The sequence below is a fragment of the Xenopus laevis genome, chromosome 5S (genome assembly GCF_017654675.1).
Source record: "Xenopus laevis strain J_2021 chromosome 5S, Xenopus_laevis_v10.1, whole genome shotgun sequence".
NCBI lineage: Eukaryota > Metazoa > Chordata > Amphibia > Anura > Pipidae > Xenopus > Xenopus laevis.
The window spans coordinates 76,392,651-76,536,829 of record NC_054380.1 but is presented as its reverse complement, the minus strand read 5'-3'; the positions used below and the strand labels follow the sequence as shown (position 1 = coordinate 76,536,829).

The 144,179-nt window shown below is 37.7% G+C and overlaps 2 protein-coding genes across 3 annotated transcripts; both read left to right on the top strand.

The window, feature by feature from the left end:
* Positions 1–18,183: 18,183 nt before the first annotated feature.
* nr0b2.S (nuclear receptor subfamily 0 group B member 2 S homeolog) lies at positions 18,184–22,723 on the top strand. Its single transcript, XM_018265473.2, has 2 exons — positions 18,184–18,895; positions 22,057–22,723. The coding sequence occupies exons 1-2, from the start codon at positions 18,331–18,333 to the stop codon at positions 22,296–22,298; spliced, it is 807 nt and encodes a 268-aa protein (XP_018120962.1). The 5' UTR covers positions 18,184–18,330; the 3' UTR covers positions 22,299–22,723.
* A 5,521-nt stretch (positions 22,724–28,244) lies between these two features.
* bckdhb.S (branched chain keto acid dehydrogenase E1, beta polypeptide S homeolog) lies at positions 28,245–121,990 on the top strand. Of its 2 annotated transcripts, NM_001114838.1 has the most exon segments (11): positions 28,709–28,860; positions 32,897–32,974; positions 35,871–35,939; positions 47,127–47,260; positions 47,511–47,666; positions 49,637–49,745; positions 68,576–68,673; positions 69,174–69,284; positions 88,207–88,293; positions 120,676–120,838; positions 121,756–121,990. In NM_001114838.1, coding segments are annotated over 10 exon segments (1,128 nt in total). In that variant the 5' UTR covers positions 28,709–28,715; the 3' UTR covers positions 120,817–120,838; positions 121,756–121,990.
* The last annotated feature ends 22,189 nt before the right edge of the window (positions 121,991–144,179 follow it).

The window sequence follows — 144,179 nt, the reverse complement described above, 5'->3', positions numbered from 1 at the left end:
GGTCTTACTACCCAAGCCAATCACTCTAGAGGAAAGATACATTTTCATGCAAGAAGCCCATTTTACATGCAGTGATTCATACAGAGATCATTTTAAGCATTGGCACTACTTACAGCTTCTTGTAGTAACAGTATTGCTGGCAAGCAGATCTTTTCAATGGACTGCAGCAGGACTGGGTCACAAGTTATGGTGCATGCACCTTTATGCTGCAGACAAAACAACTAATCCCAGAAATGGCAGTATATTCTAATTTACATTTTTGATGGCAAATATACATGGTCAGAACCTCTCAGGCACATGACAAGTTTAATTTTCGAAATGTACCTTATTCCGGGACATGCCATGTCAACAATACAGTCATAAAACAGCCAGATTGATCACGCAATCTCTTGAAGGATATTTTCTAGAGATAAGATGTCATTTTGTAGGAACACTATGTACAAATTTGAGCTATCCATACTAAGACACAAGTATTATATGTTGAACTGTTCTTTCTTCACATTACCTTTTTTTCTTATTCTGGATTAATGCCCAAATTCCCTCAGTGCCCAGGAAGCAATTAATTTGAATTCTGCTTTTATATATTTGCAGAAATTCCACGTTAATAAAAGCTTTTATATTCACTGAATGTAAAATAATTTTGTTTTTGTCAGGAGATAAAACCATTATTACCATGTCAGTTTAACAAGTGTACCCATCTTCCAGGTTTTTAAGGGAAGATATATCCCCTTGTTGACATGATCTCATGTCAAAAAACTAATTTAGGGTTATGAAAAAAAACGAAACATATATATATATTTTTTTTTTACAGAAACATACCTGATTCCACAAGCAAAGTACGATAGTCTATCTCTGATCTTTGGGACCAGTTCCCCAGGCTCACAGAGTGATCTAACCCTCCCTCACCTTCTTCCATTGTAAAGTGATGGTTTCTGGGATTCTGAAGTCCCTCTGCTTTCAATAGGGGCTCGTCCACAGAAGTCAGAAGTCGATTTTTTGGTAATTGTTTGTTAAATTATTGTAAGTTCCCTGTTGTTATATATTATTGTAAAGTACTGCATTTATTTACATAACTCTCTCTATATAAATAAGCAATGTTGATAAATGATGATGATTATGATGATGATGAAAACCACACTAAAGAGACCGAAAACACCTATTTATTGGAAGAAAATGAGGGCCAATGAATTATACTTATATAATACACAAAAGCCATGAATATCTTGTAAATGATATCCTTATAAACGGTGGATAGTGATGTCATTTTTGTCACATGACTCACTAAAACTTGTGTATTATAATAAATAAAGTACCCCTTTGGAAAATATAAGTATATTAGAAGTAACTTTGGAGTTCCATGACCTGTATAAAAGCACTCAGACTTCAGCCTCTGCTTTTATATGATCATGGAACTCCTCGTTAACTTATAATATACATATATTTTACAATAGGGGGTACTTTATTCACTATATATATTCATTTTAAATGCTAGTGATTCTTGAATTACCATTGATACAGCTATCCCTAGACTGTTTAGAAGAAGAACAATATGCATTTGTAAAGTTGTTTGGGAGTAATGTGGACAAAATTATATATCCTACAGGTAGTTACAGGTTGCAATGCACAGCCTGCTAACTACATTGGGTGTCTGGTGCCAGCTCTGGATTTCGTGCGCTGGCACCCCAAGGCTGTGCAGTCCTGGCGCCCGTCCATGCAGTCTTAACATCCGCCAACATACTCCCAGAATGCGTGCCTGGAGCAGTGCTCCCTGGAAATGGCTGGGCGGCATGCCGCCCCTAATTTTTTGCCACCCTAGGAGCGGGCCTTTGTGGCCTCGCCACAAATCCGGGCCTGTGTGGTGCACTCCTTTAATGCCCTTTACTGCCCTGGACACACAGCAAGCTAGAAAATAATGATAACTCTAGTTCTAGTATCACTAGAAAATAGTGATAGCTCAAAATTACTAAAGCTTTTATTCATATCACAGCTGCATTAAAATACTTATATTATAACATAAAATAGAATAACAACAGATCAGTTACAGGATATACAGTACAGCAGTATCTCTTGGTAGGAGATAGATACTTAAAAACCCACATTAAAAGAAAATGTAAAATGAAAGTGAATTTATGCATTCTAGTTAGAGAAGACTGTATGGTCAATATCATAACTACCTATCAGCAGATCCTGTGACTGCAGTGGGTCCTGAGGGGACAGGGGGGCCAAGAAAGAGCCCATATCCCACTAGTACCCCTAGATTCATTTGCTTATAGGTGTGAAAAGGAGTGATTGCATTAACATGTGTTGTGGTGGACCCCACATTTTTTTGCTAGGGGGCCCTAAGGACAGTGAAATTTTACCACTGAGTATCCTTCTTCCTATATAACAGTGCACCAGATTGAACTGTTAAAGATAATTGCAGCCAATCACAGATCGTGTCTTCATCAGCAAGTGGCCACAGAATTCAAACAAATTGTAGGTTAGTCTTTCCTCTCTGATACACTGCAAGACAGAGAGAATTTTAAGTTCAATTTGAAAATGTTATCTACTGATGCACCAAGTAGGCATGTACAATAAAATGGGGCCACAGCTTTTTTCACATCCTACAGTTGTAATTGTTGAGGCCAGAACAAAACAATAGAATGAGGTCATTTGGTTGATTATTATGAAGGGCTTTCAAACAACATTTTGAAAAGGGACCCCCTATAATATTTGTACACTAGTTTTGTCTACACAAAATGTCATGGATGAGGAGGACCAGTCATAGATAACGGCCCACAAAAGCCTTCACTGACATCAAACTATCTCAAAATGGAGAAAGGAAGCCAGAGGAGTGGAGAGAATCCATTGAGGCTGAAATGTAGTACCAGGGATTAGGCAAGTGGGTGGTCAGACAGGCCGAGGTCAGGGCAGGCAGAACTCGGAATCAAGCAGAAATCAGCTCAGGCAGCAAACAGGTGGATTCACAACAGGCAGGATTCAAAACCTTCCCAAGATGTGAACAAACTTGATAACCATGGAAACAATGGAATGCCTATAAACCATAAATAGGCCAACCTCCTACAGTGTCTGGACTCACACCACGTCACCACACGTCATATTTCATCACGCCTTCTTCTAACATGAAGTAGCGCAACTTTAACTCAGATACATTTTAAGTAGTAAGGAAAGGATCATAGGACAGTGGGCCAAAATACATTTATATGTAGGATACCTACCCCAATAAAGGTAAGCATGCTCTTCATAACTAACTCCAGGATATCTTCTTTGTGTCTTCTGTGAAACAGTCCAGGAGAGTTGTCTGATTTCCTGATGGTCTACCATTTTAAATATTGAAATCTACAAATACCTTTGGTCCACAGTCCACTCAAACTAAAGTTCAAAGTTTATAATACAGTATTTGTAATTAAACGGAGAAATTAGACATTTCAACTCTTTCCATATAACCCCAGACAATTAAAAATGCCTTTTTATATGCTTACTGTCAGTGGCTGATCTATGTGCCAAGATATGCTAATAGCAGCAAATAAGCTATGAATCACTATGATTATCTTGCATTTGCTTTGCAATTTTTGATAATATATCTTTGTACTGTTTACTGTGACAGCTGTTACATATCCCAGTTGTGATAAGGGAACCGCATAGACATTATTATCTTTTTGTTATTCTCTCTGACTATGTGTCAGGCTGGCACTATATGGTAAATAGTGATAAACGGTGTGCTTCTTTGATAAGTACAAGGCCAACTTCCAACTCATAAAATGTTAATGAGGAAGCGCTGAGGTAGTTTCTAAAGCAAATGTGCTCAGTGCTTAATTACTTTAAAACATAGTGTATTTATTGTAAGATTTGATGTATTTTTTAACTTAAAACTCAGCCAGTACACTTTATTATCTGCAGAAGTGTTTTCATATGTTAGATATTTGCATTTACATGAGAAAGAGCTGCAGTGTCTACTGAGGTTGCTATAAAATATTAATAGCCAAAGCCCCTTCTGTTTATGACTACTAGGGTAATCAGCCTTTGAGTGTCCTGTGAATCCACAGTTAATAACAATTAGTTCATTATCCATCAAACTCTTCTTTGTTTAAAAATATTGGTTTCAGACTGATGATGTATTAACTGATTCCAGACCACAATCTATACATGCATCAGATCATATTTCTTAGACAGCAGTCTTTATGTAAATGGTTATTATTGTATATACAGAATGATCAGCATAACTACCATTAGCAGGACATATGATAACACCTCTTCCACCTATAAATGAATGACATCCATATAGAATGTATATCTATATAAAAATATGTTACAATAGAGAAAGGTACACAAGGGAGACAACATTATAATAGACAATAGTAAATAATTAAATACGTATAAATATAAAAAGTGATATGTGGTTAAAGACACACTAGGATGAAATTCCTGCCCCTCAGCACTTACAAAATGAAATAAAATATAATATTATTACAACATGCTTAATTAGGTCATTACAGGCTTACTTCTTTTGTTCATGGTACTACTTAAGTACCATTTACCCTTATATGAACAAAGAATGCTGCAGTACAGAAGTTGTCAGATTGTGGGATTGTAAGTAAAAAGCATGGAGGTTCAGGAAGCAGAACAAGAAGTGGGGGGTAGTGGGAGTGATCATGAAGGTGCAGAGAAAATAAAAATAAAAGGCAATGTGCTAGCTAGAGGGGGAGTGGGCAAAAACAATAGTTGGAGCTTTATGTGTTACAGCCATCTAGCAGTATTTCATATAAGACCACACCATCCCCAGCTGTATGTAGAAAAGCAAAGCCTTTCCAGAACCAGAATTTGTGGATAAAGAGGAAGCAGAGGAATAATCAGTCAGGTCAAGGTCAGGATAGGTGAATGGACAGCACAGTTGGGACAAGGTCAAAGGTCAAGAGTAGACAACAAGATGGATTATCTGATAACAGACAAGTCAGTAAGCACAGAATTGTCAATAAAAATAAGTGGTAAGCGCAGGCAGTACACAAAACAAAATTTCCGTTTTTATTATGGGCTTACACACTAGAACAATTATCAGAACAAGGTGATATTACAAAAAAGAATCCTTTTATATAAAGATAATATTAATTGTAAATTGTGCACATACACAAATCAATCAGAAGTCAATTGCATAGTGAGAATACATACCACCCCGTCTCATTTTTGGCGAGTGTTTCTCTTTCTTGCTAGTCTTTTTTGCTTTGATTGCAATCTGGGTGGTATATATTCTCACTATGCTATTGACTTGTGATTTGTGTATGTGCACAATTTACAACCAATATTGTTTTGTATGACACATATTATCTTCATATAAAGAGATTATTTTTGCAATGCCACCTTGTTCTGGTAATTATTTTAGTGTGCAAGCCCATTATAGAAAAAATGGTGTCTTTTAAACTTCTCTATATGGGGTGCTTTTGAACCTTATGTAATTGTATATATATTCAAGCTGTTTCTGTTGGTGTGCCCTCCATTGCTTTGTAGCACACAAAAACTCAACGTTAGAACAGGACAATTTCAGCATCCAGGAATTCAGTGAAATGTACCAGTAATTCAGATGAATCAGAAACTCACAATTAGGTCTCAATACAGGCTGTGACAGATGCTAATGTATAATGAAATTACACACTTCTGTATCCATTTCTGGACCCTGACTGCAGGAAGCAGCTGTTGTCTTGAAAGGAGGTTACAAAACAATCGTTGTGTTAAAGCCAAGATGCACTCGTATGTATGTACCATCGACACATGACACGAGTACTGTGACTCCAGAGTGCTTGACTCATTTCTTGTGACTAAACCCCCTCCACTGGATTAGATATAAAGGGGTGCTTCTGGGTAAGCAAAAGCTAAAGATTTTTTCTGTTTCATATTGATGCACTCGTGGAGGAAACTTGATTGTGTGCGAGGGGCCAATGAAGCAGGACGTCGGGGAAACCAAACTTGACTAGAAGTAAAACGTTGAATCTTTATTAACTCAGGTTAAAATACAATAGGAAACTGCGGGCAGAGGAACCAGCTTTACGCGTTTCGTGAAGCTTCTGATGAAGTGACTTTGGTCACGAAACGCGTTAAGCTGGTTCCTCTGCCCGCAGTTTCCTATTGTATTTTAACCTGAGTTAATAAAGATTCAACGTTTTACTTCTAGTCAAGTTTGGTTTCCCCGACGTCCTGCTTCATTGGCCCCTCGCACACAATCAAGTTTCCTCCACGTGTGAATCACCGCAGCCAGAGCGGATCTGTGGGAGGTGTGCTCATAGCAGGTTTTTTCCTCCCTATCGAGTGCGGCAATGGCGTTGACTCCTATTCGTTTGTGATTTCTTCATATTGATGCACTCCATGCTAGAGAGGAGGATTACTGTTTGAAGAGAAGTGGTTAGAGATTACAGAGATATTACAGGGTTAACATGGAATTCATGGCAGACATTAGGGGGCAGATTTATTAAGAGTCGAATTGAGAATTAGAATTTGAATTTTATTTATGGTCAAAACTGGAATTATCCAAACTTAATTAGAGTTTTTTTAAATTTGATTTTCGAGATTTATCATACCCTTGAATTTGACTATTCGCCACCTAAAACCTGCCTTATTGCTGTATAAGTCAATGAGAACAATTTGGAGATGTTTGCAGCCTTCCAGACATTCAAGTTTTTTCTGAGAAAAAACTCGAATCGTGTTTGATCGAATTCGATTCGAGTTTTCAGGTCATTTAAATTTGTCCGAGTTTATACAGTTCAGTTATATTAATTAATTTCGAATTCAATTGAATTTAAGGGAGTTTTAAAAAAAACTTTGACCCTTGATAAATGTGCCTCCCCGAATATGCATTTCTGGAGACAATTGGAGATGTAGAGATGAATGGGCAATCATTTGTAAGAGATTAAAGGGTCCAAAAAATCTTGGGACCAAGTTTAGGAATACAAAGGAGGATATTTTTAGAACAGGGTATTAAGCAAAACTCTTTTGTCTATTTTCAGTAAAAGTGATTTTAATGTTAGTAAAATATAGAAAATGCTACCCATAAACACACAAGAATGGTGACTTGCCAGTAGAAACATTAGCTATGTTGTCCATGGTAGATCATACCAATCATCATGTCTAGAAGAAACATGATATTAGAAAGTTATTGTAGGGATAGTAAAGGATTTCTATGGAGGACGAGTCCTTCAGATGAGGATTGGTATCATGCCAATCGGTAGAAAATGGGTGACTGAAAGTAGGAACAAGAACAGTGTGACGAGGTGAAGAACTGGTTATTGGAACACATCAGGATTAGAGCAAGAATAGGAACAATAACTGAACAAGAGCAGGACTAGAGCAGAGACAAGAGCAGGAACAAGAGCCAAAGCAAGGAACAAGAGACCGAAAGCTAGGGAAATGCCACTGTGCTCATGCACAGGAAGTTAGGAGGACTTGATTTATATAGGGCAGAGTCAGCTGTGATTGGCTGACCCTGTCCAACCAATAAGGGACCATAAGGAAAGTCCAGGTGACAGATAACAAACTTGCAAGATGCTCAACTGGCCTAATGGATGGGCAGCAAGCCAGAAACCTAGACTTCCTGGCTCAAATCCCAGCAGAGCCTTAAAGTTCTTTGAGGAGTTTATTGACACTTTTCAAATCTTCATTAATTTAAGGATGATAATTTGAAGAAAACTGTTTTTTGATGATCAGGGGATTGCTAAAAGATATCCAGGAAACCTGAAAATAAACATCTTAACATGTCATTAGCTTTCTTATTTTTTGGGTCTAAGATGATGACAGATGATGATGGTGATAATAAAGTCAATAAAACCATTAATAGTGTCTGTGATCTGTGTATATTGTGATGGGCTTTGCCTCATCCTTCTGCAGGTGAAATTTTTTCAAATCTGTATAACAAAGAATTAAGATTAGACAGTAGGGTTCATAGCCTTGTAGCTGAAAAGAATAGGTCAATAATGAGACAAATGCATACCTCCCAACTGTCCCATTTTGAGCGGGACAGTCCAGCTTTTGACAGCTCAACCTACAGTCCCGGATTTGTGCTGAAATGTCCTGAGTTTCTCTTTGATTTGCTGCACTGAACAGCCAGAAAAAGATACAAAGTTTCTAGCTTAATTGGCTAGAATACACACTTAAGATACTTTTATAACAGTTTTAGATAAATAAGAACTAAGACTCACAGCTTAAAGGAATTGTTCAGTGTAAAAATAAAAACTGGGTAAATAGATAGGCTGTGCAAAATAAAAAATGTTTCTAATATAGTTAGTTAGCCAAAAATGTAATGTATAAAGGCTGGAGTGATTCGATGTATAACATGTCAGTCTGAACACTACTTCCTGCTTTTCAGCTCTCTTGGTTTACACTGACTGGTTACCCTGGTTACCAGGCAGTAACCAATCAGAGACTTGAGGGGGGGGCCACATGGGTCATACCTGTTGCTTTTGAATCTGAGCTGAATGCTGAGGATCAATTACAAACTCACTGAACAGAAATGTACCATGTGGCCCCCCTTCAAGTCGCTGACTAACTCAGAGTTATAGAGCTGAAAAGCAGGAAGTTGGGTTCTGGATGTTTTATTAGACATCTGTTCACTCCAGCCTTAATATATTACATATTTGGCTAACTAACTATATTAGAAACATTTTTTATTTTGCAAAGCCTATCTATTTACCCAGTTTTTATTTTCACACTGAACTGTTCCTTTAAAGGGCAATACACCTTCATTAGCAAAACAGTAATGACATATAAAAACCATAGAAATGTGTTCAAACTTTCATAACCTGACACATTTTGTAAAATGGACATGGTTAATCTTTTTTTGTCCCTTTTTCTGTTTCCAAAATGTTGGGAGGTACATGCAAATGATTAAACCAGGAATTCAAATATGTATTACAGCACCAATGAACTCAGTAGGAGGTCTACAATTGTGTGCCCAAGCAAAACAAATACAAGAATATAGATCAAATATGTGTCCACTGAAGCAGTGTTAGCATTATGAAAATACTATTAAGCCCAGTATAGAGAGATGGTTAAGAGCAGGAGAAAACAGCAGACATGTCACAGTCATGCAGAGCAGCAGGGACATGATGAATGAGAATATTAATAATATTATGGAGAGGAGAGAAAAAGAGCATTATCTGTTTGCATTTTTCAAAGGTTTAAACAAACCAAATATAATACAAATGGATTGGTTACGGAGTGGATGGGTACAATGAGTGCATGTAAAAACCCATTTGTTAGAATTATAAAAACAAACAGCAAGACAATATAGGTTAACTTTAATTAAAGGGGTGTTTCACCTTTAGGTTAACTAGTCTTCATGATTTAAATATTATAGTTTTTTAATTATTTGCCGTTTTCTTCTGATTATTTTCAGCTTTCAAATGGGGGTCACTGACCCCATCTAAATAAAAAGTTCTATAAAGCTACAAATGTATAGTAATTGCTACTTTTTATTATTCATCTTTCCATTCAGGCCCTCTCCTATTCATATTCCAGACACTGCAAACTGGAGAGCAGCTGAATAAAAAGCTAAATAACTCAAAAACCACAAATAATAAAAAATGAAAATCAATTGCAAATTGTGTCAGAATACCACTCTCTACATCATACTACAAGTTAACTCAAAGGTGAACAACCACTTTAACAGACATTTAGGGGCACATTTACTTAGGGGCGAATATCGAAGGATTTACCGCAGGGTTGAATATCGAAGGATTTACTGCAATTCGTTTGATCGAAAGATTGAAGGAAAAATCGTTCGATCAAACGATTAAATCCTTCGAATCCATCGATCGAATGACTTTCCTTCAATCAGAAATTGCAAGGAAAGCCTATGGGGACATTCCCCATAGGCTAACATTGATGTTCGGTAGGTTTTACTTGGCGAAGTAGGGGGTCAAAGTTTTTTTTAAAGAAACAGTACTTCGAATATGGAATGGTCGAATAGTTGAACGATTTTTAGTTCGAATCGAAGTTGAAGTCGTAGTCGAAGGTTGAAGTAGCCAATTCGATGGTCAAAGTAGCCAAAAAAAGTTCGATATTCGAAGTATTTTTTCTTCTATTCATTCACTCAAGCTAAGTAAATGTGCCCCTCAATGTTTCCATATTTAAAATCATTCCCGCAGCCTATCAGTAAAATGTCATACTGGGCAATTTTCCCAGAACTAGGTATAGGAATGAATCACAGTCCTTAACTGACTTGTTGAAATCAATAGAATTACAGTACTTAAATGAAAAATGCCTGAAAATACATGCAAAATGACACCAAATGATTGTAAGGGTCACAAAAGCAATTTTTAGTTACATTAGAATTCTGTTTGGCACAAGGGATACACAGTTTTGCTATTTTGTTATTGACAAACACCTTAGAGTTCATTTACAGGTGGTGAAGCAAGCTGCCATATTTTTTTTAATTTGCACCCTGCCCTACTGCCAGTGCCAGTGGGCACAAGTAATTGTGCTGCAAAATGGAAGGACCTGCACTTTCTGTACGAATACTTGCAATTCACAGCTCCTTATTCATGGGAGAAAGGCTTGGAGAGGATCGCCTTGCTTTCCTTTGTCTTCCCCCAGTGCAGATTCCTCTTGCATTTGCGTCAATGGCATCTGTTACTGACCCCCTTTATTTTAATTACATGGATTATTTTTCACATCATCTTCATCATTATCATTTATTTCTATAGCTATATTTCTATATGCAGCACTTTGCATTAATTCATAACAATTTCTACAACGATTTAACAGATTTTAAATTAAATTTTACAGAATTTAGGTGGGACCAAAGCCTTGCTGCTTACAATTTAAGGGTTATAGAACATTTGATAGTACAGTACATTTCCTGAAGCCCAGCCTTACTGACACAAGCAGCCTGTGAATGGTGACAATTAGTCTAAACAGAAAACTTTACTTTGCAACATGTTAAAAAGTGTTTTTAACTAAGTAAATTTTAATTAGTGAGGGGTTTTCCTACTTGCATTGCTTCTGTTTAATATTCATAACTGATAAGCAGAGGTGTAATTACATATTTACTAGAAGTTGTGTAGGGTTGCAGCTTTAGTGAGGCGTCCCTATGCTGCTGGATAGTTTCCTATCAAATCTGGCAGCAGACAGGGGTATGGGGTTACTTCTGTGGAAGGGGGGTGGAAGTGTCATCATGCACAGAAGTGTTGTGTTATGATGTCACGTCCACTGATGTAATTGTGAATGCGCTGATGGGCGGTCACAGGTCCAGTGCATAGGGCAGCACCGGACCAAAATACTCTACTGCAGATAAGTCTACTGTTCTTAGGTTTTGTGTTTTATTTTCTGTCAATAAACCCAAAGTCTGAACCTGCAGGGCAATAAACTGGTAGTACTTGAGCTGAAAGGAAATCATTTTATAACTTCAGTCATTTCAAATGCCAGTCTGTTCTTTATGTCTTTGGGATAACTAAGTGTTGTGTCAATGGGAAACAATGATAAGAGTCAAGGTAACCATGAAATCTTGGAGCACTTTTATAGCTAGCTTGTAAAGGGCACTACAGGTTGTTACTCCTACAGGAGACACTGAAGAAAACTAGTAGCTTATTGAATAAGCATGAATGCAGGAAGAATCTGAGAAATTCATAAAGCCACAGGACATTAACCTACACCTGCACTTTAGTAGGAGTGTAGCATCTTCAATAAGAACCATAAGCTCAAGTACATGTATGTATGTATGGCCTAGCACTTATTGGCAGGAGTTATACAGACTATATATCTTGGATGAAATATTAACAGGTAATAAGCAGAGGTAGAGTAAGAACTTGCTTTGTCTCAAATAACCTGGAGCTGCCAGCTTTTTGTTTACTTCAGTAACTAGCAGCATGCTCATTTTCTCTATAAATTATTACTGGAGCACTATGAGCAGTTCCATGCACCCTGTATTCCTGTAGGTTACATATGTTAGCTGTGGTCCATAGTTTAAGTAGTGACTGGAATTCTATAAAACACTAGGACAATTCCAAGTTGTTTTGTAATATGCATCGTGCTTCACGAGAAAGAACAAAATTGCAAAAGCAGAAATATTGCACATTATATATATAATGCACTGACTCCCAAAATCTGTCAACCACTTTCACCACAATTGCTTGTTGTGGGTCATTTTTTTAAGGGACAGGCAAACAGGGAAGTTGACAAGGGTTCAAAGGACAGAGGGAACCAGTTTACCTACATGCAACTTCAAAACAACATTGTTACATTACTTGCAAGGCTGATTTATCAGTGTTTGAATGTGGGTTTTTACCACGATTTGAGGGGTTTTTTTTTAGCTAAAGCTCACAAACTTAAATTACAACTTCAAATCAAGTTTAAAAAATTTGAATGTAAAACTTTGGCATTTAAAAGATTGCAAGGCCATGCAGAAGTCAGTGGGAGCTGTCCTAAGAAAAATGTAAACTATTAATTCAATTTGAATATTTCATATTTTTTTTGAACTTGTAAACTGACAAAATTGAGATTTTCAAGTATTTTTCCACAATTTTTTTTAAATCGAGCTTTTTGTATACTAATATTTTAATAAATAAGCAAAAATTCATGTTTATTTTTTTAAATGTGAGTTTAGTAGAAACTAGTAAAGTAGTGGAAAAATCCTCTAGAATTACTCAAACTTGAATATTGATAAATAGGCCTCCCAGGGGCTGATTTATTAACGTTTGATCTAAAATATCTGTGATTCAAGTTTTTTTTTTTTTGAGCTACAACCATCTAAAGACTGCAGAATAGAAGGCAATGGGAATTGTCCTAGACAAATTTTAAATTTGTTTTTCAATTCAAGTTTTTTTTCGAGAATTTGTAGACTTATTGAAAATGATGAATAGAATATGAATTTGATGTCTTTAAGGTTTTTTTCATGGGTTTATTCCATCAAGTTTTTCAGATTCTATTTCTTAATAAATAAGCAAACATCTGAGTTTGGTAAAATTCCAGTTTTAGTCAAATTCACAAATTCTAATTTTCCCAATTTCAGAAGAGCAATCCATAGCACCCTAAAATCATTACATCAACAGGTAGATTGGGACATGAAATTTCTAGCTAATAATACAGAAAATATATGATTTAAAATTGTGTTAAACCATCAAAGTTCTAAAAGAAAGCATCAAAATAGACAAAAATAGAAAAACTAATGTCATTTCGGTATTTAAAAAGGGATTATGATCTCAACCTGCCAATTAAAGGTCTGTGTAGTTTGACGTCTGTTGTGGACACGTTGTTTGAAGGTTTGTGAAGGGATTACATTCAATGGTATGTTCTGCAGAATGGAATTATATGTAATATTCAGCATGGCTTAATGAGCAGATTGAACAATTCTTAATAGAGAACTAAATGGAAACTTGTGTTTTATAACTTAAAAGCCAGTTTAATAGTATGTACTTGGCGACAGCAGTCCTTTTACAGCTTGGAAACCTAGTCTAAAAATAGATTTTACAAAACACTAAAGATACCCATGCTGCTTTGTTATGTAATTAATCCATGTATGGAACAATACCCTCCCCCCCCAAAAAAAAATGTGATCTATGCTTTTTCACATATCACTCTGCAAGAATGTAAAATCTTGGTTTAGTATGACACCTTGCCATCAGTGCAGTCGGTCTGCATGGGATCCTTAAAGTAATCCGAGTTTGTTCTTTCTAAAAGTGACTGCACAGCATCTGTAAAGTCCACTTCTTTACCGTGCCGTGCAAAACCAGCATATAAAATTAAAAATGACAGAACCCCTCTAGGAAAACATTTTCATATGCGTAGACTAAAGTACATTCATAGGTGAACACTCTGATTTATAAGGAAATTATTATTTTATGAAAACAGGAGCTGCACAATTTCCCAAACAGCCTGCACAGATTTTTTTTATGAGAGTTTGCTGCAGGTTTCTTCACAGAGACCCAACCTTCGTTCTCAGTGAATTGGACCTAAGTTTGGTTTTATGATCCCTAATGATTGTGCTGTCGTTGCTAAACACCAGGTATAGCTGAATAATGTATGTGGTAGTTAATGTTCCATTTTGCTATTGTTCTACTCTCACCTGCTTAGGGGCAGGTGGTATACTTTAGCAGGCCCTGCTAACTGTATTTGCCTATACTCCTGTTGGAATACTTGAGGTAATGTGGCATTAAGGAAAAACGTATTCACTGGTCTGAAAAATACCTTGAATCCCCAAGGTCCTATTGAGGATAATGCAAAGATACAAAGATTAATAAAAAGGTATATTTTCAGTTTATAACTGCTTGATAAAGCCTTATAGAGGTGAAATGCGTCGCAGCACCCAGGTGGGGTCACTCCTAAGGTTGGATCATCATTTTTGGTGTTTTACCCCTACATGTATGTCGTAAAAATTGTCAGGCTGCCGGTACTTCGTGAACTGTAAAATTCAATACCGTGAAAATCGGTAAACTAGTGGAAATCTGTGTGAGAATTGCGCTCTGCAGTGGAACGCACGCGCTGAAGCGCCATCTTGGATCTTCGTGAAAAGGTACCTGCTAAGTGGAGAGATCGCAAACAGGCTGTCCATCACTGAAAGGATCTGGTGAGATCAATCCAATTACTTTAGGAGGCACTTACAGCTGGAAAAAAAAGAGGGAATGGGGGACGCCACAGTAAACCACTTTTGGAAACTTGCTTCATCCACAGCCTTGTACAATTAGCCTGGTAATACACTGAGAGAACTATTTTGTACCTATCACGGAATTGGAGAACTACAACCCACACCCCACTTAATTTTTCCAAGTTGGAGAACTTTAACCTACAACCTTTCTAATTCACGTAACTGCTACTACATAGTTGGGGAAACCACCTACCATAACCTAGGAGTAAATATTGTATTACAAAATTTTAAATGAGTGACTACACACCTAAAGCATTTTTGACAATTGGATTTATGTAATTTTACTGACTACTTATTTATTGTAAGTGCAATTAGCTTTAAACCCTTTTAAAAATAAAGGTAAATTACACTATGTGCTCTGTCCCAGGTTTTTAATGTCTTTACACAAAAAGAAATACCCTGGAGTTGATACTGATAAGCTGTTTTGAAATCAGAATCTTGTAAATTGTTTGAAGAAAGCACCATAACACCTTGCTTTAATTCATTGTACCTTTTGAAGAAAGCACCATAAGCACCTTGTTTTATTTCATTTTATTTTTTAAAGCACTATAGCACTTTAGGACACACAGAAAAAATTGTGCACAAACTGTCTATGGTTTTAGACACACATAGAATTGGGTTGCAACACCCTGGTGTTTGTACTGATTATTAACATTATTGCGCTAGGTTCTGTTATTCGTTTTGTTTTTTTCCATAGCCTGTGGTGCTAATCTATATTTTTTATCTTGATTGGGTGATTCAGTGGAGGAACTGTGAAAAAAGATCTGAGGGTTTACCTTCCCTTTAATCTTGAAAATTGTATTTGTTTTGCAATTTTAAGGGTTGGGGCAAACAAGCAGATTCGGTGAGATTTAGTCGCCTGGTGACTAATCGCCTCTTCTGCGTGGCGACAGTCTCCCCGAACTGCCTTCCGTCTGCTTGAATGAAGAATCGCTAATACTCTCGCGGCGCTTCAATCTCTGAAGTCGCCCAAAGTTTCGTTGTAAATTCAACTTCAGGTGACTTCGGAAATCGAAGCGCCGCGAGTGCATTAGCGCAGGCGATCCTTTATTCAAGCATACTGAAGGCAGACAAAAGGCAGTTCGGGGAGATCGGGGGACTAAGTCTCCCCGAATCTGCTCGTCTACCCCAACCCTAACTTTGTTACACGTTTGTAACTGGTCAGAATCTGCAACGACATCACCATAGATGAGATGTCAGATACAAGAACATTAAATCTTAAACTTAATTTTATAAACACAGTACAGTAAAAAAAAAAAATCATTGAAAAACTCCTAATCTGTGGTTTGCTGTCTGGAAACACCTGAACTGAAAAAGTGTTTGGAAGGTGTACAGGCCTTTGAACAACACATTCAGCACATGATCAACGACCTTTAGCAAGTATTAAACAAAGTGATACGAATGGACTGAAGAGGTTATTTTTAGTTTCAGAGGCTACAGTGTCTTTTCATGTAGGAGTGTGTAATCATGCTGATATAGCAAACTGCAGGAAAAGCATTTTTAAAATCTTTATTGCAACACAGATTGATATGTCATCTTGTTTGTTTAACTGAGCTATCCCAAAATTTTAGTCACTGTTGCAATAAAGATTTTTAAAAATTTCTGGTTTCCCCGGTGTTTACTATATCAGGTCATTTGGAAATCGAAATGGAATATTCCTGTCCAGTGAGCACTGGTACTTCCAGACAGCTGAGTGATGTGTACATGACCAAGTCTTCTCAGAAAAAGTTTTGGTTTTAAACAGATGGTGATCAACTAAGGGTTAATTCACTGATAGAAAGACTGATAGAATGACTTGAGGGGAAAATACACAGTGGCCTAAAATAGAATGTGGATGGGAAGCACTTTGCCACATTGCAGAGGAAAATGCTTCGTTAAATGATATGAGACACGGGAGATTAAAGAAATAGAAATCCACAATGGGATCTAGTTTCCATTGGTACAGTATTGTGGGCATGGCCACCATTAGAAATCAAAATTTTCTGGGCAACCTGGGCCACCCCCAACACAGCCCCCAAGCCCCAACCCAGATCCCACCCACGCCACAGTTAAAAGACAACACAGACATCAGAGTAATTGATGGTCAGGGCCCCCTTATAAGTTAAAAAAAACAAAACGGTGGAGTCAGGGCCGCCATAAAAGTTTTTTTTAAAAACATTGGTGGTCAGGGTCCCCCTACAAGTTAAAAAAATAATTGGTGACCAAGGCCCACCTATAAGTTAAAAAAAACCCATTGCACCAGGGCCCCCCATAAAAGTTTTTTTTTTAAAAAACAGTGGCACCAGGTCCCCCATAAAAGTTTTTTTTTTTTTTTTAAAAACATTGGCACCAGGGCCCCCTATAAAAATTGTAAAAAATCATTGGTGGTCAAGCCCCCCCCCATAAGTTAAAAAAAATAATGTTGGCACCAGGGCCCCCCATATAAGTTAAAAAAAAAAAAAAAAAACATTGGCGACAAGGAATGTTGTTTTGAAAAACATTGGCGGCAGGGGCCTATAGAGTATTAAAATAATATATTTGTGGCCACGGGTTTAATAAAGTAAAAAAAAACAAAAAAAAACATTGGTGTTCAGTGGAACTGAACTCTTGGCTTCAGGACTTTAACTTAGGCTACTTTCGCGGCTTAGGGACTTCAACTTTGGCCCCTTTCATGGCTTCAGGTTTTTTCGGGGCTTTTGGGACTTCAACATAGGCTCCTTTCGTTGCTTTGGGTCTTTTCGGGACTTCAACTTCAGCTCCTTTCGTGGCTTTGGTGTTTTTGTGGCTTCCGGACTTCAACTCTTCGGCTCTTCGGGACTTCTGCACATTTGGCAGGATTTTGGCGCTATCAAGGGGGGCCTGGCTATTTTGAAAAGTGCAGCACAGCTGGGCCCCCTTTAGGACTGGGCCCAGTACAACAGTACCCCCTGTGCCACCCTGATGGTGGCATTGGTTATGGGTAGCATATTGCTTTTAGCACATGGCGACCTTCCATGTAAATGTAATGATTGCTGGCAAACCGGATAGTTTTTAGATTGGATTGTTAGAGAGTCTGCCAAAAACCCCTCTAAGAAGCTCATACAAGAAATTGTAGTAAGGCAAAGTTGGCCAGAATGAGTTAGGGTACTATCAGCATACCATTCTGTGTATGGACTTTATTTTTCATACTTAAGCTCTTGTGGGCATGGTCCTTTTTACCTAGACTTGAATACAATTAAGATTCAGCTTTAAGGTTCCTTTATCTGTTTACATTATAAGTAAATTTACATATTATGTGATATAAAGACTTTTTTTTGTTCTTTGGAAATAGCTGCTAAATTCCACCCTTATGTACATTACATTTTTTCACTGTTTTTTTATGCTAAAACCATAGAATTGTCTCTGTAAATCTATCACAGTTGGCAGCTTGGTAAGTGTCCTTGATATCATGGCACTGCTTTCCACCATATCATAGTGACAGGGAACGGTAAACAACACTTTACTCATTGTTCAGTTCCTATCTGTAACCAGCTCCCTCATTCAGATAATTTTAGCTCATTTAGATACCGTGGGTTAAACCACGCCTTGCTTAGTTGTGAATGAAAACAGTCTAGTAGGAATAAAGTTCAAGGGAATTTTAGCACACGCAGTCACATTACTGTTCTGCTTGCTCAGTGTATAAAAGATCACATCACCTACTAGTTTGGCAGAACTGCTGATTTTCTTTATGTGGGAGACACTGTATATAGGAAATGGCTTGCATATCTGAACAGTTGGGAAAATGTCACTGTAACAGAGATCCAGTCAACAGTATTCTTTTTCAAATGCTCAACAAAGGGATTCATGCAGACACTACCAGCCCAAATGAGTATCGCAACCACATCTGTTCCTTGGTCAGAGAATGCCCTTGTGAAGACAACAGAAGAGTTTCTCTGAAGAACCCTGAAGTGACTTGCAAGAAAGCATCAGAAGTACTACTTAAAACTGTCGCATTCATTAGAAACGTACCATCCTTCTATCAGCTGCCTCAAGAGGATCAGATTCTTCTTGTACAGAACTGCTGGGCTCCACTTTTTGCTTTGGGTCTCGCTCAGGAAAGAGTGGATTTTGAACTACAAGAACATTCTGTTCCCAGTCTATTGAAAAAAATTCTCCTAAATCAGTATGTAAATGTCAGTGACATCTCACTAAGATCTGATAGAGGAGTTCCATCAATAGAAGTTCAAAGAATTCAGCGTTTTTTATACAAACTGTGGAACTTAGACATCAGCACAAAGGAATATGCCTATCTCAAAGGGATGCTTCTGTTCAACCCAGGTAAGATGTTTGATAGCTTTTATTGCAAACTTAAAATAATACTTGAAGGGATGTTTAGAAAACCACTGTCACCACAGTTTATCCTTTTTTTTAAAGTTGCCCCCATCCTCTATAACCCTACTTGCTCTATTAATTTGTCCATGAACTCAGCGTTATATAAATATATATTATATAAGCATTATACATATTATATAAATAGCAGTATATATAAAAATTCCAAAATGAGTAGGTGCACACCAAGGGGCAGATTTACATATGGTCGAATATCGAGGGTTAATTAACCCTCGATATTTGACTGCCGAAAAATCGAACGATTCGAATGATTTTAATCAATCGATCGAACGATTTTTCTACGACCAAAAAAACCTTAGAAAGCCTATGGGGACCTTCCCCATGCCAATTTATATATGCACCAATATGAACAGCGATATATCATGCCAAATTTCTTGATATACTCATCTTCTTTCGCTGTTTTATTAAAGATATGATCATGTTATAGTGTGGCACTGAGGCTCAGTTTATTGATATGGTGAATGAGTGGTAGTGATTGATAGCCCAGTGATGTTTACTTTTGATATTAATCCACACAAAATTAACTTTTTGGATTGGCATAGGAACGCAGCACCCTTTGCCGGATAAATATATACAGTATGAGGTCATGGAGTTATTTTATAATTGACTACATACAACTTACATCATTTTTAGGAGCTGTAATGTCACTAAAACTGTGTCAGTTTACTAAAATACAAAGTGCTTATTGGTAATAAAAGCTTTTGTAAGAAGGACCTCCTGATCCTATTTTTATTCTGTACCCATGTTTGTTAAATCATTGTTTCTGCATAACCTGCTGATGTTTATCTCATTCATTTATATAATGAGCTGTCCAACTGGCTTTAGGTTTAGGTCTAGTCTTTCAGTAGTTTGGTCAAGCCACTGTATTTAACTATAATTGACTAGGTTTTAGAGGAAAATGTAACATTGTAAAGGGGAAGTATCACGAAAATTTTATATAAACTTCATCTCATAGAGATGATAAACTTTTCCATGAGATAAACTATAATCAATTGAAAATTCTGTACCTATTTCTGAAGTAATCAAATTACTTCTCATGATCCTCCACTCAGAATTTTGTCTACATAATCTTATATTGATTATATTTATAAGGATTCTTAGTGCATATTACATTTTCATTTTACATTTTAATTTTCGTGAGCCATCATTTTTTTTAAGGCTTCTGTGTGCTTTTGTTTTTTTCTCTCACTGTACACATTTTTGTATTACTGGAAGCACAAATTTCTTTATACATTATTTTATTTGGCTCCCCAAAAATATTATGAATAATGGAAATAGCACGCATGGTTTATGAGGCTTGGGAAAGTTGTCTGAATGGCTACTTAAATATGATTTTATTGATATTGTTACTTTTTATTGCTTATCTTCCTATTAAGTCCCTCACCTATTTATCTTCCAGTCTCTCATTCAAACCACTGCCTGTGGTTGCTAGGGTAAATTATAAAATAAACTGAAGAGCTAATTAGCAATAAGCTAAATAACTGGAAACCCACAAATAAATTAGACCAATTGCAAACTGTCTCAGAACATCAAAGTATAAATCATACTAAAAGTTAATTTAAAGATGAAATACCCCTTTAATGGAACTTGACTTCAGCTGTATGATTGAGTCTACAATGCATTCACTAACTGAAGACTCTCCAAGTCTTTGCCTCACTCTCTGGAAGCACACCCTGGCTGTACAGGGATAAACAGATCCCTTTAAAATTAGCTTACGTCACACTGGGTGACTAGTGCATAATCAGTTTATTTGTATAATCACCTTGAGAAACTGCAAGTGAAGGAGACTGGTAGAGCCAGGAGTTTCTTTTTTTATCTGGGTTCAGCAGGAGCATAGTCATAAAATAAATTTAGTTTATTGTATGGAGCTTCCTATCATGCTTACTGATAATGCAGCCTGATTTCTCTTTGTATGTATCCTCTTTTAGAAAGTGAGCTGTCTGATGTTACTTTCATGTCTACGTGCAGTTTAAAGCATCAAGCAGGATACTAATATTAATATTAATTACTCCTACCTTTTATATTCATCACAATGAATTAGGGTAAGGTCACACTGGGAGATTCAGTTGTCCGGCAACTATTTGCCACTTCTTTGGGGCGACTAATCTTCCCGAATTGCTTCCCCCTGTCTTCCACCTGCTAGAATGAAAAATCACCTGCGGCATGGCACTCGCAGCGCTTCGTTTTCCGAAGTTACCTGAAGTTGCCTCACGAGGAAACTCGTGAAGCAACTAAATCTCCCCGAATCTCCTTACCCTTAACCTAGCCCTGTGTTTTATTATCAGTAACTTTTATATAATTATATAAATTAAGGAAACGTTTTATTGTTCAGTGGAGAGTAAAGCAAACGAGATGCCATTTAGTATCCAACAACCATTTAAAAGCCTAATTACAGCCTAAGTTATTAGAAAGTATGGAATATTTTCCCTTTACTTTTCCATTCCCAATACAAAGCTATTTACAATTTCACTACAAGAAAAGAATAGTTCATGCAATATTTTAATTTAGATACAATAATAAAAAGAAACAATTATGCCGTGTATTAAAGTCCAAAAATATTCTGGTTTGTGTGTTAACGTAACTAGATTTGCTAAAAAGTCCAGTATACAATTAAGAATAGGTATGGTTATTCAGAATTCTTGGGCCTGTTTTTTGCAGATTAAGGGGTTTTAACATAATTTGGACCTCCATGCCTTAAATATAGCAAAAAATGTTTTAAACATTAATTAAACCCAGTAGGATTGTTTTGCCTCCAATAAGAGTTAATTATAATAGAGTTAGGATCAAGTACAAGGTACTGTTTTATTATAGAGAAAAGGAGAACATGTGAATTTTTTGATTAAATTGTCTATGGTAACAAGTCTATGAGAGATGGCCATCCCCTAATTTGGCGCTTTCTTGATAATGGGTTTCTGGATAATGGATCCCATACCAGTACTGCATTTCCGCCATTACATTGGCTGCAAATCATCGTTGTCTACTTAATTATGACATACTATTAAAACTTTGCTTACCCAATTATTTATTTTTTATTTTATTGTAATGGTTAAATAACACAACTCACTAACGATTGTCTTATTGTTTTTCAGATATTAGTGGTATGACTTTCCCTCACTATGTTCACACTCTGCAGCTGGAAGCCCAGCACACACTACTGGAATTCACTTCAATGATTCACAGCCAGAGCCTTTCTCGCTTCAACAATATGCTCCAAGCAGTCGACACTGTAAAAGAAGTTAACCCCTCAGTTATCACAAAACTTTTTTTCAGTCCTATTTCTGGAGAGATAAATGTGGAAGAACTGTTGCTGGAAACGTTATTTATGAAATAGAACATCCTACAGTTGATATTATGTATAAATGTCTCCAGAATTGCAAAAACGACTTATATTTTGAGAAATGGAAGCCCTAATTACTTCAATAACTTTCAATATCTCTTGAAAGGGAACACTGTAATGAAAGCTGTCCTTAATGCTCCTTGAGAGTTTACATACAGTGAAACAGCACTCCAAGAATGATACTGTGACATCACTCAATGTGTTAACAAAATTGCATTCACATAGGAAGTAATGCTTTCTGCACAGTGGGCACAGCTATCATAATTACATCTTAATGTTTGTCATTATATACAGACTACATGAATGGAAACTATAAATAAACTAAAGTGCAAGTGCTCCTTTATGAAATGCAGTATTTCATGCATTGGATTTATACCATTTAAAATCCATGTTGTTATTTTCACTAGTTCCTAGTGAGATTCCTAGTTTATTTTACATAAAACATGCAATAGCAGACCCTAGATTCCTCTCCTGTCAAACATTTGATAAAAGTACTCAATAAAAGGCAAAATCTAGAAAGTGAAATAAGCACAAAACTGGAACAAAGGCTGAGAAGTAACACACATGTGGACCTACCTAATTAGCAAAAATCGTAAAACAGTTTGCAAACAATCAAGTGACAGGTATTTTATCATGTGACTTATGCCACAAAAATGCAGTTATCACTCAAAGATGAAGACATCCATATTGATAGTAATGCATACCTCCCAACTGTCCTGTTTTTTGTGGCACAGTCCCGATTTTGAAAGCTCAACCTGCAGTCCCGGGTTTGTTACTAAAAATGTCCCGACTTTCTCTTTGATCTCCTGCACTGAACAGCTAGAAAAATATACAAAATTTCTAACTTAATTGGCTTTTGGCAGAGAGCCCAGAATAGATACTTGGATACTTTTGTAACAATTTAAGATAAGCAAAGAAAGAATTATAACAATTTAAAATAAGCAGGTCTCTTGGGATAACTGAAACTTGCCTAAGGCATAGAGGATAGTGATTTGCGGGTCAAGTAAAACCCGACCCTAACCTGCCCTCCTTCCACCTGCCCATGCCCGATTTCAGGCTTCCATTTTTAGACCCGCCGCTGATGTCATAAAAGGGGTGGGGCAAGCAGGCAAATGTCTTTAAGAAATGAAGCCGGAAGCTGACAGTGCAAGGTGGCGAGGAGAGCAGGAAGAAGAAATGGCGGGTCCCGCGGGTATCGGGCCGGCCCACACATCACTAATAGAAGAAGGGCAGACAATATTTGGTTGACAGCTGAGATTTTTTAAATGAGCTTACAGCTATGAATGCTTTTATAAAAAATAGAAATTGGATTTCATGTTAAATTTGAAGAGAACTTTTCAAATTGTGTGTCTGGGTGACAGGTCCATTTTAAGGGCCTGGAAACACATGCGGTTTACGGTGCAGAAACGTGGGGCGGTTTTTAAAAAAGCCGACTGCCATGTAAATACAATAACCTAGTGTACCATTGCCTAAGCTTGAAACAGCTTAATGTTTACAGCTTTTTTTAAAAACCATGCCGTGTTTCTGCGCGATAAAACCGCATGTGTGTCCATGCTCTAAAGGGCAATTCACCTTCATTGGCAAAACTGTAATAACACATAAAAACCACAGAAATGTGTTCAAACTTTAATAACCTGCCACATTTTTTAAAATGGACATGGTTATTTGGGGGGTGGGCACAAACATGGCATGGTCAAAAATGCCTGTCCAAAATTCCAGACATTTTAATTTGTGCCACTTTTTGTGAGAAGCCTGCAGCATTCACAATATTCCATGTATTTTTGCCATAATAGTGCATTACTGAAAATGCACAACCTACTATAAGGAGATAAAGTGATATTCCTTAGTGAGGAGCTTTATTAGATACCAGCAAAAACAAGAAAACAGTGCCATTTGTTATCATTCATAAAATGCATAAATTGTTCACACAAAAATTACCTAGCATTTATGATTTCTTTAAACTTTATAAGTTGTTTAGGTTTGCTTATTCACAGTGAAAACACAGATGTTTATTATTAAAAATGTTATCATTTGAACATTTAGGAATTTGTGTGTAAGAGGGAAGATACTTGCCAGGAGCGAATACAAAAAAAGACACTTCAGTTTCACTTCAGACAATTTTGATATAAAGTGAGATGTCAATCTCTCTCTTGGTTAAATGAATGTGTAGCACTTAAAATAAACATGGGTTGACTGTTTAAATTTGATATTTATTTATTTTTGCAAATAGTTATTTTCTGTGATGGAAAAAAATAAATGTATTCATTCAAGTTACTTGATATATTTGTCATTTTTCTGCTTATTCTGCTATTTCATAAAGTATATTAAATATGTGATATTTTATACCGTCTATAGATTAAAAACTAAACGATTTTCACAATTTATCAATGTGTATCTTTTTCTCCAGAGATGGAAATGAAAAGGGGGAAATGATCTCAATCATCAAAAAAAGCTAAACTTTCTGGGACATGGGAATATACTTACTGTATTTGCTTATGGAACTATGCAACGATGAGTGTCCAGAAGTGCAACACTCAAAGAGAGCCCTGTATTTGCTGCCTGATCAAGAGATGTGTTAGATAGTAGGCTCACTATTGCCAGTGTGCACTGTACCTTGCCCTTTTATACCAGGAAACTGATGCATAGAATTTGTAACGATTAATGTAATTGGCACAATAGCTTTTCCCCTAATATACCCTTTCCCCAGCCGACTTCTAATACAAATGCGTATGCTCTTTGAGAGCCATTCACTCTCAAACAGAATATATAAATTGATAGAATAAAAGAAAATGACAGGTTGGAAATGGTGATCATAAAGCATTAGGGGAATAATTACAGCTTATTCTGCTCTTGTTCAAGATCATAATTTAACTCTATTCTGACTTTTCAAGGGTCAACATCATGTTCTGGCAGTGCTCTTCACAGTGGGATCTACTGCTATTTTACTTACTTCTGAGATATTTTTAGCAGTGGAGAAATGGAGCTAAAATGGGCTTTGAATTTAGCCATCAGTAGTGGTATGGAGACCCCAGCAACAAGTAAGGACATTTTTAGGCTAGATTTTCCACACAAAATTCTACACGGTATCCCTGAGCCAGTTCCTTGTACAATACCCCAGAACACATGGCAATATCAATGGAGGGTCAGTTTCAAGAACAATACCAGACCACATGCAGCAGTACCTGTATAGCAGGAGGACTGGACAGCAAGAGGCCTGGATAGTAGGAGAGGGAAAGATAAGGGTCAGGCTTGGTAGACGAGATTCAGACTGGGAAAAAAAAAGAAAGGGCAAGGTGCAAAGTAAGGTCAAGACAAGGTCAGGGTTGGAGGGATGAGCAGAGCAAGATTTAGAATAGCGAGGAAGGCAGGGCAAGGTCAAGGAAGGTTAAAGCAAGGCAAGATAATGGTCAAAACCGGACTGGAACCGGAGTAGGAACAGGCAAGGCAAGGTTTAAATCAAGACAGGATATGAGAAAGGCAAGGTAACAAGGCAAGTTTCAGAGTAAAGGCAGGACAAGGCAGAAAAGTAAGCTAGCTAGAACAGGAACCTTAGCTAGGGACAATATTACATTGCTATTTTAGGTAATGCTCAGGCAAGGAGTGTGAGGTGGGCTGGCCTTAAATAGGGCAGAGTCCGCCCTGATTGGCTGACTCCAAACCACCAATCAGGCTGCTGCTGGGCTAGGGCTGCAAAGGACCTGCAGGCCTGTTCACCTGGCCCAATGGTTAACGCACAGAGCCAGAAACCCAAAGGTCCTTGGCTTGAATCCTAGCAGAGCCTGACACCCTCCCCCCTCTGCCAACATATTTATTCAGAAAGTTTTTTTTTTTAGGAAAATTTTTATTCTCCATATAGGAACTTGAGAACCACCCCTAAAGCTGCCGCCCTTTGGCACAGGCCCATGACTGCCTACATGGTAAACACATCCCTAGTCACAAGATAGGAAAAATGCAGTGCCAGACAAGGTTGGAAAGGGTGCAGGACTTGCACAAAGGTTCCATCCCCCTACAGGCCATGAAAATGTATCACCCTAAGTAGTTACTTTTTTAGTTTGCAGCCAGTAACGTAACTATGTGGTATCTGGCCCGGGTGCAGACCGTGCAGCCCCTAGCCCCCTCTGGAAGCAATTTTATTAGCGCCTACGTGGTTGCGCGAATTGCCAGCATAAAATAGACACCATCAAGGTCTTAATTTAGGTAAAATTAAAGTAAACATTTTCAGTTCAATAACTGTCTGTTGACAGTTTCAGTATTACAAAGCAAATGTTCCTCTTAGTTCTGGAAATTTTTATTCCACTTTTGACTTTTATTATTTCCTCATTACACTTTAAAAGCTCAAAGGACTGCTTGCTGCAATCTTTTGAGTGAATTTTGCAAAAAAATGCCATCTAGTGGCTTGTTTACTTTACTACAATACTTTGCTTTTTAATGAAGCTATATCACCAAACTTATGCATGCTAAGTTAAGTTTCAACAATAGAAAAGCATAAAGCTCAACCTGGTGACTACAGTATATACGTAGAAAAGTTATAACAAAACAACTGCTACAGATCTGCAGAGATTTTATTGTTTTAGCAAGGCTGACGACAGAGAGCAACCCCGAGCAACTAGACACTATGGCTCCCACTCTTCCTCAGTCTCACTCTCCCCAGTCCCACCCACCGGCATATGCCTCCTCCCATGCCACTCAAGCAGTCTGGCCACCCCCACCCTGTATCCCTCCCCCTGCGCCACACAGAGGGTGTGATGCAACACTGCGTTAGGCTGATCCTACTGCACACGGGAAATGGGGAAGGGATAACTTTGACTGTAGGTGGCAATTCTGCATTCACTCTTCCAGTGTTTTGTTGGGCACTCAGTGTCATCTGACTGAACTCTAGAAACTGTCGTGCTCAGGCTCAGCGCTGCTCCATAGACTGTCAGAAACAGGGCTTGCTTTGGAGGCTCCCACAGGGATTTGTGGGGAGTCAGAGAAGGCAGTGGTCAGAGAGGGGACACAGTGAGCTTTATGGGGAGTATGTGAAGAAAGGGCTTTGTGGGCCACTTGGCCATATTTAGAGGGTAGGGTTGGTTTTCATGGCCGAGCACAGAGACACAAGCCAGGAAAGGTGCCACCCTTTGTCATTTCTGGGGTATTTATACTAGGGATGCACCAAGTCCACTTTTTTGGATTCGGCCGAACCCCCGAATCCTTTGTGAAAGATTCGGCCGAATACCGAACCAAATCCGAACCCTAATTTGCATATGCAAATTTGGGGTGGGAAGGAGAAAATGTTTTTACTTCCTTGTTTTGTGACTAAAAGTCATGCGATTTCCCTCCCCACCCATAATTTGCATATGCAAATTAGGTTTCGGATTCATTTCGGCCGAATCCGAATCCTGCTGAAAAAGGCCGAATCCTGGATTCGGTGCATCCCTAATTTATACATGAAATTGCCTCTGTGCCACTATAATATGGGTTCTGGGGGTATTTATACATAAAATCCTGATCAATCCTGATTTAATTCCTGATTTAGTCGGCGCGTGACCACAAAAGGGGGCATGGCCTCTTCAAATACTTTTGGTAGGCACAGCTTTGTTCAGTTGTTCTGTGGGAGGGCTTCACATTCCATACACACCATCCCTTCATCTTTTTGTTCCCAATTCAAGCACTGTGTATATATATATATATATTTTTTTTTTTTTTTTTCACTCCATTTCTGGTACATTTATAGAATGACAGCACTTGCAGGATTTTCACAATAGATAATGAAAACCATTTTACTTCAGAAATGTCTTTGTGTGGAACCGAAACGTTGGATCAATAAACCTTTTATTATATGGAACTTTCATTATCTATTTTGAAAATCCTGCAAATGGTGTCATTTAGTGATGTCCTGTTTTGTAACGAATTTTGTGAATTTCCCGTGAAATTTGCGAAACTGTCGAAAAATTCACAAACCGTCGATTTTGATGTTGGATTCAATTCGCCTGTGTCAAAATGGGGGCTGGCAGCAAAGTTGACAAAATTTAAAGCAATAAGAGGAAATCCATTGACTGTGCAATGTTAACTCCTAACAAGGAACGTAGAAAACATTTGTATTTCAGGTAGTGACGTGCACGAGCACACAGACAGATAAGGAAGAGTTTTCTAGAGTAGACAATAGTCGATATCCCCTGACCGCGTGCATCTAATATACGTACGGCGGACACGGTTCCATAACTGGTTGAAAGGAAACAGGTTCACCTATCAAACGCTATAAAAAGGAACGTCTCGTTACGTCACTCTTAACGCAGCGACCAGGCCTACCAGCGGGATTCCGCGATTGGCGGGGGAAAGCCACGCCCACAATCCTTTTCCTTGGTTGTAACCAATTGAAACAATCCCGGTGTTTTAACGCCCCTTAAAACCGTAAGGGCTGTTCGATTAGACATGGCGGCGCTTCGTGTTATTGTTTCTCGGTTAGGGGAACGGGTGGCTAAACACGTGCAGCAATGGAACAGAAAAGGTGTGAGGACTCCGAGCAGAACGGTCGCTCATTTTACCTTCCAGCCAGACCCGGAACCCACACATTATGGTGAGAAACCTGGCGAGGACTGGGTTAAGACAACGACTTATATGTATCGGTCTGGTGCCCAGTGAAAGGGGAGACAGGGCTGTACCAAGTCAGTTGTTCGTGTTTCCATAGGGGAGATCCCATGTGACCTGTGTAGAGGGCACCGTGACTTTGCACGGCAATAACTATAGTGTCTATTTTCATTAAAATACTCCTATAGCTGCAGTAAGTCAATAACTCTTGCTATTCCTTATGCACGGGAAACATTGTCATTTCATGAGTGACATTGTGTAGGTATACAGTGCAAGGGGGATTCAAGTTTTAGCTTCTATATAATACACAAAAGTCATGAATATCTTGTAAATTATATATTATAAATATATTATATTTATATATTATAAATATATTATATTTATATATTATATTATAAATTATAAATGGTGAGTTCTGATGTCATCAGTTATAAACGGTGAGTTCTGATGTCATTCCAGTCACATGACTCACTGAAAATTGTATATTGTAATAAATAAAGTACCCCCAGTTGCAAAATATGAGGATATTATGTTCGGCCATGTGTTTTTATATTCCATGAAACTCCTCGGTAACTTATAATATCCTTATATTTTACAAGAGGGGGTACTTTACTATTAATCAAGCATGTTTTAATTCAGATACCATTACCAATGCTGCTCCACTCGTGTCTCTCACATATGTTACCTGTATAGAATGTGACATTGAGACAGGAATATAAAAGTCGCCAACAGTTTTCTGCTTAGCCCAGTCGCATATCAGTGACTTGCTCTTGGTGATATCCCAATGTCACACTTGCAGAGCTTCATAATGTAACAGAATGCAATGATTCGGGTTACCAATATCATTAAAGGGGGTTTTCCCTTTAAAAGGTAAAGGGGTTTTTCACCTTTGAGTTAATTGTTAGTATGATGTTAAGAGTGATAATTTGCAGTGGTTTTCATTTCTTTTATTATTTGTGGCTTTTGAGTTATTTAGCTTTTAATTCAGCAGCTCTACAGTTTGCAATTTCAGCAATGCATGGTTGCTAGGGTCCAAATTCCCATAGCAACCATGCATTGATTTGAATAAGAGATTGGAATAGGAGAGGCCTGAATATAAAGTTGAGTAATACAAAGTAGCAATAACAATACATTTGTACTCTTACAGATCATTTGATTTTAGATGGGGGTGAAAGCTGAAAAGAGTCAGAAGAAAAAGGCAAATCATTTAAGAAATATAAAAAAATAAAGAAAACCAATCGAAAGGTTGCTTGGCCATTCTATAATATACTAAAAGTTTATATAAAGGTGAACCACCCCTTTAACTTTTAGTGTGATGCAGAGAGTGATATTTTGAGACAATTTGCAATTGGTTTTGATTTTTTTATTATTTGTGGATTACATTTAGCTTTTTATTCAGCTGCTCTCCAGTTTGCAGTTTCAGCAATGTGTTATCTAGGGTCCAAATTACCCTAGCAACCATGCATTGATTTGAATAAGAGACTGGAATAGGAATAGGAGAGGGCCTTAATAGAAAGACGAGTAATCAAAAGTATCAAAAACAAAAAAAAAGTGTAGTCTTGCAGTGCATTTGTGACCCCCCCCCATTCAAAAGATGCAGAGTCGGACTGGGGGGCCCCCGTCCCCCCTACTATGACGCGCCGAACGCGCATGCACGAAGGCGCTGCTCCTAAGTGATATGTGCCACGCAGATGGCGCTGCGCCTAAAAAAACCCTTTTTTTTGTCATACGATCGGGACAGGCGACATTCCCCGGCGGGGGCCCATTAAGGGTCAGGGCCAGTCTATAAAAAAAACTAAAGGGTAAATTAAAGGTAAACCACCAAGTAAAAACAAAAGCATGTCAAATGAAAATTAAAGCATGTAACAATTCTATAATAGTCAAGTCAAAGACATTGGGAATACTTCCAATAAAGATGTCCTGATTGGATTATCAGGCACTTTGCTGTTCCACAATTTGTAATTATTAGCAATAACCTGATTTTTTGTTCCGAATGGTAAATCATGTGTGGTTATGTGTGTATGCTGAAATGTACCTTATTGTATAACTTATTAGCCTAAAGACACCTCCGAGAAATTTGGGCCATTCCCATGTAAATTTATGAATACAGTTTTGGTTAAATCTGAATTTTTTTTATTTCCTCTGGGGTTTTGTTCACAGATTTATTTTTGCTTCACTTTGACTCTACGAAATAGGTTTTAGATTTGTTTTAGTACTTGACTGAAATGTTTATGGATAATTTCATAATATGCTAAATACAAATTCATTGGTTCTATAGTAGTGATGTTTGGGTTGAAGTACAGGCTATTTTGGGTTGTTTGTGGGTCAGACTGCGCAAGTACATTCCTCTTCTGCTCCCATAGACTCCCTGTCATGGAACCAGAGGCACATGCAAAAAATGGCTTACAAAGAAGGAGGATAGTGGTATGAGTCTAGGAAGATCCTAGGATAGGGCTAGGGTGCAGTGCACATTAAGGTTTTGCTAGTTAAGCTTTCCTGACTCTCACATTACAGTGCTATAGCTGTAGTAATAATGAAAGCTTTCTGTGCAAAGTTTGGAATGAACGAATTAACAAAAACAAAATTTCATTCTCTACCTCAGGCTTTTTTTTGCCTAAAGTAAGACAGGTCAGTGCAGTGTTTCTTGTTTTAGTCAGGGCCTGGCTGTTATGATTTGTTGAAGCGAAAGTCAAAGGATCGTGTAGCATGGGGTGGGTTATTTCCCTGTGACAAAACAAGTCTGTACAACCTTCTGATGTTTCAACCATGTCAATTGAGTTCTCCCTGCTCTTACCACACAGTAACCACAATGTGCCTGGATCAGAGGATGACATTGAGGATTCCTTCATCAACTGACAAGTGCCAGTGAATAGCATCCCCTCTGTATGATGCACATCATGTTAGAGGGGTGCCAAGCTGTAATTTCCATGGCAGAGGCAGGAGTATTTAGATCTTTGTTCATTTATTAACGGTTGTTTACCTATCGCATTCATTCTTTCTGATTCCATTTTGGTCACCTGTACTGCTGATCCTGGGCACTGCTTATCTATATGTTTTATAGAAATACTAGATAAAATTGGAGAAACTACTGAGGCAGTACTTGGTGAGAAGGACCAGTCTAAAGAAATACAGGTGCAAAAAATACTGAAATGTGCATAATATAGTTAAAGTGCAGAATATACTTGATCCAAGAAAATATGACCAGTGTTGTATCTATGTTGTGTGCATAATGATCCACTTCCCCATTGCTGATACAATTAAAAAGTATGTATATAACTTTGTTGTTGACGACGATTTGCCCAGGAAGTTCAGTATATTGCATTCAAAAGACACAAAATTTGGAGAATGGAAGCTGAATGTAGAGTGGAGGTGGGCATCATGAATTGTGGTCATGTTGTTTGAGACAAAAAGAAATTCATTATATAGAAGAGACCCTGGCACATCCTAGGAATTGGTGATATGTCATATATTAGTGGTTCGCTAACAAATGTGCAAAATGCATTGTTGTAAATGACCATTTTTTCCTTGTTTTTTTTTTTTTTTTTTTGTGGCAGAAATGCATTGGAGAAAATCTACTCTGCTTCTTGAAAATGGCCTACTAAGCAACCTTTCATCAGTGCAAACAAAAAAGTATTGCCAGTGTCTGGTGTAAATGGAATTCGGATAGTTGTACAAAGGTTCATTCATGTAACCTGCAGCCTCTAAACAGGGATAGCGTGATGGGGGACGTATGGGGCAGAATTATATTGGTTATTGCTGCCATTATGGTAAATACTGTATACATTTGTTCAGTTCATCCTCTTTTCAGATTTTGACCTCAAACCAGACAAACTGTAGCATAAAAGGTTGCACAATTCTGTTTGTATATTCTTCCATTTTGCTCTTAAGTAAGCAGCTTCATGCTTCCACAGCAGGTTGGATGAGGCTTGTACATAAAAAGAAATATAGTTCCATGCAATCTTGACCGTGACACCTATTGAAAATGTCACATTTAAATAAAAGACTAAAACATTCTTTCTTTACAGGAACTACCCAAAAGATGAATCTGTTCCAATCTATACACAGTGCTTTGGATAATACTTTGGCCAGGGATCCAACAGCAGGTAAGACACTTCTTTTGTGCAGTACTAATATCTAAGCAATAATTCATCTGACAGTCAACCAATGGGCTAGAGATCACAGCATAATAAATCTGACATATGATTGGCATTACAGTAGGATTTTATTCAGATCCTGGACCCCGTTCTCTCATTTTATTAGTTCCAATTTTTCTGTAATATGTTTTTATATATAATTTAATGTGGATAATGTGACTATTTTATGTTAAAAGACCATAAGAAGTTGTAGAAGTGGTTAATATCCTATGAAGTAACTTGTATATAGCAGACAAACTGGTTCTCTGCAGTACTTTCCTGTATTTTGTCTATTCTCTTGTCAAGTTGCATAGTCCCTATGAATGAAGAGATTAATGCTACCACCATACTATACTATATGCATTTACAGAGACCTGTGTGGTCTGTTTTTGCAGACCTGCCCCCAACCCCTTACCAATTTCCCAACCCAAACCCACTTTTTACCTGCATTCTTTCCCCCACCAAGTTTAAACCACCAATGTAAGCACTGCAGTACCTGGAATTGACGTTTCTGACCCTGTAAGCTATGTCCTGCATCATAATGCTTTTGCCAAGAGGAGTAAAGAACATCTAGCTTTTTGTCTCCAAATGGCTGTGCTCAATTTAACCATCTACATCTATTGGGTGTCCGCGGGCTGCCCGCACAGTCAGGACATGATAGATAGTCCAACAGAGTCCCAACCTATTCACGGGTATTCTGCCGGCACTTGAACCACCGCAGGACCCTCGAATGGTGGTCTTTTTGATGTGTGGGCAGTGTTAGGTTAGCACTTAGCACACTGATTTGATATCTAGCCAAAAAAAGCTTGCTCTTGTTTTTGACATTTTAATAATGAATTTTTCATTTACAGCACTTTCTTTTCCTGTGGGTAGGAAGCCCCCCCCATAAAGCCAGTCTAAGCTTACTGACTTCAGTGATGTATAACACCGTATTTATGCTTTAGATTATCATTCAAACAGAATTGTGCCTCCTAAATCTGTCACAGACAGGCACATTTATCAAGGGTTTGAATTTCTAATTCACGTGAGGTTTTTTTTGTTTTTTTTTTTTAATTTTTTTTTAAACTCCCATAAATTCGAAATTTATGAATAACATCACATTTTTTAAACTCAAACAAATTTAAACAACCCGGAAACTCTAATCGAATTTGATAAAAACTGGATTCAAATGTAAAAAGCTAGATACAGTTTTTTTTTTTTCTTCTCCGAAAAAAACTCGAATGTCAGGAAGGCTACAGACATCACCAAATTGATCCCCAGACCTCTCCCATTGACATATACAGTAATTGGGCAGGTTTTAGGTGGCAAATAGTTGAATTAGAGTTCTTAAAGGGCCAGAGTATGATAAATCTCGAAATTCTAATTAAAACTCGAATCAAGTTTGGCTAATTCACAATTCGAGAGAGTTTTGACCAAAATATTAAAAATAATTAAATAAATAAAAAAGCATAGTCGGGGAGTTTGGTACTCTGTCTTCCGCACGCTCTGGGGTATAATGGTAGTTGCACTCCTTCCTATCGTTGTACAATGACATCAGCCAGTGTAAATGATTCTGAGAATTGTTGGTATGATGTGCTATCCCGTATCTCCTGGGGGCTCATCTCAATACTTTGCGTCCCTCTGTTGCCAGTGTGTGGCACCCCTATGGTGTTTCATATTTTTGGCTCTGCCCTTTATTGATTTTAATTTTTTGATAAAGTTTAATAAGTTAAAGGGGTTGTTCACCTTCCAAATAACTTTTTCAATTAAGTTGTTTTCCGATTGTTCACCAGAAGTAGACTTTTTCCAATTGGTCTTCATTTTTTACTGTTCTTCCAAAATCTAATTTTACATTTTAAGGTTCCTGACTCTGGCGTTTCAGTCTGGCAGCTCAATAATTCAGGTGCAAATTCTGAACTGTTACAATTATGCAACACTTAGTTGATACATCAGCAGGGACAGAGAAAAGAAATGTATAAACTACATTTTTCAATTTAGAATAGTATAGAGGGTCAGCGACTGCCCTGAGAAAGATAAAAAAAAAAAAAAAAAAGATTTACACTTCAATATTGGCAAAATGGTCACACATATAAAATAGACTGTACAGTAATTGGAAATGGTCTTTATTTCTGGTGAACAATCTGAAACCAACTGAACTGAAAAAAGTGTTGGAAGTTGAACAACCATTTAAAAGGAATCAGTGAATTGTGACTTATTTCTCTATTCTCCCAATTTTAACAGAATAACAACCTGTCTATATTACTTTTACTTTTATTACTATATTATTTTTTACGTTATTTATCAATGTTTGAATCTGAATCTTTGCCAAGATTCAAAACATTTTTTCTCAAACTCACAAATCCAAATTATATTTTCAAAAGCCCGAATGTTTGGGATTTATAACAAACAAACGAATGTAAGATATCAGCATGTAAAAGCTTGCAAAACCATGTAGAAGTTAGCGGGATTTGACCTAGGCAGAATTGAAATTTTTTAAATTTTTTCCAAGCTTGTAAACACACAAATTTGAGTTTGTTTTTTTAGAAAAGTAGGAAAAACGAAAACCTCACATAATTTTTTTTTTTTTTTTTTTAATTGTTTATAAATAAGCCTATATGTTATACTCCTAGCGTTTGGCATATGAAGCTATTCGTGTCTCATATAGTGTTAATAAGTGGGTAGTGGTAAAGCAACCACCTCTCCAGACTATAGGTTATTTGCTTTCCCTATGTAAAGGTTGCAATTGATTATAGCTGCCCCCTCCCTATTTATTCTTTCATCCTTCTTAGAGTTTGAGAATAACCGTAAATTACCATTTTTTTGGGTTGCAGGAGTTCATCTTTTAATTTTTAACAAACATTTGAAATATATTTGCTTTTTTTTCTAGTGATATTTGGTGAGGATGTTGCTTTTGGAGGTGTATTTCGGTGTACAGTTGGACTTAGAGATAAATACGGTAAGAATTTAAAACACCATTTGTTTCATGTGCTTGCATTCTTGTTTGTTTGTGTAGATGTAACACGTTTTGGCCACCCCCCCTGTGCCAAAGGTTATACATCACATTTTTCTTACCAATGCAGGTCCTGAGTTCCCTTTGCTAAGTGAAAGGGTACCAGGCAATACCTCTCATGGCAGTGCCTCCACCTAATGGGATCCGGGAATACACCTGCAGGTGGCCCCATTAGGAAAACATTCAAACACATAATGTACTGTGTAACAAATAACTTTATGTAAGAGAAAGTAAAATACATTTACATATTAATTTACCCACTACCCTGGGAATGCATGCAGTTCAAATCCTGGCCTTCCGTACCAGGCAAAGTCCTGCAACTCCTTTGGCAGACAAAGAGTCTTAGTCCCTTTTCCCCAAAAGAATATCATAGTCCTCAGGTAGCGCTACCTGTCCCAAATACCTTTCTCAATGGACAAGATATTGGCTCCCATGTGGCAGGCACACAAAATACCTGTGTCACAAACGGAAGACATGCTGAGACCTCTGTTTTTCTACCCTTCCTTGGGCCCAACTCACCCTGGGGATTCACTCAGATTGGTAGGCTCATCCAGAGCTGGAGCAGGCATCCACAGCGATATAAAAAACCATTTAGTGAAGCACATGCAGCTTGCTGTATCCTTCAGACATAGCTCCCAGCACTCTCCATAGCGCAAGCCCACAAAAAGGCATCCAAGCTCTAAACCCGCATGGTTGAGCTACCAGGCATTGGAGTACCCTGCCTCAGGTTCGGCAGGCCTATCGAACTGCACTTTAGCCTACATCTTGCCAGCACAAAATCACTCTCTCCTCAGTAAGTTGGAATCAGCAATAATGGCTGTGTGAGCACATGGCTCTCCTATTTATAGAAAAATGGTGCAGCAGCGACACCTAGTGACACCCTCTGGTGTCTGCCATGCTGCACCAGCACAAGGGCTCCTGCCAAAACTCTGAGACCCTGTAGCTACACAAGAAGGGGAATTCCATCATGTGCTTAAGAATTTCAGAGGGGAATTAACCCTCTGTATCCCTACATAAACATGAGAAAAAAATTGCATAAAATAATCAGAGCTGGATTTACATAGCAAGCACCCCGTCCCCTCTTTTTTTTTTTTTTTTTTTCTATCAAATTTTCATCATCCTTACCAGAAAAATGGGGATTGGTGTACAGGAGATTTTAAAAACTATCGTATCTCCTGCACCTTCTCAGTGTTTCTGAACCAATGTGGGTGTGGTTGGACAGCATGCCGTCCCCTAAAAATCCTGCTGCCCTAGGCCCGGGCCTTGGTGGCCTCTCCACAAATCCGGATAATGATCCCTTAACCTCCCCTTTTTTTTTTTTTTTTTTTCATGTCAGCTGTATGTTTTTATGTATATACTATTATGAAGTACAATGCTGCAGTTGGAGCTTTATAGATGCTTAATTATAGTAAGGTATTTCTACATAGTACAATGCTGCAGTTGGAGCTTTATAGATGCTTAATTATAGTAAGGTCTACATAGTACTGACTAATAACCAGCTGCAGGCTGCTTGCAAGACAGAATGGTGTTAGCTGTATAATATTTTCATATGTCCTTTTTAGTTTATAGACTACTAAATTCAGGTTAAGGTGATCTGGTATTAGCAGTCTTAAATTAATACTGTCCAAAAATAGAACATTAATGTTGCAAATGTGCTCAGAGGACCACCCTGAATAAGTTAAATCCATGATTTCTTGGATACAGACCCCCCCCCCCGTTTTAAACCATATGTTTACAAATAAGATATCAAATCCTGATCATCTTTTTAAATTAGCTGTGTCTTCCAAAGATCTGTTTTTTTTATGTTTGTTTACAGTTACGGCAGTGCACAGATATGCATGAGCTCATTTAACAAGTAACTGCGTTATAGTCCTAAAACTGTTTGCCAGTCCCAATAGCTTATTTTGTTTTTATAACTCTTTATTTATGGTATTTATAAGTATATAACAACAAATTAATAGAATCATAAAAGGTAAATAAAGAAGTAAATGAAAAGTACATAAAATATATACAAAATAAAATCAAATTTAAATCAATGCGTAGTTCGATCAGTTACATTATGAATGTTATCATTCCTATGGCAGATTAGTAAGACATTTTTACCACAATGACCAGATAGATGTATGGAGATCGAGTTTGTCCTCCAAGAGGGCTGATAAATAGTGTATGGGCTGGATAAATTTGTCTATTGATAACAAGTATGATAGGAAGGGAGGGAGCCAACCAATGTAGGGCTATGACCCAGTGTGTGGCTGCTAGTATTTGGGATACTAGTTTGTGTTGATGTAGGGCAGGGACAGCAGTGCTGACTCCATGGTTTGTTCAATAGTTAACCCTATTATCTGAGAATAGATATTTCTTGAATGTTTTCTTGATCCAATCTGCTGTTCACATAAATTCATAGTTACACTGGAAACATGACCCACAATTTAATATTTGCCTGTACCATTTGATTTCTTCAGTTTAGCTTTAAAGTTAATTATTGTGAAAATTGTAATTTAATTTAAACTTCATATAACTCCTACAAGAAACTTTCTAAATAAATAAAATTCTTTACTGTGCTGGCATGAATGGTAAAAGGTGAATAAAAACTAGTCTGTCTCTCTTTATGCAATGATATGTAATTGGTGGGTGTTCCTTTTGCCACTCTAAACAATTTATTAAGTCAGAGGCATATTGGTAAATGTTTTCTCCACATATGTGGAAATACAAGCGTAGAAAAGGCCAGTTGGTGTGTCTGTCTTACAATGGGTCGTGTACCCGCGGAATACCTGCAAAGTGGTCGTGTTTCAGTCAAAAAGTCCCCTCTTCCCTGGCTGTGCGAGCACTCCGCGGGTAACCCAACTGGGTGCCCAGCAAAAGTGCTGCCTTGATCCCTCACCTGTGGTTCCAGCAGCTTTATTCCACTTTTGTGAAGTTTTGGCACCGGAGTGCCACTACTTCTGGTACAATGCAGTATGGGTCTGATATAGGGCTAAGAAAATTAACTCGCACAAGCATCTCGTCTGTGCACTGCTATTTCTTTACAAGCATAAAAAAAATTCCTGGTGTGCCACTGGTGATAGTGCTGTTTATCAATAAATATGCATTTAGGGCTCTTACTGATTGGTTGGCTCCCCTGCGCTCCCTCTTTATCTGTTAAACCGAAGGGGAGCACAGATAGAGACGCAGGCAATTCCTCTTTATCGGCCTGTCCTTATAATGACGCATGTAAGCACTAAACACAGGTGGAATGCTAATCTGTAAGAGCCCTAAGAGAGACCGATAGTTAGGAGGGGAATAGTGAAGTGTAACTTGATGATTTTATAAACTGTACAGAATGTTTAAATCCGTCTGGCAAGTTTTATTTTCAAAGCTTCAGTTTAATTTTTTATTTTCAATTTCCATTTTTGCAATATGTAGCTAAAGAAATAACCAAAGCCACATTTTCTGTGATTACAACATTAGGCAAGGGTCACAGATGGAGTAGCTTCAATTTCCAAGTTAAACTATTGAGTAAAATTAGATCATTAATTTGGGTACTTCCCAATATTAATGTTTTGAATAAATAAGATTTACCACAATCCATCAGTTTCCATTACAGTGGAACATCTGAGGTGGTAGTACTCTTCGTTTGGATCTAGGTGCGGCTGCTTCGATATTGCTCTCACACTTGGGCTCCCATGGTTTATGCAGTATTCGCAGAATCTATGATAGCAGACTATGATAATTAATAAAACAGACTTTCAAGGATGTTTATTCCATGTAGGCTTTGTACTCAAATGGGTAAAAATATCATTAAGCAGTAGTCGATCTTTAATAATTTTGTTTCATAGTCTGTTTTGTGCTGAGAGCCCGAAACTAAAATGTGCTCTAGACTTAACTCTGGAAAGTCTTAATTTGGAATGTATGCATTGTTTGTCTGCCTTTTAAGAATATTAAAATTGGCATACAAATGTTTTTATGCTGGTTAAAGGATTTTACATTTATACATGTACATGAGAAATAAACTTACAAGAACATTTTGTCCCTAATGCAACAATGTATTAAATCTGTGTTCAGATGAAATTCTTCTGAAACTTAATTGTATTTCACTGTTATAATTTTTATTATCGCCAGGTGGCAGTCATACCCAAAATATTGCCTCAGACAAGGAAAAACCGAAAGTTGAAAGATGTGTAAACGATCAAGCATATTCCCCATTCTAAAGTTACTTACTAACAATGCATAGAACTATTGTATTAATTGCCTTGTGCTTCTCTAGAGGCATTTAAAGACAGATTTCTCAGTGTGGGTTTACCTACCTATTTAGATGTATCTATATTTCATTTTTTTTTCCATTATCACTTTATTCATCTTCCTGTGCATAATATTTAGAAGGAAATACTACAGCTATGGGACAAGGTTTTCTGGATAATGGATCTTTCTGTAATTTGGATCTTTAGTAGAAAATCATGTAAACATTAAATTAACCAAATGGGCTTATTTTTTTTTTTTAATTCCAATAAGGATGATACTTTTGATCAAGAACAAGGTACTGTTTTGTTTTTTTGTTTTTTTCCCTGAATTTTAATTATTTGATAAAATGGAGTCTGGAAGAGGAGGTTTAAAGGTAAAATAGCCCACATCTGTACTATTTTTCTATTTGCATTGCAACTTGGACAACAGACAAGATTTATTCACATATTTTAGATACATATCAGGTTTTTATTGTGCACCTACAATCTGTTATCACAGGGAAAGAAATGGTGTAGTATTCTCTGTATTAGTAACTATTGGTTTTAAGTCGATGTTTGTTTTATGCCAGAACTCTACTACCAAAATTTATACCAAGTTAGATTAAAACTCTGTATTACATAGTAATGCCTGGCAATTAGACCGCAATGTGCAAATGTAATGTATTACTTTATTATTATTAGTGTGTGTGTGTGTGTGTAGATAGAGAGATATAGTGTACAGTATGTGAGACCTTGCTATACCATATATTTTCCGATCTGACATCTAAAACAGGTATTTACATCTTTCTACTTCTATCTTACCAAACTGCGAATCTATGCTAAACATAACGGTTTTTATGAAATTTCTGAAAATCGTCAAAGCTTGCATTTTACGCCATTATATACCTCACATTTCGTAACGACCAGCAAAGGGCATCCTAAATATGAACGACGGGGGTCTACTAAACAGGTTGATGCCCAATATGCATATATTTACCAAACTATGTCGCACACAGAGACCCCCAAATAGATACATAACAGACAAAATTTCCATGGGCAAAATGAAGTAACAAAGAACAGAGCGAAATGGTATGAAATCACTAAAATAAAACCACAAAAATTATTGCTTTTCTTTTTTTCGCCTAGTGTAATCAGCAGTCACAATCAAAGTTTGAATATTTTAGAAATAAGCAAACACCTGTGCAATGCTGAAAATGCAATAAAATTGCTAAACATGCAATGCATTGGCTAAAAAATGCACCAAAATCATGCAAAACAACACCTGATGCAGTAAGAAAAATAAAACAAAGCTATAAAATTGTGTAAGTATGTATACACTAGGCAAATTGTATGTTGTGTGAAACCATCCTGATCCCCCCCCCCCCAAAAAAAAAAAAATGTCTCTGTGTTACACTAACTCGGCGTGTGCAGGCTGCAGATTTTGTCCATGAAGATTGGAGGAGCTGGAGGGAGTCGCCAGATCGCTGATCCGGGTCGGGGGGCATCGATGGAAGAAGTAGGTGAGGAGTCGTGCAGGCAGCAGCACACGTGGCTGCTCGTCTTTCTGGGGTCCTTGGTTGATCGCGCCCACTTTCCAACCTGCTCTGCTCGCTGCCTAGGGGCTTCTGAGCAGGGGGGGGGGAGACCGAGTACAAATCTCTACAAATCTTTTCTAAGCTATAAACTTTTATTCAGCAAGCTATTTTCTCTGCAGGTTAGGAGGCCCCAGCAATTGCAGTTGCTAGAGCTGAAACAATTTATCAACATAAGCAGGTTAATTGAAATTGACAGCACTACACAGCCTTCCTCTATTGATGACGCAGATGGTTTCATGTATCCTGGCCTCGTGTATTCACCTGTAGTCAAGAGATAGCTTGAAGACTGTGTACATGCCGGATTTCAGCTGTTCTTTTGCCGCAGGCATGAAGGCTCTCTACTGCAGAAGCTTAAATTGTGTTTAGCATGTAATTGAAACAGTATTAAAATTCTGGGAGCTTTAGACCTCTCTTGTTGTGTTTTTTATGTATAAAGGGGGAAGAATATTCCACTAAATTTAGAATTTTTTTTAAATTTGTTTTTATCATTATTGTGTTCTGCTGAGTATTGATTGATCCCCTCCCGTGTGCCCCTGCCCTAAAGCATACATTCTAGTTACAAACTTTTAAAGATGTATATAGGAAGTGAGGTCACACGAATAAGGTGTCAATTACCATAGAAAGGTGTAGAAATATGAAGTCATCACGAAAATGACAGTCCCATACACGTATCCGTGCAATTCAAAAGAATATTTCCATAGTTTCAAAACATTTTCTTTTGCAAAAGTCCAAAAATTCACATAATAGAACTGCCCACTCCTTGGGCCTACCATGAAAAGGCTTGATAATCATGTATTAGCTAAAGAGGTATTCTTGCATTAGCCCTACAAATTAGTATATTGCATCTACCTTGGGCACAGAGATCTTTATATGAAAAGGAAACCATTTGAGCATAAGTTTCAAATCAATAGGCAACTTTGTCATTTAAGATGGGGTGCTGTCTTAACCAACGGAATTTATATTCTAAGTCACAACAGTATTTTGAAACCTCTAAACTATACCATTGGTGATACACTATGGTACTTTTACCTTGTGCGCTCTCTTTTTCTTTTTAAGATATCATGACTACTTATTTGAAGGAAAATTTTACATTATTTTTATATTAGATGATTTTTAAAGTATGGTAATCCAATACCGTTATGACCTCTTATCTGGAAAACCCCAGTTCCCGAACATTCTGGATTACAGGTCTGACACCTGTACTTGGTTAATATTGAAAATTGGAAGCATCTTCAAGCATGAAAAATGTTCCTGGTGCACAAGAAGTGACACTGTGAGCAACGTGTTGCTCACAATGCACTGGTCAGGGGTGTGAGCAGGATCAGACGAACAATCGGGTCTTGAACAGGGCAAAGTCCATTTATTGTTCACATATAAAGACTCTGTGAGCAAAGCAGCATAAAAAAATAAATAAAACAAAACAAAATCCTTGCCACACTTGGGCTCTAACTAATACACAGGATAGTTTCCCTCTCTACTACCGGTCCCCTACTGGGATTCCCGGTCAAACACAAAAAAAGTACAACTCCCTTTTGGGAAAAATAAACAGCTGCTTCCAATGGCTACACTCAGCTCCCAGCTCTCCTCAGTGTGTGTCTCAATCTTTCACTCTGAGCCCCAACCCTCTCTAGCAGCTAGCTGATCTAGCCTGCTAATTATTCCCCAGGTGCGATTTTTCTAGTGGAATTAACCCACTCAGAACTGCTGTACATATGGGAGTAAAGGTGGCCATACACGGATAGATCCGCTCGTTTGGCGATGTCGCCAAACGAGCGGATCTCCCTCCGATATGCCCACCTTGAGGTGGGCAATATCGGGCTGATCCGATCGTGGGCCCTAGGGCCCAACGATCGGATCCTAGCGTTCGCCAAACGGGCGGTCGGATCGCGGGACCGCATCAACGAACAGATGCGGCCGCGATCCGACGGGATTTTTAATCCCATCCGATCGAGATCTGGCCGACTTTCGGCCAGATCTCGATCGGGGAAGCCCGTCGGGGGCCCCCATACACGGGCCAATAAGCTGCCGACACGGTCTGTCGGCAGCTTTTATCGGCCCGTGTATGGCCACCTTAAGACATGAACCTAGGGGAAATATATCTCCCTTCACACTGTGCTCCAGTTACCGGTTCACATATCCCCCCCCCCCTCTGCTTCAGCCTGTAGGGCTGAGCATACTGTGCCACCTGGCAATGAACCCTTGCGAGGGCATCTGCATTCCTTTGCAGTGCTCCAGATCTATGTTCCACTGTAAACTTAAAAGAATGATTGAGTCACCAGATGTTTCCTGGCCCTGCAAAACTTTATTTTCAGACATCCACCTAAGGGGAGCATGATCTGTAACCAATCTAAACTTTCGCCCAGCAGATAGTATTTGAGGGCCTCTAATGCCCACTTAATGGCAAGGCACTCCCTTTCTACAATACAATACCTATACTCTCAGCCGGTGTAAGCTTTCTGCTTAAGTACACTACTGGGTGTTCCTCACCATTTACCATTTGGGAGAGGACAGCCCCCAAACCCACATCTGAGGCATCAGTTTTCACAATGAATTCTTTCTGAAAAACTGGTGTTAATAACACTGGTTGCCTACAGCGGGAATTTTCAAGTTTTATGAAAGCTTTTTCAACCTCAGCTGACCACTTAACCATTACTGAGCTCTTCCCTTTAGTAAGATCTGTAAGGGGAGCTGCAATAGAAGCAAAGTTAGGTACAAACCTTTGATAATAGCCTTCTATCCCAAGGAAGGCTGTGACTTGTTTCTTAGTGACAGTTTGAGGCCACTTTTGTGTTTCCTCCACTTTATTTATTTGAGGCTGTACTGCACCTCTTCCAATTACATAACCTAAGTATTTGGCTTCTTCCATTCCAACCGCACACTTTTTAGGGTTTGCAGTAAGCCCCGCCTCACGTATAGAGACTAACACTGCCTGTACCTTTGGAAAGCGAGACTTCCAATCAGAGCTGAAGATAACCACATCATCCAAATAAGCGGAGGCATAAGCATTATGTGGTTTAAGAATACGGTCCATTAGTCTTTGAAAAGTAGCTGGGGTAAACCAAAAGGTAGTATATTGTATTGAAAAAGACCCTCGGGAGTAGAAAAGGCTGTCTTTTCCTTGGCCCCTTCCATTAGTGGTACCTGCCAATATCCTTTTGTGAGATCTAGAGTTGTGAGGTACCTCGCATGGCCTCATCTACCCTAGGCATGGGATAGGCATCAAATTTTGAGACTTCATTCAGTTTTCGGAAGTCATTACAAAACCTAAGAATCCCATCAGGTTTAGGGATGAAAACAATTGGGCTGGACCAATCACTGTGGGACGCCTCAATTACTCCTAGATTCAACATTTTCCTTAACCCCCAGAGACCGCCTGTCTCCGTGCCTCAGTTATTCTATATGGCTTAACCTTAACTTTTACCTGAGGGCCGTAACCACATCATGTTCAATTAGCTTAGTCATTCCAGGAAGATCAGAGAAAACATCCATATTTCTCATCAAGAATTCTTTCACTTTCTGTGATACTTGCAGAGTTTTGGCTATTTTGACTTCTGGAATGAGACTAGCAGAATTTGCCAGTGACCCCGGTTCTGATACCAGGACCTCCTGAGGTCTCCAGGGCTTCAGTAAATTCACATGATGTTTTTCCTTATCAGGTTGCCGTACCTTATAGTTCACCTCACCAACTTTTTCAATAATTTGTAAGGCCCCTGCCACTTGGCCAGGAACTTACTTTGAACTGTGGGGATAAGTACCAAGACTCTATCCCCAGGATTAAAGGTCCTTCCTTTTGCAGACCTACAGTATTATGAATCCTGCTTTGGGCCTCCTGTGCTTGGGCCTTTACAATAGGTAACACTGCTGTAATCTGCTCCTGCTGCAAATGCAAGGTAACACTATGTTGCTGTGCATAGGTAACTTTGCTGGCTTCCGCTTGGGTGTTAATTTGTGTAATCAGCATCTGATTGGTTTCCTGTTGGGCCCTTAAGGCCTCGTGATGGGTTTGCTGCTGGGCTCTTAAAGGGGTTGTTCACCTTCAAACAACTAGTTGGTTTCAGATAGATCACCAGAAATAAAGACTTTTTCCAATGACTTTCTATTTTCTATGTGTGACGGTTTTTCTAATATTGAAGTGTAAATTGTCATTTCTCTCCTTCTGAAGCAGCTCTGGGAGGGGGGGTCGCCGATCCTGTAAACTGTTCTAAATGGATACATTTAGTTGATACATTTCTTATCTTTGTCCCTGCTGAGCAGAATCTCTGGGTTTCATTACAGGCAGCTGTTAGACTTGTTGCTAATACTCCAGAGATGCTGCTGAGAAATGGATCAACTAAATGTTGCAAAATTGTAACAGTTCAGAGTCTGCACCTGAGTTACTGAGCTGCCAGACTCAAACACTACAGACACAAACATTCAACTTTACACTTAGATTTTGGAAAAAACGTAAAAAATAAATAATGGAAAGTATTTGAAAAAAGTCTTTATTTCTGGGGAACAATCTAAAAACAACTGAATTGAAAAAACTGTTTGGAAGGTGAACAACCCCTTTAAGCACTCCTGATGATTTGCCTTAGTTTGCTGCTGGGCTTGCAGCATCACCTTCAACATCGCTTCCATTTTAATATTTGATTCCCCCTTTAAACTGTCTGTCCCTTTAAATTTTGGTCTCTGCTATTTTCAAATGAAACTTCTGCCCATTGCATACCTCCGCCAATTGTGAGCAGGATCAGACGAACAGACAGGTCTTGAACAGGGCAAAGTCCATTTATTGTTCACATATAAAGACTCTGTGAGCAAAGCAGCATAAAACAAAACAAAATCCTTGCCACACTTTGTGCTCTAACTAACACACATGGTAGTTTCCCTCTCTACTACCGGTCCCCTATTGGGATTCCCGGTCAAACACAAAAAAAGTACAACTCCCCAGAGTCACAGTACCTTTAAAAATCCTTTTACTTTGGGGAAAAATAAACAGCCACTTCCAATGGCTACACTGAGCTCCCAGCTCTCCTCAGTGTGTGTCTCAATCTTCCTCTCAGAGACTCCCCTCTCTAGCAGCTAGCTGATCTAGCCTGCTAATTATTCCAGAGAGGAGACTTTCTAGGGGAATTAACCCACTCAGAACTGCTGTACATATAGGAGTAAGACATGAACCTAGGGGAAATATATCTCCCTTCACACTGTGTTCCAGTTACCGGTTCACAGGGGTCACTGCGCTAGACATTGTACAATGACATTTTCCCCCATTTTTTTTTTTTTGTTGGTTTCCTAATGCCAGTATGTGTTCAGAAGTATTTTTTTTAACTTGCATATATTGGTTGTAATAATTTTTTATTTTTCAGGTAACGACAGAGTCTTCAATACACCCTTGTGTGAACAGGGAGTTGTTGGATTTGGCATTGGTGTTGCTGTTGCTGGTTCTACCTCTATTGCAGAAATCCAGTTTGCAGACTACATTTTTCCAGCATTTGATCAGGTTTGTGAAATTACACTTCATTATTTCTGCTTTTTAGTGGTATATATTCAGCATTTTCTTTTTGGTAAATGTTTAATTGCATTGGTTTTAAGCCGATTTCCCGCCTAGGAAATGAGAATTGTGCTGTTTGCTCTTCTAAAAGGCTCAAGGGTCCAGGAAGAAGGGTCCAGACCACATAGACCAGTGGAAAATAGATTCTTTATTATATTGTATGGTTTTCTTTGTTATCTCGAATGTGTTTTTCTTACAGATTGTAAATGAAGCTGCTAAATATAGATATCGTTCTGGAGACCTGTTTGATTGTGGCAGTCTGACTATTCGAGCACCATGGGGCTGTGTTGGTCATGGTGCCCTTTACCATTCCCAGAGTCCTGAGGCCTTCTTTGCTCATGTTCCTGGAATTAAGGTATGCAAATAAACAATAGTGTTCAATAAACTGTTTATAGTTAATATTTTCCTTATCGGTATTTTTTGCCACACAGCTACAGTTTTTAACGCTGGACAGAAGAGGGGCACCTGTACTGAAACTGTGTGTAGACTTCTAGCTGTCCATAACCTCATGTTTATTGAGACCTATCTAAATAGCAGTTTGTGGAAAATGGAGTGTGGACTATACATTTATAATCAGAAAACCCAATTCATTAAAAGTACTTGTGTCAAAATGAGCTCTTTGCACTTCTGCGTAATTGGGCTTGGTTCTGCTCAGTACTTCATGTCTTTTATTTCAAATTGAGCGCGGCTGTTCCTATTGATGCAGAGGAGCCCTGGAGCTACCGCCATCTCCTAATTAGGAGTTGGCTCCAGGGTTCCCTTTGAGCCCTTCGTCAATAAGCTTGTGCCTAAAGAATCTGCTGCAGACATCACTTGAATTCCAAACACAAAAAATTATGCCAGGTGAATTTGTGTCCTACTTCTGATAAAATGTGTGACAACTTAAGATAGTATTTTGTCACATGCAGCATAGTTGTTTCAGGTGCATCACCCTCCACCAAAATAGTGCTCTAATTCTGGGAAAATAATACTGTTTTGTATGGGGGGAAAAAGGGGGCGATTGAGCTAGAAGTTGCTCACTGCATTTGTGGACTTATGAACCCAATTATGTCTTAAAAACAGCTCACTATTTCTTTAGCATAGTATATATTTTTCTTCCCCAGGATTGCTGGGAGATGTTTTTAAGCAATTCTGGGAGAGTTATATGTTGCCTACCCACATTGTTCAACATTTCTGGAAACATTAATAAAAACATACAGTAGTACACTCATTAACTTTTGAGCCCTCTTATAAATGTAGGTGTCAAATAGCTCAAGTTGTCCATAGATATGAGACAAATGCTTTTATATTGTAGCTGGTAGATGACCAAAACTACCTTGTGCTGTTTTGCAGATTTATTTATCAATAAAGCTTTTTATTTTGCATTGACATGAATTTATATCTGCACAGGGCTGTACATTTTTAATTAATGGGGTAGATCACCGTTAAGTTAACTTTTAGTATGTTATAGAATGGCTAATTCTAAGCAACTTTTTAATTGGTATTCATTTTTTAGTTTTTTAAATTATTTGCCTTATTCTTCTAACTCTCCTCTTTCAAATAGGGGTTACTGACCCCATCTAAAAACAAATGCTCTGTAAGGCTATATATTTATTGTGATTGCTACTTTCTATTACTCTTCATTCTATTCAGACCCTCTCCTATTCATATTCCAGTTTCTTATTCAAATCAATGCATGATTGCTAGTATAATTTGTACCCTAGCAACCAGATGGCTGATACTGCAAACTGGAAAGCTGCTGAATAAAAAGCATAATAACTCAAAAACCACAAATAATATAAAATTGAAACCAGTTCCATGCTCTGTATCATACTAACAGTTAATTTAAAGATGAGCAACCCCTTTAATATGATGCACTGTTAGGTTAAGTTTGCTTTTATCATTATTTCACAATAATCTTAACTGTAAATTTAATGTTATTGTACTACCCTTTACCCTTTGAATGAAGTATAATCCGAATATACTTCTTCCATGAAGTATTAAACTTTTTATTTTTAAAGTATATTCTTTCCTTTTTTCAGATTGTAACCCTGCCCTTTAAAACCTAAGCTTCTTTTGCTACATTGTGCACGTTATATGAATGCAGTTGTGCTAAGTGTAAATTCTGGCAATACTGGGAGGAAGTGGCCCATCATACTTTTTTCCTGATTACTTTATAAACACGTCCCAAATAACAATAATGAATAATTCTTCTTTAAGTGGGTTCTGGAATTTAATGAATTCTTTAAAAAAATGTTTGATGAGCTAGTTTAACTTCCTTCAAGGGTTTAGAGTAACTTGATCATATCTGTACAGATGAAAGAGAGATTGTTCTCTGTTTTGCAGGTGGTCATTCCAAGGAGTCCAATCCAGGCAAAAGGCTTGTTGCTGTCATGTATAGAGGATAAAAACCCATGTATTTTCTTTGAACCAAAGATACTATATAGAGCAGCAGGTAATGTAATGCAATGCTTTTGTGTGCATTCATGTCTGTATTCGCCTTTTGGCATGACATGACAAATGGTTTGGCTAAACCCATTTGCAGTGCATGACTACCCTTCTGAGAACAAATGTTTTCACTTAAAGCAAGAATTGTATGCTTTGGCCACAAGTCTGTGCTTTGGCTTTTGCTTATTTCTTACATTTTTTTGGCTGTCTGCACAGATTGTCATATCCATGCTTTTGGAAATTTAAATTCCATTTAACTTTTTAAAAAATTGCCATATGCTGGCCATTCAGGCTGTTTGCAGAGCTGCTTTTTGTTTGGTAATTCAATGGCTTTCTTCCCTGGAAGCAGATAGCAATCTTCTGAACAATATAAGATAGTACTGGCAATGCATGTTCTTGCTTCTCTGTGTCAATGTGCTGACAATTCATTTGACAAAGCTCTGATGTATACAATGGCAGAAGCCCAGATGGGTGGTCTAGAAGATTTTAGGCAGAAATGCAAGCTATTGGTCTTTAAATATTGTGGTACATCTGAAAATTCTCTGGAAACTGTTTTTGTTGTAGGGCAAGATGACTTTATAATTACCTGGTGTAGATAGTTCTAAGACATTCTAATTTTTTTTTGTAATTTCTTTTATAATTTTATTTCTGTAGCCCATGGAATTTTAACTATTCTCCAATTCCTATGGCTTCATTTCTCTAGAAACTAGGCAGTAGTTTGGAAGGTACACGGAAGATAAACAGGGAAGGGCTGGGGCAGAGAGGTAAGCAATAATAAAACTAAAATGGAAGCCTCTGTCATCCTGCCCTTTGGTTACTGGTATCCTTTTGGTTACCAGTGGAAGGTAAATGGAAAATAAATAGGGAACAGTCAGAGCAGAAAGACAAGCAATAATAAAAAATAAATTGGAAATCTGTCTTTTGGTCACTGGTGTCAGTAACCCCAACTACTATATTGTGTTTTCAGTTGCAGATTGAAAAGAGGCAGTGTAGGAAACCAAGGATGTTAGTAATACTGATTACTTATACTAATATATATCACTCATCATGACGACTGAGGGGTAATATGTTTTACATGAGGTGTTTAATATAAAGATTTCATGTAGTTGTGCAGTTGAATTGATGTCCTGAATAAGCTTCTACTGCTCATGCTCCCACAATATCTGTATTGGCAAAACTGAACAATGTAGGTCTCTATAAAAAATATATTGCGTAAAACCCTGCTTCACGTAAATAAACTATTTTCATAATCTACTTTTTAGTAGTATGTGCCATTGTGTAATCATAAATAGAAAATTGCCGTTTTAAAAAAACAAGGGCTGCCCCCTGAGAACTAAACAAACCATACATGTTCTGTCTTGCGCTTCCACACGTCTTCTTGTTATAGTATTTCTGATCAGGTGATCTCTGAGGCAGCACAGAGACCATGACGACATGGTGGTTCAAGGCAAGAGACGTAAAAGTGCAATATTTACGTACATTTTTTCTAATTTTGGTTCTGTAAATAACCAACAATGATTTTAAATGAAGCAACTCGGATGCAGTTGAGCTGCAGACTTTCAGATTTAATTCAGTGGGTTGAACAAAAAGATTGCACAAAAATGTGAGGAACTAAAGCTTTTTTTAACTCAATCACTTCATTTCAGGGGCTCAAAAGCAATTGGACAATTGACTGAAAGGCTATTTCATGGGCAGGTGTGGGCAATTCCTTTATGTCATTAACAATGAAGCAAATAAAAGCCCTACCGTTGGTTTGAGGGGGGGGGTGCTTGTATGTGAAAGATTTTGCTGTGAACAGACAACATGCGGTCAAAGGAGCTCTCCATGCAGGTGAAGCAAGGCATCCTTAAGCTGCAAAAACAGAAAAATCCCATCTGAGAAATTGCTACAATATTAGGAGTGGCAAAATTTACAGCAACGCAAAAAGACCTGGACATCCACCAAAGACAACAATGGTGGATAATCGCAGAATCATTTCCGTTGTGAAGAGAAACCCCTTCACAACAGCCAAACAACACTCTCCAGGAGGTAGGCATATCCATATCATATCCTACCATAAAGTGAAGACTGCTTGAAAGTAAATACAGAGGGTGCACTGCAAGAATAGAAAGGATAGATTGGACTTTGCTAAAAAGAAAATCTATAAAAGCACAGTTCTGGAAAAACAATCTTTGGACCGATGAAACCAAGATCAACCTCTACCAGAATGATGGCAAAAAAAAGTATCGAGAAGGCATGGAACAGCTCATGATCCAAAGTATACCACATCATCTATAAAACATGGCGGAGGCAGTGTGATGGCTTGGGTGTGCATGGCTGCCAGAAGCACTCGGACCCTAGTGTTTATCCATGATGTGACACAGGACATAAGCAGCCAAATGAATTCTGAGGTGGTCAGAGACACTGTCTGCTCAAATCCAGCTAAATGCCGTCAAATTGATTGGGAAGCGTTTCATAATACAGATGGACAATGAACCAAAACATACAGCCAAAGCAACCCGGGAGTTTATTAAAGCAAAGAAGTGGAATATTCTTGAATGGCATTGTCAGTCACACCTTATCTGAACCCAATTAAGCATGTATTTTACTTGTTGAAGACTAAACTTTGGACAGAAAGGCTCTCAAACAAACAAACAGCAACTGAAAGCCGCTGCAATAAAGGCCTGGCAGAGTATTACAAAGGAGGAAACCCAGAATCTGGTGATGTCCATGAGTTCAAGACTTCAGGCTGTCATTGCCAGCAAAGGATTTCCAACCAAGTATTGGAAATGAACATTTGATTTTCAGTTTTTTAATTTGTCCAATTTGTTCAACCCACTGAATTAAAGCTGAAAGTCTGCAGTTCAACTGCATCTGAGTTGTTTCATTTAAAATTCATTGTGTTAATGTACAGAACCAAAATTAGAAAAAAGTTGTCTCTGTCCAAATATTTATGGACCTAACTGTATATATTAACTGTTTGGTTAAATTCTTTAATTTTCCACTTTGTTTGATATAAAGTTTGTTGCTTAAGTATTAATTTTGGGGGTACAATTTTCCTTTAACACTCACCTACAGTATTTGCTTAATTCATTTAGTGAAGTTTTGGATTTTCTTTATGGCAGCCCTAATATAGTCATTGTTCTGTACAAAATAAGCACTCTATCTTTGTATTTCTCTGAGTTTTTAATAAATAAAAACACACCCATGTTGTATTCATTCCTATGGGATTTTTAGAAACTTTTATTTATCAAATGAGATGGAACCAATTCATAAATACAATTCTAAAAATCCCATAGGAATGAATAGAATGTTTTTTATTTACTAAGCTCTAAACTCATATTTTGATAAATCTACCCCTTAGGGTTGCCCCAATGGCTCTGATCAGCCAGCTGCCAAAAACTTGCTGCTGAAAGTTTCCCTCCCCCCACCATGTACATCCTTTAGGTTTGAGAGGTAAAGGGGGGGAAATAAGAAAATAATGCCCTGTGTATTAAGAAATATTGTCTTGTTGTGAGAGTACAGAAACCCCTAATATATCCATCACAGTTAACTGTTTCTTCAAAAAGTATGAATAAATGCCATTTTCTATGCTTCAATCCAGCTGGTTAACAGTTCTTCTCTTTCTGCATCATTTGAAATCCTGGCAGGGAAGGAGGGACTAAACACTGATGTTACAAATTGTAACAACTTCTCCACAGCTTACAGACAGCATGCAGGAACTACATAACCCACAATGCATTGCACTGTGATGTCCCATTCCTTCTTGAAATCATGTGTGCAGGGAATTGTGGGGTTTGGAGGATGCAGGCTAAGGACAGCTGGCTGTTGATACAAGGTAACAGTAGTCAGTCAGCTCAGCAAAGTAGTCCAAGAAATCAGCAGAAGTGCGGGGAGCTAGGCTTAGGGAACTGTCAGAAACCATTAAAAATCATGAAAAGTCTGCATATTTTTTAAATGATGTATATTGCTAAGTTGCTTGAAATTAAGTTTACTTTTCAAAAAGCTTAAGTTTTTGTGGAGTTCCCTTTTAAATACCTTGTGCTCTCTCTTTAAACATTTTCTAATTGGGGATGTTTCGTATTACCTACTAAAACTATATTTGTTTTTGTTTCTGGACAATCAAAGCTGTCTAAACATTTGTGGTTTTTGGCGTAATTCCATTTATGAAACAATCTAGGGCTCTAAATACCAAAGAAATTAATTTAAAGGAACAGTTCAGTGTAAAAATAAAAACTGGGTAAATAGTTATTTATCCAGTTTTTATGTTTACACTGAACAATTTCTTTTAAAGGTTACCCTATAACATAACAATTACTTTCTGGGTGCAGGCAGTCAAGCAAGCAATAGAAGTGGAGTTGCCATAGGGCTGCAGGAACCAAAGAAGGGTGCTATAAAGCAGTGCTATAGGGGCATTGGAGAGAAAAGGATGAAGAGACAACAGTTTGTCATTAAGGCGATCATGCCCCTAAAGCCACTGGTTCACCCCTTCTGCTAATTGTTTAGGGGTAGGGGAAAGGAGGAATGTGTTTGAAAGCTGCTCCTCTATTACCTGAACTGGTAGGGCCTCAGACTAGAATCTGTGGCCCTTGGCTCAGTCCATTTATCTACAGACCGTAGTTCGTAACCTAAAGGGTAAACCACAAAATAATTTTTGCTTTTAAAAGATAGTTTTTTTTTTTTTATTTATTGTTATAATGATTTTCAGTTATGTTTACAGAAAAAGATTTAAAAAACATGAGGTAGAGTAAAACATATAAACAACGGCTTATGTTCATTGACATATAACTTAAACCAGTTGTTCCATCGAATCATCAGGTAATCTTTACCGAAGGCTTTTTAGATTATCCTGTATTCGTTTTGACATTATATAGCTGTAGTAGTTAAGTGAGTTAAGGGGTAGTTGGGGGGGGAAAGAAGAGGGGGGAGACAGTTAGGAAAGTAAGAACGGACAAGTGTAGAGGGAAGGACTATCAAATGAACTGGATCTTGGGTATCTTTGTCCAAGGGCAAAGAACCTTTTGTATTTCTGTATAGGCCTTATGTAGAGGCATTAGTCCTGGGTTGGCGACTCTCCAAGTACTGGGCCCACAGGTACCACTCCAGCTCCCCCTCGTAGTTCCTGTCCAAGAGTTTGCCCCTAATTGATTCCATTGCTCTGATCCAATTCATCTTGGTCTCCAAAGTTTGCCGACCAGGTATTTGCGGTCGTTTCCAATTTGCTGCCAATAGAGATCTTGCCGCTGTTAGGATGTGTGTGGCCAGTTTATGGGATGGTTTGGAGCAAATAGCTCTGATTTTCATGCCTAGAAGGAATGTGTGGGGGGTTGCCTGAATGGTGCAAAGCAGAGTCGCTACTATCTTTCAGAATTTCTGAGCTTCTGTACACGTCCAAGTATGTATAAATGACCCTTGTTCCCCACATCCTCTAAAACAGAGAGAGTGGTCTGGATTGCCGCTAAATGTGCTGATACGTGAAGGGGTGTAGTACCAACGAAATATAATTTTGTATGCTCTTTCGCTGGAGACTGCACAGACAGATTTTTTTGGCGGTCTCCCACACGTATGACCAAGATTTTTCAGATATCGTAAGATCTAAATCTTCATCCCATTTTGTCATATATGGCTGATGGAGGTCTGTGTTGCCTGAGGAAAGACAGCTGTAGAGCAGAGAGATTGGGTATGTTGGGTAAGAACTTTTGAAGCACATGGTTTCAAAATAAGTTGGAGATTGACTTTTAACCTCATTTTCTACATAATGTCTTGAGTTGTAGGTATCGGAAAAATTGGGAGCATGGAATATTTTGTTATTTTTTACATTTTTGAAAGGGTATTGTAGTGTGGGTGAAAGCATGTATGTGGATCATAGCCTCTAATCTACTGGCTAAGTAATATCTATCAATATGAGGGACTCCCAACCCTCCCACCGGTTTAGGCTTGGTCATAATTGTTGCCTTAATTCTGGGTCTCTTTTCCCCCCATATGAAAACTGATATGGCCTTTTGCAGTGAGGATGCTTTTTTTTCAGCAAAATGTGTTGGTAATGTCCTAAATAGATATAGAAGCCTTGGTAGTAATGTCATCTTGACCGCTGCTATTCTACCCAACCAAGAGAGATGGTAAGTGTGCCATATGTATATATCGTTTTTGAGCTTATCAATCAGTTTTTGGGTAGTTTTGGGTACCTTACCTTTTGGTGTAAGGTAAATTCCAAGATATACTAAGGATTATTTTTCCCATTTGTAATCAAAATTTAGTTGAAGCAGTTTCAGTTCTGGCTCTGTCATTTTCAGTGGTAGTGCATGTGTCCCACCTTTTATCTCTATCTTATTGGACTTGAAGACCCATGCTGAGTCCCGTTAAGGATGTGGTATAACATATAGGTCCAGTCTAATCTGTCAAATGCTTTTTGTGCATCTAGGGAAAGGAGTAGGGAGGAGATCGGTAATTTTGGTGCTAGATTTATTAGATTAATCGCCTTTCGGATCCTGTCTGCCGCTTGGCGCCCTGGTACAAAACCAACCTGATCCATGTGAATGATGTTAGAGAGTCTATTGGCTAATATCTTTGCGAAGATCTTAGGGGCACATTTACTTAGCTCGAGTGAAGGAATAGAAAAAAAAAACTGAATTTAAATTTTTTTTTTTTGGCTACTTCGACTATCGAATTGGCTACTTCGACCTTCGACTACGACTTCGAATCGAACGATTCAAACTAAAAATCGTTTGATTACTCGACCATTCGATAGTCGAAGTACTGTCTCTTTAAAAAAAAAAAAACGTCGACCCCCTACTTCGCCATCTAAACCCCACCGAACCTCAATGTTAGCCTATGGGGAAGGTCCCCATAGGCTTTCTAAGCTTTTTTTGGTTGAAGAAAAATCGTTCGATCGATGGATTAAAATCCTTCGAATTGTTCGATTCAAAGGATTTAATCGTTCAATTGAACGATTTTTCGTTAGTTTGAACGAATTGCGGTAAATCCTTTGACTTCGATTTTCGAAGTCGAAGGATTTAACTTCCGACAGTCGAATATCGAGGGTTAATTAACCCTCGATATTCGACCCTATGTAAAAGTGCCCCTTAAAGGGATCCTGTCATCGGAAAACATGTTTTTTTCACATCAGTTAATAGTGCTACTTCAGCAGAATTCTGCACTGAAATCCATTTCTCAAAAGAGCAAACAGATTTTTTTATATTCAATTTTGAAATCTGACATGGGGCTAGACATTTTGTCAATTTCCCAGCTGCCCCAGTCCAAGACATGTGACTTGTGCCTGCACTTTAGGAGAGAAATGATTTCTAGCTGGCTGCTGTTTTTCCTTCTCAATGTAACTAAATGTGTCTCAGTGGGACATGGGATTTTACTATTGAGTGCTGTTCTTAGCTCTACCAGGCAGCTGTTATCTTGTGTTAGGGAGGTGCTATCTGGTTACCTTCCCATTGCCCATTGTTCTTTTGTTTGGCTGCTGGGGGGGGGGTGGTGAAGGCAGGGGGTGATATCACTCTAACTTGCAGTACAGCAGTAAAGAGTGATTGAAGTTTATCAGAGCACAAGTCACATGACTTGGGGCAGCTGGGAAATTGACAATATGTCTAGCCCCATGTCAGATTTCAAAATTGAATATAAAAAAATCTGTTTGCTATTTTGAGAAATGAATTGCAGTGCAGAATTCTGCTGGAGCAGTACTATTAACTGATTCATTTTGAAAAATTTTTTTTTCCCAATGACAGTATCCCTTTAATGTCTGTGTTAATTAATGAGGTCGGCCTATAGCTTTCACAGTTGTGGGGATCCTTCCCTGGTTTTAAGATCATCGTTATGGATGCTGTTTGCATGTGTTGCGTTAACGGCGAACCCTCCATGAGTGATTGGTAGAGGTCTTTTAGATGTGGTATTAAACCTTCACTAAATGTTTTGTAATATTTTGCTTTAAAGCCGTCTGGTCCCGGAGCTTTACTGGGCTTGGAATCTTTAATCACTGATTCAATTTCCTCTTTTTATTGATGTAGCTAGCATCTCTAGGTTTTTCCCTATTTAGTTGTAGGGGGGTCCAGTTTGTTAGAAAATCAGATTCTCCTGAAAGATTGCTCTCTGGGGCTTTGTCTGCTGTGTATAATTTAGCATAGAAGTTGCTAAATGTGCTAAGTATTTGATTTGTATCTCTTGTTATTGATCCTGATGGTGTCCGTATGGCATGGATCAGTTGTGTCGAGTGTAGGGCTTTTAGTTTACGTGCTAACATTGTGTGTGGTTTGTTGGCATATTCATCGTACCAGTATTTGGTTTTTCCGCATGGTGTAAGCCATCTTGTCTGAGAGTACTTGTATCAGTTGTGCTCTTGTATTTCTCTAGTGTTCCCTGGGGACGGCTAGTTTTTGTGTAAAATGGCTAGGTCATGTACTTTTTGTGAAAGTTGCATAGTTTTTCCCTCTGTGATCTTTTTTAGGCGGGAGGCATGTTTGATTAAAATCCCTCTGATAACTGTTTTATGTGCATCCCATCTTTATCGCTAAAAATGTGTCCATGAGGGTATTATTTTTGAAGTATTCTTTAAGTGAATATTTAATTTCTGTGCATATTATGTATTTACTGTATGTAGCAAAAGGGATTCATTCAATCTCCAATTTCCTCTCGCCTCTCACTATGTCCCATTTAGTAAAGGTCATTTCTACCATTCCATGATCAGACCATGTGATATCGTGAATTTTGGAGGAATGAATTATTGAAGACGTGTGGGTTTTGTGAAAATAAAGTCAATTCGCGAGTAAGTTGCATCGACATTAGAGTAGAAGGTATAATCTCTGTCTATGGGATGTTTCTCTCTCCAGACATCTACTAGAGCCCCCTCTTTTAAGTGTTTAGTTATGGATTTAGTGTCCCGGTCTTGATTAGTGGGGGTCAGTGCATTCAATATGGCGCGTGATCTGTCTATATTGTTGTTCAATGTCGTGTTAAAGTCGCCTCCTGCCATGACTCTGCCCTCCGAGATTTCTGAAAGTTTGGTGTAAAATGTCTTGAATGTCTGTTTGGATACATTGGGAGCATATACTGATGCTAATGTAGTTAAATGGTTCTTTAGGTGCCCTGTTATGATAAGAAAACGGCCCTCAGCATCTGCGTATTTCTGCTTGAGTTGGAATTTGACTGTTTTTGCAATTAGAATAGCTACCCCCTTGGTTTTAGTTGTAGAATTTGCCAAAAATACTTGGGGATAATGTTTCGATAATTACTTTGGAGTCAATGTTTTGCTAAAGTGTGTCTCCTGCAACAAAAGATGCCTATTCTTTTTTTTTTTTTTAAGTGTAATCAGAGACGGCCATTGTGCGTTTTTGAGGCACATTTAGGCCATTTACATTGTGTGATCCTACCTTTAAATCAAAGGAGTGGTGGCTGGAAATGGTTCATACCGTCTGTGATTGTAGGATTTTGGACAGTAGCCATAGTGAAGCAGCGCTAAAAGAAGAAGGGACGTAGTAGAGAGTTGGGGTAGTGGGTTGGAAGTTGGGATAGTCTAGGATAGAAGGGGAGAAATAACAATTAACAATACAAAGTTTAACAATGAATCAAATATTACAAAGTTTTATAGTCTCAACACTAGGGAGACTATACATGGTTTCCAGACGAAACTAGGAAGCCTCTCTTTCTGGGGAGTCACGGATAAGAGCTTAAATAAGAAGCCTGTTCCATTCGCCCATCATCTGATTACAAATTTTCCCTGTTTCGATAGGATAAATTGCAGTACTTCTATGAGTCTACGTTAATAAACATTATGAATATCAGCTAATATACTATTTAAACTAATCTCAATCTCAACTGTGGCTGTCTCATGTAATAATTGAAAGTTAGTATAATATAATCCTTAGTATGTCTGGAATTGAGGTCTTGTTAAAGTTTGGAAAGGTTCAAAGAGCATCCTTTAGGACGGTGGTCATCAAGAAGGTGTTCTCTAGAACGTGACTCGTTCTATTGTCCGTGGTCAGCCTGTCGGAATGAAGAACCTCTCTTTAATTCTCTGACTGAGCCAGCTATAGTCAACCATTGTCACATTTACACCTGTTATGATGTCCCATATCTTGTATGTTTTGAATCTTATGGATCTCCTCTGAACTTATTTGCAATCCTTTATCAAATTGAACTGTTAAATCCTGCTCAGTTGGTTCTTGAATTTCTTTTTCCGCTGAGGTAGTTGGGGGGGGGGGGGGGTTTGAAGGTGAGGCAGTGCCTCTTCAATGCTGTTGGGATGTCTAACTGTCAGGCCATTATGTTGGTATGTGAGTTTGAAAGGAAAGCCCCATCTATAAGGAATGTTTTTTTGGCGTAGAACATCCGTTAAGGGTCTGAGATCTTTCCTTTTCTGTAAAGTGGATGAGGCTAGATCAGCATATATTTTTGAGAGTACCCCATCTTGTTCAACTTGATTCGTTCGAGATGCTTTCTGGATGGCTTCTTTGGTCTGAAAGTAGTGAAAACGTACTATGACATCTCTGGGTGGCATATTGGGTTTTGGTCTGGCTAGTAATGCTCTGTGCGCTTTGTCAAGTAGGAGAACCTTGTCCTTTGTTTCAGTGTGAGAGTCTTGAAAAATCTTGGGAGAAAGGTATCTAGATGCGCTGTTTCGGGTATATCCCGAAGTCAAAGGTTGTTCCTTCTGCTGCGGTTTTCCAAGTCCTCATGTGCCTCTTGGAGGTCTCTTACTTGTGTTTAAAGATCTTGAACCAAAATTTCCAAATTGGATGAAGATTCCTGCATAGAATCCTGGGTCTGTTCCAATTGTTGGACTCTATGTTCTAATGCTGTAATTTCGGTTCTGACTTCAGTGAGCGAATTTCGGATCTCATTTTGTATCTCATCCTTGAAACAGAAAAGCAAAGATTTGAGTTCATTTATATCTTTTTTGGTACACTGGCATCCATCTCTTGTTCTGTGGATAGATTGGGCTGTTTGGCAGTTTTTGCTTTTAAAGAAATATGATGGTCCCTCCTTAGGGTTATTTGCTTGTTTCTGCCTGCCTCCTGTCATGGTGATGTAGAGGGAATCAATGTAGATTTTGTGATAGGATGTATCTAGATCTAATTTCACTTTTCAAGTGAGATAAAGTTGCTTTTTGTGGAGCTTAGAATATTGAGATCTAATTATAGTAGGGCTAAGATAACTTCAGGGTTACTTGGCCCACTATCCCTGTTGGCAAGGGTCTAGTTGTGAGATGGCACTCCCTTAATGCTCCAAGCCGGTGTTGTAAAATTTGTAGTGCAGGGTGAGCTAGTATTTCAGAGGGTCTTATCGCCTTTTGAGATATAGTGGCTCGCTAGGTTCAGCTGCCCAATATGTGAGATCTTATTCTTGTTTAAAATCTAGGTGTGCCAAGCTCCCCTGCGTTCCAGCATCTTGCTTATGAATGTCTGTGTTCAATGGGGGATACCCTTGTTTATTTGCCCAGAGGTAGTGCGTGATATTCAGTATTAGCAGGGTAGAGTATTACGTGATTTTAATGCACTGGAGTTTGGGGTTTGGACCAGTGAGAACGTTAATGTTCTGTGGCCCTTATTGTGTTTTATTGGCCTTTAGGAGCGGGACTCGGGGTATATGGCCTCATACTGCCCCCAGTTAAGTATTCACGCAATTGCTCCACTGTGCTGGTCTCGCTCACAGCGAGTTTCCTGTATCTCTGGCCCACACTGTTAGATAAGGCCCTGGAGGTGTTCCGGTGCACCTCTTATATGACCCCAGGTGTGCGACACTGACCTCTGTCGGAGGCACGGGTGTTCCAGAGACTCTTCCTGTTGGTCCCTTTTGTGTATAGCGGGGCCCTGCAGTATTGAAGCACTTCTCACTGCAGCCTCTAATGTGCGCCACTGGCCTCTGTGTGGGCGGCACGCCTAGGCCTCAGCTACCACGTGGTCGTCTCAAACGGGGAAAGGTACCTTGAAAGTGCCTTGAGCTAGTGGTGCTCCTGGGGCTCGCTCTCATGTCCCCTGTGTCTGCGGTAAAGTCAGTGTCCCTGGAGCACCTCCATGACCTGTCGGCTGCACTTAAAGTCTGCCACGGGAAGATGCGCAGGCGACGACCTCTCCCCCAAAGTCCGTTTGCCTCTTTTCACAGATGCGGCGATCCGCTGGTTAGAGAGAACGTCTTAATTCCGTCACCGGGGGACCCAGGAAGTCTTTTTGGTGGGTAAATTGTTACAAACAGGGTGCTTATGTATGCTTGTGATGGGCGATCACGGAGGAGCTAGCAGCTTAAGCAGCCATCTTATCCAGCATCCAGGCCGGCCCCCCAAAGATCAATATTTTTAATTTAAAAAATAACGGTATATTTCTTCTATACTATATACCAGTGATCCCCAACCAGTAGCTCGCGAGCAACATGTCGCTCTCCAACCCCTTGCATGTTGCTCTCAGTGTCCTCAAAGCAGGTGCTTATTTTGGAATTCCAGGCTTGGAAGCAAGTTTTATTTGCATAGAAAACTAAGTATAGTGCCAAGCAGAGCCTCCTGTAGACTGCCAGTCCACATAGGGGCTACCAAATAACCAAACACATCCCTTATTTGGCACCCCCAGGGACTTTTTCATGCTTGTGTTGCTCCCCAACTCTTTTTACATTTAAATGTGGCTCATCTGTAAAAAAGGTTGGGGAGCCCTGCTATATACTATACTATTACAGCATATTTTTGTCCCTTTGGAAAGAAATTGGAAAGCATCGTAAAGATACGTAAGGGTGTGGAACTTTTTTTTCTTAAAATTTGACTTTTTGAGTTCGAAGCAGAAGGAGCAGATGGCATTTACAATATGACAACTATGCCTTTTATAGAAATATATATAGCAATTAGGGGAAATGGGGAGAGCCAGAATGTTTCAAAAGTAAATTTTTTTTGTGGCTAATAACAATATTAAAGGAAAGCAAGTGAAAAATCATTATTTGTGGCATCCTAACAATTTGGAAACATAGTATTTTTTTTTTATAGTCCCAGTTCTTCTGATTACCAAGTATGCATCATTAACAAACTATTATTGTCCAGCTGACACTTTACCAAATAATGCTTTATCTTATTTGTTTTAATTTTGAAATTGAACTGAAACTGTAGGTTTTTAGATATACTGTAATTGCTGGTCAAATGCAGCTTCATTGTTATATTGTTAGTCCAATGTATAGTTAAATTGATTCTGCATTTACTTTAAAAAAAAAAACTACCTTCAAGCTATACCCTAGAGTCCTGCGTGGAACCAATTTTTTAAACCCGAACCCGACCCGCAAACTGGACGCGAACCTGCATACTTACCCATTAGGACCGACAACCTGATCCACTGACCATCAAGAAACAGGACGTGCTGTCATCGTAAACCGGAAGTGCAGGGCCGGATTTTCATCTGCGACGCCCCCGAGTTCTCGCAGTCCTAGTCCTCGCCGTCCGAGGCCTCGCATCCTAGTGATATGGCCCGCGTGCACCCCTACCGCATGAGCAAAGCGCAGGAATGCTGAGTTTCTAATGCGGCTGGGAGGCATGCCGCCCCTAAAACTTCGCCACCCTAGGCCCAGAACTTTTCTGGCCTCGCCAAAAATCTGGGCCTGTGGACATCATTAGAAGTGGGCGTGATCAGAAAAAAGGAGTGAAACAGGAAGTGCTGTCTTTGTAAACTGGAAGTGACATCAGAAAAAAGGAGTAAAACTTAAAATCCCGAGACCCGCCGACCCGTGTCTATACCGGCTCCCAAAACTTCTACTTGCAACTTGCAGGGTACTGTAGGTTTTTGTGGGTAACCCGTGGGTACCCGACCAGCTGCAGAATTCTACTATACCCCTCATGTATAGTCATACAGAAAGATGTAGCCACCCTAACGCAACAACTGAACCTGAGATTATGGGACTACACTGTACAAAGGACACAGTTGAGGTTTTTTTGCATGTGTACATTGACAAAAGAATACCTTAATTCTTCTTGGTGTGCCATCTTTGCTTTCCTACTTTGCTTGAGAACATGTATGGGTTTCTTAGGGGTGTGACAGGGCATTGGCAAAACAGGCAGAGAAAACAACCTGGTTGACATATCTGAGGAAGATAGAACACAATATGCGTTTTGTAAAGCTGAATGTTAAAAGCACACTTGGAGGCACATTTATCAAAGGTCGAATTTCGAATTCATGTGAGTTTTTAAAAACTCCCATAAATTAAAAATTTGACTAATTAAAATTTATTAAAATTTTAATTTTAAATCGACCCAAAAACTCAAATCAAATTTGATTCGAAACATGATTTGAGATTTTTCTCCGAAAAAAACTTGAATGTCAGGAAGGCTGCAAACAACTCAAAGTTCCCTGGACCTCTCCCATTGACTTTTTGTCAGGTGGTGAATAGTTGAATTCGAGTTTTTAAAGGGCCAGCGTAGGATAAAATTTGAAATTCGAATTCAATTTTTTTTTTTTATATTCCAATATTTTTATTGAGTTCACACAGAATAAACATGGTTTACAGTAGCTTACAATAGCATATTAAGAGACTTTACAAATTGAATCTTCAAATATACCATATAGTCTCCTCGTACAGTTACATCAAAATACTCATAAATTTAACACACAGCTCATAGCTAAACTGTTAACAACCACTGTTGATTAACACAGAGCATACTGACAATACAAATTAACCTCAATTTTTTTTTTTTAAAAAAACTCGAATCAATTTTGCATAACTCCCTAGTCGAATTTGTTATTTATTTGACCATGAAAAAAACTTGAAAATTAGAATTTTCAGTTTTACCCTTGCTAAATCTGCCCCTTGATGTAGCAAAACACTTTAACCTGCTTATTAAATGGTACCATTTATACGACCTCTTACAGATGAGGATTTTTCAAAAATTTAATGCAGGAGAAAATGTACTTTTTTAACTTACAATCAAAATGTATTTTTACTTCACCTGTATGTATTGGTATTCAATTAATATCTTAAGAATAATTAACACATTAATTACATATAGGCATATGACCAATCTTTCTTTTTTTATGCAAATTTAAGCCTGACATTTTTATATTACTCCTCATGCTTTCAATTATATTCTGTCCCAATTTAAGGTATAACAAGTCCCTGCAGTTACAGAATATTGAGACCCAGTACAAATCATGTTCATCCTCTTGACAAAGCAAGTTTCCTGGATTCTTAATTAAGAGTTAATGTGCATGTTAACCAGATTTGCTGTAACATTGTGTTTCACTTATTAAATTGCTTTTAAAAAAAGTCATGTGCAAAAGCAGACAATCTTTTATCATTTTGTAAGCAAATGAAGAAGAAAGGTCACTGTTAGCACTGACCTTTGATAAATTGATCTAAGTAATTCACTGGTAGTTTTGATATTTGCTGTTCATTCATTATGGTAAAAGGGTTTTGGAAGCTCATGATAGGAATAGATATCACTTAACCAGAATTAAAAGATATATCAAATAATAATTTTTCAGAAATGCAGCAAAAAATTAACCACATGTTTTCTGGTTTGTTTTTACAAAATATGCTCTGTGTTTAAAAAAAAAATTGTAAGGCACACATCTTAAAAGTGAATTGTTTCCTTTCTTACATAAGAAATTTCGGAAATATTAAATAAATATTGTCAGGAACACTGCAGATAATTTCCACCATAAGGTGTAAGTTCAAGACAGGGGATCAAATCCAATGAAATGGAGGATTAAAATTAAAAGTAGTTAAAACATTAATAGTAAATATAAAGACTAGTAAATAATGTTTCCAGTTGTTGTAACGTCAATCCTCTGGGATAGCGTGGTTATTAATACATGAAAATTAGTCAGCATAAACTCTTGTCTATGTTGAATAGCAGTTCAGTGCACATTCCACAGTAGCCACGTAAAGGGGTGGTTCACCTTTCAGTTCATTTTGATGTCTTGGTCTTCATTATTTTTTTTATATAAACAGTTTTTTATTTTTTTCCCATCTTCTGACTCTTGCAGCTCTCAAATGGGGGTCACTGACCCCATCTAAAAAAACAAATGCTCTGTAAGGCTACAGATGTATTGAGATTGTGACTTTTAATTAGTCATATTTTTATTCATACCTTTTTCCTAATTCTATTCCAGTCTTTTATTCTAATCTGTGCATGGTTGTTTTGGTAATTTGGACCCTAGAAACCAGATTACTCAAATTTCAAACTGGAGAGCCGCTGGATAAAAAGCTAAATAACTCAAAAAAACACATAATATAAAATTAAAATCAATTCCAAATTCTGCAGATCTTATTTCACGTTTACTGGTGTCATAAGTAACTGTCAAGGCCCGAAGGCGCAGTTTGCAGTGTGGACCAAGGAGGAAGCGGTATAGGAGGAATACGGTTTGCGGTACAGAAGGATTTGGCAGAAGAATAATCAGTTCAGGCAAAGGTCTGTTTAGGCGGCAAGATTCGTGGTCAGGATTCAGGCTTGAGCCAAGGATCAGGAATTCACACTATAAGCACACCCAGGAACTTTTACGTAGAAGAACCTATAATTGGGCAAAGATTCAGGCCTCTGGCGTCCTTTTATGCGACTTTTCGCACCAAACGCTGGCGTAATTACGCTGCACCTGAATGGCGAGCTGGTGTCCGAAGAACCACGTGACTCCCCTGGGCGCCGACATCTTGGGGAAGACGCCGGAAGAATAGGGAGCGCTGGCGAGCGCTCCTTACAGTAACATTATAAATTCTAGAACAGAATATTTGTACTTTAGGACAACTTCACTTAATGTGCATCATTGTCCGCATTGTTTAAAGAAATTATTACTGAGTTAGGAATTTATTTGTTTAGAATAAATGAGACCACTTTTGCAGTTATTTCACTGGCAAAACCTTGTAGTAATCTATTTACAGCTGCTTTATACAAAGCTAAAAGAGAATGTTGTAATTTTTCTTCTATAGCATGCTCGTCTGTTTTTTTTTTCCCCCCCCAAAAGGCATGGTAATAGTTGAGCACATTAAAAGCTGAAAATGTTACTTAAACTTGCATCACAGAGCTACATTATTCATACCGCCAACATGTCAGCGTTCTTCAGATAACTGTTTAAGTGGAACATGAACTAAAGTTTGCATTTTCATCCCTGTCAATAAAGATGTAATGATAAAGAATCAGGAGGAAAATATTAGTCATCATGACATTTGCAGGCTCAGACGGGTAATGGAGAGAGCCTTCCATGATGTATTTTGACCTTTTCTGTTTGGTTTTATTGTATCACATGTGGCATGGAGTAAGTGAAGTAGGAATCAATATGGCTTGCATCAGTGGTTGCTATAGTGACAAAGGAGAGACTAAAAGACTTAAAAAATGTATTTTAAAATTTCATAATGATCTAAACAACATTTACAATCCTAAAGTAATAAATAATGTAACATAACTGCTTTATTATACACATTTTGAAAATGTATGTTCTGTTTTAGTGAAATCTCTTTTTTTTATTTTCTTTAGAATGATGGCAACCTTGTAATTTTTAAGCAAGTCCACATTTAGGGGCAGATTTACTAAGCTTCGAGTGAATTTTCGAAGTTAAAAAAGTTCGAATTTTGAAGTAACTTTTTGGATACTTCGACCATCGAATAGGCTACTACAGCTTAGAATTCGATTTGAAGTAAAATCGTTAGAATCTTCGACCATTCGATAATCGAAGTACTGTCTCTTTAAAAAAAAAACTTCAACTTCAATACTTCACCAAATTAAACCTGCCGAAGTGCTATGTTAGCCTATGGCAGGGATCCCCAACCTTTTGAACCCGTGAGCAACATTCATAAGTAAAAGGAGTTGGGGAGCAACACTAGCATGAAAAATGTTCCCAGGGTGCCAAATAAGGGCTGTGATTGGCCATTTAGTAGCCCCATGTGGATTGTTAACCTACATTGAGGCTCTGTTTGGCAGTACACCTGGTTTTTATACAACCAAAACTTGCCTCCGAGCCTGGAATTCAAAAATAAGCTCCTGCTTTGAGGCCACTGGGAGCAACATCCATGGGGTAAAGGGGTTAGAGAGCAACATGTTGCTCACGAGCTACTGGTTGGGGATCACTGGCCTATGGGGACCTTCTAGACCATTTCTCTAAGTCTTAACACATCGAAGTAAAATTTTTCGATCGTACGCTTAAATCGTTCGATTCGAGCGATTTTACTTCGATTGTACGATGCCCAAATCCAGTGAAAAATACTTCGATATTCGAAGTGAAGTATTTCAATTCGAGGGTCGAATTTCGAAGTATTTATCACTTCGAAATTCGACTCTTAATTTGATCTTTCATCAGATTCTCAAAATTTTCATTCCTCCTCTAAGTCAAGCCTTAAATATAAAGACTGTGCAAAGACAGTGGTAAATTATAACCGTCAATATCAGTATCAAAATAAACATTAAGCACTAGTTTAATTAATAAATATTTACAATACAGGAACTGGCATAGCTACAGAAAATGTTTTCGCATCACAAGGCTGTTTTATGCTGATGAATACTCAACCGTTTTTAATATTTTCATACTCCAGTTTCTTCCTATACACCAAAAGCATACAGGCAGGTTAATCGGCTCCTTATAAAACTTGCCTTATATTACGTGAATTTGATAGGGACCTTTGATTGCAAAGTCGACTGAGTCAAGGACTGAGATGAATCATGTATAATGTCTGAATGCTCTGTGCAGTATGTCAATAAATAAAGACTACAAATATTTATTTGTAAAAAATTTGTAAAATTATTCTTTAATAATTTTTAATTACGTTGTCATTTCAACATTTTCTTGCCATCGTCTTTAGCCCTAGTCTAAATGACTATAGCAATGTTAGCTACAAATGTCAGATTTGCTGGGTTCCCCTAATTCTTTCTAGTTTTTTTTTTTTTTTTTTTTTTTTTTTTAATTTAAATAGTTGAGCAAGTTCCTGTGGAGCCATACTACATTCCTCTTTCACAAGCTGAAGTACTTCAAGAGGGAACAGATGTCACACTTATTTCTTGGGGTACTCAGGTAGGAAAAGCTCATTTTTATTCTTTTGATGGTCCTTTTTAGATAAAATAATATGCTGCAATTAAAGATACAGACCTATAACTCACCCCTCGGTTTCAAACTGAAAAGTGTCTACTATTCAAAATTCCTGAAATAAAGGAAAGACCTAAAGTAAAGCCATGTTTAGTGATCATATGATTCTCACGATTATAGAAAACACTCCACATAGCATTATTTTAAAGTTGCGAATGTGAATACCTGTAGTCGATTACCCTTTTTCACCTTAGTTTTTATAACTATTCTTGTTGTGTAACATATTTTGCTTTGGACAATTGTTTAGAAATTACCAGAATATAAAAAATGCAAAATTGGTTACTTAGCTTAAGCGTTTACTTGCAAAACAGGGCACAGCAACATCAAATGGACCCTAGCACTGAAAGGGTTAAAGGGACAATGACAAACTGTTGTTTTTATGTTTTTGGGTCCATGAAAGATGCTTCATTTCTTCCCTCCTCTTAAAGGTCCATGTCATTCGTGAGGTTGCACTTATGGCTCAAGAAAAACTTGGCTTGTCCTGCGAAGTGATTGACTTAAGAACCATTTTGCCTTGGGATGTAGAAACTGTTTGCAAGGTAAACCACTCGATCTACTGAAAGTTTTAAGTATACAGATGGTGATAAATACGTTATTCATATTCATTTCTACATGGGATTATATATTATTCAACCCACCTAGTAAAAATTTTTTATTTAAAGTGACGCCTAAATATTCGGAATGTATTCATTTTGACCTACAGTTAGAGCTGTTGCTGGCAAACATCAGACACAGCAACTTCAACTTCTGACCCAGACAGGATATTGTAAACTAGTTAAACAAGCAGTTAATTTAAACTGACATACTATTTAATGTGTTTTTTTTAATTTATATACAATGTAAATGTTTTAATATTTAAATATAATATTTCTGCAATGCTATATAGTGTATATGATATTTAGTACCTTAATTCCAAGGAAGGAAGGGTGAAAAGTTGAAGCTGTGATTTTAGGCTTGTCACTATGTGGGAATATAATGAATTACAAATTAAATTTTTTTTTTTTTTTTTTTTAAAAAAAAAAAACAATCCTTGTTACTTACGATAGTACAATTTATCAAGGATTACATTTTTATTTTTTAAATTTTTACCTCTTTCATCAAATGAAGTATAAAGCTTGTCCTTAACTGGATTTCAAAAAGATATTTCCGGTACCCTAAATACCCTGATGTTCTGGAACTTTATCATGTAAATGAGCAGCCGGATATGTCATGGAGCAACCAGATATGTCATGGAGCATGTTCACTCTCTCCTTTATTTCCCTTAAGGCTAAGTGAGGACAAATGCTATATTTTGCTTACTTCTGCTGCTATTATTGGCAGCATTAGTTTATTTTGTCTTTTGGTGTTTTATCTGATTGGATTTGAGGATGTGACCATCTGGCATGATATGTTTTCCAAGAATCATTTCTATTATCCTGCACATCTAGGTCTAGAATCTCTGGAAATCTCAAGTCAATGGAATATGGAAAAAATGCTCCTCTGTCATCACAGTTCCTGATTCTAAAGGATAAAAGTGAAAAAAAAATAACGATTGATAAAATTTTTAAAACGTATTTCTATTAGAACTTTTTGTTCAAACACTTTGCCAAATTTCAGACCTACATCAAGTTGAGATGCTGAGACTTGATGTTAGAAATGTGGAGATTGGCAGGCCGATTCCAATAAAGATTTAGTCCTGAGCAATAAGGTGGAATTATTGGTTCTGATAAAGTGAATTGTTATAGTTGTCTATAGTGATGGGCGAATTTCGTGAAAATTTGGCGAAACTGAGTTTTTTCCTACGACTGCCCATCACTAATTTTCTCTACCCGGTCCTATAAAAAGATAGGCTGTCCGTGATGCATTACACTGCTGCTGTTTGATGGCGCTAGACAATTTTGTTTTATGAGCCAGAGTAGTTTTATTTTTTAGAGGCAGGGATTGTAAACCAGATAAAGGAAACCAGGATTATAGTAGTTGTTAAAAAAACAAACAAAACCCCAATTTATGGGGGAGAGCTGGCTGAGTTTGGATTTTTTTTGATTAACGTATTTCATTTTCTGGTATGCTTGGTGAGAACTTGTCCAGTATTGATCTTTTGTCTTTACTTTATCTTCATGCTTATTCTTCTTTCAAGCACTTTATTTTAAGATATTTATTACCTTTTTAGAACCCGTTTTTTTCTATTCTTTCAGCCATGCTGGCGGAACTACCAAGGGTGCAGGGGGTGCGAGCAGGCCAGGGTCCGCACCCCCTCTAGTTAAGTTACTGAACTAGACTATTATAGGTTCCAGGTGTCCTTTCATTCAATCTAGCTTTGCTACTATCTACCTCTAGAGTTTGCTGTTAATTTTTCACTATTTGCACAGTACACTTTATTTTTGTGCCTGTTTTTGCACTTAGCACAATGCCTTTCTTCAAGTAAATAACTCCTATATTTTTCATGCTTTTTCTAGTTAGGGATGATATCTAGGTTGGCGTTATCTTATTTTGATGCATTTTTATCCCTTTAACCAGACTTGAAACTTGCTTTTCTTGTACACAAATCACAGAAAAAACACAGCGAAAAAAAAATGCCAATGCTCCATCTAATTCAAGCTGTGGTGTTGACCAGCTGCTAGAAACACCCTTTTGCCAGTAATTAGTCTAACCAACAATCTTGAGTTGACCAGCTGCTTAGAACGATAAGACACTATTTGTACACAAAAAGAAGAAAAAAGATTGTCAGCACACATTTTGCATTTAAAAATAAATATTACAAAAAATGAGCCGCTGGTACCACACTTTGGACAAAATATGTCAGCTACAGCACTGCGCAATATTTCAGCGCTATAAAAATACATAATAATAAGCTCAAAAAGTTTGTAGTGCATTTAAAATAAAGTTCCCCAGCAACCAATGTGACCATAGTGCACTTACCCTTTACTCAGGAGCACTAGTGAGAAAGCAGGGAGCTTTTAAGCCCAGCCAACTAACCTACACCTGTGAAATCAAGTCCCCCAGGAGACAATGTGACTGAGTAATAACATCATGGTGCACTTACCCTTAAAGGAAAACCATACCCCCTGAACAATATAGATCTCTCTAAAAATATATTGCTTAAAACAGCTCATGTAAAACCCTGCTTCATGTAAATAAACCATTTTCATAATATACTTTTTGTTTAGTTGTATGTGCCATTGGGTAATCATTGAATAGAAAATTGGCATTTAAAAAAAAAAAGGGGGCACCCCCTGGGATCCTAGGATTCATGGTGCACACAAATAGACCATACAGCCATCTGTGTGTTAAATGCGTCAACACTTGAGTTGAGACAAAAATACATTTCTTCCTAAGTCATTTCTCTTGTTTTATCCTTACACTGATTTTTGTGGATGCAGTAGTGGAATATTTATGGCTGAAGACTTTAATACTGGCTGTGGACTGTTTAGATTGGGTGACAGTGAGTTCATCCTCCATATGTATTTATTTCTTGCTTGACAACTTGTTTCATTTTTTTTAAGAATTGGGCGGGCTGCAGAAATCTAGCACATCTTGCCATGTTTTGCATTGCCTCTGATCTGTTCATTCCTAATGCTTTGATCTTTTGCATATGGTTTCATGGTTCATTTGTATTAGAATTTTTCTTTTACTGTCTGTTTCCAGTTCTTAAACAAATTACAATTAGTAACTGAAGTATTAGTTTGTTTATAAGGTGTCTGGTGAAGGGCATAAAGTCAATATTCATCATGAGTTTGAATGGTTAAAAATCCAGCCAGTTCTTTTAACCCTTAAAGTGCCAGCCGAATTTTGCATTTCATTTTGTCAGCTGATTTTTTTTTTTTTTTTTTTTTTGGGGGGGCATTTCTTAAAGGGGGAACATTTCTTACAGGACAGTGTGAACTTTCTAAATCTGTGTTTACACAATCTGTTTGTGCAATACCACACCCAACCCAAAACTCGAATAGAATTCAAATTGAATTCTACTAAACTCAATAACGTTTTTTCTCAGAAAAAAAACTTGAATGTCAGGAAGGCTATTGACCTCTTGAAAGGGGTCACTGGACCTCTCCCATTAAATTCTACATGAAATTGGCAGATTTTAGGTGGCGAATAGTCAAATTCAAATTGCTACCAGGGTCCCAGGTATGATAAATCTTGAATTTGAATTTGAGTTTGGATTATTCCCAATTCAAATTTGGGAGTTTTGACCAAAAATCCAACTCGAAAATTTGAATTTCCAATTCGAACCTTAATAAATATGTCCCTTAAAGTTTCTAACATAGAACAGGCAATAAATGGTAACATAAGAGCAATGTCAAATAAAGTAGATACCCTATTTCTCGAAGTTCTTTTCATCTGAACACCACTTTTTTTAATGAAATTTATTTAGGCTATTGTATTTTTAACTTGTACAATGAAGCATAATATTTTACTTTTAGCATAGTTTATTGTGGTCTTCTGCTGAATAAATTGTGGTTTTCAAGCCATTTCAGTAAGATATATTTATTAATGAAATTCAGAGCCGCATATGCTGCTCTTGCTGTATTTTGACTGCAAGAACTGCATGGATGTGCACACCACCAGTGCAAATTCTTTGTAGATTGTAGACATGCAATTGACAGATTGTCAAGGGGAGTTCTGGAGATGTGTTTAGAGACATCACCTAGCTTGATACCCTTTATTGTGGCTGATGCTATTTTGGTGCAGAAGGCCCTTGATTATGCAAGACCGTTTTATCTGGTATAATATTTGATAAGAAATGATTCCACATTTTTTTTCTTTCATGTTAGTTGAGCAAAATAAACTTTTTTACACTATATTATTTAAATTATTTCCTTCAGTCTTGAGATTACTCAATCACAGCAAGCAGCCAGCTGCCATTTTGTGGACAAAATGTGTATCATCCCCAAAATCTTGTTTATGCACCAGAATGGTGGACCTAATGACCATGTGCAGTGCCCTACAAAATTATAGAGCCTGAGGTGGGAAGGGGAAATTTTGAGGAGTGCAGTGACATATCGGCAATGGTGAAAGTTATTGACTGGCCTACCTCTGCCTCAGGCAGCAGATAATATTTGATTGACAACCCAGATATTTAAACACCTTTTATACAGGTATGTATATTTTACCAAAAAAAAAAGGATTTTTTGTTCCATGTTTCATTTGCAAAGGACTTTCATTATGCAGCCGATTATATGGTTTTATTTGCATTTCACCTACTATGGCATACAGATTTATTTCTGGTCACAATGAGTACACTACACAGACAATTTTCACCTTAGTTCTGAACTTCGTTTGGGGTGTGTTGTTCTAACCTTTAATTTATACCCATAGTTTATTAGGGTATAAAGTAAAGTAATTCTAATGGATGTTAACAAGCTGTACATGACTACAGGTAATGACCTGTTATCCAGAATGCTCGGGACCGGGGGTTTTCCGGATAACGCGTTAAAGGAAAACAATAAGATTGTTTTGCCTCCAATAAGGATGAATTCTATCTTAGTTTGGATCCAGTAAAACTTCTGTTTTATTACAGAGAAAAAGGAAATACATTTTAAAAATGTGAATTATTTGGATAAAATGGAGGCTATGGGAGATGGCATTCCCATAATTTGGAGCTTTCTATGTAATTGGTTTCAGGATAACGGATCCCACATTTGTACTGATATTTGTAAATGTTTTGTAATGTTAGTGATCTAAGAGTATGAATATTGTATTATTGTTAAATACCCAGTCTGTAGAAAGTCTGCCACAACTTGACTCACACCGCGAAAGTGTTGAGTTGTTCCTGTGTTTTCATCTGAACATTGGCAATGTTTTCATTCCATTTAGATTAGCTGCCATAAATCTCATGTGAAGACATGGATACAAATGTTCTAATAACATTGATTGCTGTGTTATATTAGTAATGCTTACTTTCCGTAACTAATACAAAATTTGGCTGCCCTGTGCCTCTGGGCCATAGATTAAACAAATCTGCTACTTTTATTACACATTTACGTATTCACTTTTCTACTAGCATGTTAGAAATGTCTAGTGATAAACATACGCTATTGATGGCAAAATACTAAATAATATTTTATTTGTTTTCAGTCAGATATATATTTTTTTTTTTTTGTTTTTTTAAAACAAACAAGCATTTTAAAAGAAAAGTTAATGTATGTGTGAGTATATTTTGTCAAATTGTTGTTTTGTCCAGTTGTGTAATGGCAATATGCAAGTACTAGAAAGTAATAAAGCAAAAACTTTAGCCTTTCAGTTATGTCCTGTCTGCCTACATGCAACAGAGTCCTTCTGGTAGGGACAGTTATGCACATAATATCACTTCAGGTAACAGAACCTGCTTCCCCATGATATCTGTCTTCCATTGACCCCTTTTAATCTCTCCTCCTTGCCTGTCCAGTGCCCAGGAGAGCATGTTGCTTTACTCACATGTACAGTAATATCTAGAGAGATTATCACCAAACATAACTGTTGCTTCTGATAATGAATAATTTTTTTAATACCCTGTAATTACTAGTGGTAGGGTTGGGCATAGAGTTGCAGTCAGAATATGAACATTCCCTTCAAGCACATACACAGAGCACAATTATAAATATAATGCAAAGTAATCCAGGCACAGGTTAAATGTGAGGTGTCTGCTTCTGTTACAGATTAGTGGGATCTGCTACCCTTATAAATACTCCAGTTTTGTAACCAGTGGATCAGCATCTGTCAGTGCATGTGTTGTTACATTATCTTATTAATGAACAGTAAAATGCATTGAGATTAGCTGTGAACAGTGAAGATTTTATAGCTTTATCCACTTGTCTGATTTCTAAATTCCAGTTATGCATGACTAGACCATCTCTGACTTTAAGTTTCAGTCAAGCCTGGCTTTCCCTGTCTGATCAGGTCCAGCTGGACCCCTGTGCCTCACTGGGACCTGCTTGTAATTCCATCTTAATTAGGTAGTGACAGAGGCTTACAGTGGGACTAATAATGATATATGATGAATTCTGCCTAGCAATAGTGCAGACGTTCACTTTAGTATATCAACAGCTGACATCTCTGAAACATGACCGCAATATATGGAAAATGCCTCTCCCTAGGTAAGCAGGACTGCTTATTACATTTGTTTAAATTTGAAGTAGTAAATTATTTAGTGCATACATGTTGCGCTATAAATTTAACATTTAAAATATATGGAGAAATACACTTTAAAAAGGTTCACTTTTAATTTATTGCTCAGCATTTTTGGCACCCTGCAGCTAAAAGTGCCTTTTTTAAGATCTCCATTATATTGCTAGTTGGCTAAATGGGTGAAATGGCACTAGAAGATCATGGTGACTTTGCAATACATGTGCTCTGCTTCACACATGCAGTCATTACAAAGTTAGTGTGCATTTATCTTCTGGATTTTGGAGTGTAAAGCAAATGCTAGTTTCAGCAAGGTAATGGGAAGTTATTGGCAGGAATTACCACTTTACTTGTAAAATATCTAACAGGCTTTTGTTCCATTTTTAGCTTTTTCCCTAATCTTTCTAACCAAAATACATAAACTAAAACTGAGAAATGTGCCTTGTAGTAATTGCAGACAAAAACAAACTCGAAAAGTTACTACTTTTAAGCAAACATCCATTTTGAATATGGGGTGGTATGGAATAGTGCCATAGGTTCTCAATTGGAATGAGACCAGGTCTTTCACTTGACCTTGGTATGATAAAAATCTTTTTTTATCATTCTACTTCAGTGTTACTTGCCTAGTTTTTCTACTGATGAACATTTGACAGGTTAACAGAAGTTTCTACCCCAACATGTCATTATTGGTAAGATGTTTTAGTGATACAGTTGTGTTCTGTATAATAGCAGTGTGTTTTTAAAAAGTGAATAAAGCTCAAAATCCTTAAAGGAGAATTCAACCCCTTCGGCGATAAAATCCCTCCCCCCCGTGCAAATGCCCCTAACTTGTTACTTACCCCTCCGTGCAGTTCCTCTCCTGTTGAGTTCTTGGCAGCCATGTTCACCCCTGCGCTCTTCTTCCTGTATTTGCCGGCATTTGGTGGTGCATGCACAGTAGAGGGATTTACCGGTAAGGATCTACTGCATTACCCATATCTTGATGCTTGCTTCACTGTCTTCACGGTGTACTGTTGCTAGAATTCAGTGTTTGGGGGTCGTCTGACAAACTGTCTGCGTCCCCTACACCCATAAAGAACAATCTTGCTTTCATCAGTCCACAAAATTTTGTGCCATTCCTCTTAAGGCCAGTCAATGTGATATTTGGTAAATTCGAACCTCTTTAGCACGTCTTTTTTTTAAACAATGGAAATTTACTGGGGCATCTTGCCGATAACATGGCTTGACCTAGGCGTCTTCTAATTAACATCTCACAGGTAACTTTAAACCTTGTTTGATCTTCCTGGAGCTGATCATTGGCGGAGTCTTTGCCATTTTTGCTATTCTTCTATCCATTCCAATGGTAGTTTTCAGTTTTCTTCCATGTCTTTCAGATTTTGGTTGCAATTTTAAAGCATTTGAGATCATTTTATGCACTTCTTTATATGTTTTTCACCTCTACAATCAATTAAAAAATCAAATCATTTTTATCAAAGTCTGCTGTTCTGAACAATGTCTGGAACGACCCATTAATCCATTTTTTTAATTAAAAAAAAGTCTGACCAAACGAACGATTTGACCTTATTTATTATTAAAAAAGCTCAATTTAATCGGATCGGGGGAATAATTATAAAACTGGACAAAAATTTGAAATCGTATGATTTTTTTTTTCTGCATATTTTTCCGAATTGGTAGATTTTTTTTTTCCCGGGCTTCTTCCCAAAAAGTCTGCATTTTTGCCTAAAATAGTCGTATTTCTAGCACAGACCACAGAAAATTAAAAATAGGATAGGAACCTCTCCCATTGACTTATACAACCTCTGCAGGTCTGAGATGCCAGATTTTCAGATTCTGACTTTTTGCAGCATCAGGCTTTAATAAATCCAGAAAAATTAAAGATTAATAAAATTTCAATAAATTACAAATAAAATGTATGCTTATAGGACCCTGCTTGCAATTTAAAGGGATTGCCTGTATTTAAAGGACTATAGATTACCTGAATGAGAGGTCACTGCTGCCCTTTTTAAAGAACTGGTAAGAGTATGTAGTATTGTTTCTGTTTCCAGTACATAAAATGTTGTTTTTATGAATATGGGCTGTCCAATTCAGGATTTACATGGAAGAAATGGCACTGAACAGGTTTTTATGCTTGCAGTGTATTACCGGTAAAACATATATAAGCTGTCTGGTACTTTGGTACAAGAAACTCTTTGGAGTAAACCAGGGCAGCTCTTGGAATAACAAGAAATTTGGTTACCCCTCAAGGTGCAAAAAAAGTTTTTCTTTCTAATAGTAATTCTTTGGCTAGTGTCGTTGCTAACAGACATGGTTTCTAGAAAGAGTGGGATGTATTCTGTTAGCAAGTTTGTGCTACAACTAAGCCAGCAGCCTCGTCTTATCAGTGTCAATTTGATGTACTGGTCTGATTGCTTAATCTTAATAAAGGTACACATAATAACAGAAGCGTAACTAGAGGGGGGCGGGTCCAGGCACAGGACGCGCAGCCGGGCCCCCGCCCCCCTCCGTACACCCAGAAACTGGCCGGGAATATGCGTCGCTCCCCCGGTAGTTCCGCCACTACTAGTAGTGGTGATGGGCCAATCGGATCAGTTTCGCTTTGCTGAAAATTTTCAAGCGGCATTAAATTCAGCAAATGCATTAATCACTGGGCATCTTTTTCGTGTCGAAATCTGGCAAAAAATTATGCTCATCGCTAATAGAAGATGAAAAATGACACCTGTTCAACCATTTTGCTTAAGTGAAATCTGCATCACTACTAGCTGATCCAGAGTAAGGTGAAAAAACACCATTTTCAGCCTTTACAATTTGTTGTAAAAATACCTTCCTGGCTCCCAAAAGGGTCATAGAACCAGTCCTTTTGGTCAACTTTGCACTGGTTAAATTCTTAATTTCTAAAAAGGCATCCAAACTTTTTCTTAAAATTATTTAATGTATCTACCAGTATAGTTGTCTTAGGACCGGATGGGATTGATCCAATGCATTCTTAGCTCTGTGATTGCCAAACTCCTTTACTTAATCTTTCAGGATTCTATGATGTCTGGCATGGTGCACAAACTTTGTCACTTTTTGAAAAGGAATCCTGTTCTCAGCCTGAAAACTATAGGCCTGTTAGTTTGACATCAGTGGCACAAAAGCTTTTGGAGGGTATAGCTAAGGGATAAGAGACTTGAATACATTGAAAATCACAACACTATGAGTTTCTTTGATTTCCGTATAATCAATCTTGCCAGGCTTATTGAATTGCTTTTTATGAGGACATAAAAGAAACCTAGATGTCAGTGGATGTGATTTACTTAGATTTTGCTTAAACATTTAATACAGTACCACACAGAAGGTTACTGATCAAATTAAAAAATATTGCTCTGGAAAATATTTGGTAGAAAACTGGATGAAGGATATATTACAAAGAGTAGTGGTAAATTCATGGAGTACTGCAGGGTTCTGGTCTGGCCTTTGCTTTTTAACTTATATTAAGAACGACCTTCAGGTGGGCATTCTAAGTTAATTATGTTTTTCCTGAGGATCCTAAATTGTGCCTGTAGATATCCATAAGTGGTTATTATCAAAGAACAAAGATTATAGAACACAACACTAGTACAGAATTGCTGTGTTGAAAGGCCATTCTGTTATTAGAATGTAGAATGTTTGCACAGAACAAGGAATTTTGCATTCCATACAGGATGCTGATACTTTGCAAAGAAACTAATTTGGAGAACTGGGCAGCAAATTGGCACATGAGGTTGTGTGGGTATGTGCAAAGTTTTGCACTTTTTTAGAAATGACATAAATGCATGTTATACACTAAATAGTGTGTTGAGAGTATCCTTAATTGAGAAGCATTATGGGATTTTTGTGCATAACAAACTGTGTAACACCAGGCAGTGTCACTTAGTGCCCTCTTGCATAAAAAAAAAGGCCATTACCTCTATGGAGAAGCATAATTTTGACACTATAGATCCCTATATAAATCTGTCTCTATCTACAGTCATATGAAAAAGTTTGGGAACCCTGTATAATAATTTTACTCCACTTTCAACAAAAAAGACAACAGTGGTATCTTTTATTTCCTAGGAACATCTGAGCACTGGGGTATTTTCTGAACAAAGACTTTTAGTGAAGGAGTATTCAATTGTATGAAATTAAATCAAATGTGAAAAACTGGCTGTACAGAAATGTGGGTACCCTTGTAATTTAGCTAATTTTAATGCATGTAACTGCTAAAAACTGATTACTGGCAACACCAAATTGATGGCATTATCTCGCTAAGCCTTGAACTTTATAGGCAGGTGTGTCCAATCATGAGAAAATGTATTTAAGGTGGCAATTGCAAGTTGTGCTTCTGTTTGACTCTCCTCTGAAGAGTGACAGCATGGGATCCTCAAAGCAACTCTCAAAAGATCTGAAAACAAATATTGTTCAGTATTATGGTTTAGGGGAAGGCTACAAAAAGTTATCTCAGAACTTTAAACTGTCAGTTTCAACTGTAAGGAATGTAATCAGGAAATGGAAGGCCACAGGCACAGTTGCTGTAAAACCCAGGTCTGGAAGGCCAAGAAAAATACAGGAGCGGCATATGGGAAGGATTGAGAATGGTTACAGACAACCCAAAGATCACCTCAAAAGACCTGCAAAAACATCTTGCTGCAGATGGTGCATCTGTACATCGTTATACAATTTAGTGCAATTTGCACAAAGAACATCTGTATGGCAGGGTGATGAGAAAGCCCTTTCTGCACTCATGCAACAAAAAGAGTCGCTTGTTGTATGCAAAAGCTCATTTAGACAAGCCAGTCATTTTGGAACAAAGTGCTTTGGACTGATGAGACAAAAATTTAGTTATTCGGTCATAACAAAAAGCACTTTGCATGGTGGAAGAACAACACAGCAATCCAAGAAAAACAGCTGCTACCTACTGTCAAATTTGGTGAAGGTTCCATCATGCTGTTGGGCTTTGTGGCTAGTCCAGGTACTGGGGCCCTTGTTAAAGTATAGGGTCAGATGAATTCAACCCAAAATCAACAAATTCTTCATGATAATGTTTAAGCCTCAGTAAAGTTACGCAGGGGTTGCATATTCCAACAAGACAATTACCCTAAACACACTTCGTAATCTACAAAAACATTTATGCAGATGGAGAAGTACAATATTCTGGAATGGCCATCACAGTCCCCCAACTTGAATATCATAGAAAATGTATGAAATGATTTGAAGCAAGCTGTCCATGCTCGGCAGCCATCAAATTTAACTGAACTGGAGATATTTTGTATGGACGAATGGCCAAAAATACCGCCATCCAGAATCCAGACACTCTTCAAAGGCTATTGGTGGTGTCTAGAGGCTGTTACATTTGCAAAAGTAGGCTCAAGTATTGATGTAATATCTCTGTTGGGGTGGCCAAATTTATGCACCTGTCTAATTTTGTTATGATGCATATTGCATATTTTCTGTTAATCCAATAAATATTGTCATTGATGAAATACTACTGTTTCCATAAGGCATGTTATATATTAAAAGGAAGTTGCTACTTTGAAAGCTCAGCCAATGATAAACAAAACTACGAAGAAAGTTTCCAAACTTTCAAATGACATCTATCTATCAAGTATCTATCAATCAATAAATGCCTGTGGGGCATTCAGTTGAAACGTATTAAATATGGTGGATGAGTATGCGGAGACATTGAATAGTTTTAAACATTTTGACAAGATTAAGTGTTAAGTTAAGTGCAAAGCAGCTGCAACCATCTGTGTCTGAGACTGTTGTTCCATAATTTACATTTTTGCCTGTGTTATACTTGCAACACATCAAGGCATTTAATGGTATTTCAGTATGTAAGGTATAGCAAAGTAAGCATTATCTGTATTATTTTTAAATGTGGTTTTATTAATTTTCCTGTAAGTGGTCATATATAAATATACTGAACAAATTCATTTATGGTTTTGGAGTCAGAAAGCAAAACATGCACCAGGAGAATTGGCACATTATGCTTCTTGAAGTCAAATATATAAATATAATATGTGAAACGGATCAGAGCTTAAAACAACAATACTCATGAAATAATAATTTCCAGTCTGGTTTCAGCAAATTTGAATATTAATAGAGAAATTATGAAGAAAATTTCTTAAATTTCATAACAAAATTTTAAATACGCTTTTTGGGTTTATCCAAAGCTGGCTTTTCAGGGGCTGATTAACCAAGGCAGATTTGGGGAAATAGCAGCTGCTAGCAGGTCATAAATTGTTTGGTTGTACTACATTTATTTTAAATCACCTTCTCAGTAAATGTAGCTTTTGGTGCTCCTAGCAAATGTGTAGGATAAAAATGACCCCACAAACACTTTTCTTTACTTACACTTGGGATGTGCCTGATTGTGTGAAATAATTTGCTTTGATCTCCAATGTAAAGAGTAGTATGCCCATTTTTTAATAATCCAGTTTGTACAAGAATAGTATATATGTAGATACTTTAGCATATTACTATTTTAGCCTTCTTTATAATGTAAATAAAACAAATTTTAGTGCACATTTATATTACCAGTATACGGACACCTTTACACAAATAGGTTTTTTGATTCATCTTTCAGAATGCCCTTGTTTTGTCTTGCCTATCTACTTGCCTGCAAGCTGCATGTTTCTTACCTGTGTGAAAAGGTGTGTAACCTTCTCCCTTGTTTATCCTGTGGGTGAGATTAAAGCGGAACTATACCAATCCAGGAATTTAATATCAAATTATTCTGAGCGCTTTTTCATTATTTTATCAGCTTTACACTGCTAATACCGTACACCCTGTTCTGGATAATATTGTTCTAAATATTCCCTTCAGGTGTTGTATTTCTTCTTTCCTTCCTGCTATCATCCTAATGCCCTGATTATTTTCTATATTTTATTTCTACAGTTTATTTTGTCTAAGATAGCCTCTTTGCATATTTGGATTTTTGCTAGCAACAGTTTTGGCACCTGAAATATATATCTGTAGACACAGTAACGTAACTAACTAGAGGGGGGCGGGATGTGCACCCGGCCCCCCTGCCCCCATCTATACGTCATTTTTTCTGCCGCTGGAGTCCCAGAATCAGTGGGAGTCAGTGGCGCACGAGCTGCCGGGGGGCCCTGAGGGGGTGCTAGCCTTGGCTTAACTGCACCCCCTGCTCCCCTGGTAGTTACGCCACTGTGTAGATATCTAAATATCTACAGATATACACAAATAAAATTAATGATTTCACAAATAGTTTTATTTATATATTCACTACAGTGAACTGAATTATTCCTCCTAATATGCTGCTGATAAATGTTCACTGCTATGCCTGCTAGAGAACACAGGTCACTAATCCATGCAAATACAATAACAAAGCAGACTAATCGTCAGGGCCGGATTTACATAATGGGTGCCCCTAGGCCCACTGCCTTCCGTCGCCCGTGTCCCCTCCCCTTTATTCGTGCAAGTTTTGAGCAATGTGATTGGCGCATGGGAAGTTTTAAAAATGACTATCTCCAGCTTATCCCCAGTGTTTTTTGAACCAATGTGGGTGTGGTTGGGCAGCATGCCTCCCCCTAAAATTTTGCTGCCCTAGGCCCGGGCCTAGGTGGCCTTTCCACAAATCCAGGCCTGCTAATCATAGAATATATTTGTAGCTGCAGAGAAGTGGAACTAGATCCATTTGCTTACCTTCAGATGTCTCATGGGCTCATCTATTAACATTGTGAAAATAGCAAGCCATGAGAAAATGCTTCGAAGCAAAATCAAACTGTTGGTTTTATGCTTTTTCCAAAACTATAAAAGTTAGAATTAAAGGGATACTGTAATGGGAAAAAAAAAATTTTTTCTCCAAAATTAATCAGTTAATAGAGCTGCTCCAGCAGAATTCTGCACTGAAATCCATTTCTCAAAAGAGCAAACAGATTTTTTTATATTCAATTTTGAAATCTGACATGGGTCTAGACATATTGTCAATTTCCCAGCTGCCCCAAGTCATGTGACTTGTGCTCTGATAAACTTCAATCACTGTTTACTGCTGTACTGCAAGTTGGAGTGATATCACCCCCTCCCTTTTCCCCCCCAGCAGCCAAACAAAAGAACAATGGGAAGGTAACCAGATAGCATCTTCCTAACACAACAGCTGACTGGTAGATCTAAGAACAACACTCAATAGTAAAAACCCATGTCCCACTGAGACACATTCAGTTACATTGAGAAGGGAAAACAGCAGCCTGCCAGAAAGCATTTCTCTCCTAAAGTGCAGGCACAAGTCACATGACCAGGGGCAGCTGGGAAATTGACAAAATGTCTAGCCCCATGTCAGATTTCAAAATTGAATATAAAAAATCTGTTTGCTCTTTTGAGAAATGGATTTCAGTGCAGAATTCTGCTGGAGCAGCACTATTAACTGATTCATTTTGAAAAAATGTTTTTTTTTCCCATGACAGTATTAAGTTTTGTTTTCCCATTTGTTTTTTCAATTGTTTTTGTGTATACACCTGTGCTCAGGTGCCACTGCACCACTTAATGTTGACTTTATCATTGCGGTACTTATATTGTTTGGGATTTCCAGCTGCGTTTTGTTCTATTGCTTCGTTATACATTTTACAAAGGGACTAAGTTTTACCTGCAACTTACTAGCTGCTTTCAAAGTAAAACTCCCAAACTTGGCTGCAATTTTATTAGACACCAGTGGGATCACCTGACTATAGTTGGGAAGGGTGGGAGCTACAACATGGAGCTGGTCACTGCTCCTGTATAACTATAACAAGCAAGGGAAAGTTGTGCTCACCACTAATTTTTAAAACCATTAGGCGGGGGTGCAATGAGGCTGTGACCACAAAATACAAATAGACAAATACAAGAGTCCTCTGCACTCAACCTATTTATGGGTTGAGTGCAGAGGACTCTTGTATGTATTGTACTTGATTTGCTTCCATGGTTGTGCTTTTTGCAAAATGGCGATGCTTGTCAACTCAAGTTGTGCGGAAACGCATTGACTCATTTACAAAGCTCAATTTTAGAATTTAAAAAAAACAAGGGAAAAAAAAAAAACCCCTGCAATGGTGCCTTGTGCCTGGAATTGCACTTCCAGCTGTAAAAGAGCCCAATTGTGCGTGCCGTTTTAATACAGAAGGTACAATTGTAGGCCTATTTAACTTTGTGCTTTTAGTGTGTGTTATTGAATTAACCCTTTGCTCACACTACTGTTAAAGGTAGACTTTAACATTTGTGATCAATTTATTGGAGAGCCACATGGGTCTTGCAGATATTTTCAGGGATAAAGTTCATTTGCCAACAACAATACTCCTTTTAGCACCCAAAAAAAACACATGAATAATGCAGATGGAGAAGTCTTTCCTTGACTTAGGGGCCCTTGTGTAGTTGCCCGGGTTGAAGTGCAAATCAAAGGTGCCTAGCAGCACTAGGACATGCTTGACCCGCCTACACCCTGAACCTGTGGCCCTAACTGGCAAGTGCTGCTGGTGAACTAAGCCCTTTCTTTTTCCTCAGTAGAGCCTCTGCTCCTCAATTAGCTGGTCTACTACACCTCTCTCCAACTAAGGCGATCACAACAGGAGCTGCCCTAACACTAGCTGGCCTATCTAAATTAAGTTGAATTATCAGACTTTGACCTGGGCAGTTATACAGTATGAGGTATTGATACTCAGGTCATGGGTATCATAGGTTCTCTACAAGATTTGGGCTCTTTTAAACATTTATGGCATTGTAGAAGGCATTTAGACATGTGAACTCCTGCCTTGTTGAACTTTGCAGATTTAATGCAGTCCGTTGGGTTTCTAATTAAAGGTGACTACCCACATCTGGATATCATATTTGGATGTTTACCCTGTACTTTTGAGAACCGGAAGATATTGAACATCTTTTGGTCATGTACTATGTAATTAAAGGTTTAAGGATCTAGGCAATAATGCATTTGTTGCTTGCATTTAGTACTGGAGGTTTCTGGAACTTTGTAATTACACTGCCTAGGGAGGGGGTAAAAATATAAAGTGATTTACCAAAATACTCAATTGCAGCTGTGGAAATCTTTTATCTTATGATATTGACTTTTTTGCAAATCCTCATCTAGTCAGACATGGTACTTAGGAAAATTGGTATGTAGCTTTTTTCATGTTTTGACCTATTCCGGTAAAATTGTTTACTTAACAGTAAAGCTTTTCTTGGAATTAAATTTGACACATTTTGTATTATACATGTGCAGAGTTTCTCTTTTTATAGGCTGTTGCAGGCTATTACAACAGTGTAGGTGTTAAACATGAGAAATACCCCCTGCACAGTTCTAAGGTGGATGGCTGAATTACACTATTGCAGTTGTTTGGATAAAACTATGAACTTGTAGTAGAGCGATTCCAAGTAATACCTTGGTTAGCTGATAATTAGTTAATGACTAAATTTATTTTCCATTTTTATATGATATTGTAGTTTTTTATCAGTGACCGTGGGCAACACATTTTGCAAGGATGCCACTTGTTCAGCCAAACGGCATAGCACTTTATTTGCTATCCCTCCTTTACACAGAGGCTACACAATAGATCTATGACCAAGTCACAACCTGGATAATTCAAATAATATCTACCAATAAAATGGATATTTGCAATTTTAACAATGAGAATGAAACTATATTGGTTATAAGGGTGTACAATAGCTACCCCCCATATACTCCATGAGTGAAATGTCAGTTCTCTGCACATTACAGCTATGTACAAACCTCACTTTCTATCTGACTTGTCGGCTTTAAATGTCAGATGCAGATGCTTAAAACACCCTCTGACTTTATCTATGGAGATCAGATTTTGTAGGATTCTACAAAACCTTGTGCTGTTCTGTGGCGTTGCTTGAAAAGATCAAATAAAAATGTGAAGCTCAAAATCTCCTTGTAGTTCAGCTCTAATACTTGTGGCCATACAGTGTATACACATATATTTGGCCATGTAGGGAAATGTAATAATATACAAAAAAACCTTTAAGTAAATTTTTAGTATGTAATAAAATGGCCACATCTAAGCAACTTTTCCATTGGTTTTCATTATTCTTTATAGTTTTATAATTATTTGCCTTTTACTTTTGACTCTTTCCAGCATTTAAATGGGCATCGCTGACCCATCTAAAAACAAATGCTTTATTAAGCGCACAAATTTGTTATTGCTCATTTTTATTTTCCATCTTTCTAGTAAGAATGATACATCTGTAGTATTTGCGTCGTCTTCTTGTTGCCGACAGGGTGGAACTGGTCTTGGTGTTTTGCTTTGTACCATATGCTCTTGATATTGTTCTTTTAATTATAGAGAGTGAATGTGGTATAGTTTGTTGTCTATACCTTCTTTTCTGGTCACTTGTTCATTAATCCAAATTTGTCATGTTCTTTTCCTTATTTAGCTCTAGCAAGCTAGCCAGCACTTTCGAACAATATTCTAACAAACCGGAGACTAAATAAATGAACAAACACTGGTTACAGAATTGAACAGTAGACTTCCTTTTTAACTAAATTTATTAGTGTATGTCTAGTGATGTAGAAACAGACAAAATAAAACAAGTCCTGGATGCAGTCTTTTTTTTTTTTTTTTCTAATTAAGCGTATGGACAAACAGTGTCAATTCATACGTGAACTTTTCCCTACATATAATTAAAATAAATTACCCTCATTGTGTTAATTACAATATGCTTATCCTTTGTATGAAAATGAAGCCAACTACTAATTGAAAACGTTGACATTACTAACTATACTGTATTTTGTTCATGCAGATATAAAAATATATTGTTTATTGTTCCTGAACTGTGGATACAAAAACAAATATAACTGTATTATCTTCAAATATTTAAATATTTCTTCTGGCAAACTAAGAAAATGAAATGTAAGCATTTGAGCTGCTTTAACAATATAGTCTGGATAAGGCCACTGCGTCTCATCTTTGTCCTGTTTTTCGTAGAATTTTGCTTAAACATTCCTCCTTTATCTTCCCTTCAAGGGCATGTATATTAATCTATATTAGGAGTAATTTGCATTTACTCACAGAAGTGTCAGAACACTAAGGGGCACAAAATCACAAGACACACTTTTCTAGGGTCTGGCTGTTCACTGCACCTCACACTGGAAAATCTAAATGACTCTTAGGTGTAGGGTTACAGTTCATATATAGCGTGAAATAGGGCTTAAATGCAAAAACTTGGCGTATTATGAGGAATATGAACAATATATTTGTTTTTTTATGTTTATTAGAAGCTTTTATTAATTAATTTCTGCAATAGAAAGCTTACTGTTACTCTTACCGTACACTAATCTAAACTTGCTACGCTAGGCACATTATGAATTGTACTTAAATGCTAACCTGATATGTGCTATGATACTACAATACAACTGAATCCTTATTGTTTTTTTTTTTCCAGTCTGTGACAAAAACAGGACGGTTATTAATAAGCCATGAAGCTCCGGTGACTGGTGGTTTTGCATCTGAGATAAGTGCTACAGTACAAGTAAGTTTAGTCGATAACGTTAGTTTAGTAAATAGTGCTTCAGTAGTAGTGCTTCACAGGGTCAGAGGGATACACAGAAGAGGCACGTGCCTAGAGTACAATAATACAGAGGCGCTAGATATGTACCTCTACTTTCATCTGCCCTTGTTCTGGGCCCTTCTTGTCACTGCTGCTCACCTGTGCACGCCCCCCCTCCGATGACGTCCTCACAGTGTGTGCATGCTCCATCATGCGGGGGTGGAGGTATGGAATGGCCAGTCGCATTGCCTAGAGCACCCAGCTGTCTTAGCCCCACTCTATTGCTTCTTATATTAAATTATGATAACTATGGAACTAGAAAAGGTGGTCTTGCCTCTAGCATGGAGTTATACTTTTTGGCCCTGGGCTGTGCTGTCAATATCAGTGGTGTAACTATCTATACAGTAGGGGGGGGCTTGGATCACAGTGTTTGCTGCATTGTAGTACCCCTCCAACCCCAGCCCACCTTGTACCTTAAAAATAGAGGCATGTTTAAAGCTGTTTATTAAAAGGCATGATGTGGGGAATAAATGTGGGGAATAAATGCCTAAAATACATTATAAAGGATTCCACCATTTTTAAAACCTTTTTGCTTAGGTTGATAGCTGCAATTAAATGCAACAATATTTTTAAACTGTGTGAAAAAAATGTCAACAGATGTATCTACACCTGCATGCAGCAAATAAATGTGTTATTTCCCAAGTGAAAAATGTGAGTGTTGTGGAAAATGTGGTTGATTGCAGTGAACTATGTGAAAAGCAAAATGCACCTGGCTAAAATGTGACATTGTAGCACAGACATTTTATACCAGCAGGTGAATTAAAAAAAAAAAAAATTCCATGGATAACATTAACGGCGGGTTCCTCTAGCACCAAACTACAGACTGTAGACTGATTTACCTATCTAGGTGTTCAAATTGCTCTACCCATCAACTTACTATGACCTTAACATAACCCCCCTAATACTATGGGCCTAATTCTTAGCTTGGCAACACCTCCCCTTAGGGCCTACTGGATGAATGAAATGATGGTGGCCCCAAAATTCATGTTCTATGGCATGTGCCCACCAGGGTGTACAAAACGTTTTTTTTTTTTAAATATGGCATCCTTATTCCGACAATTTATATGTGGCAAAGCCAGAAGTAGACTGTCTCTAAAAACTCTGCAGAGACCAAAGTAGAAGGGGCATGGCTCTTCAGGATATGCACGAATCCGTATATTGAAAAACTCCCAGCCCTGTGATGCCTTATTCCATTTATAGCAATTTATTTCACGAACCGAGCTCCGCCCATTCTATGCTTTACTGGCCTCGAACATGAATAAGCTGATAGCAAACAACAGCCCAATTGTCTCCCAAAAACATATTCTAAACTGGATCACACAGCTGGCCCAACCTGCTATGATTGAATCGCAAACACCCCTCTGGCATAACTACAACCTGGCCCTCTTGACAAAACTGTTCCCCCAAAAGACTGGCTCCAGGCAGGAGTGTTGACGGTGGGCCAAATATGGACAGAGCAGGGGATAGTACCGTTCAATGAATTGAAGCAAACATACTCTATAGCTAACTCACAATGACTCTTATACCATATAATCCGAGCCGCACTACACAGAGCAATCAAGACTAAGCTACTGCAGGTCGCCACCTCTCCTATAATGGATATAATGATTGTACCAGACATTAAATTTCCCTTTTCTACAAAGAACTTTAAAAACTATTACTTCAGAAAACTATGCTGACAGTAAGGTTTCGATAGGAACAAGCCATAGACATAATGACGGATGAGCAATGGGTACAAGTGCTACAGTCTCCTTTTGAATATTTCCCCTATTTATAAATGCAGATTGTTGCACCTATACATGATACACAGAGCCTATTATACAAGAACTAGGATACATAAAATCAACCCAGAGATCCCAGGAACTTGTTTGAGATGTAAAACAGCTGAAGGGTCTCTAGTACACACATTCTGGTCCTGTCCAGAACTGAATGCATACTGGGCTGCTATACATGATTGTATTACTCCTGGGAATCGAGCTTACTCGTGATCCCACATTGTACCTCTTGGGTATGGACTGAACCCAAAAAATACTGCATAAAATACTCTTTCAGGCCCACAGACTAATAGCACATAAATGGAAATCACCTCCCCCCACCCCAATATGCTGATTGGGAAAAATTGGTACAAAATAGGTGCAATGCAGAACAGTTAATTGCAAGGTGCAACAGTACATCTGAACAATGTAATCTGGCAACTGTGGATTTTTGAAAATGTGTAACTAAATGATGCTGTAAAGAAATTTAAGGAAAGTTCAAAGTGACTCTTGACCTTGTTAATTAAAGTGTAATGACGTATTTGTTATATTGCTGTGTGTATTCTTGTATACAAATAAACTTACCTGAGACAAAAAATAAAAAATCTTTTACCAAAGCTCAAGCACACTCAAGTTCTTTTGAGTGAAATTAAAAATTTTAGAAAATTATAGAATATCAGGCTGGGTCTTTCAGCAAGTCAGTGATCTCAAATACCAAGCATTAACAGAAAAAATGGATGTCAAAGTCTTTGTGCTCAAAAAAAACCTCTAAAGCAGGTCTGCGTGGAGAAGTGGGCCAGAATTCCTCACAACTGTGACAATAACTACAGGAAGGTTGTGAAATGTGTTTAAACCAGTTTCACACTTTTGCAAGGGATATTTGCAAATTTCATTATTTTCCATGAAATGGAAATGTACTGAATAAACTTTTGTTGGAATGCTCTATAAATTCCGTGGAATATTTTGGTAACCCTGACGCCTGATATAGATTTATTTTGTACGATTATGTTGCTGAATTCTTAGGGATCTATAGAAGTAAAACTTTTTTTACTTCTCAAAATTGAACTGCTAATATGTTTTATATGGTGGTTTCCAAAGCAGGGGTTAAATGAAATTGTGTTCTTTATCTTAAATATCAGGTCTGAATTTACAGATACTATTTAATTTTGTCTTGCAAGTGCCGCTATTATGAAAAAATAACATTGTCACATCTTTTACTTTATACTGACCACATATGTTTTACAGTTGTGTTGAAGAAAAGATAAGCCATTCCTATGAATGCCAGTAGTTACAATAATATTTCATTGCCCAACAACTGCATCGGTTCTGAAAATGTTCCTGATAATGGTGGCAACCTTTTTTTTTTACTTTGCCCAGTGAAGATAAGCCGTGATATTAACACTAATGAACAGCAGGCTGCAATGTGTCAAGGAGATTTGTGGTTTGATGTGTAATGTACACACATTTGTTGTTTTTTTTTTTTTAAAACAAATACATTTACAGATGAACATTTTTCTTGGAGCTTAAGTTAATCCTTAGACTGAGTAATTATAATTGAAAACGCATTAGCTTGAACAAACAAAGTGTGCGCTGCATTTAAGCACTAAAAAACACAAATAATCTCTTAAGCAATGTAAATATTTTATTCACAAATTCCTTGCGTTTGCAGTTTAGTGATTATTCATTCTGGTTAGTCATAGTCTGTGAAATCTAACATGGCTACTATAAATGTTCCGTAAGATGAAAAATAAGTAATTCTTTTCTCCCAGGTTTAAGTGAATAATAAAAGAGCCAAAAACGTTAAAGAACTTGGTTGAATTTTCTATTTATACATGTGGAAATAATAAGGCTCAAATTAGGAATTCAGTTGGAGTGAAGAGTAAGTTTCCATATTTTCTATCCATCTATACAGTGAGATTCCATACAGCCATGTAGTTTGGCGAGGAGGATTGCCTGCTTAGTGCATTTCACTGCATCCTTGATTTAGAACCATTATGCTTTAAAACAGAAAGAAAACTGTGAAGACATGTTGAACGTCAATTTCTTTTCTTTACTACTACTACTTTTATTATGTATTATTGTTAACAATTCATAAAGTGCCAGTGGGATCCATGGCACTGTACAGTAGCAGGGTAAACACATCTTACATGCAGATTACAGGCAATTACCATTAAAGGAGCTTATGCTCTGAAAGGAGAAGGAGTTATGTATTCTAAAGCAATTCTAGGCTACATGAAGGTACACTTCTAAACAACTATATTTTCTCTGCTATGACTGTGGGACACAGATACTATTGGGTATAGCATCTACCACAGGAGGCAGGACACTTTGGGGGGAAAAAATAACTTCTCCCTCCAATACTATACCCCTCTGAATAGCTGCCAGAGGTATTTTTTCCAGGGTTCTAAAGGAGACAGGACATTCTGATAATGTACTCCACTGGCACTAGGGGCTGACCCAGAGCACTCCTTAAGAAGTTGTCTTTTTTTGTCTTCCTCCTACATGGGATCTTTAATCATTTGTAAATCATAATTATTGAAAATCAGAGAAATTTGCTAAGGCAACTGAAAGGATATAAGCACAGGAGTCAGTTTTACTTAGAAATACAACATTTACTGCAGTAATAACAAGCAATAAGAATTGCAGCATTCATTTTACATTATACGGACATGTGCAAGGACTCTGTCAGTCATTTTACATTATGGGGGCATGTGCAAGGCGCCTCTTGTCAGTCACATGCACAATCTAAACCAATAAGTGATTGGTTTACTTGGCAGACTTATTTGAATTGACTAATTACAGGCAGAACCATGGCAAAATATACATCTGGTTAGTATTTTAAACCTCCTCCTTTTACGAACAGTAACATTCACAGAGAACAAACTGCAATTTTTGGGAACTTCAAGACAACATTTTTATGTAAAAACTGTGAAAACATTACTTAAAGTCAGGGAAATGCACCCATTGAAATGCATTATAAATTGATGGGACCACAAATAAAAAGTGTAAAATGCAGGAAAACTTAACATCAGGGTACCTATCGAGGTTTCATTGTAGAGCCAAAGAAGGACAGATCATTCCGTCCCATCCCATACCACAAGCGGCTCAACGGTTTCATCTGCTTATCTTAATTCAAAATGGAGTTGGTAAGATCAGTCATGGCAGCCATGAACCCTTTGCCTTCAAAAAACCAACACTATCAGTTCCAGTCCCTACCCTTTGGCCTCAATAGGGCTCCCTGCATATTCACCAAGGTAATGGCAGCAGTCGTGGCTATGGTTCGGACACGGGGCATTTTAGTCACACCCTACCTGGACAACCTCTTTGTCAAGATACTATTCTGACACTATTCTGTCCTATTCTGTCACCCAATTCCGTCTGGAACTTGTGTGTCCAGGCACAACTTTATGGTTCACTGCCTCTGGCAGAAGAAGCCATGATGACACCATGGGACTACCACCTTTCCTATGACTTTCCTCCTTTTCTGTTGCTTCCCAAGGTCATCAAGAAGATCAGGCTAGAACGATGTGCAGAGATACTTAGCCCTGCACTGGCACAGGAGAGCCTGGTTTTCTGATCTTATCAGGAAAACTGACCCCTGGTATCTACTGCTATCGCCGGACCTTCTTTTACAGGGTATCATTCAGCATCCCAACCCTGGTGGCGTGGCTATTGAAGCCTTAGTGTTCTGCCGCAAGGGTTTTTGCTCTAGGGTGATCCAAACAATTCTTGCAGGCCGAAAACTGATATCTGAAGGTTTGGAAGAGTAACAGGGACTGGTGCATCCACCTAGCCCTCCCCTGGGATCTCTTTCTGCTAACAGTAATCCTAAATTTCCTATAATCAGGTCTCTGTAAGGGTCTTTTCCTCAGAAGTCACAGATACTGTATCTGTGCTAATGGAGCTATTCCCAAGAAAGTTAGTAGAACTCTCTAATTTACACACCTTTTGCCAAGCAGTAGCTCTCATCATGCCTCTTTACAGAGCGATGATTCCTATTTGGGAACTTATTCTGGTCCTTCAAGTGCTATGGGATGCTCTGTTTGAACCACTATCCACTTAAGCTTCTATGGCTTGCCTAGAAAACTGTGTTCCTCCTCGCTGTCGCACCACACAGTGGGTTTCTAATCTGAGCACACTATCCTGCCAACACCCCTTTCTGGTTTTCTATGCTGGTAAAGCAGTCCTCCATACTGTTCCCTCCTTCTAGCTAAGGTTGTGACCAAAGCACTATATTCTCTTGACCCAGTCAGGGCCCTCAAATTTTACCTTGACTGTACAAAGGTATTTGCACAGTAACATAACTTGGTGGGGGGCGGGACCGCCCCCGCCCCCCACCCCCACCCTCGTGTGCTATTTTTCTGTGCTGCTGCAGCCGACTCCAGCCGGCTGCAGCGCGCACAATCTTCCGGGGGGCCCTGCGGGGTGCGGGCCCTGGCCCATTTGCACCCCCTGCTCCCCCGGTAGTTACGCCCCTGCATTTGCAATCATCACTGTTCATACTGCCTATGGGACTACGGGTCAGTACTTCCTGGGCTTTCTGGAATTGTGCCTCTGCAAAGCAGCTATGCAAGACATTTCTTCAACAAATTCTACAAAGGTCTTTGCAGCACATTTAGGAAGAAAAGTATTGCAAGCTGCTGTGATTTCACAATCGGCATTGCTTCCTCCATGGTAGATGGAGATACTGTAAAAGGATTTAAAAGTAAATAATACTAAATCCTTTTTTCTGCTATGTCTGTGGGACACAGGAACCATGGAGACATACCAGAGGAGACCATATGGAGGGATAAAGCAAGGACTATTGTGAAATCTATGTATGGGATGTATTGATTTGAAGGAGATTGTATGTTCTTCCTGTTTCTGCTTGGGTTTCCTCAAGGTACACTGGCTTCCTCTCACACTCCAAAAACATACAGGCAGATTAACTGTCTCCTCATAAAATTGCCCCTACTGTTTGTCAGTGTGATAGGGCCCTTAAATTGTAAGCTTCAGTCGGGCAGGCATTGATGTGAATGATTATCTCTGAATTCGGCACTGTGTTAGCACTATATAAAAATTCTGTCTGGAACTTCGTGTCCAGGCACAACTTTATGGTTCACTGCAGGGACCCACTGCCTCTGGCAGAAGAAGCCATGATGACACCATGGGACTACCACCTTTCCTATGTCTTTCCTCTTTTTGGCAGATTTTTAATTTTGACCATATTATGTGTGTGAATATAATAAGGACCTTAGATTGTACCAGTTGGGCTGGGACTGATGTTTAAACTGTGTAAAGTTCTGTAAAAATGCATTGTCGCTATATAAATACCAGGAAACTTTCTGTAAGTTGAATGTTTTGTGCCAACATAAATTCATGTGTAGTTGTCATAAAAGAAAAAGTTATATGTACTTTGTTTCTTCTTTGCACAACTTTATCTCTCTATTTTATTATTCTTCATGTTTGAATGTATTTTATTATAGCACCTATGGGACCATAAACAGTAGTTTTATAGACCAGACATTTTAGTTCACACAACAAAACTGAAAACAGCTGTTTATTTACAAGACATTTCTTCTTTGCAGCTCTTAAATTTCTATAATGTTTGTTAATTTAATATTTAAATACTGTAATTAAACTGTTGGGGTCTATTCTATGTTTTAGCTTTTCCACCAGTTAAGTTTTTATTATATTCCTTACCTTGGCTGTAAGTAATGTGGTTTCAGTATTAACTTTGTGTATTGTATACGTTTATAATGTGGCTGTTTACTCAACTTTTCTTCATGTTGGTTAAATAAAATTCAAGACCTTTTTAAAAGAAGTTAGGTTTTCAAGTTTCCAGGCCACCTGGACAAGGCCTTTTGACTCTCTGAATTTTTAGTTTCATGTATGGACAATGCTATTAGAAATATGCAGTTTGTGTATTTTTTTCTGGATTTTTGTGTATTTGTGTTGTATTTTTTATTTTGTAGTTTGTAATATAAAATTATCTGGGACCCTGCTAACCCCACTATGACAATTCTGTATTTATCATCCTTCATTATTTCTTAGGTGACTTTTCACCTTGAATCAGAATAGCCTCACTTTTTTTTATTTTTTGTATCCAGTTAAGTCTTTTTAGTCGTGTTGTATGGATTTTTTCCCACTCTTCCTTGCAGATCTCTTCCAATTCTGAAATCTTCTTGGGCCATCTACCCACAGATTGTCAATCATGCTTAAATCAGGGGAATGCCCGGGCCATTCCAAAACTTTAGCTATCATTTCCTTTAAGTGGCTCATGGTGGCTTTTGAGGCATGTTTAGGATCATTGTCTTGTAGGAGCACGCATTTTTCAGCTTCTTGGCTGACTCATGTTGGCACCCACAATTTCCTCATACTGTAGTTAGTTCATTTGTGTTTTGCCTGACAAAGGAGCCTGTGTGCTCCAAAAGCTTGCAATTTTTACTTATTCAGGTAAAGTATCACAAAACTTTAAATTTTCTGCATTTTTTCAATGGCTAACACATTAGTAACAGTAACTCATAGTTAGTGAAATGTATTAGTTACTCTACAAGTACAATATTTCCTGTTGCACTGGATGTCACACAACCCCAAAGCATAATTAATCTGTCACCATGTTTAAAGGGGATCTATGTTCGAAATCTATAATCTTTCCTAAATTTTGGGGAATGATTATAAGGCTATTTGTAATTGCAATGCATTTTGCAATGCAATTTTTTTTTTTTTTTTAGTACGGTTTTGATTCTATAATAGCCGTTACCTTGTCTGTCTGTGCATTCCCCAGAATTAGCTCCGTTGACTTGTAAAGAAAACCTCACCTCATCTGCCTAACCCATCCACCCATCAATGAAAAACAGTAAGCGGTTATTTTTTTTTCAGAAGCAACGCACACAGCTGAGGGGGAGACTCGTGAGAGAGGGGGAAGCCTAACACAATAAATGAAATTGCTATACCCCCTACAAACGCTACCATTCATATTAAAAACAAACAACCTAAAGGAAATCACTGCACTTTCCCCAGACTTTCATCTTGAAGGGCAAAAAAAACTGCGACAGTATGATAATGGTGCAACAGTCCACAATTCCAGGAGCCCTAATTCTCCCAGAGATCAAACAACACAATATAGCCACACTTTCAATAATCCTGGTTGACCAGCTATACTCTACATAGATTTACACAATGTGGGATGTTGACACAAGCTTCACAAATTCTCTGAACCTAATCGGTGTACTTAATTTACACAAGCAACCCATTACAACTCATACAACCCATTAATGATGTTCCTACAACCCATTAATGATGTTTACTTGGCAGGTATGGCATACTGGCATATTTTTTGTGGACCAAATATTTTAACTCCAACCATTCCTTACATTGCACTTTCTTGAACTTTGAGGAATTCCAGAATGGAGAGGCTGTATACCCTTTTGTGAGATGGAGGGTGAACGGTCTCTTAGCCGTAAAACCCACAGTGAACAAACAATCCAAAAGACCTCTGACTTTCAAGGAACTCCAGGAAAAGTTCCCACTCCAAAGTTACAGAAAGGGTTAAGATTATGAGAGAACTAAATACTGAACTGCATGACTATACCAAGGGAAAGGAGGGAGTGGGAAAATTGATACAATGATTACCTGACCTAGACATGTAAGCTGTCCTGGGAGCATAGCACAGCTGCACAACGGAACTCTCCGTGCCTTTTTACAGGGAAATGTATCTAAATATCTTTCATTGCTCTTATTGCTCCCCTCTAAAATTATACCACCTTAAGTTATGGCAACATAGCAACTGCCAGTGGCATAACTAGAGTTTGTGGGGGCTCCTCCAGCGAAGAACTTTCCATTTATATTCGTCTGAACTTTCCATTTATATTCGGCAATGGCAATATGAAATCTATATATTTTCTTTTTGAAGTTAGAATAACATGTATGGAATATATGGAAAAGTAAATTAGATAAAGGAAAAACAAATTAAACAAGGGCATTCATATTAATCCAATTCTGAAGAAACATGAAAATATACATGATCATTATGGAATTAGCCTAATGCCTGTTGGGACTCCATGCTAATAGTAGACCTGCTCTCTAGTTAAATGGGGCCCAACTTCTCCTATTTATGTGCATTTATATTTGACATAATTAAAGAGGATTGCTGCCAGAAGGGAAAGGAGAAAAATTGAACAGCTAAGAAAAGGTACAAGAACACAAAAGAAAAACATAGAGAAGCATAACATAGGGCATCTGAAGAAAAATGGAAAAGGACAATAGCATGGGGCAAGGGTAGAAGGAATCGCCAAAAGAGAAGAGTGAACGCATAAAATTAATAGTGGTAGAAGCATGCTGAAAGCAGGAAAGGCAATACATGGGCCAAAGTATTCATGGAGTATTGGTAAAAAAAGAAGAGCAAAAAATGAAAGGTAGAACTAAGAAAAAATTAGAACAGGTGAGTAGGAGTTAAAAAGGGGGAGAAGTGGATATGAGAAAATAGAAGGAAAAGAGATAATGTGAATAATACCCCCCCCCCCAAATACATATTAGGATGGCACATAGGCAATTCCATGTATAATACCCCCCAGAATTCACAGCAGGATGGCACAGAGGCAATTACATGTATAATACCCCAGAACACATAGCAGGATGGCACAGAGGCAGTTCCATGTACAATATCCCCCAGAATACATAGCAGGATGGCATAGGCAATTACATGTATAATACCCCAGAATTCATAGGAATATGGCTCAGAGACAATTTCATGTATAATACCCCCAGATTTCATACCAGGATGGCACAGAGTCACAAATGATACCCACTGAACAGTTATGTACAACAGCCTAAACACATTTATACAAATAAATAAACATCTTATTTTCACAGGTAATGGCAAACAACAAGAAAAGAGTTAAGGCTAGAGTTCTCACCGGAATCCAGAAAGTAGACATAAATTTCTGCAGAGCACATTGTAAAAATTCTTCAACAGGACCCTGTATGTGGGCGAGAAGTTTAAATAAGCGAATCAGTAATATGAGATGCAGCTCTTAAGCTGTTCGTTCTGCTGCCTACTTGCTCTCTCCAGACCAGTGGTGTAAAGAAGGCCCCTGGTGATCCTGCAATAATGGGGTAGCTCTGGGGCCCTTCAGGACTCAGGGCCTTATTGGGCCTCAGTTACGCCACTGACATCTGCCCAAAATGTAACCATAGTGGTGTAGATATGTTTCATGCCCAGTGGAACTTTCCAATAATTAAGACATTTTGGAGGGAGGTAAGGGATTGCTCCACTGCTAACCTCTTCAATTGAGTACACCCAATCGCCCCAAATGAGTGAAATTTTTTATACATAGGAGAGTTACATTACAACATTACCTACTGAAAAATAATCGCTATTGTATTCCTTCCAGGAGACTTATTGGTGCAGAAAAATAATCCTCCAGGATAATAGCCATCAATATACACTTTTACAAAAGCAGTAAGAAAAGAGATTTATATTTGCTGCTTGTGACCTATACCAAATGAGATCACATACTCCTACTTCACATGAAATGTACCATAATTTCCCTTTTTTCTCTCTCCATAAACTGTGTTGTATACAGTAAGCTAAGAAAGGTTTTTTTCCATAGTAAGAGTACAAATTGTATATCTGTACAGATAACTGTATCTACTGTAAAACCACTGTACCACTAAACTAAGGAATTACTCTGCCTGTGACATGTTTTGCCTGTCTGCTTACCACTAAAAAGTTTAAAAAAAATAGCATAATTTTCCAGTTTGCCTCAGGATGGGTCCTTCTTAATCAATAAGGGAAATCTGACTTGTAATAACTGTTTCAAGAAAGGGCTAAGATGTCTTTTAATCAAGTGAGAATTACAAGACTACTGAAATTATTGAATGAATTTTCCAGTGCAGTAATGGTTTGTAAGCAATGAGGTTTAACAGATTATAAATGTATCTTATACAGTATTAAATATTTGTAATATATTTATATCCTTTTGTGTACCTCTGTCACATACCGTTGTAAATGGCCTTATGATCTACAGTTTTACCCATTATATTCGACTAGATCCACAGTGACAAAGCAAAAAAGGAATCTGTGTGACAATGCCAATAGCATTTATGGAACATGATATGATTTGCATTATCTAGATTAATGGGTCCAGATTATTACATTTTATTTTGGGTTTTATTTTCTAAAACTGAAACTTGGTAATGTTATTTTTTTTTCATGCATGCAGTAGAATAAAAACAAACATCTGTTGGTAAAGATCAGGTTCTGACTACCCCATTACAAGTGGGTTAAGACTTGATATCAGATGCATACTTTGTAGTACAGTCATCTGTTATGAACATACTAAGGAGTTTGTCTTCACCTTTTATTTTTCTGTTGCTGATATAGAAAGTGCGAACACTTAATTGCATTGATAATGTAACACATTAAATTGTAATATTGTAACCTTTGCTTTAGCCATTGCTCATTTTCTTTCCTAAATATATGTAATATTCTAATAGGGCAAGCAAACACAACCTTCCTTTGCCTGTTATAGTGAGGAATTAATTATAGAGTCCAAATGTCATGCCTTTGGATGGAGCAAATATGACTTTTAGCTGCTGTGTGTAACGTGTAGGAGGATAAGCAATCTGATACTTTACCAGCCATGGAAGAGATTTTTTTTGTTTATGTAATCCTGTTAATCTAGATTACTAGTTTATGTTAACATTTTAAATTACTATTTATAATTAATTGATATATTCATGTTAATGGGTACTTGCAATACTAACTGGTTAAAGAATGGGTCCGTTTTGGAACTCATAGGAAAAGGGTTGACAGTGTTGATCTTGGAATAAGCGTACAGACTGAAGGATTTTGATTGTACTGGGTGCTGCATCATGATAGTTGAGCAGTGAACAAATATGGGGGGGTGCTCTCACCTCTACACGCTTTTTAAAAATAACATAGCACCTTACATTGTTTTACCTACAGAAAACCCCTAGACTTTATTCTAATCAAAAGAGTAGTGTTCTATTTACTAGATTGCATTTTATGTTCCTGTCTCTGTATATTTTCAAATGTTTGGAAGGTACCACCTTTTACCCTGTTTCTTACAAATGAAAAACACTTGGAACAAAATGAGATGCTTGATGTGGCATGTGCTGTTCAGTTCTTGAGTATACCTATATAGACTCTCTTGGGGATATAACAGCTGTTCCATGTTCTGCCCGAGGCTCCATAAATTGTGCTATCTAGATTAAACTGCACTTAAGATATGTTGATCTAAAATTCTTTCAGTAAAGTCTTTGTGAGAGGTCTTTTTGGTCAGAATGTCCTATCCCATAAAGCTTACAGTTCTTCTTTGTTTTATAAAACTAACTGGATCTCTGGGCATTGCAAAATATTAGTGGGGCTAATTGGAAACACTGTTTTTGGGACTTGCAGAAGACTCACTAAAATAAAACCCAAACTAGTAAATTCAGTACTTGTTATGCCCATGCCCAAATTCTGCCATAAAAAAAATCCTTTGTCTACTTTGAGATTAGAAGTAAAGAGGTTTAATTTTAAGGTGCTAAAAGGGTATTTTGAAATGAGAGCTGTGAAGTATATTTCTCACCCTGCATCTGTTGTATTAGTAGATACATTAGATTTAAGAAAATGGATGCCATCTTAGCATGTTAGAAATTACAAATACATCACCTTTTGTACCGGTAGTGATTGTTGTGTATGTATGTAACACTGTATGTTATATAGCTTTGTAATTCGTGTGATTTTTTTTTTTTTTTTGTATAAGCACATTTATTTTACAGCGCTGTGCAATATGTTGGCACTCTAAGGGGCACATTTACTATTGGTCGAATATCAAGGATTAATTAACCCTCGATATTCGACCCACAAAATTAAATCCTTCGACTTCGAATATCGAAGTCAAAGGATTTAGCGCAATTTGTTCGAACGATCGAAGGAATAATCGCTCGATCGAACAATTAAATCCTTCGAATCGAACGATTTTAATCGATCAAACGATTTTCCTTCGATTCCAAATTGTCTAGAAAGCCTATGGAGACCTTTCCCATAGGCTAACATTGGTGCTCGGTAGGTTTTAGGTGGCGAAGTAGGTGGTCGAAGTTTTTTTTAAAGAGACCATATCGAATGGTCAAATAGTCAAACGATTTTTAGTTTGATTCGAACTCGTAGTCAAAGTAGCCAATTCGATGGTCGAAGTAGCCAAAAAAATACATGTTAATAATAATAACAAGTTTGCTCAAATTATTTTGTTGTACAAAGTAGGGCTGATTGCCCTCTTGGATTTTTTTTGCCCCTCAATGGCAAATAGTTTAGATTTTTTTCACCACCTGCTGGATCAACCAATTTATAAGCAGGTTTCATGCAGACAAAAATGTTGAACTTAATAAATGAATCTATTTTCAGCCTCAGCTACTGTATCAGTGTTTGGAATATTTTCCAGTAACTATCCCTATAAATATGAAGATAGATAGACTTGTACCTCTTCAGACCTTGTGCCAGGTATTGTAATTTGTAGTGTTATTTTGACTATATCCTAGATTAGCATACTTTTTAAAAAAAAAAAATTTATGAGCATCATTATACATACACCTGAGTTCAATAAAACATTAGTTATTAGTACATGCCACAGGTTCTTTTGTGCATTTTCCCGGCGAGCCGGAGTTTTGTAAATGAATAAAGCTTTTTTATTTTATTGAAACAAAACACAATACAAGTAGGGGGGGGGGCGAAGGGGAGGTTACACCATGCAATAATTTCTAGTATATATAGTAGTTTAATGTTGGTTTACCTTTTATGTGCTGTAGCTGTGTCCAAAGTATTAGTCCACAGGCCCCAGACTTTGTCAAATTTGTCTGGGCAGCCTCTGCTCATGTATGTTAACTTTGTATGTATGTTATCTTTTTAAGGTAGGTGGATTGGGCAGTTTCCATGTAAGGATAATTGTTTTCCTAGCATAGAAATGCAAGAGTCTTATGAGAGAGTGCCGGTGCTTGTCAGGCACTATATTTTCCACCAGTCCCAAGAGACATACTTCTGGTGTTCACACATTTGGCAAGTCTAAGGTTTGTTCTATAAAAGTTGTTACTTTTGCCCAAAATGTATCGATCAGTGGGCAGGTTCAGAAAGCATGTATGAATGTGCCCAGGCTGACTCCACATTTATAGCATTGTTTAACATAAGGCCCATGGAATGTAACCTCACTGGTGTGAGGTATGTCCTATGTATTGTGCGGTATTGTATCAGGGTATCGTTACTACCGATTACAGCTGGTATGAATGAGTGAGGTCCTCTGAGTCTAGCTGCAGTATGTCTTCAGCCCATTAAGCATAGCTTTGTGCAAAGGGATTGCCCCTCTGCTTGTTAAGGATGGAGTAGATACAGGAGATTAGTCTTTTTTTCGGGCTGGTGCCCTAAGCGATATCTTAAGAGTTGAGGGGAAGACCCTGGGGGGGGGGGAACTGACTATTTGCTGCGTGCCTAAGCTGAAGGTATCTGAACCACATATTCCTAGGGAGATTGTAGTCAGTTGTTAGGGTTTCATAAGACTTTAGACCTTGGTTATCATACAGTTGCCCAAGGTACTTTATTTGCATATTTTGCCCACAGTGTTTGGTTCAGAACGGACATGAAGTGGGTGATGTGAGGATTGCACCATATAGGTGTAAAGGGAGAGACAGTATTTTGTGTCTTTTGCTTTAATTTAAAAAATGTCAACAGTTTTTTTTTATAAGAAACCTGACTGTATGCAGTAAAAATTCTCCTTCAAATACAGTCATATGAAAAAGTTTGGGAACCCCTCTTAATTCTTTGGCGGTTTGTTTATCATTTGCTGAGCTATCAAAGTAGCAACTTCCTTTTAATTTATAACATGCCTTATGGAAACAGTAGTATTTCAGCAGTGACACACAGTTTATTGGATTAACAGAAAATATGCAATTTGTATCATAACAAAATTAAACAGGTGCATAAATTTTGGCACCACAACAGAGATATTACATCAATACTTAGTTGAGCCTCCTTTTGTAAATGTAACTAACTCTAGACGCCTCCTATAGCTTTTGATGATGATTGTCTGGATTCTGGATGGTGGTATTTTTGACCATTCGTCCATACAAAATCTCTCCAGTTCACTTAAATTTGATGGTTGGCAAGCATCGACAGCCTGCTTCAAATCATCCCATAGATTTTCTATGATATTCAAGTTGGGGGACTGTGACGGCTATTCCAGAATATTGTACTTTAGTGTGTTTAGGGTGATTGTCTTGTTGGAATATCCAACCCCTGTGTAACTTCAACTTTGTGACATTTTTTGATATTGGGTTGAATGCATCCGACCCTCGACTTTAACAAGGACCCCAGTCCCTGAACTAGCCACACAGCCCCACAGCATGATGCAACCCCCACCAAATTTGACAGTAGGTAGCAGGGGTGTTTCTTGGAATGTGGCTTTCTTCTTCCACCATGCGAAGCACTGTTTGTTATGACCAAATAACTAAATTTTTGTCTCATCAGTCCAAAGCACTAAATTAGCTTTTGAATACAACATGCAACTGTGTTTGCATTAGTGCAGAAAGGGCTTTTTTCTCATCACCCTGCCATACCGATGTTCTTTGTGCAAATTGTGCCGAATTGTAGAACGATCTACAGATACACCATCTGCAGCAAGATATTCTTGCAGCTCTTTGGAGGTGATCTTTGGGTTGTCTGTAACTATTCTCAAAATCCTCCGCATATGCTGCTCTTGTATTTTACTTGGCCTTCCAGACCTGGGTTTTACAGCAACTGTGCCTGTGGCCTTCCATTTCCTGATTACATTCCTTACAGTTTAAAACTAAAGCTTTTTGTAACCTTCCCCTAAACCATGATACTGAACCATGTTTGTTTTCAGATATTTTGAGCGTTGCTTTGAGGATCCCATCCTGTCACTCTTGAGAGGAGAGTCAAATAGAAGCACAACTTGCAACTGTCCACCTTAAATACCTTTTCTCATGATTGGACACACTTGCCAATGAAGTTCAAGGCTTAACAAGCTAATCCAACCAATTTGCTGTTGGCAGTAATCAGTATTGAGCAGTTACATGCATTCAAATTAGCAAAATTTCACAGCCAGTTTTTCACATTTGATTTAATATCATACAATTGAATACTGCTTCACTAAAAATCTTTGTTCAGAAAACACCCCAAATGAAATGAAAGGCATACCACTGGTTTTTTTTTTGTTGAAAGTGGAGTAAATTATTATGCAGGCTGAGAGGGGTTCCCAAACTTTTTCATATGACTGTACTTGCTCTGACTGCTGCGGATAGGAAACTTCAGATGGTCCCTAACTGCTTTGCAGGGAAAGGATCATATTTTCAAATGGCAGGGGGGAGGGACTTCCCAGAAATGGAGCAGCTTTGTTTGTTTCCCTGTAGAACAGCCAGCGACCATGTAGAGATTCATATCTACAGCAGTCAGAGCAAGCAAATGAAGGGAGAATCTCACTGCATACAGCCATGTTTCTTATAAAAATGGTATATATTTTTTAATTGAAGTATATTGTGGATAGGTTTCTTTTTCAGTTAATAAAGTAAAAATGGGATTTTATTTTTGGCTTTACATCACCTTTAATGTTTCCAACTCCAGCTGCAAGGACAAAAATCATGAAGCCAGATTTAAATAGATAAACTGGGATTCTGGAGGATTTTTTTTGCTGCAGCCACTGGTTCTGGAGAGTAGGAGAGTTTGGTCAAATTTTTTTTTTTTTTTTTAAATAGTGAGAAAAAGTTGAGTTTTAGTAAATAACCCCCTTGGTGTGCTGTAAATGCTGAAGGTGCTACCAGCTTGCTTTGACTGGTACTGTCTTTTAATGACTGGTTTTAGCAGCATATTAACTCTGAACTGTGAAACCTCAAGCCTAACTTATCCTAGCAGCAATGAGAAATAGCAGTAGATAAAAATCCAAAACGAATACGAGAAACAGCTTTTGTGTGCACTGGTCCAAAGGCAGCCAGGCTGGTGTTCAGAGCATAGGACATTATAATGAGAAAACTTCATGCTTTTGTTGGAAAGCTGGAATGATTGAATCTAAAAGTATTTGAAGATTGGCTGTTGCTAAAATCCAGCCAAACCTTCATTGCTCAGTATTGACATAGAATAATGCTAGCTATCTGCAAGCCTAAGTTAATTAAATCTTGGACGGTCCTTTGGGTGACTAGCACTGCCTGGTGTAATGTTGTAGAATAGATGCATATGTGTCACATGCAGATGAAATGTGCACATTCAGATATGCTAAATAAGTTCACTTTAAAGCCTTTTTCGCAATACATTTATGCATAATGAGATGTTTTAAAAAATACCCATATACCTAGTTATTTAAAACCATTTACTTTTATTTGGTCCTACTGTTTAAGGGGGTTATTTATTAAAAACAGTATTTCAAAAGAGATGTGAGGACCTCCAATAATAAAGAAGCAATTTAATTAAAAAATTTGAAAATTTTATTAGGACATAAAAACCTAACGTGTTTCGTGCCTTTTGGGGCACTTACTCATAGGCTGTTATTTATTAAAGTCAAATTTTTTCTGGTCACAGTTTTAAAGGGGGAAACACAATTTCTTTCAGATGCAAAAGATGTATTAAACCCCAACGCTGCTAAAAGTCAGAATAAAAAAAGTACTCCATCTCAAACCTGCCAAGGTCATGTAGAAGTCAATGGCAGATATCCCTTTTACAAGTGGAAGATTTTTTTTCATACAATAATCCGAAGAATTCTTGGTTTTCGGGCGATAATCCGGAAAAATCATACAATTCGGATTTTTTCACGATTTTATCAGATCTTTTCCCAGACCAGATTTTTTTTCAAGTTAATTTATTGATAAATCTGGTAATAAAGTGGATGGGCGTCTGGTCAAGGTGTTTTAAGAAAATGTATACAATTATTAATCAGTCTGAAACATCTTGAATTTGTCTATAATACACAAAAGCCATGAATATCCTTTAAATTATATCCTTATAAATGGTGAGTTTTGATGTCATCAGTTATAAATTAATTCTGATGTCATTTCTGTCACATGACTCACTGAAACGTGTGTATTATAATAAATAAAGTACCCCAGTTGAAAAATATGAAGATATTCTAAGTTACCTCGGAGTTCTATGACCAGTAATAAAAACACTCTGCCTTCGGCCGCGTGTTTTTATATGGTTATGAAACTCCTTGGTAACTTATAATATCCTTATATTTTACAAGAGGGGATACTTTATTCACTATATACTTCCTATGACATTATTCTTGTACCCTCCTATACATTTAAAATTTTATGCTACCCAAAAATCCCACACATGTCTTGTGGTTAGAAATATAAATTGAATCAGATTCATCATCTAGTAGTACAATGGTGCTTTTCAGAGCTGATTAATTTCTTTGTAGCTGCATTTTTGCATACAGAAGGAGAGACTATCTGAAATGGCAAATTTGCCACATGCACCTTAAAGTGATGACACTTAATGAACTGTGTGTGCTGCTTGTTACACATCTTCTACATTCAGTGCTGTTATTCCAGCATTAGGCTATATATTTTTTTAATGTAAGTAAATATCTGTTTTAGGTGTCTCTTTCATATCTATTTTTATCATAACAATAATCTCCTTTATACAATTTTCCTCATCCTCGCAAACATTTTTTGACTACTATACGAATGCCATTTTGGCCTTTCCTGGTTATCATTATAATTCGGTATTATTATTATGTGTTTATAAAGCACCATCACATTTTGGAGTACTTTATAACTGAGTCTATACCTTATAAATTTCATTAAAGTGACAATATTGCATCTATTTTTTGATGCTATATTTATGCAGTAGCTTCAGCATTCTATACATTGGCAAATAACTAAAGGCTGCTAATATAAGTAGTAGGGTAGTAGGGATAAGTAGTAGGGATACTTCTTTTCCCGTTCGACGTCCGCTATATCACACCTGCATCATATCCTGATTTGATTTGAGAAAAAGTGTATGAATTAATCTTGAAGGAAATAAGAGCTCGATCTAACTGTACTGGCCGCATGAGTCCGTTTGGAATGAAGGCATCCTTAATTTTTTATGATACAGTCTGTATGTCATAAAATCATTGTTCCTGAATGTCTTTTCCATAGTATTGCTTGCAGTTATAATAGTATGTGTACATTTCCATGCTGTCTGTACAGAATGAAGAAGGTCTGCAGCAGTAGATTATTTTACTTTTGTATTCAGTAGAAAGTCAAAAGCTGGTAAGCGCATGTATTTTGTATAAACATTAGGGATGGGATTGTGTAAATTAAGATTTCTTTGTGGCAAGTAGAATATAAATATTTGCTGTAACCCTTTTTGAATTGAAACTCTATTTTGAAATGTGTTAAAAACTTAATTATTGGAAGGACAAATTAATAAATCATATTTCAGCACAATTAGAATGCTCTTGTATATTGCTCTTGTTTTTCTCTTTTAGCATTCTCCAAAAACTAAAAAGCCGATATATTTAAGTTAAATATTTATATTATTGTAAAAAACGTCTCTTCGGTTAAAAACTTAAAATACGTTGGTTTTTAAGGTGTATTTGCTATTCAGATATTTAGAATATTTTTGAAAAGAATAAAAATGTGTGATGTGTTTGTACTGCTTTTTCATCAAGCTGTGAGAGGATTTTCTTTAAGCAGTGCTGCTGACAACTAAAATATTACACTTCACAATATTTTTCAAATTTACATTGAATTGTCAAAGTTTTTTTTCTTTCAGTTGTTGCAGCAACAAAACTGGAATAAGTTGAGAATGAAATTAAATAGCAAAATATATTATTTCATATATACTGAACTAAAACTAAAATGTATTACTTTATAATTGGCAAGTAGTTTCTTATTGATTGATGTTGATCTCTGTGAAAAGAAGTCATTGTTCATTAAGGGTTACAATCTAAACAAGTATAAACGTTTAGTTTACTTTAGCTGATTGTATTGTAGCACACTGCAGCTCAACTGCAAAATATTAGGAAATATTTGTAGTGGTTTCAGATAAGTCATAAAAAATTGTATATGTCTATTAACAAAACAATGTAAATGAAAATAATGTTCTTTGACTAGAACTAATCAAAACTATACTAGACTGATTTTTTCATATGTTTGGTATGTTTTTATAGTTTTAACCCTGCTTTCTTATCACTGGAAATTGACGTGAAATTTCCAGCAAATACAAAAACATCTCTGCTGTATTATTTTTCAAAAAATAAAAACACTTCCTACTCTGTTTTTTAACCTTTAAAATACCCTTTCTGTAGTCACATTTATTAATAAATATTTTTATATTAAACCATAGGCAGAACTAAGACAATATGAAAATAGAGCATAGATGAGGGAGCGTGTCACCATAAAAGTGTGTGCTTTATTTTTAGCCAGTTAAAGCTTCAAGAAATGGTTACTATAAGGCTTAAACTCACAGTATATTATATACTATTAAAGTTATGTTTCTGGTCTGGAATATGTCAAGTTCAAGAATGTGGAAAATTCTTTTCCATTTTCTAGTTGATATACTTTCAAAAAGGAAAAGTATATGACACGTATATAAAATTCATTTGAGTTTGCCTGTTAAATGAATGCAAAGCATACCAGTTGCTAATAAATTTAAATACAGTATTCTCTCCTAAAAGAGCCAGATAGCAACTTGGGGATTGGATACATTTGCAGGCAATGAATGATTCATACTTGGTAATTTTTCATGCTAGTCTGCAAATCTTGAAGTGGTAATATGTTAAACACTACATTATAAACACGTCTTCCTTTCTAAAACGCAATAATAAAAATATGGATGGATGTGTGAAAAGTAACTTTTTTTTTCCTTCGTTTTCAATCTAATGAACATAACTTCTGACCTATTTTAAGAGTGATTCAGTAGCTACAGCAATTTAGAGTATGCACAGACCCTTAGCAATCATTTGCATTAAAAATGGAAAAGTTAATTCTGAATTTTTTGATAATAATTCCACTTGACGAGTACTACTTTTCACTTGTAGATCAGTCGAGGTTTACGTTTTTTTTGCAGCTGTATAAACCATTTATACATGACAGGGAAAACAAAGTACCATTTTTTTGTATAATGTATGCATTAACAGACTTGCCTAAGAAACAAAGGGGAAAATGTAATAAAAGTTACTCATGGATTAAATATGCAGTGTGTGAAAAAATTTGTTTGTGTGAAAAATTTGTTTGTGTGAAAAATTTGTTTGTGTTTGTGTGGCATAAATTAAATATAAAGATTTGCAAACCCAGAAATGAATTAGTGACCCTATCTGCTAGTGGAAGAAACCAGTGTGAAGTATGTAATAAAACTTCTTAATGAAAATTAAATTCACAGAAGCACAACTAACATATTTTTTGTTCTTTTTCGGAAAGAAAAACTTATGTCACATTTCTCCCAAAGTGTTAAACATATTTTCATGGTGATATTATTGCTGTTACCAGTAATGTTGCACCTGTTGTTTCAAATTGGCCTTCGAAGAATCCCAGTTGCATAGGAGATGTCTGTTTTAAATTCTCATAGAAAGATTGACAGAGGCTTTTAGTAGCTGGAATTATTGGCAGGAGATGTAGAAGAAACTTAATCTGGACTAGGCCACTTTTTGATGTTTCATACTATTTTTATTTCTGAAGTTCAGTCAAAGTATGCATAATCCAATCACTAAAGCTATTCTCATCAATCAAGCTTTCTGCGTAACCATGTTTTTGTTAGAAAGTTGTTTGCAGACCATACATTTATGTAGTTTCCATTTTATGTGCAGGGACTATAAATGCCAAGTATCTGTCATGCATTTTTTTTATTTCTGCAAAATAAATTGGATTCTAATATATGTGTATAAACAACGACAAACAGAGGGGAAAATGGATGGATTGCTTGGTACAAAAGCCTAAATTTTAAATTGACAACACATTTGACCATTTTGGGAAAGCTTTTTCTTTTTCATCTCTACAAATGTAGTGCCAAACTTCATGCTTGTTTCAGGCAACTCTTCAACTCTGAAATAATGGTCTATGGCCAACTTCACACTCTAGCCTTTTTTGACTAGTGATGGACATCCGACTTAAGTGGCAACTGCAGTGTGATAATGATTAGCTTTCCCATGACATTGGAGGAAATATCTAGCTGCATGCCATCTGCCCACTAGCTGCAATCTAATGCTGCTGTTGCAGTAAATTTTAGCTGGATCTTCTGTTGCTGCGAGACGTTTGAAGCTTATGAGGGCATTTTTACTATTTCTCAGTTTTTGTTGCCCTGAATTTGTGTGTCTTTGCACTGAATTTAATAACTTACTTTATCTTTTACCTTCCATAAAGACCAACATTTTCAGAAGACTGAGATAACAGATGTGCATGGATTATAGAGTTATTACTTGTCATGGTGTCAGTTTCCATGAGAGCTATAATGTGACTAATGCTGAAATTCTTTTGACATATTTTCTCCACAGAAATGTTACCCCTAGTATATTATATCTTAAAGGAGAAGGAAAGGTTAAACCTAAGTAAGCTTTATCAGAAAGGTCCCCCTAAATATACCAGTAAACCCTCAAAGTAGTGCTGCTCTGAGTCCTCTGTCAAAAGAAACACTGCATTTCTTTCCTTCTATTGTGTACACATGGGCTTCTGTTTCAGACTTCCTGCCTTCAACTTAAACCTGGACTTGAGCATGCTCAGTTTGCTTCTCCCCCCCCCCTTCTCTGCTGTAACCTGAGCCCAGAGCTATAAGTGAGCAGGGAGAGACTCAGGCAGGAAGTGATGTCACACCAAGCTATCCTAAACAAACAGAGAGCTTCTAGAGCTTTTTACTCGGGTATGGTAAAACATTCTACAGAATAAATATAGCATTCTAGCTTGAACTATTGCAGCTAATCTATTGGCAATAAAATGCCTCCGTAGCTTTCCTTCTCCTTTAAAGGGCCACAGAGGGTGGATAAAGCACTCCACGTGACTCTGGCCTGAAGCCTTTGCATTTTGGATAAGACTAAGAATAATATTTAAAAACATATGTTTGGCCATGCTAATAGCAGAATATTTACAGGAAAAAAAAGTTCTTAGGAATCCGTTTTAATGGTTTCCAGCAAAGTTTTGCAGGTGAAAAATGTTCACACTGTGTAAGCTGTGCTTTACTTATAAAAGGACACAATGGAGACATAACTCTCTATACTCTGCTTGCAACATATTTTAATAATAATTTCATGCAAAATATGCTGTTATTTTCAAGTGTAAAACACATTTTCCTTTGAATTATTTTTCTAGCTCTTGAAGTGCAAAATAACATTAGACTATTTTTCTGGAGGGATACTATTCCAGCATCTGTATAATAAGCCACTTGGCACAACCAAAGTATCGCAATAAACGTCTGTTTTATGAATGACTGATTATTTTACCGAGCAGGGAAAGTTGGTTACTGTTTAGGTAAAATATAATCCTGTCCTGTCAACTTCTTTTCTCCATTGTCTGCTTGGGGGACACAGGAAACAGTGGGATATAGCTGGTATAACTAGGAGGCAGGACACAACAAGAAGAATAACTCGCTCCTCCTCCACTGGCTATACCCTTCTAGTGGGCGGAGCCTAATCAGTTTTTTGTTGTCTCCTCAGTTGTGGTAGGACGTTTTTTCTTCTTACTGAATTTTTTTTGTTCAGGAGTAAGTCAAGACCTCTACACTGAGTAGGTGGTCTATTGACACCTCTCAACGTGGGAATAGTGCCTGGGGTCAGAGGTGCTTACAGCACGACCATCCAGCCTGAAGTCTCTCCTTCACTGGAGTAGAAGGAGAGAGACATGGCCAGGAGCTGGTTCTCCTTTAAGGTGAGTGTGAACCAGGCTCAGCAGAATATATATAAATATATATATATTAGACTTTGAATTGGTCCTTTATTCACAGCAACTAGCGTACACTTTGAAGAAGCTTGTGACACACGGAGCTCAGGAGCCGGTTGCTAGGAGACAAGCGGTCATTTTGTGCGCAGGCTGGCTGACACCTGTGGCTGTGTGTGTTGGGAGACAAAAATTTAAGTTAGCTCGGAATGGAGCTGCCCTGCTTTAAACAGTACCAATTAAGTACCGGTTGGTGCAGGGACAGAAGAGTACTTCTGTCTGGAGTTGTTGGCAGCATCATGGAGAATTTCCATTTCTTAAGCGGCAGTTCCCGGGCGCCATTTTGGACCGCATTAAGGTCTCGCGAGACCAGTGTTTTTACTCTGGCGGCCATTTCAAATGCTCCGCTTCTCCTCACAACTGTTCTTCCTTATTTAGAGCACACCAGCCACATATAGGCTGTATTGGGGTGATGGAACTCAGCGAGGAGAATAACTCTGATACAACTTGATCAGATAATCCAACAAGAATGGGACAAACCTGAGAGGCGTTTTCAAGCAAATCGCAGATTTTTGAAACTGTATCCTTTCTCTACTGATCTCACTGAGAAATGGTCAACACCACCGTCAGTGGATGCTCCAGTCTCCTGACTTTCCAAAAATACAGCTTAACCAGTGCCAGATGCTTCTTCTTTTAAAGATCATATGGACAAAAAGATGGAGGGACTTCTCCGCTCCACATTTTCGGCATCAGGAACTGCTCTTCGCCCGATCTTCGCCACAGCCTGGGTAAGTCGGTTGGTACAATCATGAATTGTCACAATTGGCATCACAAATTAAAGAGGCTAATGACTATATTAGTGAAGCGTCACTAGACGCAGCTCAGGTGGTCAGTTGATCAGCATTGGCGGTAGCAGCCCGAAGATCTCTTTGGATGAAACTGTGGTCGGCTGACCTGTCCTCTAAGAAGTCTCTTACCTCACTAAGTTACTTTTTGGGCCAGAGCTAGACAAAATTATTAGCCAAGCCACTGGTGGAAAGAGCATCTTACCTCCACAACCAAAAGCGCGCACAACGTTTCGCAGAGGAAAATTCTTTTGTCCCTCACAGAACAAAGGTAACAGGTCTTCATCTAGACAATCTTCCTTAGTCAGAGGAAGGTTTAGTAGCAAGCACAAATCGTCCTGGCAGAACCGTAAGCCTTTCTCCAGACCGAATGAAAAATCCACTTCAGTGTGACGGAACATGCGGGCTGCCAGTCCTCGTGCCTCTGGGAGGATGTCTGCGGCACTTTGCAGAGGTTTGGTTGTCAAACACACAAGTCTCCTGGGTTCACGAGGTGGTCACACAAGGTTATCATCTGGAGTTTTCTTCCATCCCTCCCAGACGCTTTTTTTATGTCAAGGCTCCCTCAGGAACCGACAAAATGTAAGGCTTTTCAGGAAGTTGTTACATCTCTCCTTCAGCAGCAGGTGATCACACCCGTTCCTCCCACAGAAATTTTCAAGGGATATTATTCAAAAAAGACAGATCAGTCTGTCCAGTACTGGACTTAAAGGAACTTAACAAATTCATTCGGCCAAGAAAATTCAAAATGTAATCGCTAAGATGAGTCGAGGTCAGTTCCTGTGCTCCCTCACAACAAGTATGCATACCTGCACGTCCCAATTTTCCCTCCCCATCAGAAGTTCTTGCGTTTTGCATTTCAAAACCATCATTACCAGTTCACATCACTTCCCTTCGGTCTGACATCAGCACCGAGAGTTTTTACCAAGATAATGGCGGTGGCCACAGCACTGATCAGGAACACAGGGGTTTCAATAACCCCATATCTTGACAATCTACTTGTAAAAGCACCATCCTTGGCGGAAGCTCAATGTTCGCTCAACATCACCATGTCCCAGCTAAAGAATCTAGGTTGGTTTCTCAATTTGGAGAAGTCATCCCTCTGTCCAAGTCAATCCATGGGTTTTCTAGGGATGCTAAAATATCTCTTACTCAAGAAAAAATTTGGAACATTCAATCATTGGTCAAGGCCTTACTTGCAAAAACAAGTCATACAGCCAGGTTCTGCATGAAGGTATTGGGGGTCATGGTGTCAGCAATAGAAGCAGTGCAATTTGCACACCACCTCAGAGAGCTTCAATTGAATATTCTAGCAGCCTGGAAACGGAAATCCCTATTCCAGAAGATTTGGTTGTCACACAGAACCCGGTCTTCCCTGCTATGGTGGTTGCAAACCCAAAATCTCTCAAAAATTCGTTATCTAGGAGAACCTCAATGGCGTCTGATGTCGACAGACGCCAGTCTATTCGGTTGTGGAGCAGTACTAGAAGGTCGCACAGCACAAGGTCAGTGGAATCAAGAGGAAAGTCTCTTGCAGATCAATCTTCTCGAAATACGGGCAATCCGATTGGGCCTTCGACATTGGCAAAGAGATCTATCGGGTCAGGCAGTAAAGGTTCAATCAGACAACTCCACAGCAGTGGCGTATATAAATCACCAGGGCGGCACAAGAAGCAGAGCGGCCCTGAACAAGGTGAAATTGATATTCAAATGGGTGGAAGCAAATCACACGCAGCTATAGGCCATCTAAATTCCGGGCTTACAGAACTGGGAAGCAGATTTTCTCAGTTGACAAACATTGGATGCAGGGGAATGGTCACTGGTAGAGGAAGTCTTTGACCAGATAACGCAAATGTGGGGAATGCCAGAGGTACACCTCATAGCAACGAGGCACAACCAAAAGGTACAGGCCTTCTTCGCACGTTACTGAGATCCTCTGGCAGAGGCCGCGGATGCACTGACTTCTCCCTGGAATTTCGAACTAGCATACGCTTTTCCTCCACTACCCCTGGTGCCCAGAACAATCAAAAAACTTCAGAGGGAACAAACCACCCTCATTCTGATAGATCCAAAGTGGCCCAGACGAACCTGGTTTTCAGATCTCCTCAACCTGTCAATAGCAGATCCGTAGACACTCCCTGCACATCCAGATCTTCTGCACCAAGGGATAATTCGACATCCCAATCCAATCAGATTCAATTTGACTGCATGGCTCTTGAGACCCAAATCCTAGAAAAAGAACGGTTTTTCAGATTCAGTGGTGAGCACAATGAAGGCAGCAAGAAAGTTGGTTTCTGCAAAAACATATCACAGAGTATGGTCTATATACCATCAATGGTGCAGGGATCGAGATAGGAATTTTGAAATTCTCTCAATACCTAACTTACTGGATTTCCTCCAGGAGGGTCTTTCCAAAGGTCTCTTTCTTGGATCACTCAAATCACAAATATCCGCTTTGTCAGTGCTTTTTCAAAAACGGTTAGCTATTTTACCGGATGTTAAAACTTTTATACAAGGAGTGGCTCATGTGGCTCCTCCCTACCGAGCACCAGTTGCAACCTGGGACTTAACATTAGTTTTGAAAGCACTTCAATGACCACCATTCGAGCCTATGGCGTCAGTATCCTTGCAGTGGGTTACTTTGAAAACAGTTTTCCTATTAACGTTTGCATCAGCTAGACCAGTATCAGAATTGTATTATCATGCAAGTCACCATTCCTCACTTTCCACCGTGATAGAGCAGTACTTCGCACGGGACCATCCTTTCTACCTAAGGTGGTTTCTTCCTTCAATCTGAACCATGAGATCAGACCATCCCAACTTTTTGTCCTTCACCCTCTAATTCAAAGGAAGTTGCACTACATTCCTTGGACCCAGTTAGAGCCCTCAAGTTCTATCTGCATAGAAATCAAGATATCCACAAGTAAGACACACTATTTGTTCTTCCATCAGGACCGAGACAAGGCTCAGTGGCTTCAAAGGCTTCTATTTCAGGGTGGATTAAACAGGCCATCCAAAGAGCGTACTTGGCACAGGGGCAGACGCCACCTGACAAGATCAAAGCACACTCCACTAGGGGGGATGAGTATGTCCTGGGTGTTCAGGAATCAAGCCTCTGCAGAGCAGTTGTGTAAAGCAGCGACGTGGACATCGATCCACTCTTTCACCAAATTTTATAAATTTCGGCAGGAAGGTTCTTCAGGCCGCAGTTGTGTCTACTGCATAGGGTCTCTTCCCAGCCATATATCGGGGACAGCTTTGGTACGTCCCCACTGTTTCCTGTGTCCCCCAAGCAGACAATGGAGAAAAGGAGATTTTGTGATACTACCCGTTAAATCTCTTTCTCTTCAGTAGCTTGGGGGACACAGGACTTCCCTCCCTAAGAGGAGGCCCTCGCTTTTTCTTAAATATGTTGACAATTGCCATGAGTTTAGTTTTAAACTTGTTGATTAGTTCATATTAACCTCATTTGGTACAAACTGATTAGGCTCCACCCACTAGAGGGGTATAGCCAGTGGAGGATGAGCGAGTTATTCTTCTTGTTGTGTCCTGCCTCCTAGTTATACCAGCTATACCCCACTGTTTCCTGTGTCCCCAAGTGACTGAAGAGAAAGAGATTTAACGGAGAGTATCACAAAATCTCCTTTTCTGTGCTGGAATAAATCTTCTCCCTTAAGTAATTGCACCGTATTCAATTTAAAGGACAACTAAAGCCTAACTAAAAAAAGTAGAGTAGAAATGTAGTACATTATGTTTTGGGCTTCTGTACCATACTAAGGCAACCACAGTCCTTTAACAGTGAAGATGTGTCCCCTCAACATCCCAAATATTTTTAATATAAATGTCACAATATAAGGCTGATTAGTAAATAATTCAGATTGGGACATGGCAGTTCAGCAACCAGCACAATTAACATCAGGATTAAATAATCAGCCCTATAGCATCAGCTACATATGACAGATGAGCCTTATTTTCTGCTTGATGATTTGCGACGACCCCTAAGCTTAGCTTATTAACAGCCACTCAAAGCACACTGAGCATGTGCATGTTGCAGGCACGCCTAACAAAATCCAAGATGGGAAATTCCTGTGACAACTATGATTAGCACCAGTGCTGGGCCAAGTCAGCCTACATCGCCCCCTCATGTGTGCACAAAAAGTGCATACATTACCGTGCATGCCTTCCCGGAATACAGTTATTGCTGGTGCAAGTGGGGGGACATAAGGGTCCGAATTAGGGGCAAGACGGCAGAAGAGGTATGGTTCCTGGCACCCCTCCAACTTTTCGCCCTAGGCACGTGCCTCTTCTGCCTACCCCCTAGTTCTGGTGCTGATTAGCACTATAGAGATGCTGAACTTTTAGGCTGGTGGAAGAAGTTCATATAAAATATGACGTTTCTAGCAATATTTATTAAAATGTAGTTCTCCTTTAAGGCAATGCTGCATAAAGTGGACCTGTTACCATTTAGAATTATTTCTTAGCGGACAGATCACCTTTAACTATTGGGGATTACCAGTTTAGTGGGTTGCCTCAGATCAAACTAATACCTGTTATACAATGATGGTATTTGACTTTGAACATTATAATGCATTGGTTTGCTTTAATACTTTTCACTGTCAGGAATGTTTCATAGCTATACAAAAATGTAAACTTTTTCATTATAGCCAATATTATAGTATGGGAGATAGTTTGCTAATTCTAGTCTTAATTTCCTACCCATGAAAGGGGTAACTCACAGGTCCTTGCTTTTATTACAGCTAGACCATAACATTTATAAGTAATTTTTGCTTTTTCTCACTTACTGTATTACAAATCTATATCTGCTTGGCGGTTCTCCATCTAGGCCAAAGGGGTTTTTAGATGTTCTTTTAGTGCAAACCTTTTTTTGAGATGTAACTGCTGATCATTCTCATGTTTAACTTATAACAAGGTTATACCTTATTAAAATATTATGGTTTCATACATTCAGCCATAGTTGATATCTAAGGTTGTAAATAAGGGTTGTCTCCAGACTAGAGATTACAATTTGCACATTTTATGCCATTTATGCTGAATAAACTTTACAATACTTTTCACACACATTTTATTCTATTTGTGGTTTGTTGATTTATTAAGTATTTTACTTGTTCAGTGTATATAGCCTTGTAACATATCTGTTTACAGGCTCATATACAGGGCTGTATTCTCTGTGCCCATCTAAGGAAGTGACGTCATGATGTACCGCTCATACTTGTGGGGTCACTCCAGCCCCAATTTGCACCCAATACCCCCACCCCACGTCTGCTGCTGGATATCATTGCAGCATATCAAGCAGCAGGGGAACAGAAATTTTGTTTTTCAAAAAATGTATTTACCATATTGTCATCCAAGGTCTGCACTCATAAAACTGCTGCCCTAGGCACAGGCTCTCGACTGCTTATATGGTAAATACAGCCCTCCTCATATAATCATCCTGCTTTCATGCATTTGAACAGGGAATAGCCCCAACGGTACAGAATGTAATTTGGAAGTTAAGATATGTGACTAAGCCTGCAGTTATGTGCTAGCAGAGATGTTGGGACCCCTTTTTAAACCCTCAGGGATATGTTGTCCATCTGGCTGGGAATCAAGCGAACTTGCATCATATTAGTAATAATGGGATCACTTTACTGTGCTGTGAACAAAAGGAAATTAATAAGCATGTGGATATTAAATCGGCCCACTATACTTTTCCGTTCTTATATTCATAGGTGACTTCATAGCTACAGATTAAAAGGAGGATCAAAAGCAGTCGCAGACATCTGTAATTTTTCTTCAATGCAAGAAAATAGTATGATTTCCTTATTCGTGTGAATAGTAAGATTTATGTTTTGAGGATTCTGAGTTCAATCGGAATCTCCAAACAATTCACATGAATTGGCAATGTCCCACTTGGCTGTAGAAGCAAAGTTCGGTAATGAATGTGTAATTAAACTCAGAGCCCAAATATATTTTTCCAACTGCAAAGACATGGTTCTAACTTTGCTGGTATTAAAGTAGTATACATTTATAAATCCTACGTTTTTTAAATAAAATTTCTACCACCAACATAACAAAACTTTACCAAATGGCGAGAAAAAAAATGGTTTCTTCCAAAATATTAAACATTTCTGATTTATTAAACCATCTTATATACTAATTTAAAATCCCCAAATTACCTCCATCTCCCAAGTTGAGAGTTTTTGTCCATTACATGTTGTGCTATTGCCTAGGATATTCTAGTGCATGAAAAAAGCCTGAGGTTGCCAAATAAGGGCTGTGATTGGCCATTAGGTAGTGCATATGTAGAATGGCAGCCTACAGAATGCTCTGTTTGTCAGTACACATTGTTATTGCAAATACAGCTTGCCGTTAAGCCTGGAATTCAGAAATAATCACCTATTTTGGGTCCACTGGGAGCAATATTCAATGGGTTGGTGAGCAACATGTTGCTCGCGAGCTACTGGTTGGGGCTCTAGTGTTATGTTAGTGAACAACCCCTTTAAACCATATTCAGCACTTTTTAATCAGCTGCAATACAGCAGTGGCTCTGCCAAAGAGGTTTCTATTGGCCTTGCACACTAGCAAATTTAAAATACACCAACAGCCTCAAGGAAGAAGTGTTAAGTGGAATAGGGGATTACCTCTACAGATCATGCCTGCTTATGCTAATGTTTCAGTCGCATGTTCACTTTTATTTTGTGTGCTCACAGTTGTCATCATCAATGTGAATTGCTTTTCATCTTGACTTGGCCTTTTCCCTCCCAGAAAATTCCTAAAAATTAGATCATGTTCTGCTTGTCATATCAGGTGTCTAGCGCAATAACGGTTGTAAGATAAATTTGTGAATTTAGTGTCTGTTTCTTCTTTCTTTGCAGGAAGAGTGCTTTTTGAACCTTGAAGCGCCAATAGCCCGAGTATGTGGATATGATACACCATTCCCTCACATCTTCGAGCCTTTCTATATTCCTGACAAATGGAAATGCTATGATGCCCTCCGTAAAATGATTAATTACTGAGTTTTATTGCTGGTTATTTTGTGTAAGTATATTTTTGTTTTTTTTTTGTTTGTTTTTTTAAGAAAGTATTGTCAAATATTTTACATTTACAGTGCACCTTTTAACATACCCCTTAAACCGGCTGACTACTGAGAATTGTCAAGACTAATTAAGATATTCCTGTCTATAATACCTATTGTTATTTATTTTCCTTCTATTGGTTTGATGTTATAAAATCCTTTTATCTCAGATTTTTGATATTATATTTGATTTGCACATGTTCTATTAGCCCATAGCAGCCAAAAAAATGTTTGCTGTCAAATAGGTGACCAGTAAATGCTGACCACTATGCTCACTGCAAAATTGTGCCCATAATCATTCACGTAGCACTTGCATATGATCTCTGTGCATAGCACCCAGGCAAGAGATACATATATACATGTAATAGAAATGCTGGACCTTGTTGCTGCGTACATGCAACGTGACACCACTGTCGGATGAAGGTGCAACAGCCGTGTCGTTTACACGCGTCGTCAAGGTCCGACATTTCTATTACCTTATTTTCGTTGCGTCTGTCTCGTTGCATCCATTTCCTCTCAGTGCATCGGATCTGATGAAAAATTCTTGTATAGTTCTACCTTAATACCATGCTATTTTTTTTCTGGCAATGCTGCTGTCTGGTCTCACATGCCAGAGTAGCTTATGATGTTTATTCCTGCATTCAGTTGGTGTTCCTTTAATAGTTAATGCAATCACAGTTTCTACTTTATCTGAGGAATATGTAGAATCTTTACAGCCCATGTCACAAATTTTATATTAAATAGCAGGCACAATTATAAACACACTGGGAGTCCACCCCATAGCTTTGGAAAATGTTGTTTTACAGGTTGCAGATTTTTTCTTTTTAATTACAGTGAAATTTTTTGGTCATATCTTGAAATGTGTTTTTATTTTTTTCAGAACCTGAATGAAGCTCAAAAATGAAGTGAAAGTAGATATCATAATACTTTTCTGCAGATAACTCTCTCAAAAAGTGTTGGCTAACTGGAAATACCAAGATAACAGGCAAAATATGAATTTGAACAAGTAGAGAGTTATGGGTTGTTGAAATATCATGGTAGTTTTTATCTACTATTTATAGGTCAATATAAAAGTATTGAAAGAACAAAAATAAACTGGTTATTATGTAATCTTATAGAATTTCATTTTGTTTGCGTCTTTATTCTGGCCTGGAAAAGGGTTATGCAAATGTCAAATACATTTTGTAAAGCTTACTTGTGATTAGTGGGTTGACCCAGGGCCAAATAATCTTATCTGTGCAAGGATTGGATGATAGTAGTTCACGGGGCATAAATGAACCCTTGGTAACACTGTAAAACGCCCAGAAAACTGTCTGCAGTTGATTTAGGTTTGGATTTCTTTTTTAATGCTCATAACTGAAATCATACTTAACTCTTTAGGTACCACTAATATCTTTTATAGTGGCAATATTCAAAAGGTAACCCAGTTTATCTAGGAAGAACAAGGTCAGTGAGTTTTACATCTGTGATTGGATATATTTTTGAAGAAAGACTAAGAACAGTAAAGTTTTTCTTTGAGCTAACTTTAAATGTTATAGAATGCCCTATTGTAAGCAACTTCTTAAGTCTTCATTTTTGTATAGTTTTTTTTTTTTTTAAATTTACCTTCCTCTTTTCACTCTTTCCCACTTTCAAATGGAGGTTGTTGACTCCAGCAGCAAAAAAATGGTGCTAAGAGACTATAATTTTACTATTATTGTCTGTTATTTTGTCTGACCAAAATAATCATTTAAAACCATAAAAAATGACCAGTTGCAAATTGTCTCAGAATATCACTGTCTTCATCATAGTAAAATTTAATGCACAGCTGAACTAACCCATTAACTATATAAATAGCTAATAGGATTAAATTCATCAATTGTCTTAAATGAGGATTAATTGTATCTTAGTTTGGGTCAAGTACAAAGTACTATTTATTATTATTATTATTATTATTGAGAAAAAGGAAATATTTTTTAAAAATTTGAGTTATGTTGTTATAATGGAGTCTATGGGAGACAGCCTTCCCATAATTCAGAGCTTTCTGGATAACGGGTTCCTATACCTGTGTGTGTATACATATATACAAGTAGTGTAAATGCTGCACTCAAATGAAAGTGTTTAAAGGAATGATAATATATACTATTATCCGGCACTGATGAAACTGGTGTGATTGCTTCACAAACACAACTATAGTTTATATAACAAGCTGCTGTGCAGCCATGGGGGCAGCCATTCAACACTGGATACACAATAGATAACAGATAAGTGCTAAAGAATCCAATTGTATATTATATTATCTGTTATCTGCTGCGTATCCTGTACCCTTTTTCCAGCTTGAATGGCTGCCTCCATGGCTACACAGCAGCTTGTTTATTTAAACTTTAGTATCGTTTCTAAAGCAAACACATCAGTTGTACCAGTGCAGCGCAAAAGTATATTATATTGTCATTTCTTTAAAGCACTTTCATCTTTTGGTGTTACTGTTCCTTTAAGGTTTGGAGTGCAGACCACCTTCATTGTGTGTGTGTGTGTGTGTCTATATATAGAGAGAGAGAGAGAGAGAGAGAGAGAGAGAGAGAGAGAGAGAGAGAGAGAGAGAGATATAGATATATATAGAGCAACAAAAACCGCACACAAAGGACTTGTATAAGTGCAAAAAATAATAACCAATTTATTGCAACGTTTCGGCTCCTGTACTTGAGCCTTCTTCTGAAGAAGGCTCAAGTACAGGAGCCGAAACGTTGCAATAAATTGGTTATTATTTTTTGCACTTATACAAGTCCTTTGTGTGCGGTTTTTGTTGCTCTATGAATTTTTCAAGATAACCTGCACCTAGGCAATTACCCAAATGATCTGAGTGCTCCAGCTCCATGCATAGATATATATATATAGATATAGATAGATATATATATATATATAGATAGATATATATATATATGTTACCCCCTATTGTAACTCCAACTTGTATATAGACACACACATAAACGTTAAAGTTGTGGTTGTTTAACAACCTATGTTTAATATTTTTCTTTCTGGTTTTGAATAAAAAAACATATAGTATGCAGGGATCAGTGAGGTTTTATCACACAAAGGCATAAGCTATGTTATAACCATTTTGTCTGCTTAGTTTGCTGCTGAAACATGTGTACCCTCAATGAAGCAGTATCATAAAGACCTGTCTTTAAATAAAACAGGCCTGCATAAGTCTCAAATTCTATATAATTTGGCATAATTAAAAGTATCTATTTTGTCCTACTACAATTTACTCTTACTTTGTGTACCTACAATTTAAATGTGCAGCATGAATTCAAATGGTTTATTTAAGTCAAGACTAGCCCACACATACAGGATGAAGATGAAAAAAATGAATGTGCATAAAGTTCATGCAAAGTTTGCTTAAAGGTGTGGTGCTAAGCAAGTTGTAAAGTGAACACAGAGCTGCTTAAATAAATTATTCAGCATATTAATCAGTTGGCAGACAGGAAAACAAAATATTCCAAAACTTTTGTGTGTGAGACAAAAACTGAAACCGTTAAAAAAAAAAAAAAAAAAAAAAAAAAAAAAAAAACATTAAAAACACCAGCCGAGGCAGCAAGCTAAAAAAGTTTAATAAACTGTGTCTTGTATAGATGAAAGGCTATATGCATTTTGATAATGTGCAAACCACTGGTTGACTACTGACTTAAAAAAGAACTAAACCCTAAAAATGAATATGACTAAAAATGCCATATTTTATATACTGAACTTCTTGCACCAGCCTAAAGTTTCAGCTTGTCAATAGCAGCAATGATCCAGGACTTCAAACTTGTCACAGGGGGTCACCATCTAGGAAAGTGTCTGCGACACTCACATGCTCAGTGGACTCTGAGCAACTGTTGAGAAGCAAAGTTTAGGGACCACCACACATTATCAGGCAGAAAATGAGGCTGGCCTGGAATATAAGCTGATGCTACAAGGCACTGGTTTTGTTTGCACTGGTTTCTGTGCTGCTGTGTAGTAAGTATCTGTATTAATTACTAATCAGCCTTATATTGTGAAATTATCAGTATATTGTGCTTCGGTCCCTAAGCTCAGTAACTGAGAGCATGTGTAGTGGATCTTTACTGCTAACGGGCTGTGGTTGATTTGGGCTGCTACAGAAGCCCAAAACATAATGTACAACATATCTAGCTACTTCTTTAGTTAAACTTTAGTTCTCCTTTAATCCCACATACTGTGTATGTCACATTTTCCTGCATCTCCTGAATGGTTACAATAGGTGCTGCCCTCTGCATGAAAGGCAACGTGTAAAGCTATAATATTTAGGTAGTTTAGCTATTTTAGCTTTAACTGCCAAATTATTGTTCCCAGGCAGGGCACTAAAACAATACCTCTTATAGTTGCATTGGGGAAACACTTCTTCAAGCTGGAAGTAACAGAGCCCTCATTTGGCCCTAAGATTCACTCATTCATCCGACTAGTCATTAAAAGATGAAATGTTAATAAAAATGCTTATATTTGGGTATCATTGGGCATAGAATATATGCTGCTGTTTTGTAGTAGAACATATGTGCCTGAACTTAACACCATTTGAACATGTATTTGAAGCCCAGAAAAGATCTAGACATGGACATGTTCTACTCACTATTGCCACTAATATTGTTTCTAAGCAACTGCTTACAGGATCAAAGTGATATCACTCAATTTATAACCCCATTTAACATGACTGGGGGTATCAAACGCTAGCCACACCTACTTACTTTCCTTAAGTTTTTTTAAAGTCCACAGCATAAACTTATTTTCCATAATCTCTCTCATATTTTGTCTCCCTGGTCCCTGTTTTACTTTTTTCGGATCACTTTGCTGTTTGGGTTCCACACTTTATTTTCAGTGACATGCCAGCTCTTATCATATGTGACTTCAGCATTCCCATTGACAAATTTGCTTCTCCAGCTACCTCTAAACTCAGTAATGTAACTATCCTCTTCATTCTCAGCAGGATGTGCACCCAGGCCCCACCCCTCCAGACGCACATTTTCTTTACTGTGTTCACTGCGTTGTTGTCTCTAGCATGCCCAGGTGCAATTATACCCGCCGTATCCCCGGTAGTTACAGCACCATCTAAACTCCTCTCACTAACAAATTTGTTTGCTCTCTCTTAGTGGACTGACTCACTCACTTAAGGTCATGCTCTTGATCTTATATTATTTGGCTCTTGTCACCCTTTCAACCTCACTAACTGACCTTTGCTTACTTTCCTTTCAAATAACACTTTCAATTGCTGTATTGCAACCATCTCTCTCCACCCAGACATACAGACATTGTAACACATTTCAGCCACAACTATCAACAATAGCAGTACATCAGATCACACATATAAACAACCTCTCCTGTCTGAATATGGCAGCTTCTCTCTTCAATGATGCATTTTCAGCTCTTGACACCCTTGCTCCTTCTACCACCCATCACAGTAGACCAGCTAAACCCCAACTCTGGCACACTTACTTGCTACCCTCAGAAGATGTAGTAGAAAAGCTAAACCCAAGTGGAGAAAGTCTCAAACTGACCCTGACTTCTTCCAATTCAAGTTCATGCTCTCCTGCTACAATCAAGCTCTATCAATAGCTGAACACTTCTTTCATCTAATCTCTATTTCTCTTAACCACAACAAATGTTAGCCACATCTAACATCCTGCTATGTCCTGCACCACACCCTCCACCAATTACTGTAACTGCTCAATAACCTGCCCATTTTATTAAGGTCAAAATTGACTGAGCATATAGTTTGATGATTCTTGACATCTCAATTTATCTTGCAGAACAGTGACTTTCACTTTACACCCTTTCACCTCTGCAACAAAAGATGATGTTGGCAAACTAGAAGTACCGGTATGTTCAAATCCCCCAACCTGCTCCCTCAACCCCATACCGTCTCACTTTCTTTACACATTTTTTCATTCTCAGCCCAGCATATTCCCACTTTCTTCTAGTTCTTTTCCATTGTCATACAAACAAGTATTAATCACTCCCTTCCTCAAAAAACCTTCCCCATGATCCCAGCTCTCCCATTAACTATTGTCCAGGTTCCCTTTTTCCATTTGCATTCAAATTGCTGGGAAGGATTGTTCAAAACAGCCTGGTCCAGTATCTCACACACAACTCGATCCCCTGCAATCTGGCTTCCTCCCAACACACGCTTCTCTCTCCACAGACAGCACTCCTTAATTCTTAATTCTCGCCTTTATTTGTTCCATCTTGGGGCAGCATAAGCATGCAACGTTTTGAGTGGCACTCCACTCTTTATCAAGCATTCCTCCCAACACACGCAACAGAAACTGCATTTACCAAATTAACCAATGATCAGTGGGGTAACTATAGAGGAAGCATTGGGGGTCTGGACTGTGGGGTCTGCTTCTTCTATAGCTAATTAGAAAAACCCCTCCTCGCGAGTTGCTCTCTTACTGGCGAGGAAGGGGACACAAGTTGGGTTGGGCTGTGGGTGGAGTCAGGATGGGGGTGGGTCGTGGGCAGAGCCGGGGTGTGCAGGAACGGAAGTGGGTGGGAGGATGGGGATAGGAGTGCACCCCTCTGTAGGTTTTTTTGGAGGGGTGCCCGGCACACTCTAGTTGCCACTACCAATGATCATCTCCAGGCAAAGTCTAAAGGTCACTATTTCATATTCATTTTTCAAAATCTCTCTGAAGACTTTGACACAGTTGAACATCCACTCCTATACAATTCTACACTTGCATTCATACTTTTTCATGGTTTAAACCTTATCTTGCTGATAGTCCTTTAAAGTTGCTTTCAATAACTCTATATCCACTACATTCTCTCTCTGTGTTGGAGTTCCCTAAAACTCTATCTTAGGCCCTCTTCTGTTCTCACTCTATATTACATCTCTATGAAAGGTAGCCAATCATTTGAACTTCAGTGCCACCTTTATACTGATGACATCTAAATCTACCTGTCTACTCGTGGCCTCTCTCCTGTTCTTTCCCAAATAATTGCCTTTTAGAAGGCACAGATGTCACAGAACTGGAACAAAATTCATTAATTTCCTCCAAAATCTTTCCCCTCAGGCCTCATCACCTTTCAAGCAATCACGCAGATACACTGCCTAGGAATTCACTCCCATCTGCCTGTTTCACCTTACATCCAAACACTTGCCAACTTTTGTTGAACTTATCTGCACAACATTGCCAAATATAACCTTACCCAAGCTCAGATACAACTAAAACATTTATTCAGTCTCTTATTATTTCCCGCCTTGCAGCTTACTCCTTGCAGGTGTTCCAACACTTCGCCTTTCACAACTTCAATCGGTTGAAAACACTGCTGTTAGACTCAATAATTTATTTCATCCACAACAGCCACTCCACTATGCACATCCCATCACTGGCTCCCAGTCTCCTCTATAATTAAATTTGGATTGCTAACACATACTGTACATATTCAAAGCACTGTGAAGCCTCTCCATATATTTCAGCTCTAATCTCAAAATACAGTGTTTCGTGCAACCTATGCTCTTCTTCTGACCTTCACCTCTCTTTTCCTCTAATCACTTCAACCCATTCCCGACCGCAAGACTTCTCTCAGGCTTCTGTATTTCTCTGAAACTCTCTGCCTCAACCTATCAGACTCTCCCATGCCTTTCAAACTTTTAAGCACTCCCTAGATACCCACCTGTTTAGGGAAGTTTTTTTTTTTAATGTATCTTGATTAATCACTCTTAAATGTATCCCAAATCACCAATTTGTTTCTATAATCTTTGTTTCAATTGTATCATAATCCTTTAGATTGTAAACTCATGCAAATAGGACCCTGTAATCCTAGTTGAACTCTATAAACCCGTTTGTTAAATTTATGTAAAATCTGTGTTTGTTATAAATTAATGTAAAGGGCTGCATCATTTGTATATACAAAAAGTCCAACATGTGTATTGCACACTCGCTGAAAAACAGGGATTAAACTGTACTGGGTGCGTTATCTCAAAATGTGGTGAGTCACTCCTCTAAAAATATGTATATTGTCCAACGAGATCTCACACCATGATATAAAAGTTTAAAACATAGCGTTTATTTCTTAAGCATAAAAACAGCCAAGGCAAGCTTAAGTCCGTTTTTTTCGAAAAAAAAAAAAATTTACGCCGGCGAATTTTTGCCGCGAATTTTCGCAGGCGTTTCGCGAATTTATTCGATGGCGGCGAATTGCGCAAATTCGCAGCGAATTCGCGCCTGGCGAATAAATTCGCCCATTACTACCCAGAAGCTCACTTAAGCCCTGTGGCGTCCTATGTGGTCGGGATGACGTCACCTTCGTGAATCCTTAAGGATTTTGTCCTTCATCTATTAATCAAATAGCTTTATCCCTCTGGGATGCTTATAACATTTGTTTATTCATGCATTCTGTATAAACTATTTCTATTCCTTCAAAGATGTTCATAATCATGCCAATATTATCAATGTATGTATCTTGCCATTCTTCTATTTTTGTGTATTGAAACAATAATGTTTTACATACTGAGCCCATTTCTAAAATGGTGGCCACTGTTGAAACGTCCATGGTGATGGAAATTACACCGTCACGCTGACACCGTCACCTGCGCATGAACGCTGCGTATTTACACTGCATTGCTGCGCACGAAGGTGACGCTTAAACTATTCGGAAAGCATGTGGGAGATAAGATACAAAGATAATTCTGGAAATTTTGTAAGGATAGCTACATTTAGCAAATGTTTACAATTTTATAATTTGGTGTATAAAAGCATATTGGCTTATTTTGAATTCTTGAAGTATATTTTCTAAAAATACAAGGCTTCGTGAGGTTATCTTGCTGTTTGTGTGTCACAAAATCTGAGTTTTGTTTGCTTGAATGAAAAAGCACCCTATAAATATGTTATTCATCAAATACAGAAGTTTCCTGAGTTTTTTTTTTTTTACTGTGTAATTTTGTCTGGCCCAAGACCATGTGGGATATAATATTATATAATGTTTGACAACTGTGTTGATTTAAAGATGTTGGTAAAGGATAATTATTTGTAAGAGATTTTGTCTGGCATGCTCTCTCATTATTCCAGACTCTGGCCTGGAAATGAGTTGCAGCCTAACTTTTTATTTGAACTTGCATTGCATTTTTTACCTAGTATTATTCTTTTTGCAACGCAATTTGAATGGACTAATGGATGGACTTAATTCAAAACAGGGTAGTGTTTTGGAATCTTAGAAATCAAGGCAGGATATATTATCAATATTAAGATGTGAGAACTTCTAATAAAATCCCTTTGGTTGGATGCCTACAATTCTTTTAGCAAGGACCTATATAACTGCTACAGATGGCACAGATCATTTCCTGTCACGTGTGATCCAGAAGATATGTTCTTGCAGTGGACAGGGAAAATTATGTTTGCTTATGTTTCCCATGACAAATCGTTTAATAGAGGCAATATTCTACCTCAAATTCTTGAGCATATTGCAGATTGAGGGTACTGTCTTGGACACCAAAGTGGACAGGATGCAAATGCACATGGACACAACTCTACGGAGGAAGCTGCGGGGATTCCCGCCGCCCCACTAGACCACTAGGTGCTACAATAGAATGGAATAGATTACGTTAAGGTCAGAAAGTAGCAGGAATTCTGTTTTGATTACATATCTGATGTTAAACCATGGACCTTGTGTATCTCCAATGTACTGAAATTGGTTCAGACTAGGGATGAACCGAATCCGGAATTCGGACAGGATTCTGCCTTTTTCAGCAGGATTCGGATTCGAATCCTTCTGTCCGACCAATCCGAATCCTAATTTACATATGCAAATTAGGTACGGGGAGGGACATAATGTGACTTTTTGTCACAAAACAAGGAAGTCAAAAATGTTTTCCCCTTCCCATCCCTAATTTGCATATGCAAATTTGGATTCGTTATCCGGCGAATCTTTCACAAAATAGTGGATTTGGTGCATCCCTAGTTCAGACACTGTAAGAATAAAATATGCTGTTTGCATCAGGATACATTTCCTCAGACAATGTTTGGTGGAGCCATATTTGTAGCAATAACTGCTTTCAGGATTTTGTATCATCTTTTGAGGTAAATTTAGCTTATTCTTTCAGGCAGATTTGCTCCAGGTTGTTCAGCTCATCCGGAGATCAGGATTTTGACTGATCTTCACTGTAGGATATTCACTTTTTGTGTGTCAACCAGTTTTACTTTGTTTTAGCAGACTGAAACTGAGTATCTATCTATCTAGTACCTTCTATTCCTCCTTTATTTTTTAATAACAAAAAATCACAGCCACTGCTACATGCTACTAACTATCGCTGTAAGTATTGAGGTTTTGAGGTGTGTGCAGTTGCTTTGTTTTCATCTTCCCACATCATAACCTGGCCACCATTCGAGCTCTTACAGACGAGCGTTTTTAGCTGCACTCCCCTGCATTCCGGTTTCATGTGTTCAGTCGCAGGGGAGCGCAGGAGTAGACGCAGTGAATTCTTTTTAATGTGGCTGTACTCACACAGATGCATATAAGCGAAGAACACAGGAAAAATGCAATATGCTGTGTCCGACCTGCATTTGGCGCTTACATGCATCTGTGTGAGTACAGCCCCATTGGAAAGAATTCAGTGCGTCTACTCCTGCGCTCCCCTGTAGCAGAACGCATGAAACCAGAACGCAGTGGAGCGCAGCTAAAAACACTCATCTGTAAGAGCCCTTAGGGTACTGACAAACACGTTGTTATGGCTCCAGCATTGTTCTAGTGATTGTCTTGAGCCACCTTGTGGTTTAGCCGATGGTTTATGTGCATTGTTATGAAAATGACTTTCTTAGGATACCATACTTTACCATGTGACCATGTGTAACACCAGCAAATGATTAGTATAGCTGCCATCTTTACAGTATTCACAGCTAGGAAATAACATCCACAGTTATCTTACCCCATCCAGCCTTGCGGTAGCATCGTTGGTAGGTATTACTTACCCCCAATCCTGGTTTATAAATGTATAGGATTATTTTCTTGTTTTGTACCTTTATACAAGTTTATAGCCTGTTGTATATGTGCAGCCACCGCTATACATTATGTGTTCCTACCCATGTTTCCAGACATTACTCTTCTACAGATGCCTGTCTCACTGTTAATGCATTTATACAGTACATGCTGTTGTCCACAGTGTTTTCTGTACCTTGTTATGCCATGTAATGCTGTATACTAAGCATTGTTATGTTATATCTTCTCCAGTTTCATACCTTTCCCTTTGTCAATAAAACTAAAGCTCAACAATCCCTCACTGAGTTGATGAAGGAAGTAATTTAGCTGCATGTTGAGTTACACACAACCTCAGGGTAACATGTAGTAATGACAGAGCACAAGTTTGAACATGTTGTAGCTCTGTAGGAAAAGGACAACGTGCTTAAAATTGCTCCTGCTTAAAGTCATGAAGACTAAGAAGGAATTCAGTTGCCTAAAGTGTTAAATGTGTTTGTTTGCAATCATTGTATCATAACAATGAACAGATTTTTCATTGCTTGCCATCATTATGTTTAAGCATCAGCCAATTTAAGCGTATTTATTCATGTCTAAATGGCCATTAAAGCTCAATTTCAAGTAAATACAGATACAAATATGCCCCAACTGGCTGACTATAAGGTGGATATTTTTGCTTTGCCTAGTTCTGGTCATATATATTTAGTATTCAAAATTGAAAAGTACTGTATTTGAAGCCACAAACCATGTACAGAATTGTTTGCTGTTCAATCAAACAGTGATCTGGTTTTGCCAATTCCAGAGTATAAATGTATCATGTTGAAAATGCAGGTTCACCGGAGAGCAGATGCATTCAATTTCTTTAAGTGATTTTATTCAAGATGCATAGCACTACATGTTTCGGACCACATGGTGCAGTTGAACTGCTGGGGATATTTAGCAAAGGCTTTTTAGATTCTTTTTTTTTATGACGGCAAACTAAGCTGCTTTTTGTGAAAACCTTTCCATATTCAGCAAGAAATCAGAAAAGAACAAATGGTTCCAAGAACAGATTTTGCAATTTTGTATACACAATACTGAAGAATTATTATAATCCTAGCTCCCTATAATACAGTGTCTATCAATGATTTATTTGCATGGTCTTTTTTTTGTCCTGCTTAATGGTCTGATCTTTTCTAAATGTTTCATGTTTGTGCGTATTCTCTCAAAATACCTAATGGAAGGAGCCTATCCCTGAGCTTTAATAAAGCATGGACCTCTTTATATTTAGAAGCAATATTTCACAAGTGTCACTGCTATACAGCTATAAAAGGGTTATGCAAGAATAATGATATAAAATATATGATCAGAAAACTTAAACTATTCTTATGACTTCTCCTTAAAGTAAACATCCCTCACCCGGGAATGGATCACTAAGGCAGGCTGAACTACCTCTGGAAGAAATAGAAAGTGATTGGTATTCAAACTGTAAGGGATCTGTCCGGCTACCAAGATGTTTGGAAGTTGACTGTTATGACAAAGGGCTGTATGGTTTATCCAGAAGGTGTGTTTCTATGTTCAATAAAGAAGATATCTGTTTGGAGAAACCTCTGGGCACCAGTTATTGGTGAAGTTAGCAGTGCTGAAAATTACGGGGAAAGGGGGGCACAATAAAGTGGGCTAGGGATCATATCTTGTCAATACAGCTGTATTACAGGCATGTTTCCTTGGTGTGATGGTTAACTGTTGATGGTGAGCTGTAAATCCGTGGATTCTGTTGATGTACGAGTGTCTGTATTTATATGCTAGTAAAAATGACAACAGTAATCCTGCAGTTATTTACTGTACATCCCTGTGGAAACTGCAGTAGCAGTCAAGCAAAGAAAACCTGCTGGGATAGCTGTTGACTTTATTTACATATTCCCTCTTGGTTGCTACTCACTGCTCCAACTCCTGACCTTTCAGGAGATGAGAGGAAAGAGAAGCAGCCAAGCTTTTCCCTGACTGCCATGAAATCTGTGCATCCAATCTCCACACCATGACACTTACTGAGATTTACTGTAAATTCCAGCTCAGGCTGCAGCACTAAAGAGGAAACCAGAAAAGCCTAGAATTTTTGACAGATCATCCTGTTATCTGCCCATACACATGCTAATTTGCTTTGCTATCTCTTCGTCCAAAGCTTTACTGTGTATTAAATGTATCAAAGGATATATATTACGGTATTAAAGAAATGTATAAGAGGGGTGATCAGAAACTTGTACAAGGTGCAATTTCCTTCTACTGAAATATATATAATTTGTAAAGAAAATTATTATAATATGATAGGCAAAGCTCTCTTTCCCAAATGTATCAGCATGTGTGCTCTGTGTATTTCATACATACAACCATCAACTGTTTGGAGCTGCTGAACTTGCTATATTCATTTACACCGTGCAAAAGATGTAGCACTTGTGCTCCATCTGTGAGTTGTATAAATGTGTATGTGTTTTAGCATCTGTCATGAATGTGTTTGCAACTTCCACAGTATGCATACTGGCTTCATAAACACACTGAAAATCATTTATGAGACGTATAAAAAAACTCGGTACATTTTGCAGCAACATCATCCAAGAGCACAAGATTCAAAGTCTCCAAACTTAGTGGGGTTCAGAATAGTCACAATGGAGGCCTTGGTTTAGTGAATGGAGGCCTTGGTTTAGTGAATGTACAAGATTACTCAGGCTAAGGGTCCAAAATGTTAAACAGATAAATGTAAAAAGTCCAGGTCAGGACAAAAAACAGCAACTTACCAGAAGAGAATACAAAATAAACGTGTCACAATGTGACAGCTACGACCTATAAGAGTATGTTGGTGTATATATGTGTGTGTGTGTGTGCGTGCGCACTGGGATGGAACTTGATGGACTTATTCATTTTTCAACCCATTTTATCTATGTAATATGTTGGGTGTCTAGGGCTGGTTTTGAATAGGCAGCTGATGTTGAGAGGTGTCTGGCAATGAACAGCACATAATGCTTAACGCAGTACAGCTAATAAGCATCAATTAAAACATGGACACGTGGAAAAGCTTTAGTGAAATTCGCCCAGAATCACACAATCTGTCTCTATAGCATTGGCCCCAAAGCCTTAGATTCAAAGTTCATATTAAGGCAGGCACCAGAATGTGGAGCAGGCTGTGCCTTCACTTTTTTTTAGTGGCTATTACTTTTCATTTACTACTAATTAGGCATCCCCTATACTTTTGGCTGCAGATTACAGCAGAAAATATGACTGTTTTGTACAAAGTCTACAATGTCCATTTCATTCCAAAGCAGAAATGAGAGAAGAAATGGACAAAACTATCATCTATCTATCTATCTATCATCTATCATCATTTATCTATATACAGAGATATATGAATTAAAAGGATATGGTTATGTCTTTGTAGAAAACACAGCAATATGGACTGTCTGTGGCTCATATGCCAATGCCCTTTGGGGAATACATTAATTACAATTGATTAGCAGACTTTTGTATGTGAATCCATGCAGTAAATTGAAGGATCATTTTCTTACCCATTGACTGAGTAGAGTGAGGAGAGTGCTTGGCTTAAGTACAAAGGCTCTTATAGATGTGGATGCAGTAGGTGTAAAACCTGTTCACTTATGAAAGTATCTAAATCTTTCCACAGCACTGTAACCGGGGTTAACTTCAAAATGAAGCAATATTTCAATTGCACATCAAAAGGGATTATTTATATGTCAACTTGTATCTGTGGAGCCCAATACGTTGGGAAGACCATCAGGACGGCCAGCACCCGGGTGTCTGAACATATGTCAGCTGTGGAACAATTAGATATGAACTCAGCCATAGCAAAGCATTTGATAAACATCAGGGTGAATTATGTGTAATTTTCCAAATCATAGATAAACCTCGAAGAGATGTGAGAAAAGGTGATTTAGATCAAAAGTTGTGCCACCTCGAGGCCTTTTGGATTTACCAATTGAAAACCACCGAAAACTATGGTGGACTTAATAGAGAATGGGAGCTTGCTTGTTTTTGCAACTAGTGCATTTCTTTAGTGTGCAAATATGTTTCATAATTTAAATTAAGGTATTCGCTGTGTAAGTGCTATTTTAGATACATAAGACACATTGCACAATGTTATTGCAAAAAGAACCCTAAAAACGAATGTCTGATAGCTTAAACTTGCTACATTGTAGACCAGAGATTTTATTAATACAATGTAACTGATAACAAATATCTTGTATATAATATACATATAGTAGCTATTCCACAATTATGTAGATAAACTCCATTGAATGGCAAAATGTGATTGTACAATGCACAATATTATTTATTTATTTGTATCAACTTATCAGTCATATAAATCCCCAATGGGGTTAATGTTTTTATGGGGTGTGGCTTGTGGGGTTTGTGGTGCTTTATTAATTGGTGTAGGGGGTTTGCATACCTTATGCTTCTGACGAAGTGGCGAGACGCCACAAAACACGTCAAGCGTGGGGTATATGTCACAGCTATGATACATACGCTTTTAGTTATATTTAATAAATGAAGATTTTATGAATTCAGCTGCCGAAATGCTCCGCAAGTTCTGTATTGTCTTCACATGATATTGGCCTGGACTGGGGGCGTGTTGCGTGTAAGCATACAGGTTCGCTGAATCTCTCGTGCAGGTGAGAGAGGGGGAGTGCTCCCATTTGTCTTCCTCCATTGACTGAGTAAGCCAAGCATTCAGGAGGCCATTGTCACAACAACTTGTTTTTGTATGACTTGTTGTCACTCTGGAAAACACTGCAGCTTTTCCGGAATTGTGTGTTACTTAGACTTTTATGGCTTAGTGTTGATGTAGTTTGTAGTTTCAATGGGGAATATTATCAGGGTTCCTGTGAATTCTATATTTTACATCTTGATCACGGATGCATTTTGTTGCTGTGAAAAAGTTAGCTTTCTGATGTAGGGATAGATGGAAAAGGTATAATAGGTAGTGAGAGAAAAAGAAATTTATGATGGTGCCACTGAAGCTGAAGAAAAATAGGTTTACCTTTTAGTGTGCTATAAAATGACCTATTTTTAAAAGCTTTTCAGCTTTTATTTCTGTCTTCCTACTTCTTTTCAGCTTTCAAATGGGGTCACTGACCCTGAAAGCAAAAACGATTGCTCTGCGAGGCTACCATTTTATAGATTTTGTTATGTGTTATTAATTACCTTTCTATTTAGGCCCTCTGCTGTCTCTCATTCAAAACCTGGTTGCTGTTGAACAAAGAGCTAAATAATTCCTCTTCCCTCTTGTGTCTTTTCCTCTCCTCTGGGTCCCTTCCACTGTTTGTTTTCCACACCCTGCATTCTTTTTTCTCTGTGTGGTTATGGTTATCTGATGTCAGAACACTTCATTTATATGGATATACTTCAGAGTTTGACCCAAAATGTATAAATATACACACACTATGGGGCAAATTCACTAAGATCCGAAGTTGTGACAGCTTCAGCTTCGCGGCACTTCGCCAGGCGTAGTTTCACCAGCGCTACGCAAATTCACCAAAATTGCGAAGTTGCGCTCAGGGAGGCAAAAAAATTAGAAATTAGAAAAAATTTTAACTTTTTTTGGACAAACTCCTATCTATTGTATTGAACTTCGCCTGGTCTGACCTGGCGAAGTAAAGTAAAGAGGTAACATTCAGTAAAATGCGCAAGTTTTTCAGTAAAATTAGAATAGTTACGTCCCTTCGCCATAGCGCAACTTTGCCTGGCATAAGGGTGCGAAGTAGCACTACAGTAGGTCCACTTCGCTAGCGAATTTACACCAGCACCCGTTAGTAAATCAGCGAAGTAACGAAATGAAGTCATGCTGGCAAATTTGCGCTAGTGTTAGCCGCTTCGAGCTTTAGTAAATTTATGAGAGCAATTTCACATGTCCAACATTCTTAGGTACAGGTGAAGAAAATATATAAAGAACAGAACAGATCTTATAAAAAATGTTTTTAATATCATGCCATAAAAACGTCATATTTTAATTTATATGTCGGTGTCTATACACACATCATAGTGTGGTGTTCCATAGCTACAAATTCATTTTAATATACAAAGGATTTTCAGGACAGTAAATATGCCAATACATACATTTTGCATATTTTCCATTAATATGTAAACTTGGTCAATGCAATTTCATTTTAGCTGCAATAAATTTTCCAACTTAAATTTGGATTTTAATTTGTAAAAAAGATTGTAGTCAGAATATAAGATGGCTGTGATTATTTACTGCCTTCATAAAACCAAAAATGTGTCATTTTTTCCTCCATCTGCTTCGAATTCTGTTTATAGATTTTTTTTGTGGATTATCCTCAGATTTCCTATGATCTGTGCAATTAACCATATGTGGATTAAATCAACTAATTTTCTGTTCTGGAAAATTATGCCAGAACACATTTTAAAGTGATGTGCTTATTATTTGTGTGAAACAGAGTCATGAATTGGCACCGGTCATTGTTGCAGCTCTGCAACATCAGAGAACGCAACTGGTTGAAGTGATTATTATATCACTTATACACACCACTGTCAAACAATATCATTTTGCGCATTTGGTTCACTAAAAAAACTTGAAACAAGACTGTGATTTACCACAGGACCAGATTCAATACAGTGAGAAACTCACAGACGAGATTCAATTTGAGATGCAATTCAATTCCCAAAAACTTCTCATGGTTTATCATGTGATGGGTCTATGGGAAAAAGCTGGAAATTAATGTCGGGAAAGGTTTTTTTTCTCCTCGAATTCAATAGCATCCATGAGTTTTTTTCATCTGATAAACCACGAAAAAAACGTTTTCAATATGAATTCTTTGCAGCAATAAATAGATAAAGTGGAAAGATTACAATATTGTTTTTAATTGATTTATTTTTTAATAATTTTTTAAATTTACTTCTTTACAATATTTGTTTTATAATCATCTTGATTAATATATTCTAATAAATGAATGTTTTATAATAATCAATAAAACATTTACTTAACTATAGAATTTATCTTTGTACCCTAAATAAACTGGATTTTTCCCTGCTTAAATCAAAGGGGAAGTTCACTCTTAAAAGGGTTGTTCACATTTAAAATAACTTTTAGTTTGTTATAGAATGGCCAATTCTAAACAACTTTTTAATTTGGCATTCATTTTTTATTTATTATACCTATTTATTATAAGTTTTTAATTATATGCCGCTTTCCACTGACTCTTTCCAGATTTTAAATGGAGGGGGGGGGGCAGCCAAAATTATTACTCTGTGAGGATACAATTTTATTGTTCGTTACTTTTTATTATTACTTATCAGGTCCTCACCTATTCATATACCAGTCTGTCAGTCAAACCACATCTTGGTTGCTAAGGTAATTTGGACCCTACCAACCAGATAGCTGCTGAAATTCCAAACTGGAGAGCTGCTGAACAGAAACATGAAATACTCAAAAAAAATCACAGATGAAATATAAAGACCAATTGCAAATTCTCAGAATGTATACTGTATATTATAGAGAGCCAAGAGCATGCACCTAGGGCTGCAGCTTTAGGGGGCAGTCTTTGGGCACTTATATGGAAAGGAAAAATAATTTCATCCAGTCTGCTGTTAGGAGGAAGGGGGGGGGGGCAAACCTTCTGTCCCAGGTTTATTCTATTCTATTTATTCTTTATACTATGTGCAAAGTTCTGAGCATGCGCTGATTTGAGAGGAGGGGATAGTACCATTCCTCATTATTAAATTAGGGTGACAGAAGAAAATCAGGGTGTTGTAATATGATCTAGATTCTAGAAGTACCAGAAAAGGGGTTATATTTACTTAGTATGTATTCGTACTATTAGCATTTCAGCATGATACAGGTATGGGACCTGTTATCCAGAATGCTGGGGAGCTGGGGATCTTTTCCATAATTTGGATCTTCAAACCTTACATCTACTAGAAAATTATATAAACATTAAATGAACCCAATAGGCTGGTTTTGCTTCCATTAAGGATTAATTATATCTTAGTTTGGATCTTAATGTACTGTTTTATTACTACAGTTAAAAAGGAAATCATTTTTAAAAATTTGCATTATTTGGATAAAATGGAGTCTACGCAAGACAGACTTTCTGTAATTCTGAGCTTTCTGGATAACAGGTGTCTGGGTGAGGAATCTCATATCTGTATCTGACTGTTGGAGTCACCAACCCAAGCAAAAGAAATGTTGAGTTGAGAAGCCTCAACTTTATTTTGTTTTTATACCTTATGCAGGACAAATCCTTTTTATATTACCGTATGATAACTCCTGTCTGGCTACTATGATAATAAAGTCCTAGCAACCAAACAGATCTTGGTATTTCAAGCTAGAAAGCTAGAGAGAAAAAAATCATTGTAAAAACTGTACTTTTTATCAGTGCAAATCCACTGGAGAGAGCCCTATAGATGCAATCACTTAAGATTTATATAAAGTAGCACTGTGTGGTCCAATACAAGTGTAGTCCTATCCTACGTTGATCATAATAAATCTACACTGATTACATCTATAAGGATCTCCAGGGGATTTGTGTTCATTACACTGGTGGGGAGTTGGCTCTTCATCCTACTGTTGGAGAGTCTCACAATACATTTTGATTGCAGTGATAATACTGGATATCAGCTTGATCCATTAATTAAAAGACTACCCAGAAAAATCTAAGTGCAATTTGCTTTAGAATACTGTGCACAAAACACTATAAAAACAAACAATACCCTTTAAAAGAGGCTAAGTATCCCTAAATGTGGTCACTACAACTAGATATTCACTTGCCATGTAGACACTGTGACCTTCCAGTGACTGACCAGAACACTGTGTGCATTTATCATACTTTTGCTATACATAAAACATTCTTCTAATATAGATGGCAGGGATGTCTGTGAAGAGCTGTGGAAGAGCCCAACGACTGCGGAACTGGGATGGCTGAAAATGGAGGATTATTTCACAAATGTACAGCCTTGTATAGAATAGTTTTATGAAAGAAAATTATTTGACATTGTAAATATATTCTCTACAATTTTACAGCATTGTCCTGGTGAATAAAAATATGAATTTATTTTAAGACATAACTATTTCTAAGTGAGCTTTTAAAACACTAGTGTGTGTGTGTGTTGGTCTTTATATTTTAAAATGTTTTATGTGATATAACAAAAGAGGCTTCATTGGATAATAAGGTTGCACTGAATCCACTATTTTGGGATTCAGCAGAATCCTGGATCTATCATAAAGAAACTGAAACCAAACCATCATTTACATATGCAAATTATGACAGATGGGTTAAAAAGAACCAAAAGCATAGTGTTTGGAAAAAATAGTAACATAATTTAAAGATTTGGATTTGGTTTGGCTAAAAAAGGCTGAATCCTGAATCCTGGATGCAGTGCATTTCTATTGGATAATTGTTAGCACATAATGTGAAATAAAAAATCCTGTTTTATTCTATTGCCTTTGATATGCCTATTTGTGATTTATATTAGATAACTTAGGGGCACATCTTAGCATTTTGCTGTGATTTACCTGATTTGTGTTTTTTTTTTTTTTTTACAGTCAGGTTTTAAGTATGTAGCTAAATACACACTTAATTATAAGAAAAACCTTTTCATTCTCCCTGTATTTTTTTCTGTGATACCTTCCTCTTATAGAATTCATTTCTGCAATACATTGTCATAACTCGCAGGTGAACCACTCTATTACAGTCATACTCTGGAATTATATGACCTTTATGATACATGTTTATATTTGTATTGGTTTTTTTTTGTCTTCCTAAAGTGCACACATCTCCCTGTTTCTGCACCAGACGAACAATAAGAGTAAACATCTAACATACAGTGATGAACTAACACAAAGGGTCAGTGTGCCCTGCTCAATGTCACTTCACATTCTAACTCTGCTGTTGGTATAAGTCAACAGAGGATTTGTTTTATATGAGCTTTTTAACCAATGATAGCAAGCCAGCTAATGATTTTCTGTGTTCTGATCATATAAATTTGACCATTTTCCATTTATATGTTCTCAATAAATTATATGGTGCCTACAGGTTAAGCACTTGTATAACTTGAAGAAACAAAGGACTGAAACCTGATAGGACTGGCAGCCTACAGGAGGCTCTAATTGGCACTACACTTAGTTTTTATGCAAATATATCTTATTTCCAAGCCTGGAATTCAAAAATAAGAACCTGATTTGAGGACACTGAGAGCAACATCCAAAGGGTTGGAGAGCAACATGTTGCTCACGAGCTACTGGTTGCTCTAATCCCAGCATTGTCTGAGGTCTCCAGCTATATAATGACTTAGGAGGAAACTTTTGAATATTCATTTTTGTGAAACAAAAAAAATCAATTGTCTAATTTCCAATATCGGAATATCCAATTCCCATTGATTTCTATGGTATCTCAGTAGATCTGAGCTGGAGAGATAAAGCTTTCTATTATTCTCAGTTAGTTATATGAATATTAAAAATTAAGAATCACATGAATCCTAAATCAGAAGGAAAGCTGATTAGATCACATTGGCATTAATAAACACAAATCTCTCACCTTGACCTTTGATAAATGTTCTCCCTAAGGGGCAGGAGAAGGTCCCTTTTTAAAGATTGTTTCAAAAGTTTAAAGTTTAAAAACCCAAAAGGTTTTCACCAGTGTTGGACTGGGATGCCAGGGGGCCACCAGAAAACCTTAGACCATTGGCCAACTTTCCAAACTATTATTCCTCCCCTCCTCACTTAACCTTTTTATTCTCCTAGTCTTTTATATCAACTTACTATACTCTAACCTTCCGTTATTAAAACTCTTTTTCCCATAAAGAAATAAAGAATGACCATAAAATGGGCCAAATGGTTAGAAGCAAAAGGTCCCACTGACACCTGGGTCCACCTGGAGTTTTCCTGGTATCACAGCGGGCCAGTCCGACACTGGTTTTCACAAAGAACAACTTGCTTGTCCATAGAACTGAGTGAATGCATTGATTCTTGGGAAAATATGATATAAAATTTTCAATGTTTAACCTGTAAATCTGCTTGTATTACTCCTATTGATTCATAGCAGGTTTGTAATCATGCCAGCAGAAAATGTAAGGATTTGGTGATTTAATTATTTTGATGTAATTAAGGGGCACATTTACTTAGCTCAAGTGAAGGAATAGAATGAAAAATACTTCGAACCACCTAAAACCTACCGAGCATCAATGTTAGCCTATAGGGAAGGTCCCCATAGGCTTTCCTAGCTTTTTTTGATCTAAGGAAAATTGTTTGATCGATGGATTAAAATCCTTAGAATCGTTTGTTTTGAAGGATTTTTCCTACGATCGTTCAGACAACGAAAAGCGGTAAATCCTTCGACTTTGAAGTCGAAGGATTTTACTTTGACAGACGAATATCAAGGGTTAATTAACCCTCGATATTCAACCCTAATTAAATGTGCCCCTAAATGTCTTGTACATTGGGCTGCCTGTAATGCTAGCTCCTCCCGCCATTATGTGTAAGTAGAATTAAATTAATCGCACACACACACATATTTACTAGAAGTTGTGCCCAAGGAAATTTTAAGAAAGGGTAGTGGGAAAAAAATGTCTGGACTCTTTGGCCCATGGCACATGTTCCCTGGTATATTTCTAAATGATATGTCTAAATTGTAGACAAAAGGAAGTGATAGCCCAGTGGAATGATGCTGTTTGAGAACTGAACGCACACACAGTATAGTGTATTCCAAATTTTCAATTGATCACAAGATGGATCAGCACCAATAAATTCCTCACTGTATTTCAAAAGCCTCAGCTGCCAATATAACTGGATATCTAAGGTAAGAACTGTGGTACCTTGAGATTGTCTTAATAAACGTATTTAATTATAGCTGTTTTTCCTTGCTTTATATATGTGTGTGTTGAGTTAAAATTATATATAAATATGTATGATTAGTATTTATTTAGATTCGATACTTCGATTTAGATTTATTATGTTATGTAAAAACAGCTGGATAATACACCACACATCGCCAGGCACCGCCATGTAAAAAATGACATAAAAATGACGTAATTTGCTTTTTGAGCAACTTTCAACTGAACTTACCTAAAAAGGTCTGAAGCAGTGTAAAATAACATCGGAAAATCTGGTGTTTTCATGTCATAAAATAAAACACACGATTACTTCAACATTTATTTTATGCAGCCTTTTACACCATTTTTTGGCGACTTTCATTTTACACCGTATAATAAGTAGATTGCAACATTATGTTCCATTAGATAGTGTTTTTACAGTTTCAGTCAGGAGTAGGGGTTTTTGAAGAATGTAAAAGCTAAGGAGGACTACCCTAGTCTTTTTAACTGCTATTTAGGGTTTGTTTTATGATTATTCTTTATATAGTGCCA

Excerpts from the sequence above, each read along its gene's own strand:
- nr0b2.S (XM_018265473.2), top strand. The coding sequence starts at position 18,331 with ATGGCTTGCATATCTGAACAGTTGGGAAAATGTCACTGTAACAGAGAT. Across the intron at positions 18,896-22,056 it reads GATGCTTCTGTTCAACCCAG|ATATTAGTGGTATGACTTTC; the intron begins GTAAGATGTTTG and ends ATTGTTTTTCAG.
- bckdhb.S (XM_018264199.2), top strand. The coding sequence starts at position 28,716 with ATGGCGGCGCTTCGTGTTATTGTTTCTCGGTTAGGGGAACGGGTGGCT. Across the intron at positions 28,861-32,896 it reads CCCGGAACCCACACATTATG|GAACTACCCAAAAGATGAAT; the intron begins GTGAGAAACCTG and ends CTTTCTTTACAG. Across the intron at positions 68,674-69,173 it reads TTATTTCTTGGGGTACTCAG|GTCCATGTCATTCGTGAGGT; the intron begins GTAGGAAAAGCT and ends CTCCTCTTAAAG.